This window comes from Apus apus, chromosome 11 (assembly GCF_020740795.1).
Source record: "Apus apus isolate bApuApu2 chromosome 11, bApuApu2.pri.cur, whole genome shotgun sequence".
In the NCBI taxonomy this organism is placed as follows: Eukaryota; Metazoa; Chordata; class Aves; order Apodiformes; family Apodidae; genus Apus; species Apus apus.
The window spans coordinates 17,097,471-17,234,446 of NC_067292.1; the positions used below are offsets into that span (position 1 = coordinate 17,097,471).

General features: G+C 38.6%; 3 protein-coding genes across 4 annotated transcripts; all 3 read left to right on the top strand.

Annotated features, from left to right (window-relative positions):
* Window positions 1-4,189: 4,189 nt before the first annotated feature.
* On the top strand, window positions 4,190-35,526 carry LPCAT2 (lysophosphatidylcholine acyltransferase 2). 2 transcript variants are annotated; one of them, XM_051629583.1, is made up of 15 exons: window positions 4,254-4,308; window positions 8,412-8,608; window positions 9,893-10,032; window positions 10,794-11,011; window positions 12,307-12,419; window positions 15,359-15,419; window positions 16,420-16,478; window positions 17,710-17,744; window positions 19,114-19,168; window positions 22,881-22,963; window positions 23,512-23,637; window positions 24,734-24,887; window positions 31,629-31,727; window positions 33,495-33,636; window positions 33,909-35,526. In XM_051629583.1, the coding sequence occupies exons 3-15, from the start codon at window positions 9,983-9,985 to the stop codon at window positions 34,154-34,156; spliced, it is 1,443 nt and encodes a 480-aa protein (XP_051485543.1). In that variant the 5' UTR covers window positions 4,254-4,308; window positions 8,412-8,608; window positions 9,893-9,982; the 3' UTR covers window positions 34,157-35,526. The 2 variants fall into 2 exon arrangements, with proteins under 2 accessions (XP_051485542.1, XP_051485543.1); XM_051629582.1 differs by lacking the exon at window positions 8,412-8,608 and having other exon boundaries at window positions 4,190-4,308.
* On the top strand, window positions 24,901-27,902 carry CAPNS2 (calpain small subunit 2). Its single transcript, XM_051629584.1, has one exon. The coding sequence runs from the start codon at window positions 26,430-26,432 to the stop codon at window positions 27,174-27,176; it is 747 nt and encodes a 248-aa protein (XP_051485544.1). The 5' UTR covers window positions 24,901-26,429; the 3' UTR covers window positions 27,177-27,902.
* Window positions 35,527-57,432: 21,906 nt separating the features above from the next.
* Window positions 57,433-121,248, top strand: SLC6A2 (solute carrier family 6 member 2). The gene is made up of 14 exons (XM_051629688.1): window positions 57,433-57,789; window positions 78,154-78,285; window positions 81,849-82,086; window positions 92,397-92,535; window positions 93,348-93,482; window positions 97,687-97,790; window positions 100,248-100,372; window positions 101,093-101,205; window positions 103,809-103,937; window positions 106,599-106,698; window positions 112,027-112,127; window positions 115,199-115,366; window positions 117,689-117,760; window positions 119,318-121,248. The coding sequence occupies exons 1-14, from the start codon at window positions 57,483-57,485 to the stop codon at window positions 119,339-119,341; spliced, it is 1,887 nt and encodes a 628-aa protein (XP_051485648.1). The 5' UTR covers window positions 57,433-57,482; the 3' UTR covers window positions 119,342-121,248.
* The last annotated feature ends 15,728 nt before the right edge of the window (window positions 121,249-136,976 follow it).

Sequence of the window (136,976 nt, forward strand, 5' to 3'; positions counted from 1 at the left end):
AGCACTGTGAAATGAACAGTCAGAACAGCTTTCCTTGTTCAAAGTCACACTAAACCAATACATTCTACTGAAGGACATGCAAAGCTAATTTCCCAGCAAACTGAAATCCACTAACAGAGTTCTATATACCATGTGCTATCCAGCCCACTGAACATTCCCATTGATGGAATTTTTCATTAGATGCTAAAAAGATATTAGTTCCAAAGATTGTTAAGTAATGTTTGTTGCAGTTACCTTCTATAATCAAAATCTTTCTATTTTTTTCCCCCAAGGTCTGCCATTTAATTTGTCTTTTATCAGTACAGATCATGAAACAGTACAGGGCAATTCTAATTCCTCTTCCACAGTATTTTCTCAGCTGTTGCAGCTGATAGTGCCTGCACAACAGACCATGTCTATTCCCATCAATTTCTTCAAAAAGACACATATGTGCACACTGCTCAGGGCTTAACCTGTATCTCCTCAGAGCCTCACACAAAGCCTTTCTGATTCTGAGATATAATTATAAAAAATGTTTGTGGCTTTTTTAGTTCAAAATACCTGTGTCGGCCTGACTCAGTGTCATTTACACAGCACAATACTGAGTTTATACATTGCATGGCCACGGCACAAAGACCTTTGAGGTTATATGGCTTACCAGGATAACTCTGGAAGACTGTCCCATGTGGAGAAAGACAAACATGATGTGACTTGCATTGGTCTGCAAGATGGCTGCACTGGCCTCTGGAGAGAACATGCTGACAGCTGTGCCCAGATTGCTTCTTGGAAGGCAGTAGTTGGAATTGTTCCAGGAGGGAAGCCAAGACTGAACTGGCATTAGGGCACCATGGCCTGAAAAGAAAGAAAGAAATTAAATTGACAATGGGAACACACTGGGAATCTACTACTCATACACATTTTGCACAAGTAGTTCACATTTAATATCACAGAAAGAAAGAGGAAAATCAGAGTGGTACTTTTCATTAAGAAGTTTTGTAGCTAGTCCTTGGGAAAGGGTTTGTTGTTTTTCTTACAAGCAGTTAACAGATGCTGCCCTCACTTTCCTGCGCAGCAGTATTACACAACCGTGGCCACCAGACGGCGGATTTTTCTCAAATGCAAGCAGGGAGCAATTCAAACACAAAGCTCGTTTTCAATTTCTAGCTCAAAAAATCACGTTTGTGAGCTTGTTTTATAAAGGTAAGACAACTGCTCTAATCAGAAGACTTATACAGGAAAATGTTAAAAAAGGCAACTTGCTTTAGCTTCTGGTTCAGATTAGGAATTACTGATGGAAGATATTAAAAAATGTTTGCAGGAATTTGATATTCTGCATTATATTATTTTGTCAACCCCACATTTTTATAGAATGTATATATACTCGAATTACTTCAAAATTACTATATCTTTATTAAAATCATTATGATAAGAAGATATGGTGGAACATATTTTTACAAATATGCCAGGAAGAGAGAATAAACTGTCCCAAGGGCAGCTGTGATAAGACAAAGATCTTAGTTCATTTTAATCTGTATATATCATTTATATTAAAAACTATAAAGCTCAAAAAAAAAAAAAAAAAAAGCTGTTATATGTTTACATGAGAGAAGAATCCCCATCTTACACTATGGAAATGTGTACTGGGTTTTCATGTATCACTAATATGATTTACTTGAATCACATATGGAAGATCCAGCTGCTTCAGGGCCACTTTTCTTACAGTTTCTAGGCAGAATCAAGGCAATAGAGGGTAAATGTCTTCTGGGAAAGCATGTATGCTCCTACTGACCTGCAAAACTAAAGCTGTAGCTTCAACCTAGAAAAATAATTAATAGCAGGCTAATGCTGCTGTTCCCTCAGTGTCCATCTCTAGCACCATATGCACCTTCTAGTGAATGAAAGATCCTGAGGTGATCCCAGACATCAGTTTCAGTAAAGCGTGGTGGTGTTTTGTCTTTGGGAACCATTGGTCAATGTTCATTTTGCCATACATTCACAGACTAGAAAGGAATCACCATTCAAAAGAGTTTTTGTAGAAACTGACATCAGTTTACACAAAAGAATTACAAGTGATTGCACCATCTCACATGTTCTGAACATTGAAATTTTTGTTGCTGTGTTTGTGTTTTGGTGCCTGCAATGTTATGCCTTTTTGGTGGTGTTATGGCTAGTCAGCCTTAGAAAAGTAAAATATTTACAATCACTATCATTGTTTTTAACAAACTTGCAAGTCACAAGAAACATTCTTCTACATAATAAAAACATGTCTGTAAAGCCAAATATTTAAGTATTTCTCAGTCCTAGGGGTAAGATCTTTCTCACCATTTGGTAAAGGACAAATACAGTGTTTCTTAGAACTCTGTATTGTAAATGACAAGTAAGTGTTCCAAAATTGATCTAAATGTTATCATGTATCACAGTGTGAGTCACAAGGTGAGGCCAGTGACAAAAAAGCAGACACTATATAGGGATATATAAATACTATGTGTAAGACAAATTAATCCTTCCTGCCCACTCAGTAGCACTGGTCAGTTCTGTGGAGTAGTATTTCTAGTTTGGGTACTTCAAGAAAGGTGTGGACTCACTGGAGAAAAACCAGAGGAAAGCATTATCAGATATCCAGAAACTATTACCTGGGAGACTACACCTGAAAACACCAGGTTGTGTAGCCTTAGTGAAGGCTTGAGAGAATCATAGCACTACACAAGCATGCAAAAAGTAGCTGCAAGGAGGAAAGCAAACAGTTCTCATGTCAAGAATGGATATAAATTGCAATTGGAAAGACTCTGCTCAGATACAGAAAAAATCCTTTCAAGGTATTACCCAAGAAGTGCTGGAACAGACCAGCTAGGGAAATCATGGGTTTTTTAAAGAAAGCTTGTAGAGTCATCTGTCAAGAATTATGGAGGCAGAATTGATCTTTCTCCTCTGGAGTTCTGCCCAGCCTTACTTTCAGTGGCAGTTGGGCTGATCTGGTTCATATGCAGCTCTCGGGCTTTGCAGAGCACAGTGCTGGTTGCCAGGACTGGCAATCACAGGGAGACCTTGGACAGCGGCCAAGGGAAATCCCTGCTCTCCTCGAGCTTCCATTATGCTCCTGTTAGCCCAAGTATATAATTATGATTAATCTGTAAGCACCTGCGGTTGCAAAACATAAATATTAATTTTATAATAATTAAGTTTTATGAATTCTGATTATATATTTGTGGAAGCAGTCACGTCAAACTAGAGTATGAGGCATACTTTTGTTACATCAATACAAACATTCCAGCAACATAATGTTGTAATAGAAAGTACCGATATTTTTGTGAGAAGGACAGATGTAAGAAATGGAAAAGCACCCTAACAAAACACCTGAACCAATGTCATGTCCGAGGCCAGAAGCCAGCAGTCTGGTCACCTCCATCATTGTAGCAGATTGCTGTGAGAACTTAAATCATGCTTCCTAAATACGGTCAGGAAACAGCTGAAATTTCTTTTTATGTTGAAACCAGAAGCAGCAGCATTGGTGTTTGAAGGCGCATGAGTGGCAGAAAACGCTGGAGAAGGGAGTGTTTTAGAGCAGCCCCGAGCCTGGCCCGGGCCTGCCCGCCTGAGGCGGCCCTGGGGCAGCGGCTGCCCGGGCAGAGCAGCTCATGGCGCATCCCTGCAGCTCAGATGTGAACCCAGCACGGAAAGAAAGGCTGCGGCGGATCTCTAGACCTCACCCACTCGAGACCAGAACCTCCTTATCAGCCTTCTGCTATGGTGGAAATGCAAACTTCTCCTAGAAACTACTTCAGTTGTATGCCATGACCGCATTGGCCTCGTCTCTCTCAGGAAACAGGCCGCGTTGATCTTAAGCAGCCAGGGCTCATGAACAACGCAACTGCCGCATTGCACAGCAAAAACCGCCTCGGCGGCCGCCGCTGTAGTATTTATAGGAGGCGTGCGTGACCGCGGTCAAGGCGGAGCAGCCGCGGAGCGGGAGGGGAGGGTGGGCAGGCCGCCTGGGGCTGCCCGGCCATGGCAGCGAGCTGGAGCAGCCCGCTCGCCCCGCGCGCCCCCTCAGCGCCTCAGGAGGCGGCCGAGCGCGAGCCGGGCAGCCGGGCCCGCCCGCACCCTGCCCCGAGGCGGGGCCCTGCCCCGAGGCGGGGCTCCCCGAGCTGGGCCGGGCCGGGCCGGGGCTCCGCCGGCGGCTCATGCGCAACAGCCCGGGGCGGCGGCGGGAGCGGGGCGAGCATGGCGCCGCGGGTGCTGCCGCTGCCCAGGCAGCAGTCCTTCTGCCCGCCCACCGTTCCCAACCCCTTCGTCCATACGGGGCGCCTGAGCGCCTGGGACAAGCTGCGGGTAAGGCTGGCGGCGCGGGTGGGCGAGGGATGCGCCCTTCCTAGCGGGAAGGAGCCGGGGCTGCCCTGCCCGGGGATCGGATGCGCGTCGTGCGGGCGGGAGCCCGGGGCCGGAGAGCAGCGGGGCAGCGGGGCAGGCTGGCAGCCCGGCTGGCCCCCCGGCTGGCCCCGGGACTGTGCTGCGCCGGGGCTGTTTTCTGCCAACTTGTCTAAACCAGCGTTACTTTGGCCTCTCTGAAGCAAGGGATTGTCACCCATGGTGTGTGAAGGTCAATGCTAGATTTAAAAATACCTCCCTCCGATGGCGGAATGTGACTGTGTGAATAGATGCTGTTTAAAAGTGCCGCGTTCTCGTGTGCGAGGGGGGCGCGGGGCTGCCGGGCCTGACCTGCCCATCGCGCTTCAACCCGGCGCGGGCACTGAAGGGACAGGAGCAGCGACCCTGACACTGTCACACATCTGCAGCCCCTGCCTTTACCCAGGCAAAAGCATCTAGTAAGAATACTTCCTTCGCAAATACAGCCTAGTTTGCTTCCTGATTATTCCAGTGGTAAGAGAGAAGAAAACGTATTGGTTATGTGAATGGTCAAAGCAAAGATGCAAAAGGTGTTCAGCATAAAAAAGCTGCTGTTTTTTGAAACTCAGTTCTTCAAGCCATTGCTCCTCAGAGCCCAGGATCTGCATGCTTACTCTGCACACACACAGTGCTTATTGACTTCAGACTTAAACTTCTAACACAAGATTTGCAACAAGCTTTTGAAAATATTTGCACGATCATTACAGATAGCCCATTAGTCCTAGACAAAACATGAGCCCTGTTTGACTCCAGTTTGCATCCTGTTGACATCACAAGAATGATACACTATCCAGCATGTCAGGTGCCTCAGCTCTAGAGTGAAGATGTTGATAACTTCTCTCTAATATGGTAAGCTAAAATAGAAAAACATTCTTAGAGTAATCTTGTTTCAGATGCTTAACTCACTTTACAATGATTTTAAGCCTGTGTTGGGAGTGCAGAGGGGAGCTGATCTCTTGGTTCTGTATTGCAGTGTAGACAGGAAAAAAGGTATCCCCAGTTCCACTGGGCTACTGACTGGTGTCACGGGGTGAATTCAGTTAGGCTTCTGAGCTGAGTGCTCTCCCAGTACAGCTTGTGTACAAGTACACCCAAGACTTACAGGGTATGTTTACAATAAGGAAAGCAAAGCAAACTATTTCCAGGCTTTGATTTTGAAAAACATTCTATTTAAAAATTGAGCTGATAATCCAAATATGAACTGACTTCTCAGTAAGGACAATGAGGTGTAGGTGAGCTTACAGCATTTTCTGCTGACTGTTATGAATATCTGAGGCTGACATGCAACTAAATATTTTATGTTTTGTATAGCTCTTTCTCCAGTTATAAAGAATGTTTGCCCTGAAGATAGCTGGGTGGAGGAAATGTGAGAAACCTGGAAAACAATTTCAAATCCTTTTATCCCCTATGTTTTACTAGCAGCCTGAAACGCATTTCAAGTGCATCTGAATCCGTAGCTGTAGGCATGAACCCCGAGGTAAAGAAACCAGTTTCTTAATGAGGTTCCAGAAATGGGAAGTGTTCTGTGCTGGCTGTTCTTTCTAGAGGAGGCACAGACTACTTTCAAAAGCTTGCAGTTTTAAGCTACAATTACAATTTTTGCTATAATAAATATATCTTACTTTCTTCCTTCAGGAGGAAGGGATGAAAATCATGGTATGTCTTAAAGCAAGATACACATCATACATAAAGCCACAATGCACCTGTAAGCAAAAGCACCCAGCTGGGTCAGAGCCCAGTGCCAATGAGCTTTGAAACAAAATTGCAGTAGTCACAGAATTTTAAAGCAGAGACACACAGAGAGACAACATTTTGTATTTAATGTTGCTGCTTTCTGTTCTTTTTCCTCTATTGTCACAGAGACTAGGATACTTCCTACTATCTGCTTTATCCTGTACATGTCTGATCCTCAGTGCCCAGCAGTGCTTATCGGACCAACTGGGAATCAGAGCCTTACCAGAGAGTGTTACTATAAACTTCAAAAAAGGGAAGTGTCCCTTCTCTTTCCATTTAAATCAAGTGTAGTATATCTCCATTCTTGCATGTTAAAGGATTGTTTTGTTATATTCCCCTTATTCTACAGTATTCCTTTAACATACACTGATAAAAACAAATACCATTTCAAAACCCTCTCTGGGAGCCCAGAGCTGGATTTCCCTATGTTCATGAACTCCTTGAACATAAAGTCTGCTGTCCCCTGATGACTGAAGCATGAAAGTGAGTCAGGGTAGCTGTCTGCATTTCATTCAGCATCAATTGAAAATTAGATTGTAGCCAGGCTGAAAAGTGGAGTGAGAAGATTTTATTTTTTTGCCAGTCCTTGTATTGCTAATAGTTTACCAGCCAAGGAGATTTTTGTCTTTCTTTAGAATGTTCAAAACAAGGATCAGTTGTGTTGTGCTAAACAACTGCATGTGCCAAACAAGATTTTAAAACAGTTGTTCCAATACTTCTGGTTTCTATCCTCTGACTGAAGCTGGCTGCAATTCATTGTTGGGATTTTTTCTTCTTTCAGTTTTAGTTCTGTTCATCCTGATTGCTCACTTGCCCTCCTAACTTCTGAACTGCAACTGCAAAGCACAAATACTAAAGTAATTACTTGATTCTATGTTATTCAGAAGAGATGCTCAGTGGATTTATATAATGCTGAGCTATGTAATGACACAAACAGCATGCTGAAAGTGTTGTTTTTAACCCTGTGCTTGGAAGCAAAGCAGCCAGACTGCCTGGCAGAGCTGTGACCATACTCTGGACATTCCTGGAAGACCCTGTCTTGCTACGTGTGTGCCACTCTGGGAGACAGTCCATCTGATCAGTTTCAGATGTCAGAGGAGTTCAGCTGGAGTTGGGCTTCATTCTGGTCCCCAGTGCTCTTCTGCTGCTTCCTAGATAACTTGTCAGGAGCTGAAGTTGAACAAAAATTTAAACTGAATTATGTGGCCTTCTGATTGACCTACTTTTCCGCTTCCTCAGTTCCTGACATCAGTGACAGTATAACCCCATGTACTGCTCAAGAGTGAGTCAGCTTTGGGAGTGTGACCTGCAGGTGTCTGCAGCAACTGCAGTGACAGGCTGTGCAGTGGATGCAGACACTTTAAATAGAAAATGCACATGTGATTCCAAATGTGGGAAAAGGTTCTTTACATGACTCAGAATATTCCTGTCTTCACGATCACTGTATACAGAAGCTGGAGTAGCTCTGATCCTGCTTGATAGTTACTAAACTGTGAACCTGTATTTTCTTCTGTGTATTTTTCTCCTATACTTCTTTTCTAGCCTATCTTGACCTCTCTCTTTTCTGTCCTTTTATTGCCCTACTCTGCAGCTGATGGAGCAGAAATCAACTCTGCCTCATTACACAGTGACCTAGAAAGCCAATAGCTTGCATCAGCAAATCAGTACCACCTGCACATCTGCCTAAAATAGATTAATGAATTTATTAAATTTTTGAGGAAGGGATTGTTTTACTTTTGCTATTGCATCCTTTATTTTTCATTGTAGGTCAGTGCATGTATATTCTTTTTTTCATCAAGAAAAAAGTTCTTTTAAGTCAAAACACACTGATTTATGCTTATGCCGCCCATTCTGGATAACTGAATGCAGCTGAAGTGTTGCACTGGGACTACAGATGCATATGGAGAAAAAAATACACCTCTTGGTTTAACTGGCTACCTAACTTTTTCAGATTCACCACAACTGGCATCAAAAAGTGGGAGCAATAGATCTCCAGGGCCAAATCTCTCATATCCAGCTACTAAGCCTATTTATGTGATCCAGAGCAGTCCTTTTCCTGTTGTCCATGAAGTTACACTTAGTTACACTTCCATAGCTAGTTATATACAACTGCTGTATAAAATAAGGAAGTAATCATACCTGGATGTTCAGATCTCTTCTGGAAATGTATTAAATGGCAGTGCTTACAGAACCTAAGCATCAACACCATGTACCTGCTTCTCATGCTTGCCCTAATTTACACTGTGTATTCTCTGTGACATTGGTCTGTTGTCTCTGTGCCTTTTGTAACACAGAAGTGAGTCCTGAAGGCCCAAAATTGTGTTAATCCTTGTCAGTGTGACAGAGTTTAGAGCCAAGGCTAGAGTCTGTCCTGAATATTGACAAAAGGAAAGTAAGAGGCTGTGTGAAGAAGGAAGAGATTTGACAGAGAGGGAAAGGACCATATTGATGAAAGGAAAATCAGAACCAACCTGCTATATGAAAGAATTAGGTAAATAATACTCAAAGATGCTCATATTCCAAATGTACTACAAACACTTGTTCCTTTGTTAAAGAGGTAAATTAAAATCCACTGTGTTGTGTAATAATCATAGCTCAAGTATGTAAATTGCAAACTTATTTTGTGACACTTTTTATTCATAAAAGCTTTGCTTTTCCTGTACAGTAAGTAGCCATTGCTAAAGAGCTGACCAGAAAGGCTGATTTTTAGAGAAGAACACTGTTGTTCAGTTTAAGATTTTCTTAAGCGATAGTAAAGCATAAAAAATAGTAAACTCCTAAGCATAAGCTAAACTAGCATAACTCTTCTTTAGTAACTTCTGCCATACTTCTGAACAACTGCAGAAGCAGTGGACAGGCTTGGATCTGTTTTATATTGGTTTTGCTACCAAGCTTTGCTATCTGTGACCATAGCAAAACTCTCTCAAGAGTTTCTCCTGCTTCAAGATAAAGCAAGCCAGTAGCAGTTCTCTGATTGCCGGGAGGAAAGGGAGCTAAGCTTTCTCAATTTATTCTGAAAATTCCAAGGAGGACCTAGCACAGAGGTTGATATCTAAGATGCTTCAAACAGAAGACAACAAGTTAATCTTCACAATTAGAAGGGTTCTGCTGCATGTTTACAGCAGGCAGTGAGCAAACCACTTCTAAAGGCAAAGAGCCAAGAGCTGCTACAGCGGCTTCAACAGCACTGTAAGCCTGAACCTTTGCCTTAAAACATAGGTTCAGTTTTACTGAAAATTCCATTTTGCTGAAGTCCCAACTAGAGGAAAGGAAGTTGTGTTGTGTGTGCACTACTCCACGCAGTAGCAGGCAGGATCACTTGCAGCAGTAGTGTGACTCAACACAGGATGTGTCAGTTTGAAAGGGCAAGAGTACATCTTAGTCATGTTAACAATCCCTCTTGGCTCCTGGACAGGCAGCTAGTTACAGAAGGCAGCGGAGACATCTATCAGCTGGGCAGACTCATCTGAGCTGGTTGTATACTGCAGCCCAACTATACTATAAACTAAGGCCAGCAAAGTCTGTTTACTCTCTCTATTTAACATCATCCAAGCCAAAAACTCAAATACTCCGATGCTCCAGTTATACCTGAAATGGGAACCCAAAAATGAAATGCTGTGAATGACTGACTTCCCCATATGAACACTGAAATTGCCTTTCTAAATCACATAGCAGTAATGTCAGTATTTTTAAATCCATATAATGTAACTACACAGATATCAGTGTCATTCCTGTTGATACCATTTCTCAAGATTTTTCCCCTCTTTTTTTCCAGACTGTTCTTCAGGGTATTATTTTGCTGCCCCTCCGTGCCATATGCATTGTGTTCATTTTACTGCTAGCATGGCTGTGTGCATTGATTGCAATGTTCCAACACCCCAGAAGAGGATCAGTGCCACTGAAGGGTTGGAGAAGGTAAAAAGTGAACAATATTTGTGAAAACTGTGTGGCTTTGGGGTGTTTTTTTTTTAGTAACATAAAGCCAGAGTCTAAAGCTTTTTTTGTCTCACTGCTTTCATTCTTCTGATTAAAGAGGAGTCCTCAGTCAATTCTTAATTTTACCCATTTACTTGAAGCAACTTTATGATTAGTGTATTTTGCACCAAGAGTGGAGCTTTACAAATAGGTTTTTATGACAAATTTAGTTTTGACATGGCTAATTTATGACAAAATTAGCTTTGACAGCTCCTCTCTTAGCTGTGTTGCCCTTGATGGAGTATTTAACAGCTGCCTTTGTGGGTTCTGGGTTTAAATCACTCAGCTTCTGACCTCAGAGTAATGAAGTTCCCTTCTAGCTGCAATGCACTGCAACTGCACGCAGGAGGAGGAGACACAGGAAGTTAATTCTGACAAGGCTTAGAAGTTACAGAGAATCCCATGAAGGGAACATTGTAATTTAATCTTACTTGTTTTAAACTGATAAGAGATCGCAGACACCTACGGTCTTACAAAAAGGACACTGAATGTGCTGATTACCCACTCTTCCCTCTCAGTAGTTTCATGCTTCATGCTTCTTTCTCTCCATCCCTACACACCAGTAGAGATGTGGTATTGCTACCCTGTGCCTGGCCTCAGTGTTGGTGGGAACTACGAAATCTTTCATGGGGTTTTGTTTTAAAGTGCAAAAGACGTACTAACTGTAAGATGGATGATATTTTTGTGTTTCTGTTTATAAGGAGGATGATCCAGACAACCCTCTCTTGCCTAACTCATACCGTGTTCTTCATAATGGGTTTCCAAGTTAAAGTAAAAGGGAAAGTAGCAAGTCTACTGGAAGCCCCAATCTTTGTTGCAGCTCCTCATTCAAGCTTTTTTGATGCCATTATTTGTGCACTAACTGGAATGCCATCAATAGTGACTAGAGCAGAGAACCTGTCAACTCCAGTATTTGGCAGTAAGTATTTATGAAATAAAAAAGTAAAAATTCATGAGGCCAAAAGTCTGAAGTGATCTGGGGGAAGACTCCTTAAAACCTGTAGGTTCCAAAGATATTGGCAGGTTATTTCCAGTGTCCCTGTTCCACTGGGACAATTTATCTTTTGGAATTGGTCAAGATGTCTACAAATATGGTATTTCTTTTCAGATGTGGAATGTAGTAGCACTTTAAATTTGCTTTATACTCACAGCATATTTCATAACATGGAAGTCAGAGGAGTTTTCTCTTAAAGTTCTCCCAGCAGGTAGCTTGAGAAATCTGTTCAACTGCTGCCTTTTAGCAATGTGGTCCACAAATGTACAAGACAGATCGGTGAAGATTATTTCAAAAAAGACCCAAACAACAATAGTCTGGAAAATACCTTATTTCTAAGTTTAAACTTGCAAGCACCGTTACAGATATTTTTAATGGGAGTCAAACTGGGAAAAATAAAAGAGAAGTTACTCAAAAAGAAAATGCAGAAAATTGAAAAGATCAGATGACTCATGCTTCTGTTATTTTCTCCTCCTTTTGGCACAAAAAGAATCCCCTTTTACATTATTACTGGAATCAGCTGTAGACTTTCTGCTGGCTGTATATCTCATCTCTATAGGTCTCCTAAAAGAATAAGCCAACACTAATGCAAAATTAAACTCAGTAGACAACACAGAAAAGTGTCATTGCAGGAAATAAACTAACATATAATATATTGACATTCTCTTAAAAGCACAGGAGTGCTTTTCCCAAGTTTCTCATCACATCTTAGTAGATCCACACATTCTGATGCAGACTTCTGATGAAGTCAGGATTTTTCTCTGTAATTTACACACAGGTTGTGTATGCTTTGTAATTGAAAAGGGCTATCTTACTTCAACATAGCACAGACTACTTGTTAATTGCACTCTGCATGAGTTAGGCCTGAGTGTGGCCCATAAGCAGAGACTTGATCAAGTCATTTCCTTAGAATTGTATGGAAATGCTCAGTGAGAGATAACAGCAATATTAGCAGAATGGGTTTGGGTGAATTTGGCATGTTTGCATCTACTGTAAAGCCTCTCAGCTGGCAGTGGATTTATTTTCTGTGTCTTACTTCCCATTTTGCAGAATGAAGACAAGAATAATATACTCTCTTATCTATTTAGTCTCAAAGCTGTTTGTGGAGAATCTACCTCCTAGTATGAGAATAACAAGTTTTTTGCTACAAGGGGGCCGTGAACCCATGTGTTTTCTAAGCATGAGTGTAAGACAAATAACATTTTTTATCTCTTTCACAGCAATTTTGAGTTCCCTTCAGCCTGTAGCAGTTTCTCGTCAAGACCCTGATTCACGAAAGAACACGGTCGTCGAGATCACTAAGCGGGCATCAGCGAGAGGCCAGTGGCCACAGGTAATAAATATCCTGCTGCTCTGCTGTCATGTGTTCACATTCCATATTCACTGTGTGTCATCATGTCACCAGTGCCCAGCTGAATAGGACTCCGTTGAATTACAAAGATTAAGTTAGCTCCTGGGTATATGTGAATGGCTTAGGAAAGGAAGACAAGGGGCTGATGCCAAGAAAGAGCTCTGTCATGACAAATGGGGCAGTTAAAATGCAGCCAGTACCAACTGCTATTCCAAATGCAGATGCTTTTGACTTTCTCTTTTTCCTGTTCAAGTCTTAACATGCTGTGCAGCAATCGACTGGTGTATGTGAATCATTATTCTCAAGCAAACTCATGTGTGAGAATCTGTGTTGCAAAGCTGTGCTCACAACAATTAGAGGATGAGCAGCTGATGGTAAGTCCAGGCTGCCCATACTCCAGGATGAACAATACTTGAGCTTAAAACATCAATTTCACATGTGGATAACAGCTGAGTTGAAACTCAGTTTGCTCTTTAAGTTAGTAATGCACTAAAACCAAGACGTCTAGATTGATATGAATTGTGGAAAGATTTTTAACATGGAAGCAATGGTTATTGGTTCTGCAATAACTATTTGCAGTGGTCAGTCCTCAGCCTCAAACTGCTGTTGTGCTTCTAGGCCTTGGGTGGCTTTCCATCCTGAAGAGCTAATGGGGCAGGGCTTGCTCCAGAGGCAGAAGAGTGTTGAGGCAGCAGCTCTGCTGCTTTTTTGACAGGCAGAGGGCTAGGATGGAAATCTGCATCCTTTGCATGAAGAAAGACCTGGAACAATTGTGAACCTACTGACATTGCCTCTCTGCTTTCTCCTGGTGCAGTGACTCTGGCCACAGGTTGCCTTCACATACTAGGAATAGTGTCACTGCCATGCTGCTGGGTAAATACAGTCAGTGATATATAACCTTTCTCCAAAGATACACTGTCTGGATTTGTGCATAAACTCACAATTTGTGTTTTGAATTAGTTCTCAGCTTGTTTTCTTAAGGGTAATTTATTTAAAACAAAAACTCAAGTGACTGATTCAGTAGCTAAAATCACAAGATCTCTTTTATCATAGTTGGATGTCTTCTAAATGATTGAGAAAAGTTAACTTTTCCTTCACTTTTGTTCCAGTGAATGGTTGAGGAAAATTAAGAGAGAAGTGAAAATACAGACTTCAGTAGTGGGTATCTCTATGACAGCTAGACCTGAATGCACTCCTCTGAATAGTGTCTAGAGAGAACATTCAAGCATGGAAGACTAACTAACACTTGACACTTTTTTGAAATTACATTATTTAGATGCTTCATGCATCATTTTTACTTAGCAATCACCTAACAAAAAACTTTTTAGTTAGTGTTTAGGCTACTTTAATTTGACTCCAATATTTTTAGAGCCTCCATTATTTTTTTTTAACTTGTCAGTTATATGGAGGATTTTAAATATGCACATGTCAAAGCTAGGAAGACCTTTTTTTTTTAATACTGTGCTGAGTAATACTGATGCTTATGACTTGGTAAACTGTTACAGATTAAGTTATTCCAGCAAAGCTCTGTTAGACCTGATCTCTGCTGAAAACAGCATAGAGAGGAAAGGGGAATTGGCTCTACACCAATACTGCACTTAGGATAAACACGAGATACGTATTATGGCATAAATAATCTATGAATCAAGTAATCTGGGAATCTGCAAGACTGAGTCAGCAGTACACTGGGGGTGTCACTACATGATTACTAACCCTGTGCCCTGGCCACACCTGGCTCCTACTCTTTATTTTTGAGAACCTTGACCGCAAGATGAGGTCTGTCATACTCTCCTCAGAGTGCCTGGGCTGCATTCTCTTAGCACAATAGAAAATAAAGAATATCAGAATTCCCCATTCCCTCCTTCTAAAACCAAAACACACCAGCCTGGGCAGCACTTGTGCTTATTAGTAGCATGAGGTTCTAGTTACTGCTTCTCCCAACCCTGTACCAAAAACAAAAGGGAAGGAGGGAATCATTATTTACTCTTTGGTCAGTCACTAATATGTTTTCTGGGGCTTATGACATATTCTAAGCAGAAACATACCCATTTTTGTGTCCACGGCACCAGTGAACAATTCCTGGTTACAGAATGAATAGTCAAGGACTAACTGTAAAATCAGTATGTGCAGCTGACTCTATCAGACCTTAAAACAGCTTGTGTCTCTTGGGTATGACTTAATGATGCCATAATTCATCTAGACTTGACCTGTTCATTTGAACTGTGGGGCACACCCTGAACACTTTTGATCCAGACCAGTTCTTACGCTGAGGGTTTGGTTTTTTTGGAATGCTGCTTATGATCCTATACTGATATGAGAAACACAAAGCTGCCTTGTTTTCCACAGGGGGTTGGATTTGGTGTGTCACACTGCAGCTCACTCTGCATCTAATCTAGTATCTTTCAGACACTAATTCAGTAGCCTGGGTATTTGGTGTGTCTGAGTCATTCAGGTTCAGTCTGTGTAGTGTGTGTAATGCCTTCAGAGCTCTGCTTCACAGATGCACAGATGCACACACTCTCTCTGCCTTTTGCTGGTACCCCTCAAGCTGTGAGCTTCTCACCACAGCTGGCATCTTGACTCATGTTGGTAGCATCTGTGCCTGTAAATGCTCAAGTACCTCATGCACTTCATGTCAGCTCAGACTCATGATTTGCCCAGCAGCTCCGTTAGGTGCTGCTGGCAGAGGAACAATTCTTGTATCATTGTTTCTAAATCAGGATGGATCACGTTAATATTACTATGAGCATCCTCCACTTACTTGTTCATTTCCTTTTGAAACAGTCATGATATTCCTGTGATGTGGTGTAACATGTTGCAGAGCTTGCATAAAAAGTCTGCCTTTCTGTAACTGATGCTGAAGTATAATCTTCTTATTAAATTTATGTGTATATATGTATTTCTTTCTCTTTAAATCCAAGATACTAATTTTCCCAGAGGGCACCTGCACAAACCGATCTTGCCTGATCACATTTAAACAAGGTGAGAGTTTTTGCTACATCATTGTTGGAAAATAATGTGCAAAATACTGATTTGATAGTTCTAGTAAGGCCTATACTTCTGCAAGTACATCATCCATAACAGCACTATAGTAGTGTCTTACATCATTGAAGTTTCAGTGGCACTAAACCCACTATTTTGTACTAGTTAGTTTACTTCTCTGATTTTTTGTTATTTTGTAGGATGCAAGATAACTATGATGTATACTGTTAGTTAGTTGGGTTTTTTCTGGGTACCATTTTAATTTATTTACTCATAAACTTGACTGTGACTGTTGTGAGATGAACTACCAAAACATGTTGCTTAGGATGTTCTTTTAGCTCAACTTACAGTCATGCCATCTTAGATCCCTGTAAACTTTGCCATGCAGGCCTTAGCAACCAAGTTGTGAAATCAATTTGTGTAGCCCTTAGCAAGGCAAGCCAATCAATTATTTTTAACACAGGAAGGTACTTGATAGCATCACTGATCACTAGATTGTTGTGCTGCACTTCAGTGAAGGCCATGTTCTCTCCTTTCTTACTGTTCTACAGTGATTTGAGTACTAAAGCTACAGAACCACTACTTGATGTTCAGATCCATATCACTTACAAAGATAATCAGAACAGAGAAGGTTCAGTAAATGCTTCACAGCCTTGTGAGCATTTAGTCCTTTGTAATTAATGTTACTCAATGGGGAGATAATTCACAGAAAATCAGTTTGAATAGCACAGGAATCATAGACAGCTTTCTCCTTGAAATGGAGACTGTCCCTTTTCTGTCCTGACATTTTCCTAGTTGTGCTGCTGATTAAACAAAAAAAAACAAACCAAAAAACCCACCATTTCCTTCACCCTGCCAAAAATACCAGAATGCAAGGAACACTTCCTATTCTCTTTAAAAATTTCCCCTTCTGGGTACCGTGTCATACATGAATCATTTAAAACTCCCAACTGATGTATCAAGTTGAGCCTTAATAATTGATCCTCAATTGTGGTTGCAGGTGCCTTCATTCCAGGAGTCCCTGTACAACCCGTGCTGCTCCGATACCCCAACAAGCTGGTAAGCAGAACATTCTTCTATCACTAACAACTAATACAGAAGGCAAAATCCTGACTTAAATGGCATCAACAATAAATATTTTGCATTGTCACTGTTGTCCTTTCCTTTAGCACTGGAAGCAGCTGGGCTTCCCAGGTGTCACCATGGTGTAGCAGCTGTTCTGAGTGTGAAAAAATTACTGCTGGGTTTCTTAGCTAAAGTTCAAGTAAGAGGGAGTGTAGAAAAGTATTGCAGCGGAAGTTAGAAACTTCCTGCAAAGCCACAGAGCCTGTACTTTGAAGTCTAAAATGCGCACAACTTCCCTGCTAGTCATCAGTTTTCATTTAAGATCAAAATACGCTTACTGCAAAGGGGCTTGCAAAGTTTCTGAAAAAGAGCCAAGCTGAGCCATGCAGTACCTCCAGCACCTCTCCTTCAGGCACCTCGGGAGGGCAGCTTTGCAGAGGATTCTTCTCATGCAACTCGTTTTGCTGAGTCAATGTTTACACTTTCTGCCAACTGTAGTGGTAGAATTGTATGGCTCTGCATGTCACTGACAGGGATAATGCTGGGACATGAGTCTAGCAACTTGGCACCTTTTTTTCTTATCTGATCACCCAACAAATGCAGAAATGACCAAACTTTTCATTCCTAAAGTTTTTTAAGGTGAAAAACAAGTGATTGTTATTGTTATTTACAAAATTTCTTTTGTAAAATGTTTTTACCACTAAAGGGGATTGGTATTGCATTTCACTGAGAGGATTTAGGGATCTGCAGTATACATTGTAAAAACTATATATAAAGTAATAAACATAGAATAAGGAAAAAAAAGCAAAGCAATAATAGCAAAGTATGACGTTATCTATGCAGAAGTGTCCTTAAAACTAAATGTAACATATTTATGAGGGTGCCTTTCTAAAGCAACTGGTGAAATCCTCTGAAAAAGTCTTACTAGGTTACTTTTTTCAACTTACGTTGTTTGAATATAAATACATTCTTTAAAATATCTAAGTAACTACATACATTTTATTCCCAATTGTTGATATTACCAAAAGTCTGCCATGCGTATTTCCAAATTTTTAAGGCAAGGAATCCTAGAGGCCTTGACACCTTTATTTGTTTTTCCCTACAGGACTATGAAACTATCACCTGCTTTTACTAAACTTGTACCTGTTTTATACTGTAACTTATCTGATGTCTAAATTTAATCTGGTTTTGTCATACATTTCTGTCTTCTGTTTTTTTTCCTTAGGACACTGTGACCTGGACATGGCAGGGCTATTCACTGTAAGTTTGTTAATCCTACTGAAAATTACATATAGAGTTTTCTCTCCTATCGCTGAACAGTCTGCCAAACAGATTCAACTAAGCCAGGACACGTGTTATCTAGATCTGTTTTTATGAGGGGGAAATGCTTGGGGATAATGTTGTCATACAGTAGATCTCATATCTGAACGGGTAGAGAAAGTATTTGCAAATGAGGAAACATTCCTTCCAGCTCTGCCACCAATTTGTTTGATTTTCTTCTATGTTTTGCACATTACACTACAGCAAAAGAAAGATTTGAAATATTTTTTTTGGGGGGGGAAACAATCATAGTCATCAAAACCCATAGATGTTTATAGTTTCCTACATGGTATACAAACAAGAAAAAAAACACATTATTTTATCCCTTCTGCTTATTCATTCCTTAATCTCATTTGAAGTTATATGAGAATAAATGAAGAAGGCTGGCAAAACAAGTATAAATTTTCCCTGTCTTTCCTCATTTAAACATCTGGGATTCTTCTTTAGGTTTTCATTTTTGCCTGACTCAACAAAAGCAATTGTTTTGAGATCCCAGTGAAGAGGATATATTTATATCTGATGTTATATAATGAAAAATATCTCCAGAAACAAATTAGGCAATGGTTCTGTGTTTATTTCTCAACACAGGTGGCCTTCTCATATGATAAAATATTTTATTAAAGTATTCAAAAACCTTTACAGCTGCACTGAAAATATGTCTGGAAAATACATTTCACCTTATAAACATTCATTAAAATGTGGATTTGCAGAATCCATGTACCACATTTTCATGTGGCATAAGTAGGGTATCTAAGTACGGTAGTACTGAGTTATTAAGAGACTAAAATTTTTAAGGCAACTGATTTTGAAATACATCTGAATTAGTAGAGAAGATAATAAGTGCCTCTTAAGCTATCATTAGTGAATCCTAGCCCGTGCACACCTAGAGAATGGACATCATGATAGCTGACCTATGTCCATCTCAGTTTCCCATTTTGCAGATGAGACAATAAAAGATAATCTAAAGCTACTTCTCGGAATCAAAGCTCCTAAAGCTTTAAAACCCAGTATGTATTCACCTCTTTAAAGTAACATATATACATTTTGCTGGCCAAAGAACTGCATAGTATTGTTAATATGTGTAATAGACAAGTTGCCTGCCCAATGGGCAAGCAGCAGATGTATGCAAAAGCCATGTTGAAAAAATATGGAAAGCAACATGTCAGGAAATGTCACTGTAAGGTACTTAAAAATCTTGCCCAATATTTGCTGTGGTTTTTGTCAATGCTTTAAAAAGTTTAATCTACTGATGTACAAATACTTTGTTCCTACATAAGTAAAATGAACTTTTCTTCCTTTTTCCCTGCAGAAAAGAGCTATGTGTAATGACACTGTGTCAGCTCTTCACAAGAGTAGAAGTTGAGGTAAGAATTAGAAATATTATATACTATTTAATGTAATGCATTATTCACAATCTTAATCATTGTTAATAAACAAATGTCTCAAAAGCAAGAACAGAATCACAGTGAATAATACATTGAAATCTGTTTTCCATGTCTACATATCACCTACTCCTATGTGAGTTCCTAAATGAAAGCTGTCAGAAATGCCTTTATTTTTAAAGCACTGTGAAATCATTGCTAATTATCACCACACACATTCTACAGATGTTAAAACTAAGAATTATATCTGTTAAAGGTAACATCCTCCTTTTTCCCACCTTATTTCCTTGCTCCTCATTTCCCTCCTTTGTCTTCCTCACCGTCTTCCCAGACTGAACTCTAAAAGCTTTCTGCAACTAAGAGCTTAATTAAGGACTCTAGTACTTGTGCTTTGGAGAAAACTGAGCCTTTTATAATGAATCTGTTCCCTTGATCATGAAAATCAGATGCACAGCACAAAGACAGATGAATAACAACTCAAACAACATACACACTTCATAGTATTAGTACACTTAGAGCCAACTTTCAAAACACAGTGGTGAGGAGTCAGATAACTGAGGTATGATCAGTTTGTTTAAGTGTTGTACTTCACATTCCTTACCAGACCACAAAAAATCATCAGTGTGGACTAAGTTGTTTTAGGGATCTGAGCAATGGGAGAAATTCAAGGCAGGTTTTGCTCTTTACAAAACAAAGAATTCAGCAGAGTTGTACAAAGCTCTGTGAGTACAAGCAGTGCTGCTACTACTAACAATTAGTACTCTAGTCTTTGTTGTGAAACAGTGAAATTAATTAAGGGAGCACCCTGTTACCTTGTATAGGACATGCAGTAGGCAGGTGTTTATAGAAGGTGTACTGAAGAGCTAATTCTGCTAATGATTTTGTACACAAGACCTTATCTAGGTACTTTATATATGTGGCAGCAAGAAATACCTAATACAGCTCTTCCAGGAGCAGCTTTACTTTCCCCTGCTTCAGAACAGAATTCCCAACTTGCCAGTTAGAAAATAAATTTCATATTCCTAAAGTCTGAACTTTTACAGCAGCCTGTACCCCCCAAGCAGAACTGGTTTCTTAGCATCAACGCAAAAAAAGTCCTTCCATTTTTAAAAAGGAGAAGGGGCCGATTTGCCTGGGGAAGGAGGGAATGAGACTACCCCTTTTAGGAGTGGGTATTTCTGTTGATGTCCCATGCTGTAAGCAAGTAGCCCCCCAGCTCCTATCAGACTTGCACTGCCTCTACCTGCTGTGCAAGACCAGTGCTGTACTCCTGTCATCCAAGGGAGTATGTGCATGCATGTCTAGTATGTTCTAACAAACTGTGTATTGAAGAACACAGAAACACAGAATTATTGAGGCTGGAAAAGACCTCTGAGATTATCAAGTCCAGCCTATGACCTAACACCACCACATCAGCTAGACCATGGCACTAAGTGGCACATCAAGTATTTTCTTAAACACCTCCACGGATGATGACTCCACCACTTCCCTGGGCAGTCCGTTCCAATATTTAATCACCCTTTCCATGAGGAAGTGCTTCCTAATATCCAACCTAAACCTCCACTGATGCAGCTTCAGGCTGTGCCCTCTCATCCTGTCACTAGTTGCCTGGGAGAAGAGCCTGACCCCTTCCTGACTAGAGCCTCCCTTCAGGTAGTTATAGGGAGGGATAAGGTCCCCCCTGAGTCTCCTCTCCTCCAGACTAAACAACCCCAGCTCCCTGAGCTTCTCCTCTAAAGACTTTTCCTCTAGTCCCTTCCCCAGCCTTGTTGCTCTCCTCTGGACCTGCTGCAGTACCTCTATATCTTTCTTGAAGTGAGCGGCCCAGAACTGCAGAGGACTCAGGGTGAGGCCTCGCCAGTGGAGCAGTGAACCTGGCAGTGAGTTTCAGGGCTGCAAAAGATAGGACATTTGGCAAATTCTATAAAGAGACGTTAGGTCAAAAGTAAGAATTATTTTGTCTGCTGAAAGAGCTGTGATTAATTTTTTTCTTATAGGACTGCAATTTGTCAAGGAAGGTATTTATTAGTCTTCACCAGATAAGCAGCTCTGTGTGTGTGAGATCATGCACGCCACCTCAGGAGGCCAAGAGACCAAACTCTGCACGCCCAGCTGTGGTTTCTGGCAAATTGGTTTCATGAATAATCGGAGGTGGTTTATTTGAAGGGGACAGAGGTGTTGTTTAACCTACCAGAAATTTAGGTTGCTGTCTGAGCAAGACTCCAGCCTCAAATGATATAATGACCACTTTCAAGACACTGACCTGTGTTTGCAGATATAAACTCAGAGTTATGACTTTATCTCACCCAATACATGTGCCTGGGCTTCCTCAATTTAAATGTTACATGACTTCTGAAGGGGAGTTGTAATAAGCAAGGACATATGTCAGACTTTAACAGAAAACAGCAACTGTTTATAGAAGCAATGAAGTATCAAACCTTCACATGAATAGCTGGACCCCTCCTGTCTGTCCTTACAAAGGAGAAAACTTCTAGCTCTAAGCAAAAAATTGTTACGGCTACTTGACAGAAAAGCAATTGCATAAACCTACTGGTTTTAATCACAAAGAGGCATAATACCTTAAGAAAAAGCATAAAAGGCTTTTTCAGGATGGACTGCATTTATATGGGACAGTTACCACTATATTACTTCATCAGCAGCAACTACAACATTCCTGAAGAAACATACTGATGCATAATTAGCAACTGTGGCTTCCAATGAACAATGAGCAACTCATTCTAGAATGGCCCTGTTCTAGAATTTAAGGGTGAGACTGTGGGGTGGGAAGTAGCAGAACTGAAATAAATGATAACCATAACTGAGAAAGGGCATGAAAACACAGCTGCAAGCAAACCCTGTAGACTGAAGAAGAGCAGAGTACTCCTCCACACCCACTACTTGCAAACAAACAGAAGCTGATTTATGCCACGTTAGATAATAATTAATCATTTAGTAGATTTTGAGTGTAATGCTACCTCAACTTCTGACATACTAAGATCAGTTCAATACTCAATAATAAATGTGTTGCAATATAGACATGCAGGGTGTTGTTTAGGTTTGGGAGGAGAGGGAGTTTTTTATTGGAATTGTTTACTCTCTGCTTAGAGTTTCAAAATTTTACAGTATTTGTATGCAGTTAGTGCTCTACTTACAATTCAGAACTCTTCAATTACAATTACATACTTACAATTCCTTAACATTTTTATCATGGAAAAAAAACTTACAAGAAACTTAGCAGTCACATGCCTACAGATACAATTAACAGGTACGAGATGGTAGAGCAGTGTATATTGAAAAACATTCTAGATCTTTCATACACTATTCCAGTATATAACATCACTTGCAAAGGATCCTAGAAAAGCAGCGTACAGTATTTCAGACTGACACTCTTACCAACATAGCATTTAATCTTCTATGTATGCATTTATTTTACTTTCCTTCTTTCAGGGTTTGTTTTTTTATATTAAAGCAGCTTCTACCAATCTTTAGGAGGTAGTTTTGGACTACATCTCATTTGTGTGGCTAGGGCAGAAGAGCCGAAGTGGTTTCTAAGGCGGTTGAGACCTCTAGTGTCCAGTTCCTCCATTGCATGACTAATATTTTTCTCCTGTTTTTCCAAACAATAACAAGAAACTGTTCATCTTGCTAATGAAGTGGTGACTATTGAATTGATGGGATAACTCATCTATTTCAGTTTCTGCCTGTTCATGTTCCTACTGAGGAAGAAAAGAACGATCCCATTCTTTTTGCCAACAGAGTCCGACAAACCATGGCAACGTATGTAATCACTCATGAATAAAATATTTGAGAACTTTTCTTTTATATCCAGCAATTCCATATATATGCTAGCCACAAAGTACAATTTAGTCAAGTCCCAGGTTCCATATATAGAAATTGCTCTAGATTTTCACTAAGTGGTGTCAAATTCCTATACTAAAACACCCCAATTGTTTTTATGTGGAGCATAAAGAAGGTTGTCTTACATTGGAACATAGTATGTTCAATTTATGGAAAGCTGGAATAAATTGCTCCCTTCTTTGCTTGGCAAGAATAAGTGGGTGGTTTGTTCTCCACGGTTACTGGGCTGCATTTACAAGACTGTAAATCTCAAAACATCATGACACTGCCATAATATAGTTTCACAGCTTAGTTTCAGTTTCACAAAATGGTTTGGATTGCTTTGTTCTGCTTGCAGCAGAGCAAGAATAAATTATAATTTGTTTTGTATATTAGCTTTAAAGCCAAACAGAGAGAAGGTAAACAGTCAACTAAAATCAATTTGAATGTAAGAAATAGATTTGTCTTTTTCCTTTATTTTGTTTCAGTGCCCTGAATGTGCCAGTCACTGATCACACTTTTGAAGATTGCAGACTAATGATTTCAGCAGGACAGCTGACTTTACCCATGGAAGCTGGGCTAGTGGAGTTCACCAAAATTAGCAAGAAGCTCAAGTAAGGGATGTTTAGCTGTTGGTAACATAATAACTGCAGTGCTGCAGGTGTTGATGGCCATTTATAAAAGGATAAATTACCTGACAGCTGACTTGGCCATATGTAATATAATGTATTTATATATACAACCTTCACACATAACTTATATAGAAATCAGAGATGAGATGAGAAATTACTTCAGTAAGAAGTAATCCCAAGTAATTTTTGTGGACAGGGCTACAAGAGGACAAATGCATTTAGCTAATCTTTTATCACCAAAAGGTGAGGAAGATAAAGCAGTACCTATTTTAGGCACTTGAATCTTGGTGCCCAATTTAAATTGCTTTTATGCATATGCACAGGCAGTTTGTGGTAGGAAGTGAAAAACCTCTCCAGCCTGAGAGTTCAGCTAGGGGCTTACTGTTCGTAGCTGTAGTGTGCAGCCATGTTCCACTAGTGGTGTTGACATTTTCTGTCTGGATACAGTGGAATCTGAGGGCTGAACCACTTAATCATGCACTAACTCCATCAGTTACCTGTCTTGGTTGTGGTCAGATCTGAAGTATGTGCACAGTGAGTCTTGATTTGATACACGTGGGCTGCAAATCCGTTTATGGAACACTGTCTAGAACCATCTTCAATAATGACATGGCAATCCTAATGATTCTTACTGGGCTGCAGTGGTGTGTTTCTGCAGAGAGATCAGATACTTCTCAGGCTGTGGTGTTACTTACTAGTAAGTTTGGGTAGAGAGTTAGCTGATAGAGCTGAAATCTGTTCCATTCTGTTAAGGAAATATTCACCTTAGAGCCTGATACAGCAAAATAATGCTGCACCTGAATTTATGGTAATGAAAAGCTCTCTGTGAGACTACCTAGGAACTGGACAGATGATTCTAGTTTGTGAAGGAAGTCTGATATATCCAGGTGTAGAACTATGTGCTCTTAATAAGTGAGGGAAAAGTTCTAATAGATGATTTCATGTGAAATGCCAGGTTGGAAGTACCCCCATGCTCTGGCTATTTTTTGTCTTTGAACACTGTAATAACTCCTACTGAAATTCCACCTGTCCAAGATCAGTTGTATAGAAATATCTCCTCTCCCTCATGTTTGCATAGCCTAAAATGGAATCATGTCAGAGAGCAGTTGGATACCTTTGCTGCTATTGCAAGTGCTTCCAAAGGAGGAAGAATTGGAATTGAGGAGTTTGCAGAGTACTTGAAGCTGCCTATTTCAGATGTCCTTAAAGAGCTGTTTCTACTCTTTGACAGGGTGAGTAGTTGGTTAACTGGCTTGTTGACAATGTTTTGCTGAAAATCACATCCCAAAAGGATATTTAATTATGTCCAGCTTAGTAAATGCTTCTTGGTTAGTAATTCCTGTAGGCAAGATAGGTGACTCCTACAGCTTTCTTCTTCTTCAGTTTTGATGGAAGAAGGCCGGTTAGTTTGTAGAGATGACAGCCATCTCTTGGACCAAGTTGCTGTGCCATCAAATGGTAATCTCCATGATAGTAATGGCTGACTGCTCCTTTTGCCTACCCCAGATTTTGAGTTGATGCACACTCTGACAGCTTAATTAACTGATGTAGCTGTAAAGTAGATAATTGAAGGCAGATGGAAATTGACTATAGTGTATGTTCTTGCTGTGTTTGTGAAGGGTGCTATTAAACAGTAGAAGGACTCCTTACCTATCTTCAGCCATAAAGGAAGCTGTGTGTTAATCTGACCAGTTGGGCTTTCCCTCATAGTCTGTGGCCATCCCTCCCATTTTCTGCTTATTTCTGAAGATGAGAAAAATTGCTCTGTGTATGCACTCTTGTAACTATACCAGAAGGATAGCATAGAATATACTAGACTATATACATGTCTATTCTAGAGCGTAGCATAGAATTCATCTTACTTCTAGGCATCCAATATATGCTACATTGCAAGCAGCACCTTGTACTGCAAGTGCTTATGAACTAGAGTTTGTTTTTTATCGTAGAGGCTCTCCCAGTTCAGCATGACTCTTCCTGATCAAGTCAGCTTTAGCATCACACCTGTCCTTGGGAGGTCACTGGATTGTATATGTGGAATAAAACTGTTTGAGGATTTTTCCAGATGAAAAAGGTTTTACCAGCTCTAAAAGAGAGAATAATCTAATGTATTTCCTTAATTGCTGAATGCATTGAAGTTCTTTCTTCATTCTTGCCTCCCCATCTTGCACCACTCCTAAGAACAGGTAGTCTGAGTCCTGAGGCACAGTACATAAAATGAAAATATGGTTTGGCAACCAAAATAGTTCAGAGCAATAAACATTCCTTTCACTTTTATATCTGGCACAGCATCTTCAGTGACTAGAATCAGGAATGCAATGCTCAATTAACTGGAAAGTTGAAGGCATATAAGATTGCAAAACCAGACAAGACTGTAGTAAACTTTAGCTACTTTGATCTTGAAGGATATCAGCTTAACCAAGGAACAGTCACACTGATGTGGCAGGGCTTTTCTCAAATTGCATTAATTACAAGCACAGGTATTTTGAGACTCCTGCTCTGTGGCTTTCAGCCTCATCATTGTTCTGTTTTTCTAAAAAGATTCCTTAAATCACAAAGTTCACTATGCAGAGAAGAAAAAAAAGAAGCCTATCAGCAATTGACAGAAACTACTGAGGCGTGGGATGACTGGCAGCTGGAGACATGCACAGACATGGTGAGGTCTAAGCACGCAGATAAGCCGTGCTTTTTACCACACCCAGCTCAGAGACAAGAAGGCTTTGGAGAGTTACAGAAGTGCTGGATCTCTGAGAAGCTCCCTTCAAGAAATCTTCGTAATGTTCCTCGTTAAAGCTTTGCTGAGTGGAGGAAGTGGCAGCAGTCATGGAGGGAACCTTGCACGTGGCCTTGGAGGTCTCCTAACAGGAGGTGGACATGGAGGGAATATTGGAGGACTTGTTGGAGGTCTCGTTAACCTTATAAGCGAAGCAGCAGCTCAGTATAACCCAGAGCCACCTCCACCTCCTCACAGTCATTTTACCAACGTGGAAGCTTATGAGAGTGATGAGATCAGACAGTTCCGTCGCCTTTTTGCCCAGCTGGCTGGAGATGATATGGAAGTGAATGCCACAGAGCTAAGGGACATCCTGAACAAAGTTGTTTCCAGACATCAAGACTTGAAGACAGAAGGCTTCAGCTTAGACACATGCCGTAGCATGGTAGCTGTCATGGACAGTGACACAAATGGCAAACTGGGCTTTGAAGAGTTTAAGTATCTGTGGAACAACATCAAAAAATGGCAGTGTGTGTACAAGCAGTACGACACTGATCAGTCAGGCACTGTTGGCAGAGCTCAGGTGCCAGGTGCCTTGAAGGCTGCTGGGTTCCATCTGAGTGAGCAGCTCTGCCAGGTGCTGGTGCGCAGGTACGCTGACGGGGACGGCAGCTTGGATTTCAACAACTTCATTAGCTGCTTGGTACGACTGGACAGCATGTTCCGGGCTTTCAAGTCCCTGGACCATGATGGAGATGGACAGATCAAAATGACCATTGAAGACTGGCTGCAGCTGACCATGTATTCGTGAAGGCACAGCAGAGAAGAATAAGCTTCATCTGGAAGATATACATGAAAGACTGCAATCCTGTACTATAGAACTGTAGACTTTTCCTTATTCTAATTCTAAGGCAGATGTGGGTAGCTCAGCTTATAGTGCTGTGATTCCTCTTGTGCATGCATTAGTTTGCTTTTCTGAAGGGTTTGGGTAAGTTGTCAGCTGTGTAAGTCTGTCTAAGAAACTATCTTCAGACTGAGGGAATATGTTGAAGGATCAAAGATTAGTTATTTCTTCATGTAAAGTGGCTTGTATATAACTATTACCTAAAAGGCTCATAAGTTTGGCATTTCTCTGTGATGTTACTGTTTTGATTTGTCAGCATTTGCTAAGCTGGAATAAAGCTCTGCTTGCCTGAAGGCAATCATTAGGAAAGAGAGTTGTGCAGTTATTCCTAACAAGTAGAAAAACATGAGAGTTGCCATAGTTATAATGGTCAATGAATTTACATAATCATATAATTTCCTCCCTAATTCTGCTTTTTCATGCTTGTCTGCTGAAGCAAAACCTGAGTGGTATTGTCAGTTCTACCTGCCAGCCAGGACAAAATTGAAGATGTATCAGGCTACTCTTACAACCTTTTTCTCCTTCCTGCAATTCTATTAACTAGACTTTTCTCTTTTTCCTTGAAGCCTTATTATAGTTATAATGAAAACAACTTAAAATACTACATTTTTATTTAGAGAGGCTTGTTGTAATAATGCAGTCACAGAGCAGCCAGCCAGCCAAAATCAACCTCTGGCTTTTTTTAGTTAAATTTTATCAGGGTGCAGCATCCCATGCAAGCCAGTTATGCAGTTCTGTCTAAGATGTCAATTTGAGGAAGAGGAAAAGGAATAACACGAACTGTCAAAGGTAACATTTCTTTGAATTAAGGATTGCATAGTTGATGAAAATTGCTCTGGTACTACAATGTAACAAGGCAGATTTTTCAGCAGGGCTCTGCTGCTTCAGAAGAAACTTGCCTAGGGTGTGTGCTAGCTGCCTGGAATGTGAAAGGATAAGTTGAGCAGCAAGGCCTCTGCACTACCTGTAGTCTCCAGATGCAAGAGTGCACCTGCCCCTCCCAGGGAGACATCCGTGACTAATTGAGAAATACCACACAATACCTGCAGGGCACTTGGCCTAACAGTATTTTCCCAGCTGATGAAATCTCCCCCCTGGTATACCTGCAGAAGTTTTTTACTTGCAACTTAGGAAAAAGTAACTTACAACCTCTGCCTGCTTTTTTCCCCTGCGCTTTAATACCAGGCTGACAGAAGCAGTAAAAGTATTCAGATTGGCCCAAATGGTGATGAAAGAGGTCAATTCTTCCTAATGGCATTCACCTCTCTCAGTTATTCAATGGAAAAGCACAGTTATCCACAGTGCTGGTTGTGCTGTCAGTCACAGAAAAGTGAGCACAAGGGGAAGTGCGATGCCTCCATGTGAGCACCACCCTACAAGGTTTGTTTCCCTTTCTGACTAGTTAGAACTTGCATGTATCAACAGACTGTGGAAATTTTGGAGTCATCATCTTAGATGATGAGCCTGGATATGAATGTGAGAGGTGCATGTGTGGTTCCCCCACACTTTGGTCCAGATCTAGCTTCTCTGGGTTAGCAGCCCTGTAAGTGACACAGGGTTTTGCTCGCTGAAGACAGTCACAAGTCCACACACACACACACTTGGGCTTTCCAGCTACGTGACATAGTGAGAAAAAAGTTTTGAGGCAGTAGTACTAGGCTGAATCTGCCTTGCAGTCCTTGTGCAACTCTAAATGGAGACTGCTAATGACAATGCAAACTTTGTTGTTTCCCAATGTGTAAGATTTACTGTATTATACCAAAAAAAAGCCCAAACAAAACCCTATTTACCATAGCATGCTATGGTGGAAATAATAGCAGAAAACTAGTTTCCTTAAAGAAAACAAGAGTTTTTGAGGTTATGCTGTGTTTTGGTTATTTTGTGTGACATAAATACAGATATATATATATTGATGTTCTGCTCTGCTATTTAGAAGATTGGAGCTTACCTCAAATATTGCTTCCTTAAAATACTCCGGGGTGTGTGGGCTGCAAGGCCTAGCAGCTAGATATGCATGGACAGACTGTTACAACTGCTTGCTTGCAATTCTGCTACACAAGCACCCAAGGTTTTCCTGCGTTTCCAGTGTAACTCCCCCCTCTTTTTCCAGACAACAGCCCTATCATTTCTCCTTAACACCAGATCTGGCCTTTGGAAGTGAGCCAGGATCCTAGGGTTTAGTAGAGCTAGTCACAACATGATCTTGCAAGTATAGGAAAGTTTATTTCCTACTCAGATGGCTGGGGTTCTGTGTATCAGATTGCCCTCAGTTTTGATTACTGGGTTTTAGCACTTTGATGAAAGCAACACGATCCTTGTCATTTTTCCCTGTGTAGCCAAAGCCATGTTAACTGACTTCAGAAGTTGTTTTTTAATGATGCTGTTTTATTTAAGCTTACTTCCCCTTTTTTTTTCCTTTGACACTTATTCTTAACATTAAAAATAAATTTAAAAAATACTCTAATAGCAAGCAATGCTTTTCTAAGAATGGCGTCTATAAAACTGTCCAAAAATAATATCTCATGTAACTTTGAACAATTATTATCTACTCTTTTGCTTCAGTTGTTTTAAGAGTTTAGGTTTGATACATTTTGAAGTTAGATCTATTATTCTTATGGGAACTATGATATAGCCAAAATATTTAAAGTCAAACTCTGCAACACAATGAGAGCACTGATTTGTAAATAAAATAGCATTTATGAGAGAATATTGTCCTTTTCTTATGATTAAAAACTGACAAAAGTTATATCGTTTAGGCACACATGAAAGTAGCTTAAAGACTATTCATATTTTTGCTAAAAACAATCCTTAAATTTCACAGGTCTTTAAAGTACAAGATACTCAAAGGTTGCATGTCTGCAAAAAAGTTTTCTTAAACTATCAATAAATAACAGTTTTCTGTACCAAATAGTCCAGAACTTGTTTTGAAGGCTAAATAAAATTGTATTTTAATGGTTTTAAATCCTGTCAGATATATGGCTTGATAAAGAAAAGTTAGTATTGAAACCATGATTACACGTGTTTTTTATCAAGGACCATCTTAAGACCTAAATTCAATAACAGAAATCCCTGTTCCGTAGAACCCAACATTTTAAAAGCACTTCTGCAGAGCAGCCTTAGCATTTTTCTCCTAGCAAGCTCCATATTCCATTATTCAGCAGCAGAACAATGGAATAGAACAAGAACAGAAAGGTTAATGTTGGTACACTCAAGTTAGTGGGAGAGCCAGAAAGACTAGATCTGGCTGTTCACTGCAGATTTACCCAGGCCTCTCTGGCTTGGCTGAAAATGTTCTTTGCTGTTCTCAGACTTACGGAGTCCACTTTTAAAAAGATCTTTTTCTTCTTGAAATGTACAACACCTTATCCACAAAAGGAACTCCACACTTTTTGTTTGCTTTTAAAATGTTTTTGATGAATGCCCTTACTGTGCATGTTCCAAACTATGAATTACTTTTTCATTAACTGCTCTGTGTCCCATCACCTAACACTTACATATGACTTCTTCCCCAGACTGGATGTTTTCCAAAACCCTCAAGAAACTTTCAGTGTGGTCACAGGAGCACCACTGACTTAAGCATGGATTTCAGTGGGCATCTGGGATTTTCCCTATCTGCAAATATAATGCACTTACACAGAATTAATCAGGGATCCCATCAAAGCAACCTTCAAATGTTTTGTTGATGTAGCTTTGTAATTAACACACTGAAATGTTCGGTCAGATCAAAACTGGGATTATCAGAGAGGATGTTAAAGTGAACTCATTGCACTTCTGCCTTAAAAGGTAGCACAGTGTATTTGCTTCAAAATAGCATGTAGGGCACTGCATTTGCTTCAAAGAAAGGCTTAAGATAGACCATGTAGATTTACTGCATCATCAGGTTGTGCTTTCACTGGCATGTATTTTATTGCTGAAGGTTCTTCAAACGAATTAAGGCAACAGCCTCAGTGTTGGCTTGTTTATCCTGGGATGTTGCATTTGCTTCTGAACTTTAGCAAAGTTCCAGTGCTACAGGAAGTGTTACAGTTACCTTAAACACATATATTCCAGTTCTTGTTAGTATATGACTCCCAAGGAGCCTCTAAAGAAAACCTTGTAAGTTGATTTAAATCTTTTTTCTTTGGGTGTTTAAGAGATAGAAATTGATACAAAATTTTTAGCTACTGAAAAGACTGTATATTGCTACTTCAGCCCTAGTATTACATATATTTAGCAAGCTGCTGATGGTTTTTCCAGGAAGAAAAGTGCCTCGAGGGTTGTAAACTGTCTTAGTGCATATTGTATAGTTGATTGACACAACAGTTTTAAAGTGTTTTGCTGCATTAACTGTAACTACTGCTATGCGTATTTTGGTTACAGAATGGAGATGGCACCATTGACTTCAGAGAATATGTAATTGGTTTGTCTATTCTCTGTAACCCAGCCAACACAGAAGAGACTATTCGGATGGCATTTAAGGTAAGTCCAATTTAGTGTAAATCTACAAACCTGACAAATCAAGACTGACTGTAAATTGTGTTAGCTTTCAAATCATAAGTTTATAGCTTTAATCTGTTATGCAAATGTGAACGATACTCTTAAACCAATTGACATTTCGAGTGTGAAGGGGAGGGAGAGAATTGCAGGCATCAGCTTCATGGAAAAGGGTTTCAAAAGCCATTTGAAGACACTAACGAATATGTAACTTGACAGGCTAACTTCAAAAATTATTCAGCAGCACTTGCAGTTTTTTTGGATGAAGTTTTTTCTGTTGTGATTTTTCAATGTCACAAGTAGACAATAGATGGAGCAATATCCTCTTGTGGGCCAAGCACTCAGTAGAGTCACTGTTAACACAGAGGAGGGGGAAAAAAAAATTAAGAAGGGCTATTCAGGACTGGCACATCCAAAATGGGGCTGCATCTAAGGTCCATTGGCTTGTACCTGTGTGAGGACCCATGTCCTGATTCTACAAGCAGTCAAGGAGCAGTTGCTCCTTTCAGAGCAGACAATGTGTGCCCAAGGATGTCCCAGTTGTGAGTCCCTGAATAGGAAAATGCTCGGCTGACTTTTTTTTAATAGATCTTTGTTTGACACATTCAGTTATTTTACCCACTAATCTGTTCTTATGAACCATACTGAACAATATACTGAGATATGGATCATGTTCATCTGAAACTGGGTACTTTTTAGTGCTGATGTATACTCAGGAAGTACCAGAATTTTTATGGCCATCCATTATATCCAGTGGCTGCTTCACAGATAAGCCCTACAGCAGTTCAAAGTGATTTCTGCTTTTTTTTGAGGGATGTTTTATCACTAGATTCCTATGAAGAAGCAAGCCTAGAAGCTATTGTTGCTGTTTCATTGTTTTGTTTTCTAGACTATACTCTTCAGTATCTTAACAGTTGTGCTGATTATAAAATTAGTAATTTGTTTGAATTCCCAGTTTCAGCAGGAAATGACTGGTTCAGCTGGTAAAAGCCTGTTTCAGTCTGAAATAGAAATACTGGTTTCCTTTTGCTACTTGTTTTCTTTGCCACTAAATGTACTTTGCTTTGCAATGGGAGAATTTGCCTGTAGCAAGTAATTAAGAATTCCAGCCATCCATCCCTTGTATTTCTGAAGGGGTTGATTCATAGCAGATGCTTACTGTCACTGTGCTGGGAAGGATGGGATGATCAGTGCCTGCATTCCCACCACTAAAATTCCTTATTAATGACAATACCTCCTTTGTGGATGACTGATTACATACACTAAAATTTAGGTATTTTATATTACAGCATAAACTATGGGAAGATTAATCTGATGGCAGATGTTCCATAACTTAATGAAAATTAAGACTAAAGTCTAAGATGTTCCAGGATAGAATAGTTGAATCTACTAAACCCCTAGCATAGCTCATGGTGACAATAAACATAAACCTTTGATTATGTTTTGGTTTTATTAGGTTTGTGTTTTACTGCTCAACTAATGCTGCAAGATTTGCTTGTTTTTTGCAGAATGTTCTAATCCAAACTATAGAGCATGTATATTGCTCTGCTAAGTGTCTGTTTAGTCTTATTCCAGAGAAAAAACACAGTATCTTTTGCAAGAGAGAGTAGCTGAGATGCAAACATTCTCTTCAAAGCCCAGACATTGTGTATCACCTCTTGAATGCAAGAAATCTAGTATGGGTGGCTGATGTGTAAAGAAGGTTCACAGGCAAACTGATGCTGAAGCATTCCTACACTTTGTCTTCTCCAGCTCTTTGACATGGATGAGGATGGCACTATAAAAGAAGATGAGTTTGCTTCTATCATTCAGTCAGCTCTGGGAGTGCCTGAGCTTGATGTTTCCATGCTCTTTAAAGAAATAGATGCAGATGAAACTGGGAAGCTGTCCTATGGTAAGTTACATCCTTTTGTAACATAGAGCACTCTGATAGTCATATTGACAGTGAGAGCTTCCTACCTTTTTTTCTCCCTGATAATATCTGATAGTTCTCATACCCCTTTTCTGGGGAAAACTGTTAAAGCAGAGACCTAGATACCTTGTGTGATGTGCCTGAGACACTTCAGAGGAAAGGAACTGGAGATCGGCTTCAGTAAAAGGAGCAGACACAGAAATTGTCTCGATTCTGTTGCTGCATTTAGTAGCTGTATTTTCTATATTTTTCAGATGAGTTCAAGGACTTTGCACTGAAGCATCCAGAATATGCCAAGTTGTTTACTACATACCTAGAGCTACAGAGATACCAGTCAGATATGTTGGAGGAGGATGACATGGAGCCACCTGAAGTCAAACACAGTCCGGCTAGAAAGGGTGTGACCCCAGTCTCAGAAACAACACCACTTACAAGAAATAAAGTCTGTCCTGAAGGCCATGAAGAGGATAACTCAAGCACCTCTGACAAAAAGGATGACTGAGAAGAGTTAAAGAATTCAGCTTTTGAATTCTACATTATTTTTCCCTAGCTATTCATAAGCACAATTGAAATAGAGATGGAAGTTAAAATTTAAATTTAAAAGTTTCTTTTTTTACTTTCACATCAAGAGAAGTTATTCCTGTTTGAGCATAAGGGAAAAAACACTGTAACTATTCTGTCCTTGATGTAAGTACCACGATAGTGGGAATGCTGTTCACTGTATTGCAAGTTCATGCTTCCACAAAAGTTACAGATATGCTAGGAGGGGTAAGAGGCTCCAGCACTGCAGTAACCTCTCAGAATGGAGGCTGAGGAGTCCACCCATGTAAAAGCAAGTAGAATTTTTGGTGCTGCTCAGTTCCTTTACATCCTCAATATGTCTTAAAGGGAAAAAAAATGATACTAGAGTGTTTTAATTTGCAATATCCCTTAGCCATTGTCCAGTTTTCTGAGAGACACAAATGAGTTACAAGATGCTGAGAGCTGAAGCTGGTGTTTTCTTTTAGCTGTCCTTAGATTTCCCTTAACTACTTGTGAACTATAAAGCTTAAGCTTCTGAACAAGACATGCTGATTCACTGATGTTAACAGAAACAGCTTTAGGCTTAAAGGCTAGTTAAAGATGGAAATGGCTGCACTTCTAACAACAAAGTAATTGGAATTTCAAGATAGCAGCTCACAGTCTAGAAGAAAATGTAGACAATAAGACCAAGAACTAATGGACTATTTCAAAATAAATAAAATGTGTTTACAGTACAGCTCTTCAGGATCTCATTAGGAGGAACAGTTCGAACTTCAGCGTATAATCATTCTAGTAAGTATCAACAGAGGAACGTGACCTTGCTCTGCAAAGCTTTAAAGGCCAATATGCAGTCAAGCCACAGTTCTAGTAACTAGTACCTACTCTAAAGTTGTCTCCTAGAAACTGTGTTGGCATTACTGTGCCATTACTCAGTATGTTCTTAGGGTTTGATTCATAATGAAGCTCTTTCTAGTCAATGATCTGAATCTGTTTTGCCTCAGTCCCCTCTAGTGCACTGGAAATGGGGTGTTTACCTTTTTCCATCCTTCATTTGAATGCACTTTATACAATACTTAAAATATATAGGTATTTATGCAAATAACTTCTAAATGAAAACTTGGAAGGGGTGGAATAGCCAAATATGAGCAAAGATGAGCAAAGTGTAGAATGTCTAGTACCAAAAATAACCAATTATCAGCAGGTTTCTATGTGAAATGGTAACTTCTGCCTCTGAGGTACTGCTTGCATTGTCTGGCTGCAAGTTCATTGCCTTGTTTAATCCTTCTGTGTTTATAAATGTGCCTATCCTGATGTTTCACATGCTTAAAATAAATCTATATTTTTAAGAGACTTAATTTGCACAGCTAAGTCTTTTTAGTACAGCAGGAAGACTACAGTGTCTACCTCAAGGAGGGCTGGGGATATTTCCAGGAAATCATCCTTATCTTACCTTGACAAACACAATGCAACCTGAAGTTGGCATTTTTAGTTCCAAGTGTGATGGCATTTTTCTTTATCATAAGGCTAGAAAAGTAGGACAGGACTGATGTTCTTCCAGAGTTAGTCTTGCTGACTATCTCAGCAAAAGAGGATATCATACAAAGAAGATCTTCAGGTGTCTGGAATGGTACCTCTGGTTTCTGACAGAAAATAAGGCATTACCACTTACAGGTAGAATGAGCGACCTCAGCCACAGCTGAGAAATAACAGAAGTGGCTTTGTGTAATATGAATGTTGTGAGAGGATTTTATTTCACTTTAGAGAAGGAGAAGCAGGAGTTACCCTCAGCTGGCTGTACAGTTAGATAGAACACACGTTAATTCCTTGGCAAGGATGCTTTTAACCTAGCATGGTAACCACAGTACTCAGCTTTTCAACCAGCAGTAACCTTTCCAAAGATGACTTCTATTCCAACCAGTAAGAAAAAAATATGACAAAGACCTTCAGGTCTGGGAATGCCAAGGGTGCCTTACTTGTACTCCTGTTGGTTGCAGGCACATCCAACAGCTGGAGCACTACGCTGCCCAATAGTGCAGCATATTTAGGACTAGTGATTTTATAAAAACCTGCAAGTCATGCAAGTGCTTTGCGATTAAAGCTAAAAATATTGTGTATATATAAAAGTACATGTCCCAGTAGTTTAAGGAGGAAAGGCCTCAAGTGGGTTTAGTATGTAGCAGTGATTCAACTATGCTCTGAAAAGAAATCAGCTAAATGTTAGAGACACTAACTCAATATACACACGTCTGCTTGATGTGCAGGAAGGGAATACATTAATTTCTAGGCATCATTGTGCCTCAGGGAGCTTTTAAAAGGACCAAACTAAAAGCACTCTGCAATAAACAGGCATTACATTAAGTGGCAGAGCAGGAACTAAACAGAAGGAGAAGGTTAGAAATACTAAGAAAATGGTTTTCAATCAGACATTGAGAGATGCCACCTTTCTGTCTGAGACTTCTAAGGTGCAAGTTCTTAAGTCTAAAAGGGCTTACAGATAATTTTGAGTCCCGCACAGTAGAGCTAGAAAGGTATATTTGGTTCCATGTCACCACGGGAAACATGATTTATTTGATCAGTACTTCTGTCATGCTATAACATGGATTTGATGATCAATCCTTCACAGACATCAAAATAAGACACTGTAAAGTATACACAGAAACTCCAGAAATCTTAACTGAACAAGGGTAAAAATCAGATGAGAACAAGTCTATTACTAGAGGGAAGCACAACTACTCAAGAACCCAGGCCTATGGATTTGAGTTTCATGTTTTCTGATAACTATGTACATACAATCACTATGAATCAATCTCATTTACATTTTTTTAAAAGCTAGGCTCCTGTTTCTGACACATGAAAGGCAATTGCAGGTCACTTAGAAAAGCAGATCTTTCTAATTCACCTTGGAACAAGGAAGATACTAGTACTGTAATCCTGATCAATTTCTTTCAGAAAGATGAATCATTAAGGTCTCCACTGGCCAAACCAGAGGTTGATTTCTGAGCAAAACATCTTCTGAGACAAGGAAAAGTTAAAACCATGTTTGTATGTTTCTTTGCCATGTCAGTGGCACTTCCTAAATAAATACAAAAATACAGATGATACATCCAGGTTTCATGTCAGATCACACTGCTCTAAGATCTGCCCAAATCACATAGTTCCTGGCTGGGTTGCTGTCCATCAGAAGAACTATAAGGAACAGTAACACTGCTGGAGAGCATCCGACAATGGATGTCCTGTTTTCACAGTTAACAGCTGTGCAGCATCAGTCAGAGGTACCAAGCCAGTCAGTGGCAGCTGCTGCTTCTGAGCTTTCACACTCATCTACATTAGAGCATGTCAGGTGTCAAACCATATTCCCACAATGCTCCTGTGGATGTTATCTCCTCTTCCTCATCACCTTGCTCCATAACTTGTGGGGGAAAAAAAATTCAGTGATTCCCAAATGGTTTGCAATGGAAGTTTTGCAAGAGGGCTGCGTGCTGTTCAACCACTCTCAAGAAGCCAGCAGGACTAAGAGCTCTGGGAGTCCAAAGAAGGGTCATATTGTGGGACAGGTCTAACAACCACTCATAGGACTGCTTCTCAGGATAAGGGCTGCTTGGTCACATCTGTCATCTGCCTAGCAATTCCCACGTAAAACAAAGTGTTCTCCTGAGTATCAGAAGTCTGAGAAACATCTGATGTGATCTTTTTTCCTATGGTAGTCAGCACACCAGGGCCCTATTCCTGGGTAATTCCTCAGGCATTATGCCAGTGCAAATAAATACACCGTTCTGCCTGAGCAGACATCTAGTGGTGTTGGTGGCCAAGACTAGTCAACGCATGGAAGCGGAAAATCAGGGTCTCAAGCTTAGAAGCTAAGTGTAAAAAACATCACTATGTATACAAACACACCCACATTCCTCTGTGGACAATCTGCCTGTGACCTGGCCACAGCTTTCACCAAGAATTTTCATGCTGAGAAATACATAGCTCTCACTTTGAGAAGGCCACAGGAAAAATTTTAAAATCCATTTTTAAGAAAGGTTTGAGAGGTCTGTACTTACACTCCACACGATTTGTTAGGAAGCCTAAAGTCTGTTCAGAGTGGCCTTTGGCTTACATTTTTCCAATCAGTTTTGCATCCCTTGAAACAGCCTTCCCTTCCTCTCTACTTTCTCCCTTCACATTTCTGCCCAAAATGCAGCCACTACCATTAAAAGCTGAATTCCACAATTATTAAAGTTAAGAAACGGTAAGGTTAAAGCATAAAAATCACTGAATTGAGTGGAATTCAGGGGATACTTATGCAGCATTCAGTTAACTACTTATACTGGCCTGCAGTAGGAGCAAAGGTTGCAAGGGATTTTAATGACATTTAATTAATTAATTTTAAATCTTTAGTCAATGAAATAACATTTATTGGACCGACTAGCAGTAAGGAGACGTTTGTCAGCAGTGCTTAAGTTGGCAGACTCTCTGTTACTATACATAGCCAGAGAGGCAGAAAGTAAACATAGGATTAGCAGCTATGTTCATAGCTGAGATGAAATTTGGACATTTCATTAGTATAAGATTGATTCTGACATTTCATAAAGCCAAAATGCAAACAAAAAAATGTGTCTGATATAAATACAGTATGCAGCACTCACTCAGATAAAGTTCAAAAAGCACAGCAGGTTTAGTGCCATGACAAAGGAAACACAGAAGGGTCATTTAAGGACCCAACTTCTGCTAAGCACTTTAAGCATATTTTTAATCCTGTGGGCATCAGATAATTCATACTTATTAAACACATAATAATACTAATAATTAGAAAAGAAAAAAATTTCCATGGTTAGTTATTGTTAATGATAGTAAGAATTTCACGACCCTCTTGAAGGAAAAGAACATAACAATTGATTAATTTTATTTTTCATCCTATTAGTCTAAGATATTCTGTAACAACCACAGCTTGACTGGTTAGACTTCAGAGACACATCACAATGTTATAACAGGAAATACTTCATTACCTTAGCTAGACACTACCTAGTCTTGTCTTTTTTTAAGCCACTCATGCCACAACAGGTTAAAAGTAAATACATAACCCATTTCTAGTCTCACATCACCATTATTCTATGTTTTCATGCTATTACATGCTGTCATGGGCTAAAAGTAAATAAATTAATGTTTTTTCATCAGATTTTAGTAGACTACCTAGAAAATATTCTGTTCAAAATCTTCTTTTCCGTGTTAAAATTAGGATCTTTAAAGTTAACACCTACGTGCTCATTACTTTTTCCTAACCTGGACATAAGTACGAGTGAGCATGTTTCTGTGAGCATGTTTCTCTAGTCTCTGGAAGTTTCCTTGAGTGTGTTATGTCTTGAGGTTATACCATGGCTACACAAGACTCAATTTGGCAGTGTAAGAGTATTACAACTGCAACAGGACTCATTCAAACCAGCCACAGACTTCATCTAGGAGATTGAGGATCTGTAATTTCTAGGAACTGGTAGCAAAATGGAAGCCTTGTGAGAATGTTACTCAGCTTATGCTTCATTGTGAATTTGGTATTAACAAGACTACCCAATAAACACACACACAAAATTGTTCCCTTCCTATAAATTCAACAAACAGAATTTGCTTGTAGATGTGAGAGTTCATTATACTAAACCTGTAATCAAAGGCCTCTGCAGAGGAAAACTGCCCAGCCTTGCCATCCAATCTAGTACATTCCTTAACAATTGCTACTGTTGGAGAAGTTTTTTCCTTCCAGTCTTAACTTTCTAGACTTCTGTTAGTTTTGATTTAAGTTCTCTGGAGATAGCACTTCAGCTCAAGCCCTACCATTCCTCAGTAGACTAAAAGGCTTTCTTTCCCTAGTTTGCAGCCAATATTCCTGCTTATACACACCCAGCATAAGGCTTGGCTTTGCTAAAACAACACAGTTATTTCCTTCAGGCTATCCAGCTATCACTGGTCTGTAAGCCTTAGATTCTTCTCTGAAGAGCTGCTCCAAAACCAGTTTCACCCATATTCTCTCTTCCTACAACTGCTCATTCCTGCCTACTGCAGTATCTTAGATTTGTTGTTACTGGATTTAAAAGACCTGCTTATTAAGAACATTTTGATCAGCTCAGATTATTGTTAAAAAGACCTTTCTTCTAAAAAAAAATAAAATAAAAATTACTTCCCTTTTGTTAAGGACATTATCTTCCTGAAACTTCACTAAGCATCTGACAGCACACTAGAAGCAAAGCACGACAAATTAGAGGGACATGATGAAAGCTTAGAGGCTATAATTGTTCAAAAAGAATAATTTCCTTTTCAAAGGTAAACATCAGCCTTGCAGACTAAGATAAGGCCAAGTGGACAATTAAGTCCATAAGTCTGTGCTCCTGCTCATATCTCCTGATATCAAAGATTGCAAGAAAATTCAAAATGTTTTCTTAAAACAAAAAAAAAAAAGAAATGAACAGGAAAAAGTGTAGGAGACTAGAAGGAGTCATACCAGAACTGCCAGCAGCTTTTAGGAAAGCTGTTTTCCTCAATGCCGGAAGTCTTTGAAACTGGAGATAACCAGCCATGAACTACAGCAGCCATTCAAAGCAGAAATAATTTAAAATGTTTAGATTTTGTACACTGGTATTTTGAATGAGAGCATGCCAACCCCAATAATGGTATTTCATTGCATGCCTTTGACAGCCTGTCTCTTGTAAGCAGAAAAATATAGTGTCAATATACACTTTGGAAAGAAAAACAGTAGCATTTTCACCTATGTAGTTTGAGTCTAGGTTTGAATTATTATTTACTCAAATCTACAGTTAAATCTAAACCAACCTTTGAAATAAATTTGAACAGTAGTCATTCTTCCTACCTTTGCTATCGTCAGTGTTAAAGGTGAAAGCCTATGCTTTGTAAGTGGAAACTTCTCTTTTAGTAGAAAAGATACTTTGTGGACCTAAGAGAACTAGCCCTTCAGACAATGCCAGATAATAGGAGATGCTTTTGCTCCATTATTACTCATTTTATTACAACGGACTTTGCAGCTTTAACAGAAGAAACAGTCATTGAACTAAGTATTACATAAAGCACATAATTAGAGTTTCTTCCCTGGATCATGAACAGCTTTTTAAATAGACAAGGCAAAAGGAAAGGGACTGCCCTTCTGGAAGTTACACAGGAGGGTACCAGCACAGCAGAGATAGAAAAAGAAGAGTTCTGATTAAGTGTATTACCCTTGTGTGCTCATGGTGTCCCAAACCCCACAATCAGATTTGACATTCTTGGCTTAAATACTCCTACTGAGTTTTTGTTTGGTTTGGGATTTTTTCGGACATAGAAAGGCGAACTCAGGACCAGTCCATGAAAAGCCAGATCATGAAAGAACAGATTAAATAGAGCTGATCATTTATGGCAAGATGTTGCATTTATGCTCTTTTAGCAGCTTCTTCCCTATCAAAATAGTTTTACTTCTTACCTGCAGCTATCTGTGACTTGCTTGCTGTCACTAGGCACTTTCAGTGATACCTGATTTGAAACCAGGACTTGATGCACGCTAAGGTGCAAAAGACAGATCTCAGCTCTCCATGCAGTCACACATGGATGTAGGCAAACTCTGCCCCAGCAGACACCAGCCTGCCAGCTCCGGTCAGTGTCTGACCTTCTGGTGGAGTCACTCAGTCTCAATTTACTCCTCTTCCAGTCTAGTGTGAACAATTTCACAGTAGACATAAAAACCCTCCCCTCCACCTAATGCCTTATTATTTTCCCAAGCAGAGTCCATCTAGCTTACATCAAAGAATTGGTCTCATTAAGCCATTGTTTTATAAGTCTGCTAATATTTTTCCTGTCCATGATACAGAAGACACTGCTGATGGAAATATGTCAACAGGAAAACAAACAGGCAGCATTTGACATGCTATTAGTCCAAGTCTGGGTGGATAAATAAATCATAGATCATAAGAGGGAAAACACTGTTTACTTCCAGTGGATTCATTACGCACACATCTTCCATACAGCACGGTGACAAACACATCCCACAAAAAGGATGTCACAATGTACCCAAGAAAGGACTGTTGATGCAACAAGGACAATGTATTCCCTCCTTGGAAAACGCTTCTGTCTCTTGGGAATATATCACACCAGTCATACAAAATGAAGTGTCGTTTAGCTATATCACTGTGTAAGGCAGGGTAATTAATCAAGCCTGAATCATTCCTAATCACTGGATAATTCTCTGAAAGTAATTTGTGCTGTGAGAACAATAATATTAAGTATTTCACCCCTTTATTTGAAATGTTGAAATTCCCACTCTATTCTTAGATGAAATACACTCTAATCCTAATCTGATCCTACATCAGGCCTACTCATCAGGGTATCCCACCATCTTGAGAAAATGGAAAATAACTTGATGACATTAAATTGTTAGACATCTACAAATATCGTAGTTCACAAGCTTCTACTACAACTAGTCAATGTTCATCATCATACCCATTACAACAGCACTAATTTTACCATCATCGTTAGACCACACTTAATGAATAGTTTTAATTGAATAAATTCAGCCCTGGGTTACACCACAGACCTTCTTCCACAGCTTTAGCCTTACTTACCACTCCTGCTGTATGGTTGCAATCGCAGGATGTGTCCCCTGTTCCTTAATTGGATAAAAAAATATTTTTTAATTCCAAATAATCCCCAAAAAAGAGGGAATACAAACTACTAACATGAATCTCAGCTTTCCGGGAAATCTTTTTGCTCTTCCAAGCAATATTAATGCTAAAATGCTAAAGGTAACTTTAGTTGCATAGTTGTTTCAATGAATATCTGGCAACTAGCAATCTGAATTCCATTTATTCCTACAGAATGTAACAAACAAAACTTAATTCTTCCAATTGCTGAAACACTTCCCAAATGGGTGCTTAGTCCTCCTGGATTTAGTCAGTGCTCAGTCTTAAGCCACAACGTTATTTAAATTGTATCACTTTATCTCCACTGACTCCATTTCTGTCTCTTCACTGGGCAGAAAACTAAACACTGGAAGTAACACAGGTACATTTGCATTTCAAATAGCTAAGCTTACTGACTGGAGGCAAAGACACCGCATGGTCTCAATAAAAGGAACTGTAATCAAATCGTATCTGCACATCACAGAAATGTGGGAAAAACAAAAAAATCAAAGAATTGAGAAATGCAGCAAAAGCTATGCCTAATGGTAAACAAATCAAAGTGGCCTATTACCCCCCTTCCTTGGGCCTTACTAAATAAGTTTCTGGAAGAAGCAGAGCAGCTGAGGCTCGCTCTCCAGGAACAGGTTTCCATTATTTGTTTGTTTTAAAAATCATTAAACAATCCTGAAACTCAACTGCATCCCTCTATGGACACTTTGAGGGTGATTTTATGACATATCACAGGCAAATGCTCACCATTAAAAACAAATGTTTGGGTATTTCCTAGGAAACTAAAAAAAAAATTAAAATGCATACATCAAGTATGTTAGCAAGGTCATTCCTTGCAATTCAGTAAAGGATGCATTCCCAACAGGAGATAACATAGTAGATTTTAACACATTCAGCAAACTTCAAGGAAGACTCAAAGAATGGCTTCTCATTCCTGCAATTAAAGACCCAGTGCTAAAATGAATTTTGGATATATTGCTCTTGAATGAAACAATGTTTGAAGAAGGAAATGAATTTGTTTGAGACACATTGTTGGCTTTACTGAGTTTTACCACCAAGGTTTCCTCCGAGAGGAAATACATTATTAAACAAGAGGGAAGAAAGCCTCTATCAATCCCAGAAAGGCATCCTAGTGTTAATGTCAGCAGTGACATGGTAAGGCTCCTACCAGAGTTTTATTTGGCATTTTTAATGATAAACCCTCCAGGGCTGCAAAGTTCCAATTTACACCCAAATTCCTTCCAAAAGGTTGGGATTTTGACTGGAGCTTGCAACATATTCTTACCCATTATGTTTTCTTGCCTTTTTTAAAAAAAACAAAACACCACAAAAGAAAACAACTGGGATTCTTATGGGCTTGGACTGGCTTTTTGTTAGACATTTTACAGAGCCCATCATAACAGGACCACAGACCCCACCAAAATTAAAATAATAATTTATAGAGCACAGCAATCTTACCCTGCAATGTACACTTCTGGAAGCTGTGCTATCAGGTATATCTGCCAAGAAACAGGCCCCACTAAATAAGTCCTACAAACTGTATACCAGAAGCAGGTAATTACATTGTATGATAATGAACTAGCACAGTAAAGGAAGCATCAGCACTGCCTTAGTGGTTCCTAAAAGTAAAAAAACTGAATTAGTGTGCCATCAAAGCTGTGTTATTATACCACAGAAACACAGCACGAAGCTTCCAGCACTTCTCAATTCCTGGCCTCATACTCATTCCAGTAAGACAACTGTGCCCTGCTGCTGTCTCTGTAGCTCTGACCCATTTTCTCCTCCCCTTAAGGGCTGCAGAGACTCACCCAACAGTGGGGACTGGAACCAAGTTTTCAGAGGACTGAAAAAAGAATGAGGGTAAGAGAAAACAGGGAAAAGGTAAATAATAGGGGAGTAAGAGGTCAGCATTAATGATTCATTTGTTGAGAAAGAGAATAGTGAGGTGCTGTTGCTGCAACAAACCCTGCTTATGCCTCCTTACAGACACATATCAACAGCTGTAGGGCTGAAGCCCTTAGAAAAGGGGATTGTTGAAGATAACTGCAGCAATTCTAGAACAATAAGGAGGCAAACTACCAACTGACCTAGATGTAGTAAAATACAGGTAGTTTTGCCTTCAGTAGCCCTCTCCCTGATGAAGTTATTAACCACAACAACTTAATTTGGTTCTATCTTCATATTTTCTCTCTTCTAGTCTTGTTAAGTCAGCATACACTGACATAATGAAATACACAGTATTACTTCAAAAAAGAGTTTGCCTTCCAAATTTTACATAAAGTCTCCTGGAGCACAGCCCTGATTAAATAAAAAAAAACAATCCAGGAAGCTCCAGAGAAGTCCCACACTCAACTCACCCTCAAACTCCCCCATAATTACCTCTGTTAATTTATTGAAAGGGCTCCTGAGCTAACCAGACATCAGAGTCCAGCAAATACACTAGCCTGCTCCTTTGCAAGCTAATAAACAAACCAGCCCTTCACTGCCAGCACATCCAAGTCCTAAACAAGCACTACCTATATATATATGTGTGTAAATATATATAAAAATATATTTCATTTTCCTTTTTTTATCTCTCATATTGGGGGGGGGAGGGGGGGGGGCAGGGGGAAACACTGTGTTTCCCAACATCCTCTGAAAGTTTTCAGTCTAACTCAACTCATCTGCCTTAGCCCTTGCTGGAAGGACTCTGAGATCCTGGCTGGAGCTGCGCTGCAGGCAAACCACACTGCTGTGCGCCCCAGCAGCAGTCTGACCCCTCATAAAGACATATCAAATATATTCTTCACCTCCTCTCCTAGAAAAACTGTTAATTAGATGCAGAGGCCAGGGATGAGACTTGCCCTTAGATTTCCTTCCACAATAGGTATGGAAGCTCAAGCAGATCCTTGTCCAAACTGTTGAAATTAAAAACAAACAAAGCAACAGAAAACACTAGGACCACATGAATGTATTAATAAATAGCACTACCTACATTAATAGTATGCAGACTAACACTTAACAACAGTCTGAACTAACAGCAAAAGCTTCTTTGAGGAATTAGGAATGAACACGAGGAACAACTCATTGTTCTGTGCTGCTCAGTAGCTCACACTGTCTATGCCAATATATCTTGATTTTCTGTAATGATGTGTTAGCTTTCTTTTGGTTTGACATCTTTTCACATCCACTCAGTTCACTCCCTGCCCCTTTTTACTTATTTTTATAATTTCCACGTGCTTCTTTGCACAGGACATTTCTACCCTGTACAGCTGCAACACAGCACAACTGAGTGACATATTATATGTTCAGGGCCTGATCTCATCTGCTTCCCCATCTCTACATGCTTATTGTGATAGACCTGCAGAATGTGAAGTATCTTAGAAAAGTTCTGAGATGTCTCCCTGATGCACAGAAAGAGGCTCAAGTGGTTTCCCTCTCCTGAAAACATTTAAAACCACACTGAAAAACTCTCCTAAACTCCTCTTTCTTTTCTTTCCAAAAATAGTAAGACATTTGTTTTTATTATCATTTCATTTGTGACCCCTTATGGCTCACATTTTCCAGCTCATTATCTAGAAATGTTACTTTTTACTCTTGAATGGAAGCTAGTTTTCTAAAAGAATCACATGAATTCAGAAGGTGGGACTTCATGAAAATAGCCTAAATATTGTGAGGTTTGGACAAGCTGGCAGCCTGGGCCCAGCCACAAAGACAGGGTCCCTGGGGAGCTGCAGTACAGCAGCCCATCTGCCCCAGGCCACACCACCCACCAGCCCTCCCCAGCTCTGTTCCAACTCAGCCTGGCTGCCAGGCACCCCCTGGGGCTGGCACTCTCTCAGATCCTCTTTTAAAAGAGATTCTCTTCTGCAGGAGATCCTTTCAGAGCATGCACTGCTGTTCCACCCTGTGCTCATTTTTCTGGGCTTCTCTCTATTGCCAGGATAGTAACTATGTTTGTGTCATCCCAGTTCCTCTCTTTACACGGTGAAGGCCCAGATCCCATCCCATTCCCACTTTGCTGTCCTTAGTGTACAAATGGTGTCACTTAAAACAGAGGTGGATTGATGTAATTTGGGTTCCCATCTGATTCCTGAAAGAACTGTGGTCACAGTTCACCAGATATGAAGGGCAGGTGGGTGCACAATGCTCTGCCATGCTTGGAAATCAGCTGTGCAGTAACTTACTTTGCCTTTCCAGTGTAAAGTCATATTCTCTATGCTTGCATTTGAAAAATCCAAATTGCAGATGTAGGGAAAGTAGGCAGAACACTGTTCTGCTGAGATTACATGGATTAATCAATTAACAATGATCTGTTAAGAGATATAAGAGACCACCAGCGGGGTAGGGAGATGGCAAATGCAGGTGTTCACTAAGAAAGAAAAGGAGCATAGCTGCCAGCTCCTCTTAACTGGGTAGGTTCTCCTTATACCTCATCAGTGGACTAGCAGACAACCACAACCTAATCTAAGCCACTGTTTATGTATCTCTTCTCTCCCTCTGTTTTCACTGTAATCTTCCTGTCCTTGTCTTTAACTGTGCATGAGCACAAGATGTAGTTCATTGGAAACTTGTTATTACAACAAGGTTCTCAACTCTGCTATAAAACAAATGGCAGTATTCTCTCAGAAACAGCACAGAAATTGTTAATGGCAGTATAGAGATTACTATATTCAACTTTTCCATCATATTTTCCCAATGAATGTTTTTTTACCTTGACCATGAGAAATTATACACTCATCATAACTTGGACACCAAGAGACTGCAATATGCAAATCTTCAGAAAGCAAAAGGATTTTTTAATGTTGAGGACATGAGGCATCTGAATGCTCCATCTTTCCTTCAGAGTAATGTCTCACAAGGACTTTTTCATGCTTATTAATCTTCTGTCATCACTACTTTTTCAGCACATATATTAAAAGTAAATCTTTGGCTACACAAAGTATTATCATAGTTTTTAATTACATCATTTTATGTTTTACCATTTCTGTGCTTGTTTTTTACTGAGATGAAAGGATTTTGATGAAGAACAGTTTGAAAACTAAATAATCACAGCAAGGAGGGATGACTACATGTTTACCTGCTGGTTACATCTCAGCTCATTTATTTGAAATTAACAAAGAAAAAAACAGTTCTCCAAATCTTCATCTAACTTCAATATCAGCATTTAACTTCCTTTTATCTCGAAGATTCTTGCCTGCTCAGGACAAGGAGCAATCAGGCAAAATTTGGTATTAGCTTTAGGAAACCTACATGGCATGAGTAAGTCACAAAAGTTTCTATCCCTGGAAGTAGCAGAGAGACTGAAGATGTCTGGTGTGCAAGAGGACTGGCTGTCCGAGTAATGTCAGAGGCACAGTTCTAAGATCTAGCATCAGCTCTTCCATTTGCTTGTGTCACAGCAAAATCTCAGCTAAAACATTACCTTGACAACATTTCCTAAACTTTTATTGTTTGACTTCACATCTGGGACCAGGTTTTAACGCTGACATTCATAGGTCTCAAATAGATATACTTTAAACAGCATGTTTGCTGCATCACTAAGGAAGTTTGTGTCTTCCTTATTTTCAAAACAGATATTTAATTTCTGTAAAAACCCAGGAAGCTCCAGGCTTTTTTGAAGTCTACAGTATTGAATATGAGTAACAGAACCGGCACACAAGCCAAGACCCAGCTTCCCTTAAACTACTTTTATGAAGTTTCAGGTTCAGTAGAACTAGAAATATCAGCTGCTGTGCATCCTTTTGCCCACACATCAGAGCCTTCCCGTTAATCCCTGCAGCTGGAGGGAAGCACAACCAGCAGGTGGAGCTTTAAGGCAATCCAAAAAGACACTTTTTGCCTTTCCTGCCACTGCGTTTACTTGAAAGTTGCTCTTAACTCCGTCCCCACAGCCAGACGCGCAAGGCTTCCTGCCAGGAAAGCAGAGCGGCGCAGAAACCAGAAGCCAAAGCACTGTAATTACTATCTTTCTAGACACTTACTCAATAACCCCAATCTGGGCACACACAACCCCATCCTGGCACCTGCATTATCTGCTCTGCGGGACAAATGGCAACAGAACTTGCTACAATATCCTCATCAAGGCAATTCTGTCTGTGCCAATTTGTCTGCCTCCCTCCTTTGCTCAGTTTCAGCAGTCATGCAAGTATATGTTTGCTTTAATATGCATACACCCAAAGTAAGAAGTCATGCAAGTATAAATTCACTTTGAATATATGTGCACTCAAAGTAATAACATTAAGGGATTTTTCCTGTCTCTTTTCACTCTTTCCAAGATAAGGTTAATGCCTATGAAACCATTTGTACTTAGTCTGGAAACAGAAAAGGAATCAGAAGTAACAACAGGGAAAATCTACCTTCTACCAACCTCCCTTCAGTATTTCCATTAAATACATGCATGTGGTGGTCTAGTGGTTTTTTGTTCTGTTTTGTTTTTTTGAAGTTGTGCTTATTGTGTGAAGTTTGTCGCTGACTTTTCAAGCAGCAGATATACCTAGGACAATATTCTCTTCTTCACTCCATTCTATAGCCTACCACTCTAGTACCACTCCCTTTACTTGTAGTGTTCAGATATTGAGAGTCTCCAGGTGGAATATACAGTATCCCACGTTACTGGCCAACATTTTGGTTTTACCTACATTTTTAACACCGAGACACAAATTCCACCCCTAAAACATCAACTTTTCTGTGGAATGTGGCTGTCACAGTGCAGCCTTCCTTTTCAATCTTTGAGGTGAAATGCAGTGATACCTACAGGTACATACGTGAGTGAGGCCTGTGGGTTGCCTATGGTTTATAGTGACAAATTATTTTAGATGTCTAAATTAACATAGAGATGGCTAATCATAGAATTTTTTCCTCTTAGAAAATGTGTCCCTTCTACAAGGATGTGCAATTTGGTATCCTCTCCTCTGCTCTCCCTCAGTACTCCCCAGTGATCCTCCTGATATGGAAGCTGGTAGCCACTGAACTTACAGAGCTCAAGTATCCACAGTCCCTACTTCATTTAGGACCTAAAAGTTAACTTGTTTTACCTAGACTTGCTTTTTCCCAGGTCCGCCTTCCTTCAAATTCAGCTTCTTGCTTCTAACCTTTCAGCTTATCAGCATTGATTTATTTAATATAAAGAAGTGAGGTTACCTTAGATCAATTATAGCTTTTTTTCTGTGCAATTTCCAATGCTTAATACATCTGTTACTGCTCAGCCGCAGGGACAACTTGTCCAGCTGGATCCTAAATTATTTCAATCCTTAATTCAATTGTGTTTTTGCCACAGCCCAGCCAATGAGCATAATTCTTTTATGGCTAAGAAGCCTCTTTAGAAATAATCCAATAGCACATATTAAAATATAGGTCACTGTGAAAACTGCCAAGTGCCTGACTTGTCATAACTTTGAAGGCAGGCTCTGAGTCTCCTTTGGCATTGCTGATTCTTTCAGTGCTTAGAGGCTTAATTTTAAAACAATCAGCTCAACAAAAACAATTTACTTATAACTGTCCGAACTAGTCAATGTTAGCTGGGAAGCTAATTTGCTACTTGGTGCTGCATTTGGATAAATGCTACAAGTGAGGGCAACTGGAGGTTTCCAAGTACTAAATCAGTTCACAGTTTTATGTATTTACATGGAACCTGTTGCTATAGAATTGCAAAAGCTTTGGACCTTTGCAACTCTATACATTGTAAAAATGTTAAACCTATTCAAACCTATTCATGAGATGACCACATGAAAATGCCTTTAAGACAACAGTGTAAACTTACATAGGACAAAACATACACAAAATTCTTAAAGTTTGAGACAAAATTTTTTTTGGCTCTTCAACTAATACTTGTGATGAGTCTTGGATCCTTTTGAATGTCTATATTTTTACAGATTCACTTTGCTTTTAAAGGAAATAAAGAACTAGTCTTCTGGAGGAGACTAGTCTGTTTTGGAGGAGATATTTTCAAACAGCTACTATTTTTTCTTCTTCTATCTCAAAGAGATGGAATCATAATATCAAAAGCTTAAGGAAATCAGCTGCCTCTGGACCACTGGCAGACACAGTGGTCCTTTCTCTCCAGCTATCAGCAATGGAAAGATAATTGGTGAATCTGACTTTTTTTTCTGTGCTTATGCATGTTCAGCATCTAACACAACAGAACTCTGGATATTACAGCAGTGTAACCCTTGGGAAACAGGAGTGTGAGCTGCTGCTTGCACACCTTCCCCTATTGAAAAGGCAACTTCATTGAGCACAAGTCACTTGCTTCTGAGTACTCTTACAAAAGCCCATAACAACAGAATTTAAGTGAGGCTTTCATTTCCACGTTTTCTCTCCAGAGCTGTTCATACCATCCTCACTGGCTGCAACAGGAGTTCTGTTTCTATACAAAAGGAAATAATTTTGTCCCAAATGTTAATATTAGGCCCAGGACAAAGCATCAATAGTGAATAACTGAAATGTTCTTGCTGTTTGGGCTTTAGTGTAACCAGTGAAATCAGCCAGTTTGCATTTAGAAAAAGAATCAGTCTTCTTGTGTCTTCAGATATAGGTGCATGATGCCTCTTAAAATGGATGAGGCTACATAAAGATTAGCCTTCAATATGTTAAATAACTATTGTAGTGCACAATAAACTTAAGATCAGAAACCCATGATAAGGTATCTATTTCAAATTAAGCAAGAGATCAGTGCCCATCCTCAGTTTGTTTTTGCAGCCTTCTTAAGTGGACATAATTTATTTGCTGTACAAGCAGAGATACCAGCAACACTAACACCAAGAGAAAGGATGGGTTGTCCCAGCAAACAAAGATTGATTGCTTTTGGGGTTTTGTTTTATCATTTCAACAGGAGGAAAAGAATACTGAGCATCTTTCCACCAGCAGTGCAGTAAGATATGTAATCTTAGGATCACCTGAAATTCTTATCATAGAATCATAGAATCATAGAATCTTAGGGGTTGGAAGGGACCTCGAAAGATCATCTAGTCCAACCCCCCCTGCTAGAGCAGGGTCACCTAGAGCACATCACACAAGAATGCATCCAGGTGGGTTATCATTATATATTTCGGGTCATCTCTCAGTCTAGCTTTGGACATTTAGTGAGGTGTCCTGTTCAGGCCCATCAGATGACAGAAATTATGAAGCATCTTGCAAAAGCCTTGAGTTAGGGAGATGCATATAATCCTATGACAACATCGAGTTGCCAAGTTAAAACATTTTTTCCCAAATTCTACCAATAAGCACAGAAGACTGCTACATGCAAAAAGAGCTTCCCAAAGGAAGCCAGAATAATCTGGTACCTTATTCTGATTACTGCCTTTTGTAAAAGCAAGAAAAATCTGGTAGATATTAATCTATCACAACTTCACAAAAGCAGCTGCTACAATGACACTTGTAATTATTAGTCTCAGCAGAAGAGATGGAGATAAATAGAATTGTTAAGACAGGAGAGGAACCAACTAAAGAGGATATAATACTATGTTGTGCCATAAGGATAATTACAGGGTTGGAGTGAAATTACTTACCCACCTTGAAAGATCTTTTATTGGGAATGAGCTCATTAAATATTTGCAGTAATAATATTCACCCAAAAGTTTGTTTGCTAATTACATTTTGAGATGATTAAGTTAGCAGGCAATTCGAAATCAGTGAAGAATGGGACTCACCCAGGAAGAAAAAGGAATCCTAGAGCAAAAGAAATGGGAAGGAAGCAAACAGAATAAAATACTAAACCTGGCCTTTAAGGATTAGAGAAACAATCATTTGTTCTGTAAACTACAGGATCACCATCTGGAAATGACAGAGCAGAACACTTGACTGTTTTATAACCTGTCTGTGGACAAACATTTAATACATGTGTAAAAAAAACAAATGAGACCCCATTCTCATTGAAGTCTCGGCTGATAATTTTGGGAATCATTACTGTTTCACTAAACCTTGGTAAGACTTAATCTGAAATCTAGGCAATTTTTGCTCAGGAAAGATTTATTCCAACTATGAAGATTAAGATTATGTAGATGTACAACATGGTGAACCCAGGGGACAAACTACGATGGATCCATGTGTTCTGGTTCTCTTGCTGGTCTCAGTAGGGACTACATCAGTGTGTGCCCTTGCTCCTTTCTGGACACTGCATCCAGATTCTCTCCTGCACAAGCCAAGATGAAGGGAGGAGGATGCAGTGCACCTCATACACAATCAGATTGAAATGGAGAGCACTTCCAGTTCCACCAAATTGCTCTCATACAACTGTCTCAGAGACAGAATAAGCCTGATGCTAAAGCAGCAGCTACCAATTCAAAACAAGTAGAGAGGAATAATATTGTTGACCTGGAACTTAACTACTTCTCTTGTGAAGTTTTCCAAGGTAGATTTATAATCTACCTTGGTTAGGCAGTGCTAGTAAGTGGGAAAGAGGCCAAAGTGGGGTGAAGAGGGTGTGCCTATAGACAAAGCAGTGGTGAAATTGTGAGGCATAAACTTCCCAGACTTGATCATCATCCTCTCTACACAAATATATATTCAATATGTGGTAAAACTATAAAGATGCCATGGGATAGCTTGCTTGGGTGACACTGATAGATCCCTTCAAGACAGTCACCTGATACCAAAGGCAGCAGATCCCAGGTATAATGAGTGTGAGAGGCATATATTTGTGACAATATCAAGCAACTCAATAAGAAAGATACAAATACTACTGTCCTAAAAAACCCAGAGAGGCCTTGTCTTTGCCTAGAACTTGACATTCTTGCACAAGTGGAATACAAAAACACTGGGGAGTGCTTTTGTAATATTTCTTTTCAAGCTGAAGACAGTTTGTAGCATGACAGACACTGACTGTCAAAATGCAGGGTTGGACCAACCCGAATGGGCCCTCTCAGTGAAAACGATGCATTTCTTTGGCTCTGGGGAAGAGATGGTATGAAAACAGCCTGGTGTAACAGCAGTACAACACAAAGCTTTTAAACACTAAGGAGACACTACATTTGGAATGGCTATATGATTTGAGAGGTACTACGAAGCAAATGTGCCCAACCCACTCATAACAGTCCAAGAAGCTGGAGCTGATAGATCTGCTGTCATCAAAAGGTGTCTGACCGTCTACAGCGTGGTATCCTTTACCTGCTAACCTAGAAAGATGGGCACCCCTGCCACTGCCATGTTCCTATCATTGTGAAATTGCTTTAACATTGATTCAGACAGAAGGCTGTCGTCTAACTTTGTTCCCAGTTCCTACAGCAACTGGCTATTCCCAGAGTTCCTTTTATCACAGAACAACCAAACCTAACTTCATTCAGCTTATGCACTTCATTTGAAAAATGTTTAGTCCTTCAGTACTGGTGAGCCCCAAGGACAGAATGAGCTCAGAGTTTCTGCGGATGTACCAGAACAGGAAATGAAATAGTTGGTGTATATATTCCCTACCCCTTTTTACTCTTTCCATTATATACTGGCTTCTAATAAGAAAGTGATGTCCTGGGTCTTCAAGTCCAAATCACATCTCTCACAAGCACCTTCATCAGACAATCCTGTTCTTAACCTAGGTCTTGAGTTCCCACTGTATTAACCGCTTTGATAGTTAGAACTCTTCTACTCATTTTCCACTTAAATTTCTTCTTCTTCTTCTTCTGTCCCTGGTTTAAGTGTTTTTCTCGGTGACAGTTACCTCAATTTATTTATAAAGTAATCATATCCCCTTTCAGTCACTGTTTTCTATGGCTCAACTGCCAAGACCTTTCATCAAGTGTATCAGGCATAACATAAAGTAAGATTCTTTCAGGTGCACCAGCTCTGAACTGAGAGCTCCAACATCTTTGAACACTGATACAGCCCTTCCCCAAAGCTGGTTCACAGGGAGGAAGCAGACAGATCCTGTAGCTCCGTAACACCAGTGGCAGCTGGCTGTGCTGCCCAAGGTGGACAATTCAGACTCTGCTGCAAACAACACAACTTATCTTCACACCACACCAAATGGGGATTTGGAAGCATGCACTTAATTGTTGTTCATTGGGGTGTTTTTTCTTCATAGACACTAACCAATGAGTGAAAATCTCAGCTTCCTGTTACAGCATGTTCTCCTTTACAATGCAAACAGAATGATAGACAAGAATTTGAATAGTTGACCATTAACCTAGCAACACCTGACTATTTTCTAAAGTAAACTATAGCCTATTTCCCAGTCAACAGTGGAATATCAGTAACAGCCTGCCATCTTGCCTAGCTCCATTGAGGTTTCTAAATAGAATATTCCCTTCTCTGACTTCAACTCTACCCGCTGTCAGGCTCCATTAGGCATAACAAGATCCAGACAGAGTCAAGATTAAACAACTTTTTTTATAAAATCCAATTGAGGACTTTCTTACCTTGAGGGTGCAGTTGATATTACATTAACCAGATTGTGAACACTTTCCATGCAAGAACTAAAGGCATATATATATGCACAGTGACTTAATTCTCTTAGGAAACAAGCAGGAGCTTTCTAGATTCCTCCCACCATAGACATCATGATCAAGTTCAGCTAATTGAGACCTTATAGGGAAAAGGTTGTTCCTTAGCAAGGCCTTATTTTTCCAGAAGCAATATGTGAGTGCTGCTGTCCAGCATAGGAAGTCTGTGCAGATTATTAAGGCAGTAATAATCACGTGGAGAGAGGGGAACCAGGTTTTAAAAGCCCCTTAGTGGCTAGGCTACAGCCTCAGGTCCCAAAGAGACTGCAGTCCCAGAGTGGTGGAACCAAGGAAGAAGAAATCCCCTTCAGTCACCTTTTGTGTTCCCATAATGGGGCAGAGACATCCCCAGTGCTACCTGGTGAGTCTGTCAGTAGGATGGCTTCTGGGCTCTGCAGCTGGGAGCAGAGGGTCTCTATATATCCAGAACAGAGCTTGTCCTTTATTCACTATGGGGGAAGGTGTGTGTAATGGGTGTGTAGGCTCACTGAAACGCAGGGGAGTGTGGGCACGTTTGGGGGCACTGCGTATGACACAGATATGTGTTTGATGCATGTGGTGGCTGTGACTGATGGGTGGTTTGAGGAGTAGGCAGCAATGCCACTGCGCATGAGTGTAAACGTGGGTTGTGCTGCATGGGCAACCAGCAAGTGTATGTAGTGACTGTGCATGGGGGAAGTACTTGCAGCACGTATGGCACAAAGTGTCAAAAAGAAAAGGAAAAAAAAAAGGTCTTATGTGGTATCTTCAGAGAAGATGGGAGCAGGAAATCTCAAAGTAACCAAAAGGGAACATAGGAGCTGCATATTCTAGGCATACAATTGCTCTGAGACAGTATAGCCACTGCTCAAGTACCTCACCCAGATGAGGGCTTTAGGATCCAAGTCACAGCTTGAATCCTGAACCAAGAGCTTTTTGTGAAGACAGAAAACGTCAATACCTGTCTTACTAGCATCTTTGCAGTCTGTGGCATATGAAGAGGAAGGGAAGCTGATGATACATGAGGCTTGGGATTCTGAGTTGGGATTCTTTTTCGCATTCCAAATTTGTAGAGAAATCTGGTATTCCTTACAAATTCTGACTAGCACCTCTTTATATGTTATGATTGTAATACTGTATTATCAGTCCTAGCAGAGTGAATAAGCACTGTAGGCTGTAGCACTGCTGAGAATCCTGTGATGTGACCTGTTCTCATTGATGCCAGGGAAGGGAAGCTGTTTAACACTGGGGAGGAGAATTTGGTTTCTGCCTTTTGTGCCCAAATTTTATTCCCTTGCTGAACGTAGCTGTACTGCTTACAGCTGTACACAGAAAGAGCCCCTGAAAACCCCTTCCTGCAGCTTATTTAGCCAATTTTTGGAACTAATCACTGTTGTTCTGCCAGCTAATTCTTTGCTCATTTTACACATAGAAGATCCAGGTCCCATTTGGAAGAGCAAAAAATAGTTCATGTCCTGCAAATACTTTAACCTGACAACTGAGTCCTACCACAGTCCCATGCTTTCCAGGAACGAAAAAGCTGGGCATCCAGCAGTCCTGGCAGAGAAATATTAGCAGCGTCCAGCTCTGCCATTCAAGCTGCACCCCACCAGGTTCTGATGTCAAAAAACAAATTCTACTATTTAACTAAAGCCACGCTAGCAGGCAGGGGAAAGACGCCTCCGTACTGCAGGTCAGCAGCAGGGAAAGAAAGGAAGTGGGCAGTCCACAGTAGCTCTACCTGTTGCCTGCTAACGGGCTTTCAGGTTGCTTGACCGGGGATGCGTTATTTTGCCTCACGGCAAGAACCAGCTCCGAGCGCGCCGCGGTTGGCAGCAGGGCAAGCCCTGACTGTCTAAGGTGCAACTGCCGCGGGTGGCAGGACAAGGTGCAGCGCTGGGGCAGCGCGGGGCTCCGGCCGGCTGACGGCGCGGGTCGCAAGGCTCCAGCTCGGTCTCCGCCGGGACAGGAGCTGGGCAGGAGCTGGGGCAGGGGTGAGGGCAGCGTGCCCCAGGTGCGGCAGCGGCTGGGCTGTTGCCGGCCGCTTCCCCGCGGAGGAAGGGCGCGGGAAGCCCCGCTGGCTCCCCGGGGGCACCCCGGTCCCCCCTCTCCCGCCTCATTTGCATGGCTCTTATTACGGCCGTGCCTCGCTCCTGCCGCGCTGACACCGGCGGGCTGGAGCGCGGAGTCGCCTCCAGCGGGAAGCGCACTTCCGTTAGCTGCGCTCCCGCACCCCGCCGCGCCCGCTCCCCCGCCTCAGCTCCGCTCTCTCTGGATGTTTAAGGCGAGGATGAACAAACAGATCCAGCCCGACCGCAAAGTGTCGGTGGTGGCCCCCTTGCCGGAGCGCGCGGGGCCGCCGCCCCCGAAGAAGGACGTGGAGCTGATCCTGGTGAAGGAGCACAACGGGGTGCAGTACACCAGCAGCAGCCTCCTGCCCGCCGCCCCCGCGCCGCGCTACGACGCCCAGGACAGGGAGACCTGGGGCAAGAAGATCGACTTCCTCCTCTCCGTCATCGGCTTCGCCGTGGACCTGGCCAACGTCTGGCGATTTCCCTACCTCTGCTACAAAAATGGAGGGGGTAAGAGCACCGCTTGCGAGGTCTTTCTCCCCCGGTCCCAAAGCCGCACCGCCGCAAGGGCGGCATCCCCCTTCTCCTTCCCGCAGTTTCGGGAAGCCAGAGCCCAGGCTCGCCCCGCTGTGCCCGGGAGCGGTGCCTGATGGCCAAGGGAAGAGCGGCTGCCGTGCCGCTCTGCCCCAGCGCTCCCCCGCTCAGCTCCTTCACGGTAGGGAGGGCTCGCACTCCCCTCGGAGTTTAACTTAGTTTTGAGCACAGGCGTATTTGGCATCTGCTGCCACTTCAGCCTGCTTAGCACTTTTTTTCGTACTTAAAAGAGAGCATCAAAGGGGGGAAATAAAAACAACAAAACACCAAAAACACTTGCGCAGAAAAAAGGCATCTAGAAAAGTCAGCGCCGGACCCCTGAAAAGCTTTTTTTTTTTTTTTTTTTTTGGGGGGGGGCAGTTTTCACGTGGGATTGGGATTTCTGCCCTCCACTCTTCCCCCCCGAAGTAGGTAGGAGACTTGTCACAAACAAAACCTTACCTCTGGCACAGTTTAGCAATGACAGTAACAAAACAAAATGACACACAACAATTACAGTTAGCTCAGACTGTCCTGGCACATCTTCAGTAAGACCTTAACTCCATCATCCCCTCTCATCTCCCTGAAATACGCTGTGTTGTCAGTGCTGTCTTCACACTCTGATGGAGCAACACCATCTGCAAGCCGGGCAGGTGCCTGGGGTGCTTTCAGATCACACACAGGCAGAAAAGACCCTGCCGAGCAGATGGAGGACTGTTTGTGGGAATGGTGAATGATACAGAGAACTGCTTGATAGAAAGCAATGTTCTGTAAGGTAGTTATGTATGTCTTTATAATGTGGTTGCCTGGTGATAAAGGCTAATGCCTCACACTCATAGCATAAAATTCTTGCTTCTTGTGAAAAGATTAATGTAGGATGGGAAAATCCCTGCCAATTTACATGGACTTACACCCATTCTTGAAACTTAATAGGATACGAGAAAGGAGGGCTGGTACTGAAACACTTCCTCTAGTTTGGAACCTCTGAAACTTCTTAAAGGAGTCAGAAAGTCTCTCTCTGCTCACCACCCAGACAGGCTGAAGAAAGTTGGTACTGAAAAATACCCTCCATCCTTATTTCATTATGTCCAAAAAGTAATTCTAGCAAATCACACTGCAGCAGCACAATGCATCTAAACTCAGCAGACTTCCACAGTGTCAGGTGCAGGTGTAGCAGCAGCATCATTCATGACAGTACATCTGCACCATTGCCAGATCTCCAAGTCATCTGGCAATTTTTAGGGAGAGATGTATTTCCCTATCTCACATTGCACAAGGTGATACCTAGAATGCTTTTCTGTCATCTTTTCAGTCACTTAGTTTCCTAACCTGCTTTCTTTATGATTTGCTGCTAGCTCAGGCACAGGAGGTAACAGTCTGCAAGTCTCTTGCATTTGGTTTAGTCTCCATGTATTATCCTGTGGCAGTTCAGCCAGAATAACCTGGGCACTCATTAGCACAGAGAGACAGCTAACTACTTCACAACTCTTGTGAAAAGCTTCCACCAATTCTTCCATACCAGCAAAGTGAAATCAGACCTTTACAAGCAAAGGTAACCTATGGAATGACTGAGAACTGCTTGCTGATACAGGGTTTATAAACAGTTTTTTTACTCTGCTCTTAAATAGAGAACAAACTGCAGTACAAACCATCTCAATGAGCACCTAGGAAGTCATTCCTGAACACATATATAGTATAACGATTTCCTTTACAGGCCCTTAAAATACTTAAAAAGATAGGATAATTCCAATGGTCAAAACCCATCAAACAATGGGCTTTTCCTAAGGAGGTGTTCTCATGAAGGACATCAGCTAGCTGAGCTGGACAAAAACACACCAGCTACAGCTGATAGGGGGATAAACTCATTTTTACAGCTTGATTGTGTTTGGCTTAGTGAAGTTCACTCATATCCAGATATTGAGAGTATTTCTTCTTTTTCTATGCTTTTTGATAGAGTGTGGCCACCAGCATATCAGTCATGACAGAATTTCCAGGATGGACCCTGCACTGAGAAGTGGGGAATCGAAATATAGCCAGGGACTGGTTAACAGCTCTCTCCCTCCTCTTCACAACAATTGTTTCTATGCTATCTTTAAAACTTGCCATCCATTGCTTCTCCTGTTGGACACACACACACATATATAAATTTCATTTAGTAGAAACTCCTCTAAGGGATTCAAACTCTAGAAGTGCTGACTTTCAAGCCAACAGAGTTCCTTTTCTTGGTCTAACTGGGCTTGGGAGTTTGTGTGTTCTATGGGTAAGTTTTCCTACAAGAGCAAAGAATGCAAAGCAATAGGCAGAGCTACTGAATATTGTTGGATCTTGCTGCTGTCTTTCCAGTTCTAAATCACAGATAGTCTTAAATTTTGTTGTTTGTTTTTTGTTTCCTCACTTCTTTCTCCTGCTACTGCAGGAAGGAACCTTCTCAGCATTAGAACAACTTTTGTTATCTCAAAACAATAATCCAATGGGTTTCACATAACTGCTGGTTTATATATCTCCATACAGAAGATGTAATCAAGTACTAATAGACATAGACAACATTAAATCCATCATCTTAACAATTTTGCTGGACTGTCTAGCAAGTTAAAAAACAAAATCAGGTAGCATTTCTACATTTGTATAGCATACTCAGACTTGCTTTTTAAAAAAAGTTTCACAAGATTCCTAGAGTAGGGTTATAGCTTGCCTTTTGATATTTATAAGGATCTACTGGATGACAGAAGAAAACAAACAAAAAAACCCAAAAAAACCCAGAACAACAAACTTGAATTGGATGGCACGTATGGAGTAAATCAGTGCAGTGAAAAAAGGTTCACTTTCTTATTCCTCCCTGAGTTTGTCTTTATTCTGAAAGCCTCAGTTACTCAGCCTCACCAATTTAACTAGAGCTAACATGAGACCGTCAAATGTAGTTTAGGAACTTACATTCCTGCAACAGGTTGATACAAAATAGACAGTGAAAAGGAAGCATGTTGCAATGCCAGAAGTCTTAGGCTCCTGGGTCACTAAGATATTCTAACACTTGCTTTCAGCATAGTTTGTGCTATCTAGCAAAAATAAGTCGTTATCCTTCCAAAATCTACACCCACAAAGGTTCTACAGATGCTCTTAGATGTCAAACAGCAGTGTCAAGAACATGGAAGTGGTAGAAAATGGCATCCCCCTTTGCATCTGAAAAAGTGACGTGGGTGACATGAGGACTGTTCTTAAGATCAGTTTTGAGTAATTTAAGATATCAGCAGACACACTAAGGGCCTTTCCATGCTTGTAAAAATAGGTGGTTCTCAATAAAGCGTGAGAACTTGCAGGAATTCAGAAGGAGAGTATAAATATACACCAGATTCCCTCCTTCAAAGTTCAATTTTACAAGGACATGGAAGCATATATAAACCCACCTTCTTACTAGCCAAATCCTTGAGCCTCTCTCTTTGATAAACTCCAAGGAAATTGCCTGATTAAAAATTAGACACACAGGCTTTGGGGTTAGATCTTCAAGTTCCACACATGCAGAACTCCCAATAGTTGGCTTCAGTGAGTTTTACTTACATGGGCATACACCACCCAGTGGTGGTTACATAGACTTTTTTATTTTAGTTCACTTTGGAGACAGCATCAGTGGTGTTAACAAAACGTATTTGTATTTTAACAAGCTGCTAGGAAAAGCTAGAGAGGCAGAAGCAAGCAACAGCACTAAAATGCTGAATGAATAGCCAGAAACATCTGTGTTTTGGGAGCAGCCTGCTGAGAGACCCCAGTGGGACTTCTGCACAAAGATAGATGGCAGAATGTAACCCTTCTGTGAACAACTGTGATATTTGGAAACATTCTTCTGTTATGAAAAGAAAAAAATCCCCAATCTTCAGTGAGATCTAAAAAGCTAGACCACTTTTTTTTTTTTTTTTGTATCAGTTACCTACTTCCATAGGATTTGCCTGCCTTGCCAGGACAGTGACAGATCCAGTGGCTGTGTTGTAATATGAAACAGGACATGTTAAACTTTCAGAACAGTTTAGTATGAACAGAGGGGATGAGATCTTGTCCTCACTGACTTCTTGGACGCAGGATATGCCCACTGTGTTGCCTAAACTACTTTATAAGATGATAGAGGGACTCTGTATAGATGGCAAAATTCTGCAAGCTCTCATTAGGCACATAAGGGGGCACTCCAGAAGGGGGAATTATCAAACATCACCTTGTCAGTTTAGTTAATCAATAAACACCACAACTCATGTGTGTTTCACTGCTCCTTACAACACAGAGCATTGTTTGCAGCAAAAGACATACTTTTTATGCAATTCATTTGTGAGAGTTTCAAGGATCTGGTTATGCCACTGGAGAAATCATCAGCTAGGCTAATCCTGGGTATTCTTACAAGTGCCATGTCCTCATAATAACTCATTTCTGGCAAGAGCCTATTTTTCTTCTTTTAAAAAGAGACTCCCTAGCTGTATGACTGTAAATGACCAACATCAATGTTCTCAAAACAAGTGTATAACACATCCAACCTTTTAAGTGCTCCCTAGTTCTGCAAGAGCCTATGCTGAATTACAGAACCAGAACAGTATTAAAATCAGACTCTCATCAATTCAGGGAAAGATTTACCCTGATATTTGGATTACATCTAAAGTTTTACTGATGCCAAATTAAGCTGAGTAATGCCTAGTATGATTAACTGATGTGCTCACACTGGGGGAGGATGATGCTCAGACTTAGTTAACAAAGCTATTGTATTTTTTGTACAAGATACTTTTAGTATAAATGTTCTTTTTTGTTTAATTTTCCTACATAGTCATAGGCAAAATTAAAACCTCCCATTGAAAACTGTGAAAAAGAATTTACCAACATAAAGTACTTTTTTTTGTGAGCCAAAGTATTTGCAAGGTCAGTCATGCTCAGACTACTCATTAGGAAGCGTGTAGTTATCGGATTAGTCACTGGAGACTTAGTGTATCAGAAGAATCAAATTAAGCTTTTTATGAGTTTACAAATAGCTGCAGATAAATATTTTAACAGTTTTCTAGCTATCATAATACACATTTAGTCTCCTCTGAAACATTTTTAAAGTGTTTTTAGACCAAAATAATTCTAGAAAAAATAGCCTGCTTCACAGACCAGTTCACGAGCAATCAATAAAATTTAGAATAGAAATACATTACAGTTCATCCTAATGCTCCCTTTCCTATTCATACTTCCATAAGCTGTAATGCAGGACTGAGCAATCCACAGCACAGGTACTGAAGAGAGCATTCAACCAAACCCAAATATCCCCAAAGAGGGCAAGCACAAAGGCTGGAGCTGAGAACTGTCACACATGGAGAATGACACCTATGAAAGTATCATCTCCCCCAGAGCTGAGAGCCTGGCTAGAACATCACTTCTCCAAAAGCAAGCTATGCACCCAGCCTTTCTACTAGACTCTGCCCCTTGCATTTTGCCAAGTGTCTGCTGGCAAATTTAATCACTATTTTGAGAAATAATATAACCCGGCACTTTAAATTTCAAAGGTGCATGACCTTTGCCTTGTAATATCAGGGTTTACATACCAAACCAGCATTGATGATGATGATAATAAATCAACTTTGAAGTAATCTCACTGCAAAGCCTACACCAGGAGTTTGACTCATCAGTCAATCAAAGCTTGATCTAGTGATTTTTGTTTCCTAATAAGGGGTTTTCAATTCCTATTAGAACATCAAACCAGTGACCTCAAACAGGTTAAATGGTTATTCTGATCTCCACAGCATGGCCACAAGCTTTGGCATCCCAAACATCATGTGACACTACGTGGACTCCCTGCTAAACACCTGGCTGAGCTGAGAAGTTATTTGTCCCTGAAAAATTCTAGCGACCTTTAGACTAACAATTTTACAAAGATTCTAGACATAAACAAGCATAGAAAGATTCTAGACAAGACTTACAGTATTTATTCTGAATAAGAGGACCATCCTGTGTTAATGCAGGGCAAACATTCAGAACTGATCCAAGTGATGCTCCAATCAATCACCAAAACTGGTTTTCTACGTTTACTCCTCCACATCACCAAGACAATAAAAAACCTATCGTGAACCAAATAAGTGTACTGACAAAAGCAAAGATACCTCTCTCTAAGCACACTGAATGAACATATTTTGATTACCACTCAAAAGCATTTTATTCTGAAGTAAGAGGCAGAAAAGACATCAAGTAGTAAACATAGCTCTATTTGAAAATTTAAAATCTCTGCTTAAGGGATCTACCCCCACCTTCATTCTTGTATGCCCACCTCAATTCTGCCAAGACTGAAGTATTGAAATATCCCTAGAAAGCCATTCCAATGGGATATCAATCCCTCCTGGACAAGTACATTCTGAAAGTCACATTAGGAAGCCTTCTATGTTCATATTAATACCTACTGAAAACAGACACAGGAGTCTCCTATAGTTTGCCTAGAGGTGTCAGGGTCTGGGTAGTCATTCAAGCTGAATTAGCAGACACTGAATCTTCATCTGTTTCTACTGTTTTCTCACTAACATCTTTTCAAGGTCTTTATTAAACTCGCTGAGAGCAATGGAAGATAGAAAAGGCCACATCAGGAGCATAGCAGCCAACAGCCCTTATTTACTGAAGAAACCAAAATATCTCTGAGAGAACTGAGACACGGTCTACATGGTTTGGGGGCAGAATTTGCCTTTTGTCTACTGGCGGAACATCACAAACTTGTCTCTTCAGTCAATGTGTGAATACAGATTCAGCAGTCTAAAGTTGTTATTTCAAGACAAATACTTTCCTCCCTATATTCACACTAATATTAAGCAGAATGCTAATACAACTACTTACACAAAATCAAAGGGACCATACAGCTTTAGCAACTGTTCAGTTATGCTGTGAGAGAAATTATGATTAAAATAATTCTGCAAATTACTGAACCTCTTGCTGTAAATAAAAATGGGAAAAAAAATAATTGTTTAAAGTATTTTGAGCAGTTCTGAGGAGCAAACAGCTCACACCTTCGTTTTTGCTATGCCTACTGGGAAGCACATCAGAAACTCTCAGCTCTAGAGCCTTTGTCCCAGGTTAACCAATTGATTAAACAGCTAAGAACTGTAGTATGACTGTCTACTATGAGTTTGCACTGTTGACTTCACAGCTTTTACAAGCATTGTAATTATTAGATTGTGTTGTACATAACTGCTCTCATCACTATTATAAAATAAACCATAACCAAATAAATTCTACACTTAGAGGGATGTTTATCTTAAAATACTGTCATTCAGGAGGTGGGAGAAATTTAAATGGAGTCTCTGAGTAACAAAGTTCTAGATCTTTTAGTACCACCTTGCTCTTAGTGCTGTCCGTTCTCTCTGTATGTACCCTTCACATAGAATATACAAAGCCATGATAATGAATTTTGGATAAACTAAACTTGCACTGAAAAAAAAGTGGCATCACTTGAAATGTGACAAGAAATTATTATTCATATTGAAATAAATTATAATCAGGACAATTCCACTACTCCAATCCAGTTTCAATGAAGAGTATGTAAAAATGCCAAGAATATCAGATGGATCATCTGGAGAGGAAGTATCCATGTTAGCCTACCACCCATCTCTTGACAACCTATAATTTCCCCCTCCAACTACAACTCCTTAATCTTCCCTTTTCCTTCTCCCTGTCTTCAAGTCAAGTCTTGGGCCTTTCATGTTTGACCCTAATTGTGTAGATCTTATGCACTGGTGCCAAGCAAGAATGCTTTCAAATGAAAGGCTATGCTGACAGTGAACATCTGACTTCCTAAAAATGGACATCTGAGTCCTTCAGGGAATCTGCAGCGAAAGTGACTAGACCCTCAGTGATGCTATATAATTCCTGTTCTCATGGAAATTCTGGAGAGATAACTGTAGTATAATTCAGTATCTTATCTTCTGTATAGATTCAACATACTTAATTTTAGCCATACAGATTCTTTAATCCATAAAGATGTGGGAAAATTGGGGAAATGGAAGGGAAACAGTTAAGTTCTTTGTGTTGGGACATCATCTTCTTCATGAAGACTATAGGAAAAAACCTTCTAAAGTACTTATCAAAGTTATCCTTTGTTTTATACTGTCTTCCTTCTCTTTTCCTCTATTTTCTATTTAAACAAGTTTTGCAGTCTCTCTCCTGAAGCATGACAAAGGTGACAGCACAATACTTAGTTTTGAGAAATAGGGTTTACCATTCAAAAACAGAAACTATCATCAGGGAGGGCAGGCTACACAAGCCATGTACCTCTTTACATTGATACTATCCAAAGAACACTACCAACTTGCCCGTGCCCAGAATTCCATGATAACATATTGCTAAACAAAACTCAGAGAGGATAGGGCAGGCAGTTGTCTTTTGCCAGTCCATAACTGTTTTTTTATGACTAGTGTTCTGACTGCTGGTATGCAGTAAGACAAACTGCCCTTACTATAAAATAAGCCTTTTATAGAGGATGGCAATTTTTCTAGTGCTCCTACCCTTTCAAGCTTTGGGAACAAAACCACTCACTCCCAAAAGTACAAATAAATGCAGAAGCTGTGCTCTTAATATAGGTATTAACTGGTTGCTATTGTTTAAGGATATACAATAATTTACGTGTTCAAAATAGGATCCAACACTACCAAACCAATGGTATTAGATGGTGCTGTATAAAGCCTTTCTTGAACTGCTTTGTTATAAACTGCTTCCCTAGAACAAAACCAGCATCGAAAGAGCAGTACTGGTTTGACCATGCTCCACTGAAGTACACAAGTTGTGATTTCAACAGCAGAAGAATATTACTCCTTGACAGTCTTAACTTCAGAGCTGGAGAAAAATATTGCATGATTTCCAAGCACTAGAATGAGTCAGAGTGAGTAAATAACTATGTTTTGCTACAGCAGCACTCCTGTTAGCTTAAAAAAAAAACTTTTGTGGCATTGATGAACAAAGAGGACTGTGGCCAGGTAACTGCATACTACTCCTCTTTATTGAGAGCTGCTGAACTGTGGGAAGCCACTGATTTTCTGGCCCATGGGCAGCATGGAAGAACACATCCTATTTGATTGCCTCCGTGGCCATACAAACAAGTTGTTATCATGGGCCTAGCATACGTACTGAAAAAAGCAGCCATATATTATGCATCTTATTTCCTGCTAGCTACTTATAACTTATTCTGAACAGCACTCTTCAATGATTTAACTTTTATTTCTCTCTCTTTTTTCCTCTTCTGTAATCAAACACCTCTTGCAATGTCTATCCTGAAGTATGCCAAAGATGACAACACATTATTTGCCCTTCAGGTCTGTACCTCGAGGAAAAGTATGATGCCAAATTCATTTTAATTTAAAAAAAAAAAAAAAAAAAAAAAAAAAAGAGAGAGAGAGGCTGGACTATCTGGTACACCTCTCTAGAGTACAATAATGGAAAACTTTTTTCAGACCACAAGGTGGAGCAGTAGATCCTTATAGATCTCAGTAGATCCTGATAACTCATGTGACAGCAAACTAACTGCATTTATAGAGAAAAAGAATTACTGGAGGACCTAACAGTGTGGCTCATGAATTTCAAATACAGTGCTGCCCAGTAATAATTGTTCCCAAACAGATCCTTCTTGGATTTCCTGATTTATTTCATTTACTGGGACATTATAGGAGTGGCAGCTTTTAGGGGTGCCTAATTCACATCATGGAGCTTACTTGTCAGCATGGCCACAATGACAGCAAGGAGACAATCCACTGATAACAAGAAGACACTCCCTGTACACACAATGAGTGAGCAACATTAAAATAGTTACAGTCTCTTCACCCCAAGGAACGATACAGGCAGAAATAACTCGGCAAATAAGGAGGTTGTTCTCTGCAGTCCCCTCAAAAATTTGCCTGTGGAAACAAACAAGCTCCCCACAGACTTTCACCACGATACTGTATTAGCCATGTTGTTTTGTGTCGGGTTTTTTTTTTTTCTTTTCTTCTTCAGTGTTAGTGTAACCCACATTCCAGCTTTTTTGGGAGAGGTACTATTTCAGAACACCAGTAACAGAAAGTCAAGAGTTTCAGTGAGCAAGAACAATTAAGTATATTGGACTAACTATGATATGAGAAAGTTCAAGGCCAAGTGCTCTCAAAACATCAAGTTGACAGATTAGAAGCTACTAAAAAATATCTTTGTTACATGACTCTTTGTTACCATGAAGGACTTCGTCTCCTGATGTCCAATGAGACTGATGGTAGAAGAAAGCTCAGATGAGGGGTGAAAATAGCTGTACACAGGCTTCTTATAAATAAGATTTATCCCAAAACTAAGGAATAGCTTGTGCTGTGTAGTGCTTTTGTCTCCTCTCTAAAGAGAAACGCAGATTTGTCAATGAGATCAGGAGACAGGTGTTAGTGACAAAGGAGACACTCCAGGATTTTGTTTTGGGGAAGACTTTGATCATTTGCTCCTTTTCTGCAGTTTGTTTCTCATGTATGGATCTACAGCCTTAGTTAAAATCAATAGATTTGTAAACCACAAGGGAGAAATCTTGACCCAGCTGAAGTCAGTGGGTGTTTTTTTCCATTGACGTCACCAGAGCCAGGATTTCAACCCAAATAACAGACATCTTTCTCTTAAGGACTCCTAAGTAGACAGGATTTCCAGACTAAAAATTATGTGAGAAAAAAAACAACAAAGTATTAAAACTATTCAGACTAAACTGATACAGAAGACTTCCACTAATAACTGATCTTTACCCAGTGTAATAGCTCAGTACTTTACCTAATAAGCAAAATGTCAAGACTTACATAGATTATGGTCATTATTACACAACATGAATTTACTCTGTGAGAGTTAGACTGTGACCTCAGCATTCTCCTATGCAGGGCTCAAGCAATTAAAAAAAGTACTATTTTAAGAAGTGCTTATTACTCCTACATTTTCATAGAGACAAATCAGTAGGCAAGAATCTCTTTCTAGCTCTCAAGGCTAAAGAAAAAATCTGGGAAAATACAAAGCAAGTACAAGACTAAAAGCCAGCAGACAAATAAAAGGATTAGACTGCATCTTACATTTTAAGATATTTTAAATTACTCTGGGGCCTAGCCCATGGGTTTTGAACTTTTGAAACTGACAGAGTAATACAGCTGCATTAGTTGCTCTCCCTTGATTCTTCCCTAAAATAAAGTGACAGAAAACAGTTACAAGGCTATTCCTAAATTGCATATTAATCCTTCATTGACTCATACAGAGGCTGATGACAAGCTCACTGCCTCTAACCCTGAATGAAGAGATTTTGAGATCTTCAAGATCTATATTTTTCCTTCTAAATACTGTTTTACAGTCATAAGATGTTACGTGTTTTAAAGCTATTTGGAAATAAGGCAAAAAATAACGGTGTGATACATTGAAAACATCAAGCTCAGCCACACTTGTTTATCACAATGTCTGAGTAATCAGTGAACAAAATTGCTCCATAACCTGCTCTAGCAAAAGTTTGCACCGTGATGAAACAAGGATTTTGCTTCAGACTGTTAATAGGCCTTTGCTTCATCCTGGCAGTGAGCTATGATGGGTCCTGAAGTAATTTTCACATTCTTCTGAGGCATTTCAAGCTAGGAGGCCCTGTCCAGAATGGCAGTGATGATGTACTGGACAACTTGGACTAAGGGGAAAATTTACTTTGATGCTTGGAATCTATTAGAAAAATAATCCACTAAATAAGAACAAACATTAAGGTCAGGTTTCAAACTTAAATAAAATCTTTTGTCTGATTCCCGGAGAGAAGAGGGATACAAAAATCAAGGAAAGGTGCTGCTAGCCTGTACATTTGGATTGATGCAGCACTGTTGTCCCATGCTGGTCTAGGGGAGGCTCAGTTTACCCTTTGGAGTGAGGGAAGGGCAAGAGAAATTGTTCTTACAGACCTGCTATTGCAGGGTGCTACTGAAAAGTTTTGCCTTCTGCCCACACAGCCCAAATTCTTAGAGACCACATCTGATAGATTTCCATTGCATAGAGAATATTACCTGCACTACCCCAGGCCAAAAAGGCAGATTTTTTTTTTAATTTTTTTTTTTCCAAATTGAAAGGTTTTCTCTGAAGAATTCTATGACAGTTTTTGTTAAATTCTTGCATTCAGTGCTAATAGAAAAGTACAAAGTAAAAGCAGCCACTGCCATTTGGAAGCCACTCTTGCCCAGACCTTCCAAAATTTTAGCACAATCCAACACCAAGTATAATCTTTCATAAAAATAAGGGGTTTTTAATGTTCTAGGCAATTATTCAGTAGTAGCCCTCACTGCAATGGTTAGTTTGCCAAAACCATTGCTAGCAGCAGCACATATAGCTATAAAAGTTTACAAATAAATTGATGCAAGATTTGTCTTATGTAAGAAGAGACTATTTATGGCTAGATAGCATAGTATCTGTTTCAAAATATGTGCGAAATCCGTACTTGATTCTGCTCTAGCAGAATTTCAAGGCATTTACCTCCTATTGGTTTGTACATTAATCCTCTTGAAAGCTGCCTGGCACTTGTCTAGACCTGATTTAAAACATCTTAAGCACTTTGTCTTACCCTGGCAGAGTTATGAATCTCATGCTGCCTAAAATGGGTACTGTGTCCTCTACAGAGGCTACTTAACTTTGGGGCTGTTTTTTTATTTGGCAACCTGTAAAATAAAACTAGTCTTTTTAGGAGAAACACCCTCCATCTGAGGTTGTGGCGTGAACCCAAAATTGCACTGTTGCATGTACAGAGCAAAGCACATTCCACATGCCTTTTCCCACTGTGTGCATTAGCTGCTACTGTGGCTCTAATTAGCTCTGCCAGGGTAGTCATATTCCCTCATATTAGGCACCCGACACAGGGGTGTAGCTCTGAGGTGAGTCTCCCCATGTATACTCTCTACAATGTACACCAGACAGTGAGCAGCTCCCACAAGGGCAATCCTGAGACTGTCAGAAAGAGTAGAAAGATCAAAGCAAAGGCTAACGCTGCAAAAATTAAGGGCTGAAATCCAGAGGATTCCAGGCTCTTTTGTAGTAGGGTGGAGGAACATCTCAGGGACAGAAACTCAGCATTCCTGAAGCATCAAATGCACAGCTCAGAAAGTGGGCACCATAACTTAATGTTGGGTAATATAACTATTCAGCCTGCCAATATATGAACCTGCTACACCACGAAACACCTCTAAGTTCAGGATTTTAGACTGAAAAGCAGGAATCACTCTTACATTGTTAATTTGTTAGTTTAGTTCACTCAGTCTAGTTAGATAATAAAAAGAAGGCTGAAACACTTGATTGCAGCACTTCAGCATCTTCACATGATGGAAACAGAAAGTATTGAGGGTATTTTAAATTATCAGGGAAAACACTGCCATGATCAAATGTCAGATATATTTGTATCTGAAACAATAATATTTTATTATTATCTTTTATAACACCAAAGCTATTAACCTATGAAATAAACTACCAAAAAAAGCAAAGGATCTGCTTGGTATCTTGAAATCATTATTCCATGTTTTTCTGTCTGAAACTCTGATTTATGTTAGATGGGAATCTAGATCAAACTATCTAACAATCCCTTCTGGCATGAAAATAAGATGGATCCATGAATTTTGAAAACATTAATTTTAATGTACAGCTGACTGAGACAAACAAACACAAGTGAACATAGGAGTTCTCCGAAAAGGGAGACAAAACTATGACTAACAGTCTGTATCTGAACAGAAGTAAAACTGCCGTTGCCAAAATCTCCCTGGCACCAAGGGAGGACTTCCTTACACTTAAGGGACAGCTACAGCTGATTAATTAGTATTTCCTTTCATGTACATGACTATATTCTGTACATCCCAGAAAAAAATTTCAGTACACAAATTTAAAGGAAAACTTCTAAATTTATGCTATTATGGATTTTTTATTGCTGGTGCAAAATTGCAGAAAACCTGCTTATCTTGATCCACAAGCTCACAGCAAATAGCTTCCAATGTTTTTAATTAAAAAATACTTTTAGCCATGGATGTTCTGCCACCAGTAAATTGGGGTACATTTTGACAGACACTTCATTTTTTTTTTTCCTCTTATTTTACCATCTCTTAAGCTTCCAGTCATGTCTATTGTGAAGCAGCAGTGTCCTCCAGCTAGACAACTGCTCACTGACCTGCCAGTCCAGTACTACACACTTCCTCTGACCAGCACCTTCCAAAGAGCCTGTGAACTGGAAAGTTTGCCATTTTATTCCCAACAGTGTCAGCTGTTCCAGCAAAAGATACTACCCCTCCTACAAGCTCCATTCTATTGAACATTAGTAAGAGGGATTTCATAAAGCATATACCAAAACTCTACAAGCTGACTCCACGTTCCAGCTCACTTACTCTCTCATTTCTTGTTTAAACCATCCCGATAGTTAAAAGAGAAAAAGGCACAAAATCAATAAGATGGATTTGGCCAGGAATGTTAGTGGCTAGACCTTTCCACTGTTAAAAACTCCAGGTTATTTACTTACCAAACTACTGTCAAAACTCACCTTGATGCCAATTCACTTATTTAAAAATGAAGGGGCCAGCTCCAATAGCAGCTCTGCTATAAGGAGGCACAATGCAAAAACAAAAGCTAGCAATGCAGCCTTGTAAAGCAGAGCTTTGCACTTTCTATGGTCACACTCATGGCAGAAGATGGAAATGGCTTCATTTCCTAAGACAGCAGCAGTGAGAGTGTTATGAAGGTGAGCAGCAGGAACCCTCCCAGCCAAGTTCCAGAGACCATGCTGCCACCTGGCCATCCTGGACCAACCTGATTTATATTTTCATGAAACCACCCTGTCTCTTTATTTTTTAATTTCCTATTAAGGAACACAGACCAGAGCTCTGTGCCTGTATGTTATCTTTAAACAATACACTATTGTAAATGTGATTGTTTCATTAATTTATGTAAATAGGACTCCAGCCAATGACTTGGGTGTTATTTATGAATGAATCATGCTGCTCTGAGTGGCTGGATATATTTAACTCTCATTAATTTGTTCAAAATAACTACTAATGGGTTTCTTTAGCTCATGACTCTTGTAACAAAAAGCCAAAGAGAAGACTGGGTTTGCATGGAAGGGCTTGGGTAACCCTTTCTGTTATAACACAGTGGTCAGCTTATAAATACACTGCATTTTAAGTCACTTCAAGTGATATCAAGGCAGTAGCAGGTTAACAGCTCAAGACAAAATATGCAGGCTTCAGTTGTCATCAGTCCACGAACAGCATTGAACCATTTCTGGAAACTATTTGTTTTCATTTTCTATTGAGTGAAAGGAACGCTATTAAAATCAGAATTCTGGAAAAACTGAAAGCTCTGAGCCCAAATTGAGAGCAGAAATATAAACAAGTTCAAATATAAGCAATGGTTTGTTAGAGGGAGTAGCTAAATTTAAGGGTTTCAAAACAAAACATGTCACTCACGATGGTATAGCTCTGCTGGTTTTATGATTCAGAAATATTTTCCATGAAAAAGGCTGCATACTTGAAGATTTTATTGCATACTCGGAGGATTTTATAGGTGCAAAGTGCTGGTGAAGTTTTTACAATATGTCATGTGACCTGTTTTGCAGAAAAAAATGTTATTTTTGACTACTATAATCTATTGCTGGGTGAGTTCCACATCATCAAACACCTTCTGTTAAATTAATCATCTTGGCTTTGACAATCAGGCTATATCATGCTCCTTTGCATCTTTCCTTTGCTGTACCATGCAAGCACATTAGTTTTAATCTCTGGTCAGGAAAGACTTAGGTCTACCCTTCCACCCCTTCTTCCCAGGAGTCAGCAGCCACCTCAAGATCACCCCATTCAGAGATGCCCTCAACAGCTGTGCAAGCCAGCTGGCAACTAGTCTGCTGAAGTGCCAGAACTAATATTCTTGTTCTAAGAAAATACTACCTTTCCACTTCCCTAGTTTTTCTACCAGTGGTGATCTTGTGTGATGTAGATTTCAGTATCTCTGCATTGAAGACTTACTTTTTTATTCACAAGGGTCTGCACAGACTTGATTTTCCACCCTTTTTCCTCATCATCCAAGCAAACTTATTTCATTCTACCAACCATTTGCTGATATTGTTTGAAGTCCTACTTATTCTCTAGGGCAAAAAAACAAGCAGTGTTCATCAGACACTGAGATTAGCTGGTATTTCAATTCACCAATTGGGAGATCTTTGGTTTTAGATTCTTTTCTTGCACAAATACTGGAAACACTCCTATCTGAAAATATAGTGCAATATTTGCTCCAAGTTTGTTGTTTTAACAAACATCCCTGCCAGTTAACATTTTGACTACAATAACCATGGTAACAAATGCAAAAGGGTAACCAGCACAAACAGTTCAAAGTTGTTTCAACTATCCCTGCCCTGGCCTGCTTCTCATAAGTCCATCAACAAATCCTTTAGAGATAATAGTAGCCATTTAAATTATCTTTTTATAAGTCATTAGTAAATCAGTGCTTTCTGGTATTTAAAAGTGAGATGAGAACTCCTTGTAGGACTGAGGTAGCTATTTTCCCATTTGCTTCCCACCCACTTGGATGTTGTGAATGCTGAAGAATAGAGGGAGGAAATGCTCTCTGCATGGATTCTGTTATACCAAAATTAAAAAGTTGTTTTGGCACTGAGCACGGGAATACAAAGCCTGTCTTGTATTTTGTCCTGCATTAATTAAATGTAAGAGCTTTTTTTAAAAAAAAAATTATGTGCACATTTTCACTTGATGTTTCACAAAGATGGTTCTTGTAGAAGCTGAGGGTTTGACCTAATCTAGTTTCACATAAGACACATGGGTGTCTTAACTCCCTGTATACACTGGTACCTGAAGGGGTGCCTGTGGATCTCTGTTAAACTCTGTTAACAGAGAAATGTAGCAGCTGGCAACAGCTTGGGCCAACCTGTGGCTTTTGAGATGTATATGACTCAGTAGTAAGTCAAATATAGCTCCTACACCAGGGATGTACTACAGATGTTAATTGCTCCAGATTTTTAGCTCTAAAAGGAAATTAGAAACCATTAGGGATTGCTGAGAGAGGTTTTACCTTGTGGGTTGCAGCTGTGTGCTCAGCCCCATTCCATCACACAGTGGGGGAGTGGAATCCCCTTGAGTGCTATCGTTACATTATGGCCAGTGCAGCAATCCCACAGATTGCATTCCCTCTGCTCTCTGAGGTAGGTAGGTCTTGGCAAGCTAGTCTGAGGCCTTAGCCAAACTGCGTGCTCCCCAGAGTTCAGCTGTCTGGGCTATGCAAACCTGACTGGCCCATCAGATTTATGCAATTAAAGCACAGCAGGTTCTGCGGCTGGTGGCAGAGGCACCCCCTATGCAGTCACAGAGTGAGACTGATCATGTACCAGACATATGCTGTTCATAAGCACTTGCACACCATTCTAGTTTACAGCAATTTGAATGAAACTTTGGCTATCATTTATTTTCATCTGAAGTGCCCAAGATCCCAGAAAGGCTTCAGTGAACACCATGAAATATGATTCTGGATATTGACTGGGAAGAGAAAAGCAAATATCAAGATATTTACAAAATACCTGACTTTGGTATTTTTACCTAATCAGAAGCTGCTAAACAAGAAGTTTCCAGAAGTCTCCCAAACATTAGGTCAACTTAACATGACTAAGCACCTTTACTTTGATATTTATCTTCATTTCAAAATACTTCAATCATTTAGTTACCTGAAAAGTAACCCAACTATGAAACCCTGCCATACTGTGTAACTGCTTTTTGCTGAAAATTACACCACAAAATTAATCGCTTGCGGGGGCAGGGCGGGGGAAAGAAAAAAAAGAAAAAAAACCTGCTTTAACTAAAGCCTGGAATGACTCCCAGCCAGAGAGATGACGCTTAAGCCAGCATGCCTAAGTACAGTACACTTCGCAGTTCATTATAGTATTAGTCATACTTAGAAAACATGTTTTTTAAACTAGCATTTAATACGTATGTCCACTACACAACTTCAACATGAATTTTCTCAAACATGAATTTCCCTATTCAGTTTGTGGCATCAAGTTTTCCACACTCTCTGACATTAAAGTTACTCAAAAAGCACTCTGCCAACTCTGCACCTCCCAAATACAAGCTAGGTTTGTGAGTCAGACACACTGTAATACTAGCAAGCAAGACAAGTATGGCACTTCAAAGGCTGTCACAAGAAAACTGACAGTTAAAACCACCTAAAATAATTTTTCTAGATACTAGATATAAGTGGAAGCAATATGTACTGTCCTAGATTGATTTAGCTGAGTATATTTCAACACTGAACAGAGTTCAGGACTGCAGAGTATCATGATTTTTTTAATACCTTTTTTCTCTGCAATATTCAAACATGACAATTCAACATGACAATCATAAAACACAGCTTATAAATAACATGGAAATATTATTAAAATGTGTCACTGGTGCTGTAATAGCTTACGTGAATGCAGATGGCATTCATGCTACACTCCATCTAAACATCATGAATAAGAATGTTCTTGCCCCCAAAGTGATACATCCAATGCATTTCAGCTTTTAGGATACATTATCAAAGCCTTATGCTATTCTTGATTTCTGTTGATATACCTTGGCACTGTTTCAGTGCAAGATTTCAACTCTCAAATGCCTTAAATTGCAAACTTTTTTGCTAATACTTTGCCCTTACCAGTAATGTCACTTTCAGAAGTAGATTTGTGGTATGACTAAGAGAACAGCATTGTGGGGGTTTTTTTTCATTCTTATTCTGCAGTATATACTAAAAAATCCTGCTCTGAACAGCCGTGCTTAGCAGCTTACACTAGAAATATCAGTGAAAAGCAAACATAAAAGAGAAAGGAGCAACGACTCTTCAGACTTTTAAGAGCACATGCTATTCATTTTGCTTCCTGACATGTTTTAGATAGTTATAGTCATGCTTCTATACTTTCATAGACTACACAAACCTTTTGTAAGTTCATATATTTAGAAGAAATGCAAACTTGCTTCCTTTTGCAAAGGAAGTCTTCAAATTACTAAACTAGCACAGAAGATTTTAAAGGTTTGTAAAAGTTGCTATTGTTTGTTATTGGCAGAAATAGAAAAGCTGCTGTTTTTCCTTTGCTGTACAATTGAACCACAATTTTCACAATCTAGTTTTTCATACTTAACTGCTAAGAGCACAGTTGGTTATTAAAGATATGTAATTACTCTGCCAGCTCCTTATTTATTTAAAAAAAATCTAATAATTTTTTATACAAACTAGTTTTACATTAATTGAACTGTTCTGAACCAAGTAAGCCATGTAATAAAATAGAAACTGCTCTTCACAGGTACCATAAAGCAGAGGACTGACAGAGCACTCAGTTATTAAACATTACACCATCTATAAATGTTTTATAGTATCACATGTGCTGGGGGAGTCTCTCTGTGATCTGGACCCTATAAACCAGACATTTTAAAGTAGTTTCTACATTAGATGATCCTTTCATATTTCAGTGGGCAAAACTTTTTATTATAATAGCACTGTCTCATCAAGATTTTTCCACAGGTGGCAGTTTCTCTGGTATGAACTTACAGGAGAATCCTCAAGCAAGACAAGTTATGCAGCTTGGGAAGGTACAAGCAGCCCCAGCACTATGCTGCTGCCATCTAACGATGCTGCACTTGAGCCCAGCAGAGAATCCAGATCAGTCCTAGCACAGACTTCACATGAATGGCAATGAGTATTATTTGGGTTGGAGAAGGGATGCGCTAACACATTTCATAAGAATAAGGGGACTTATTGTAGCAAAAACCAAAACATGCCACAAAAGCCCAAATTTCACATAATGGACCAGTAGGGATTAATTTTCAACCCAGAGGTTCCTGCAGACACCTAACATGGTGTGACTTAAACAGCTCTTACAGGAATTGCATGACTTTTTTTTTTCCATTGTGGCTGGCCTACATGCTCTCTTTTTAACATCTTACACACAAAAAAAAAAAAAACCCTACATTTTTTCAGAGTCCTTTTCTCTTTTAGCTCTGCAAGTGTGTTCAGCATAATTTTTTCTTCAGGTAGGGATTCATCTTCAAGGACATATTTCTTTTCCCTTTGAAGCCAAAAAGCAGAGGGGAAGCATTAGGGGGAAATAGGAGCCATGCCCCACAATACTTCTCAGAGGTTGTGTCTCTGAAACCTTAAAATTACAGGAAAGGGACAAAAGAACACAGGTTCTTCCTTCCTGATATTTCCTTTCTACTTCCCAAAAGCAGCGGCTTTGTCTTCAGCCAGTAAAAGTAAGCAATAGAGAAAGAAAAATGTAACCAAAACATAGACTAAACTGTTCAATTATTTTCTTTCCAGGTGCTTTTCTTATTCCCTATATCCTCTTCCTAATAATTGCTGGAATGCCCCTGTTCTATATGGAATTAGCACTAGGGCAGTATAACCGAGAAGGGGCTGCCACTGTGTGGAAAATCTGTCCAGTTTTCAAAGGTAAGTGTCCCTCTGCTCATTTGAATAGCATCATGAGGGTGCCATACTTGTGATCACAAAGTAAAGGTCTCCCATGTTTCCATGGACAGCATGATATTTGCTGACCTTTCCATAACCCTTGAAGTCATAAGCCTTTCTGTTATCACAGGTGGAGCACAAAATGATCTTCAGGGTTATTGCTGAGAGGTGCATCACAGAGCAATGAGGATGGGCAGTTCAGGTCTGTCCTCCCTCTCCTCTGTGTGCTGGGGAGTGGGAGGAACTGGGTATCTCTAGGAGAGAGGATTGCAATGCAAACATTTAGAAATACCAAATCCCATCAAGGTCAGTTCAGCCCTTTCTCCCCCAGTGACTAATATACCCAAGGACTCACTTCAGTTTATTGTGAGGAGCTTTTCCTGCAGAAGTCTGGGATAGGCTTCCCAGTAGTTAGAACACTAATGGAGTTGTAAAGACTGTTGTTCAGCCACTAGACTTGTAACATCACACAAGGTACCTGTGTCTCTGTACCTCAGCTTTCCTGCCTATGAAATGGGAGCAATGATTCTGATAGACTTTGTAAAGTGGTTTTCAAATCTAGCAATTAAAAGCAAGTACTCAAACCTGAACATTACTATTACTATTCAGTGTTTTCCACTAGGGTTAACTCTCAAGCATCACTGAATAGAAGGCTGTGGAGGCTGTCTTATGCACTGAGTTGCAGCCATTCTGCAAGGAAGAAATAGATGAGGTTGGATGTTTGGATACTGATCGGAGTGTTTCTTAAAGAGCCTCAAAAAAAAAGTTGTAAGCATTGCTTACCAGCAAAAATTGTGAGCTCCCCTACTTCTATAGCAGATTATATCTTAAATCTTCTGTAAAAGCCTTCTCAATACAGAGCTATCTGAAAGGAAGCTGCTCAAGGTTGGCTGATCTTAGAAGTTTAAACTTCAGATTATGTTCATCCCATGACAGACAAAAGCTGAAGAGCTTCACAATAGCAATCCACACTTGGCAAATCCAATGCTTGGATATAGGTTACACTGAGTAAATGTTAGTTGTCTTTCTCAGAATACAGCTTTCCTCTTCAAGGAGGTTAGTGCTGCAGAATAGGAAAACTGCAGGTTGTTTTCTTATCAAACCCAAAACTGACAGGAAAATCAGAGATATAATAAAAGAAAAATAAGCATGCTAATAAAATGTGTGCCTCAAAATCTGGAGGTCAATTCACATAGATTTACCTAGCCCGTCTAATAAACCTAGCACCCAGGAATCTGAAGACCCTTGCTCAATCAAAATTTCTGCTGGCATCAGTGAATACCTTTGGGGGAGAAACACAGATTTTGAAAACGTAAATGCAAAATTCAGACCATGAGGATCTCTAAGTTTTTGACACACTCTGCTCAGAGGTACTCCATTGACCTCAGGACTGAAAAATAATGCGAAAGGAAATACAGCTTATTTCATTTATAGTCTTACTGACACTCCATCTGTTCCTAAGTTGTTACTAGAATACAGTAATTTCTTTGGTTCTCAAAAAGTAATGAGTATGGAGCTGCATTTGCATCTCAGTACTAGTGTAAACTCAGTACTTTGAAAGTTTTGACCAAATCTTGTTATAACATAAACAGATTTAATTGCTCAACTCATAATGCTTCTGAATTGTTTCTGGGATAACTCAAATCTGTTGCTCAAATGAAAAGTACACAGTTTACGCATATTTATAACAGCTTCTCTAAATGAGCAGCACTATAGTGCTAATTTTAGCTATGAATATTATTGCTATGAACTCTGAGGACTGTGCTGCTAACGAGATGCTCTCATACTGCTCGCTATTAAAAATATACCCTGTAACCTTTACAACACAGTCTGTTTTCATCTCTGCATTTTCCAAGGTCTATTTTAGAATGTGGGTGGTGCAGCATTACTTTTATGAGAAATTAGACCTAGAAACATGAAGGCAAATTAATTTCTGAACATTCTTATGATTTCAAGAGTGACATTTAAGTTACATTTGATCCAGTTTTTTTACATCTTTTAAATATCCAGCATTGTCCTCCTGAATTGAAGGAATTTCAGGAACACTTTTTTAAACAGAATAATCCCATTTTGTTGCAAAAGATATTATTCATACTTAGTATTTTTACATTCACATTAATATTTAAGAATTATCTTCTTGGGTGATTCCCAACCCCCATGTTCTATTGATCACAAGTTATCACTAAGCATTTGAGTGTTGGTGTACTGGACTCAATTAAGCACCAAGCATCATCTTTAGTTTCACAATCTTTTCCCTAATGTTAGGGATGAACAAACTGGCCTGTGTATTAAAAGCCTCTTGAAGAACAAAGAGAAACTTTAGTATATGCAGCAGTCTTTGAACTGCCAGCTCCTCCAGGGTCAGCATCTGTTCCTTATGCAAATTATAAACCAAGGAGTAATAATCACTGTGTGCTACTTCCTTGCTTCGTCGAGAAATATGAAAGCCTAATAATCTCCAACTGCTAGACCTCCAATACAGTATCTCCAAAAAAGCTAAACTGAAAAAAATTAAAAGGACAGCACTTAGGTGCTGTGACAGTAAGTGATGGTAGCCCTAAACCAGCTGTAGTCCCTACCTGTAACATGTCATACACACACCTTTGGAGCAGGACAATCCTGCATGCAGAGTAAAGGAACAATGAAGTAAGCCAAGGTAAAGCCAGCTTCTTGAACAATCCTGGCATAAAACTTTTGTTCTTCTCTGACATTAATACCAAAGCTTCCTGCCAAACCATTGGAAAATGTCCAATTTCATGAGGAGAACATGCACTCTCTGGGGTTCTCTAGTTAAAGGCATCCTCAAAGCACACTTCACAGTAGGCAAAAATACGAAACAAATGTTCAAAGTCAAAAGAGAATGCTTACAGCAGGGATTCTGTAAATCCTGGGGAGATCATGAAATGAAGGTCCATACACAGCTTAGCCCCAAGCTTGATATTCACCAGGATTTACTGAGAACCACTTGGAGTTCCTCAGTGGAACAGCACAAGCTGTTTGATGCGTGTTCTGGACTTAGTTATAAGCTGATGGAAACCAGTCTGGAGAGTAACAATGGGAAAGAAACAGGAGAGGGATCAGTGTCTGTTCCTAACTAGCTCAGGGTGGGAATGTGAGGCACAGGGAAATTTCACTTAAGTCTCAAGCTTTACTTTTCCAAGAAAAGTTGCCAAGGACTCTGACATTATGAAGATGAAGTGAGTTTCACTCCTAACATGGGCTTGCAGTCTTCTGCACTGGAAACAAATCAGCAATCAAGTTGTATAAGAGCAATTTTTGACATTACACTGCTTAATTTATTTTTCTGGCAAACAACTGGATTTGCTAAAAGCCAGTAATTTTTCAAAATCATTAATGTAATTTTTTTGTTTTAAAGTTAGTGACACTATGTCCACATGCGTGTATGTAAACATCAAAAATTCCTTTTGTTGGTCTGAAGATCTAAAATTAATTTGTAACCATGTATGGCCGAGTTTAACTACAGTGTTTGCATATACTGTTGCATGCAAAAGGCAATGTATAATCTAGTTTTCCTCTGTCTTTAGGTGTAGGCTATGCAGTGATACTCATTGCTCTTTACGTGGGTTTCTACTACAACGTTATCATTGCTTGGTCTCTGTATTACCTATTTTCGTCATTCACCTTTGAGCTCCCTTGGACAAACTGCGACAACAGCTGGAATAGCCTAAACTGTACAGATCCCAAACTCTTCAATGCATCAGTGCTTGGCAATGGTACCAAATACTCGAAGTACAAGCTCACTCCTGCAGCTGAATTTTATGAGTAAGTGTTGACTTGACTTCCCTGTTTATTCAAAATTCTATGTCTATGCATGTTTCCTCTGGAAAGTAAACTACCTTAGTATCCAGCCTCTAAAATAAGCACTAGAAGACTAAGGTTAAAATGCAGTTGTAATGCTGATCTGTACTCCTGTGTGACTAAGACTCTTGCCTCTGAAAGCTTTGGTTTCTCCTGTACAAATGCATTAGGATATTAGGGCACACACCTGCTGAGCAGTAAGTCTGATCCTGTAGAAACAAAGAGACATCACTCTTAAGATAAATAACGGTGTGTGTTACACCCTGCCTAGTTACAGTAGGGATCTTGAGGGCTGTGTTTATAGCTCTGAAACATTTGTGATTGCTATTTCTCCTCTGAAGACAGCACAGTGCAAGATCAGTAGCGATACACAAACTGTTGGCAGGGGTTTGGGTAAACTAAACGCAGTGCTTTGAAAACAATAAGGAGGGTGGAGTTCAAAGGAACTCCCTACAATGACAAATAATGACAGCTAGGAAATCTACTGCCTTTACAAAGTGATGTATTCGTAACTCAAATGCAAAGAAACATCATTTATAGCAAAGACTCTATACCCATGTAGTCAGTTAAAGAACCTGACATCAAAGTGAAATATAGGAAATCATGCATTTCAGCATCTTCAGACAAAGAACTGCATTATTACAGAACTTGAATGTGAACAGCATTAAAAAAAATATTTTCTTTATAATCTTTTTGTGCTTAAACCTTTATATAGTAAAATGCAATCCTTATATTCTTGCCTTGCTCCTTTGTGATTTAAAGTGGTTCTATGCATTTTTGGTTCTCACGTAATACTTGGAGTATGAATTTTAATTTGTATTGAGTGATGTAGTGGTAGAATTTATTAAAAATGTTTTTATTTATTTCCAGTGATCTAAGGAACAGCTAGATTTGTGATTCTGTCTGTACATTGAAACTTTAAATATTAGGGTTTCCTTACCATTAAATAGATTCAAGGTGCAGTTTTTAGAAGGTAAGAATAAAAAAGGGAATTTTACATTTCATTAAGTTTTAACTCCTTGTTTAGAGTAGTAACTAAGTCTCTAGGCCCTATACTTATTAGCAACTAGATTATATTGCAAAAATGAGAAGAATACCCACTTGAGTAAAACAATCTATAACATCTGCTTCCTCAGCTGTAAAAACAAGGAATCACAAGGGGCATTATGTTCACTTATCCACTGTTCAGATTAGCTCACCAAGTCCAGCTGTACTGCCCAGGTGTGGACCCAAACTGTGCAAAGTTTTAGTGTATCCAGATCCAACCTAATAACAACAGCCCAGTGAAGAACACAGTGATTCTTCTCTTATATGAAATAACCAAACTCATTCCCATGGTCTTTTTACAACAGGGAGAGCTGAATCTTCTGATTGGGAAGTTTCATATTATACACAACAGGGTCAGGAAATAGAAGTGATGATTTAATATTAAATTTGCATCAGCATGAGTTTATAAATGATGCACCATTTTTGGATGCAGCTTATTGTTAAATAATAGTTCAAGTAATGATCTTGGCTGGCTAAATTCCCTATGAAAAACCCCTCAAGTAAAGACTAAACGTTCCTTTTAAGAATATGGGATGTCCTTATATCACATTGCACTATTGCTTCAACCACTGCTGACCTTGACTCAAGTGTCTGTGTAGGACTCACACCTGATGCTTCCTGGTCAAGAGCTGTTAGTCCCTTGTAACCAACAGATCCTTGCCAGAGGAGAACTACAGTTCCTGACAAGAGTTTGTGTTATGTCAGTCTATTCCTTACAGGTGGAAACCCTAAATTAGCAACTGGATAGATAATTGACCTTCCTCAATAATACTGTTGATGAGTAAGAGTTTTTAAGTAACAGCATCATGAAGACTCTAGCTTCCAAATTCTATGATTGTGATTACTTTCTTAAGGTTTGTACTGCTATCCAGTGTTGCCACATATTAGCAACAACAGACACTATTACCTTTTGTGCAGTAGATTTAATACGGCAGATTTCAGTTATATAGGGAATCAAGGAAATAGACCAGCTACTTTTATACCAGAGGGAGATCAAACTATGAGCTCAAACTTCAGTGGGATACCTATGAAAGCCCAGCCTCTGCACTAATACAAGATATTATAATTATCATTATTAAAATGGGGATTGAAAAAAACAATAGCACTGGTGACCTCTGTAAAAATATCACTGAAACAGAGTACTTCTGTCAGTAGAAGTGAAAATAAGTTCCATTATTCTCCTCATCACTATCAAGGCATATGGGAGACTGTCCAGTCAGGAGTACTGGGGGCCATGTTTTCAAACACAGTAACCAGTGTAACAGAAACTTGGTGCTCTGTGTTACTGGGATGCACTGCAATATTTTTTTGGAAGAACACAAGTACATTACTGCAAAACAAGTCCTCCTATCACTCCTATTTAAGTATTTATCTGAATGCAGGCATACTTTGTATTTGCTGTCTCCATTCTTGTGTCTGGGAAAAGTTTCTTATCATCTTGCTTTCTTTTACACTGACAATTAAAAAATACCAGTTCAGAGGAACAGAAGCACTATTCTCTCAAGGTACTGTTCCTCAAAAAAAAAAAATCTGTTGTAGGAACAAATCCTGGCAATTTTTAAAATAAAACAGTGTAATTGTCAACAAATTTATTGTGATACAACTACTTTCCTCTCATAGTACTTTTTCTATATGGGCTATAATCCATCCTTTTGGCATAAGGAATAAAACACATTTTTGCAGGGAAATTTTTGTGCCAGACTCAGAAAAGGAAATTCACAGAATTCACAAGTCTGCCCAGATGTGAGTAATTGCAGAAAGCTACCTAAGAACAAAGAGAGATCTTAGTCACAGCAGTCTACATCTATCATATTTATGAACATAAATTTATGAGGAGTGTGTGAACCAAGAATAGCCTGAAAAAATCCTCACCCAATAAACCAAAGGTTACTTTTAAAGACCAACAAGCTTGTGCTTTGGAGTACAAGTGTACACAGGAAATGCCACCACAGATGAAAGAGTCCACACAGGTTAGTAACACGTCAAATGGAGCGATCAACACTATGTGCTCCAAAGGAAGATGCAAGACCCTATCCCCATAAAACAATTGTGAAGCATCCTGTCCCAAAAGAGAAAAAAAAAAATATTCAAAAGCATAAGCAATTCTGTTTCTAAAACTGAATCAGACAAGAATTAATGAAAATGGATAGCTCTATATTCTGCTAATTACATCTGGTGAGAAAAGACTCTAAACTCATGTTAAACATCATCAGTTCTCAATGTTATAGCACTTTCCTGGACAACAGACCTCCACTAAATACATCTGAAGTTCTTTAAGAGGTTTCTTTTAAGAACATCTATACCCTATCAGCTAGAGTGTTTGTAAGCAATGAGAAATGAAGAACCTCTCTAGGCTTCTAGACTTATTCATCTTTTGCATTTAATTGAACGGAAAGTTGTCAGATGTTTCTGACAGATTTGCAGTTGAAAAGCAGTCATCTATTTACTTTCATAAAGATCACACAGTTGAAGACTAATAATTATTCTGCCACGTTCTGCACCTTCACCCCTGGAAAATCCCCCCTGAATGTAATGAGAGCTGCTCTGATTTCAGTGAGCTTAGAATCAGGTACATTATTAAATACTCCATATGGGAAATTTATAGCCACATTGCTGAAATAGCAACAAGGAAGCTGCTTTAGAAATCAATTCTCTATCAACTGCATAGGAAATGTTTGGGTGCATTGTTTGCACATTCATAGTCTGAGACTAACATACTTGTATCATAACACATTGTATGTTTACTTTTTGACTGAGTTAACTTTTTTGGTCTTGACTACATAACTCGATCTTTCCCTTTTTGACTCAGTGCACAGAAATATCTGGTACAAGTATTTATGTGCATGAAATAAAAACAGCTTTTCACATATGTTCACATCTCCACATTTGTTGACCATTTACTTACACAAAGATAAAAGAAATTCCATGTGACTGCAGTGGAAGTCAGTTAATATAAGTGTATACATATGTTCTTAGGCTTTGGACAACTTTATGGAAATGATTCCTAAACAACAACACACCCTTGTGTAGGAAGTCCAGAAGACTGGAAGAATTACCCCTTTACCAACTTCAATTTGCAGGGGGGGGTTTATGAGATATTGCTAATGTCAAGAACTGCACGTTATGCTGCACACAAATGGCTTGCTTTGTGCTAACTTGCAGGAGAAATTTTAACTGCTTTTGTTTAAATACATTATCCTACATAGTTTGGTAGTGGTACCAGGGTCTGAGCAATAATTACAGCATCTGAAGTGAGTGCTGCAGCACCTTCCCTGTATTAACTTGCATTTGGCATCCTGGCAAGCAGAAGCAGAACCATTGTCTGTGGAACATCTCCACCTGCACATATTGCTCAAGGCAAAGCCAATAAAAATATCACATACAACTAAACACCCATTAATTCGTATTCACCTTTTTCTCATCAAACACTCTCTATGACACACACTGCTGACACAGTATCACCACTAGTGTTTTATGTGTTGCTTCCTACAGGGAAGGTGTTTGCTTATCCAAAACTATCACATCTAAGCATTAAAGATTACAAATTTAACCTCACTGTATAAAGGACCCAGCATTACAACAAATGTCAAACAATGACAAACATTTCGTTTAAATGTATCAGTAGTCCTGTGTTTGTGATGCATGGGTCTGGTTGACATTGTTCTGGCAACTTTGTGTCTTTCCATGCAGCTCTTCTGAAATTGGTAAAGCTCTGTGAAAGCTCAACAGCTGCTTTGGAGAGGCTGGGGCTCTTTCATGACCCTCCTTATGGCCACGTATGGCCCACTGAGAGTGATGACTGAAACACCATTGAACTTGCTGACTGAGGGTTGGCACAGTTAGAAGCCTGTGCTCTAACTGCTTTGTCATCTATCCTCAAGCAAACTTTGTTTCAGTTCAGTATCAATTAGATCTACAGAGGGATGAAATAAAGAGTTTCCATTCTATGTGCAAATCTCAATACAATGGGTTTAAAAAAGGAGATTTTTATAACCATCGTTTTCTTTTTTCATAGTGCTTTGCAGACTTGAATGTACTGAAGTGTGGCACAAATAGCGTGGGAGGTCAGAATTCCTAAATTAATGGGAGGATTAAGTGGGGTAAGGACTTAAGTGAGTTGAGATAAATGTGAGATTAAGAGTTTAGTTCAAAAGGCCACATATAAATCCAGGATTATGATGAATCAGAAATACCATTTCATTCAGTACAAATAATAAATATGACAACCAGGGTGCCAGTGGTACATCATCTTTCTGTAAGTGATTGCCAAAATGCAGCTTGAAGTCCATTACATAGCTCCATTCTCCAACACAAGAGGGAGCTGAAATATCTTGAGAAACAGACAAAAACAGACAACAGACGTGGTGGCAAAAGGCAGTACAGCATGCAACAGAGCTGGAGTAACTATATCCAGTATGGAGTAACTGAACCCAACTGCTGCAGAGCCCCTGGCATGCCTCTGAAGCATGCCTAGCTCTCCAGGGGAAGGGAGAGGTATGTAGTGCACATTTAGCACTGCACATCAGATGGCTCAGCACCAGGCTGTCCTGCTCTTGGCTGGAGGCAAGCACTCTCCTGGAGCCAAGGTTATCCTTCTGCACTGTAGTGATGCACAGAGGCACCCAAGGAGCACAGGCAGCAGCTCTATGTATGGCACAGCTGGGTCTTAACCAGAACAACCCTGTTGCACTTTGCTGACCTGGTGTAGAGCCACTCTGCTGTCTCTGCACTGCACCCCTAGCCCCAGAACTGCAGTGAGTCAACTGGTGTTCGACCTGCATGGAGCCAGCTCAAGGCTGCCCCTCACAGCTCTGGATGTACACCTTGGAGACAAACTGCTGTGGAAACAGTACAGCTGAATTGAAGCAGTGCTGTACCTGAAGTAAAATAACCTGGAGCCTGGCAAACTGTGTACAAAGAGCTCCATCCACAGCTGCCTGAAGCAGATAACCTAGCCTTCCACGGATAAAAGAACCAACTGCATTTTACACTCTGAAGGAAACTGGCAGCAGTGACAAATGATTTATGGTTGCCCAAATATATATCACAAGAGATGCAAGTAGGAGAAACTTGTAATTGAGTACAACTATCATGCTTCAAATTGCCTTCTAAATTGAGTATGCAATGTAATTTCTATAGATTGCACACTGTATATACTGACAGTCCATTTAGCATCTTCAATCTACAATTTGCATTAAGTCTTAAATCATAAAAACCTAGTAACTACCAGAATAGGGAACCGAGCTCAGGAGACCAGGACTATAACTATTTATATCTTAGCCAATTTCCAGATACTTATTCTATGCAAGCCATTTAGGTTTGATCTCCTAAAAATAACGACTAACTTTTAGAAGTATTTGGAAGTTCTTAGAATTACTTAATATGTTAACAAACACATTTTTTAGTATCATACTAATTTGCTGACAAGTTGATGACATTTTTGCCATCTGAGCAAATTGTATACAACACATCTCATAATTGTTCAGATGAATGACACTTCTATAATCATGTCACATTTAGGCAAATCACTTTTGCCTTTAATGAAAAGACAAAGAATCAGCCTCTAGAGTTGCGTAATCATATTTGAGTTAAAATCTAAAATTATAATTGATTTGAGATTGGAAAAAAAGGAGGACTACTCCAAGATCTTTAACTTGATCTGCTTGCACAAATCCTTTTAAATTTCCAAATTACAATTGTGTAAATATCCCTAGGGATGAATAATACAAAAGGCTTCTCACAAAGTCCTTAGAAAGCACTAGTATGATAAAAAAGTCTAGGAGAATTCTACACCTGAAATTCTTACCTGCTGTTTTCTGACTGTGGATTAAAGGAGTTGGAGTGAACAGGATACAGAGTAGTTTTCAGATCACGACCCTTGACATTTCTTTTTGCTTTCGTTTGGTTCATACTGTTTATACTCAAATACCACTTCCATAAAGAGTATGTTCTGAATTGGTCAGAGTGGAGACAAAGTAAAGGTTTATAATAATCCTTATTTTATAGATGGGAACACTAAGACACAGAGAAGGATTTATTAGTTCCAACACTACCTATTATTAGAACAATGACTGGATTCTTCACTTACTGAGTCCCACAAAGCAGCTGCCCTCCTGCCTCCTCAATAATGTGCCTTTAGTAAGGTTTATTTGTGAATACCAGATAGCTGGGCTTCCTATTAACTCTTCGTGATCTGACACCAAATTAAAAAGGACCCACATGCTGCACAAAGACAAAACAAAAGACAGTGGTACCAGCAAACTCATTGCTGTTTGCTGATTTTAACAGAGGTGAACTATTTCCCTTCAGCTGAATGCAGTGTGGAAGTAAGGAAAGAACTGGTGCCAGAGTTATTGGGTGACCAGGGAAATCTTCCCAGAAGAGAGCACAGGGAAGGAGAGGACCAGAAGAAAACTTCCTAAGAGAGAAACCAGGATCTCTGAATATAGCTTCAATCTGAAATCCCTTCATGTTCTTGCTCCTTTTGCAGATAGGCAGAAAGACCCTTGGGACTCATATTTACAGTGATGTACAGTCTCAAAGTCATTGCAAATGTAATTTACACTCTTTTACACAGAAAGTAGTCTTAGCATAAATCAGACTCCTTTGCACAAATCCCTGTGTTGTAGTAGTAGTAATAATAATAATAATAATGATGGTAATTTCTTCTCTCTAGTGCATGTTCATTTATTCTTGGTGCTGTACCAACTAAATATTGCTAGAGCTCTGACTAGAATATCAGAAAGCTTACACAATTTATTAGCTCCTTTTGTGTTTTGCTCAGCATAATATAATAGGTCCTTTTTCAACTTTCTGTTGGCTCCAACTGTTATTATTTTCTGTCTTTTCCCCATAACATTTTCTTGTCCTTTTTGCATATATTTGTCATCTACTTTCCTTCTTTTCTCAATAACAAACAGGTGAAATAGTAATTCTGGTTGTTTTACTGCCTCTGATTTTCCTTTCTGTTTGACTCAGCATTATGAATTTTGAGAGTTTATTTTGTTAGCAGAATTGGACAAATTGGCTTTTACTTTAAACATTCTCAGTAACTTTGGACATAATTTTAAAAATAGATAACATGTTGATGCCAGTTGGTGCTGTATCTCCTCCAATTCCCTGGCTTAGGGATTTTAGAGATATCAGTTTATCCCATCTTATCTATGAGTTGTACATGTCCCATTGGGAAATGAAATAATCCTGCAGCTAGTAAAGGCAAACTCAACTCAGGAATAGATGTTGACCATGTTCCATTGTTCTGCTGTAATATACAATGGCTGAAAATTCAGGTGTTTTGACCTCAGAACTTCCTGAATGTGAAATCTTGCAGTCTTTTGCAGTATTTCTTCCTTTACATTTTCCTCTTTGTATAAGACAATGATTGGGTACAATCTAAATTATAAATCATGGATTTATCACCCAACCTGCCTTAACAGAGACACGCTAAAAAGAGCCTCAGTTGCTCCTGAGATAAGTACTCCTTGATGTGAAACATAATTGTGTCATAGTTGAGCTAACTGGATTTTCTATAGCATCACTGGTGTATGGTAACTGATATGAATAAGATGAATACAAAGTTATTTTCAAATCTGCCCTTCTCCAAAAATTACTTGTTCAAACAACATTATAGTATGGTATCTTTCAAACCAAGATAGTTTAGCCTTCTCTCATACATCTCTTCAGATGTCAGCACATTTTAACCTAAATCACGGTCTAGCATTAGATTTTTTTATACTTTATATTGATGCTGGAACAGAAATGTACCTTCTAATAGGTAAACATTCCCAAACTACAATCCAACAACCCTTAAAAAAAAAAAAAAAAATGACAATATGTCTTAGAGAGAAGAACAAAAAAGAAAAAAGGAAAAGGAAGCAAAACTTGCCAGAATTACAGCTCAGAAACAGCAGCTGCCTGTAAAGATTTCCTTGCTTAGCTGCCCAGTTACACATCTGTTTTGACTGGTTACAAAAGTATTTTTCTCTTCCTATATAAGATCCCTTACACTGATGAAGGGAGCCGAACTCTTGGAATAGAGATTCTCCTAAAAATCCTGGGAATCCTACATTTTAAATGGCAGTTCTGGCAGGTGTTCCAAACAGTAAGACACGTGGCTAGCTGCCTCTTGGAAAGCAAACACAAAAGGAAACAGACTGCTTTACATATCCAGATAACTATTTTGGCCAGAAAACCAAAAAGTTAAATGGGCACAAAGAATGTAAGTTCAGAATCAGTTTTTCTGAGCAGACATCTACATATCATAATCCAACAACACCCAGCTCGGATACAGATAGCAGTGTAACTGTGATAGCACAGATTGCCAAAACCCTCCTGAGATCCTGGATCAAACATTCTGATCAGAAGCCCGTGAAGCTTTTCCTGGCTACACTTACCCCTGCCCAAGCCAGTAAGTTTAGAATGCAATCAAACATCCCTGCCCACTGTTGATATCATCTGTCAAACTCTCTTTTCTATACTTCAGTCTATTTCACTATATAGATCTCAAAGGAATTAACCTGTTCTGGTAAGCACCAGAATTTCCTCTGCTATCAGTCTACTGTCTCAGTGAACAACACAGAGCACCATATCCAATTTAAATTTACCAACTGTTGCTTTTCTTATCAAAACACTTTTCCCATTTGGAGCCTCACAATAGCCTATTAAAAAAGTATTTGAAAGTAACTTTGGAACAGCTCGAGTTGTTGGAAGCCAACTGTTTGCTTATTTAAAAATCACCAAAAAAATCAGGTTGGAAGAGATCTCTGAAGGTCATCTAATACAACTCGTTAACCAAAAATCAAAGATAAATTCAAAAGTAAATCAGTCTGCTCAAGACTCTTGTTGGCCAAGTCTTAAAATCTCCAAGGATGGAGATTCTGCAGCCTCTCTGGGCATCCGTTCACTGTTTCAGCAAGAATCAACAAATTACACCTCCAAAATCCCCAAGCACTTCCAGTGAAGGAGAGTGCTATCGTGCTAAACTGACACTGATGAGTGTCAACAAGTGAGACCATAAAGTCATTGTGGGAAGAAGCACAATACTTCAAGTATTGCTTCAAGAAGCACAAGTATTTCAAGCACAGAACAAACGTCAGTAACTGCTAGCCATGTCAGTAAAGCAGCTGCTACTGCAGTGCAGCATCCACTTCTGCTGCCCACAGGATGAGATATGTAAAAACCTCTTTCCCCCAGTGACTTCATTTTGTTTTTGTGTATCTGGTATGTAGGCGAGGAGTTCTGCACCTGCATGAAAGCCGTGGAATACATGACCTTGGCTTGCCTCGTTGGCAACTTTCCCTCTGCCTGTTGGTGGTGGTAATCATTCTTTTCTTTAGTCTGTGGAAAGGTGTGAAGACTTCAGGAAAGGTAGAGCTCATATTGTCCTTTTATCTCCACTACATTCTTTGTCTCCTTTAAGAAGTCCCCTAACTTTAGAAGGCAAGAGAATAAAATTACTGCTTTTGAGGGATCGTCAGGGACCAACCCATGTGAAAGGTCTTCATATATGTACAGTGGAAATACACAACCCAGATTCAGCCTTTATTTTATTAAGAAGTTTTGCTTGTGAGATGTTCTAATTGGAAATTTATTTGCATATTATTTTCAATTCAGCATTACTGGTTTCATCCAGAAAATATATTTAAAGACCTTTAATTGACTTAAATATGTCTCCTGTTATTAGCCAAATGTACTGGCACTTTGATGGTTTAAGATGCTTTGGTTTTATTATAAAAAAAATGCCACAACAAGATAAATAACTGATGAAATTAATTTGAAATTCCTCTTTGACATCCCTCAGAAAATACCCCAAGAGACATTCTAGGGTTGGATACATCTGAGAGCTTTTTGTACACTTTCACTAAAGCATCACCTAACATCAGGAAATGACTGCATTTGGATAGTAAACAAATATACAGAGCTGAACAGCTAATCAGCAGTCTAACACACATTGCTAACTACAAGCACTCCACATCTTCTGTTTGTCAAAACTGTCTCCTACTGGTATCTGTAAACATACATACAAGAAAGGCTCATGATACATTTTCCCCCAAAATATCCTTTATAATCTCTCCATCAAACTAAATGGACAAAACCAAGAAAGTGCCAGCTGTATTTTTCACACATTCTTAAAGCTTCTGTACCAGCTGATTAACCTTCGGGATCTCTGTTGTCTGCAGGTTGTTTGGATAACAGCCACTTTGCCTTATGTTGTATTATTTGTCTTGTTAATACATGGAATAACCCTGCCTGGTGCATACAATGGAATAAATGCATACCTGCACATAGATTTCAGAAGATTAAAAGAAGCCACAGTAAGTGTACTTTTCTGCTCACATTCCCTTGTTATTACTAAACCTGTTGCCCCTGTAATGAAAACTGAAAATATTAAATCTAATTTCTGAAATTATGTAGCCACACCTCCACTTTTGCATAAGTCCACTGTCCCTAACAGTCCAACTTTCCAACACTGTCCACAACAGAACTATCTCAGCCTGAACCCAAACTATTCTGATCACAAAAAAAACCCTGTATGAGGACAGTTTCAGGTATGGCAGTCCCTTAAAGCCTGTGCATCCTGCAAACTGCAATATTCTTTATATGTGATATGAGTCATGCAAAAATTTAGTATTCAAAAGGCTAAGAATTCCCTAAAAAAAATTAATAAAATAAAATATTGCTTTTTGGATCATTAGGTTAAATATTAACTTGGTAAACAAAAATCTTGGCCTATGAAAACCTTGATAAACATTCTAAGCCAGGACTAACTCACCTAATCATGGTCCTTCATATAAATGAGATTCTCAACCTTACTAGTTAAAGCAACGTACATATCCCTGAATCATTTAACAACACTGCAAAACATTTTCATTAAATAAATCCAAAGCAACTCAATTCGTGGAGCACCTTGGAATTAAGAATTATTTCATCCATTATAAAGCAAGATCTACGAGTATAGTCACTAGCTCATGAAATCACCAGCATTTCAGACCTATGAAGAACAGTTATCTGATTACTACAGATAGATTTTACTACTATGCTATTCTAAAAATGTAATAAATCACTTATAAGACAGTGGCTTTCTCGGTGGGTCCTGAGGCCATTCAATTGGTTACAAAACTGAAAAGGAAGGACATAGCTCTCTCTCTTAAAAATTTGCAGCTTCCAGAGATGTCTGTATATAGCTGCACCACACATTTCCTATGCATCTTAGCTTGACTTTTCCTGAATAATTAAAAAGGCAGATAAAGGCCCTGAGTGTTAGAATCCAGAATTTTTTTATTTACTCTTAGCAAAACAATCCTTCTTTGGTTTTGTAGTACAAAATTTCAAAAATGGTGTTTCTTCAACAACAAATATTATCACCATAACCCAGACCCCACCTCACTCCATCTGGAAACAGCCAAACTGAACTTCAAATATGGGAATTTCATCCACAGCTGTCACCAGGGCAGTAGCCACCCTCAGTAGTTCATGATTATACATACACATAAATACAAAGATGCAAGGATGAACAAAGGAGTTGCTAAATTTTTCTTAGATATTTTAAGTGCTGTTTGGAAAAAAACATGACAAGTTCAATCAGATGTCTATGGAGCTGTGCCAGCCTGAATCAGGTCAGAATCTAGGCCTCTATCATAACTGTCTTCTGCTTTTAGAAGGATATTCTGTGCACTGCTCTTTCTTGTCTTAATATTTCTGCAGCTGTTCTTTGTATGACCCCAAAATCATTTGATTCTAAGACTAAATTCTTCAGACAACAACAAAAAAAAGTTACTCTATAACAATAAAAGACTAAAGATCAGTTATAATCAGTTTACAAACTGATTTGTCACATCAGCCTTTCTCCTGCTCTGAGACTGGGATTCCTGCTGCTGTGTTTAATCTTTGTCCTCAGGCTCCAAAGAATGAACTCCTCCTTCAGTTCTATGTCAGTGTGTCCCTGACTCTTTCTGATTATTTTTTTTCTCCCAAATGAAGAATCTAACAAAGAAAGACTGTAAGTCACAAATAGTAATGACCTACACAGGGCTCTGCCAGTGCTCTTCTCAAAGACCTTACAATATCCTGATCAATGTCAAGATCCACCTCATTTTATAGGGCCACATACTGCAAAGCACTGAGCAATCCCTGACACATCCCATTTTCAAGGATATTGAATCCACAAAGGGTGTCTCTATAAAAAGAAGAGGAAAATATTCCACTAAGGACCTCTTAACTAGACCAATGCTGAGCTCTGTTCCTTGCTGAAAGTCCAGAAGCCACAAACCATAATACTCTCAACTGCACAAATGACATATTAAACTTCTGTGTAAAACAGCAGCTACACTTCTGTCCTGCTGAAAGAATCAGCAATAAATACAGAGTTGTATCAGATATGAGGAAGACTCTCCCTCTTTCACACACCTGAGCAAGTTTTCAGAATATTATATAACCTCTGGGGGGGACACATGTTTCCTCTCCACACAGCACAGTAATTCTTTAAATCCACATACACAGGGAAAGAGTATGCGCAGAACTGATGATAATGGCACAAACAACTATGAAAAAAGCTGTAAAGACTGATGACTGACTCCTGTAAAAAGCTTCTATGTTTTCATTTTTAATGCATACAAACCCAATATACTACCATAAAATCGATTAGACTACACATCAATCAGAAACTATTCAGCTGAAGTGAACAGAGTACATGAGCTTAAACTGCAGAAGAACCAGCCCCACTGTCTGTTTCAAATCATGCTTTGTTCTAACAAAGGAAATGTTCTGTACTTAATCAATTCTAAAATAATTTCTGGTTTCTGCCCTTTTTCTCCTTCACCTTGATCTTCTCAATGTGTTTCATAATCAGCTACTATAAGCCAAGACTCTTACTCAACAGATATCAAGCATATACATAACTCCTTCGGTAGGCAGCAGGTGCTGGCCTCTTATTTGAATCAATAGGACTCAAGCAGATGCTTAACAGCACTAAATAGTGAGAACGGAAAACTCAATGAGTACAATTCCATTGGAAGGACACAAAAGAGCTAAAGCGTCACTGAAAACAAGATCCTTATGGTGGCAGCATGCAGATCTAGTTATAGTTTATGCAAAAATAATTTTAAAATTCAGGCACTTGGTTAACAAGTTATGGAAAGTTTTAAAAAACAAGAAAAATCACCGGAGGCTTTGCATCCCTCCTTGTGCACTGCCATTTGAAAAAAATCTAAAATGCCCACCTATCCACTGGTTTGCAATAAACACATTATAGATTGTTCTTCATATTCTCTTTCAAGCAATTAACTCTTATCAGTTGATAAAATTAAGTTTCTCTACAAACCCAGAGTTCAAACAGACTGTAGTCTGTAGTTACCTATTCTGAGAAAAAAACAACAAACACCACCAAAAAAACAGATCAGAAGGATAACTGCTTTCATATACCACATTAGAATGGGGTAAGGCACTATTTCCATTAGGTCAAATGTGAAGGCTTAGCATTCAAATTCCAATGCAGATGGAGATCATGAGCTGCTTAGATCTGTTAGAAAGCTGCTCCTGAATAGACATTTTGGATCTGATTTTGTAGAGATGGACGAAGATGAAATCCAGTGTTTTTCATAGTCTTGAGCACTTGCCAAATTTAATCAAACACCAAAGATCTCATTTTGAGAAATGCTGAGTATTATTCACCCTGCTGGCTTAATCACCTTTGACAGAGATGGTTGTTTAAATATTTCCATGTAAATAACTCAATAAGTGAAACCCTCATTAACCAGGGTAGGCTTCTCATTCAGGAGACCAGCACTGTGGCATTGTTCCTGACCACTGTTTACACATGTTGAGTGGATGCTGAGCTGAAGGGTCACTTTAGAGAACATTACAGCATTAAAAACATGTTTTCCCTAGTGCGCAGTTCTTTAAAGTGACCAAACTGCATCTACCGAAATTTAATGACTATCACAAGAACAACTCCATCTCCAGCTAAGTGGGAGAGGTGACAGATGGCCTGCATGGTTCTGTTCACAGCATGTCAGTCATTCTTCAGCTTCTGAACAAGACCTTGTCATGTAAAGTGTACTAACAGTTCCATGAACAAAGCTCTCTTATGGGAAAGAAAATGTCCTGCCTTGACCCATTAACTATTTTTAGGTTTCTGGTTGTACATTCCAAACTAACTTGGAACAAGGACCATCAGAAGTGAATTTCTGCCACCAGGGAGAAAACTAATGTAAACATTTCAGTACACAGTAAAAGCTCAGAAGTACAGATCCAAGTAATACACCCCACAGCGCTAGCAGTGTGCATGCACTGAGAACTTGCCCACTGCCTCAGCCTTTATCATTTTGGGTTAAGCCATTCCAGACCATGACTGTGCTCCATGTAACATCTCGTGGGGGCTGAGAACTACTTACTCTCCCATAAGCATAAGTGCTGATCATTTTTCAAAAGCCAGTTGTCTTGTACACTCTTGCATTTCCCATTTCCCTGACATATCTTTTGGATTGAGCTGACACTGACAATGTTGGTATCATTATGCAGGTATGGATCGATGCAGCTACTCAGATATTTTACTCCTTAGGAGCTGGGTTTGGTGTTTTAATTGCATTTGCCAGTTACAATAAGTTTGACAACAACTGCTACAGGTAAAACAGTCTATTCTTTCATTACTGCTTCAGAATGGTACTATTTTATTCTTAACTGCAGCTAGAATAAGTACTAAGCTATCTTTAGTAATTTATTAATGATGGTCAGTCTTGTGGGGACATAGCAACTAGCCCAAATCTTGAAACACTGTCTTCCTTACTGAAATTTTGGCAGCAGAAACCTGCCAAGATATCTGCTGTACAGCAAAATCAAATGGGATTAGGTTTGGACTTTATAGACAGCTGTGTAAACTGTGCTTATGTTTGCCTTTCAAAAGTACTATTAACGACAACAGTGAACATAGCATGAAAACTTACAGGTCCAGGAGCTAAAAGAATAAGGGTACCAGTTTCCAGAAGTGTTTCTATTCTTTGGGATTGTATTTCTGGTATTTTATGTTGATCTTCAATTTAGGAATGCACTTTAAATCAAGTCAGTTATAAGTATCTTGCTGAATTGCCACCATGAAAACTCAACCAGGACTGCTCCACAGCATCTAAGAACTTCCAACATTTAGAAGTTTTGTTAACATTCCATTTTGGAATGAAAACAAGCAGCACTTTAAATTTTCCCACGAAATATAAATTCAGAAAACACATGTATTAATAATACATTGTGAACTGAAGGATGGCAAAAAGTTAAAGTGGAATGTACATGAAAATGTATCTATTTAAACTGCCTCAAACATATGGAAAACAGAAATTGTGGAATACTTCTGGTAACTTCAGAGAGTTTGGTACTTAACTCAGAGTGACTTTAGGTTGCCAGCTGATTATTTGCAGTAGGAAATATTAACAGGTTTGAGAATCCTTCAGCTAGAACACTAGCCATAGCAGTCTTCCAAAATAACATTGTCTTCTGCAAATAATTTTGCATTAATCTCATAGCAGCTCACTATAAAACTGTCTTTCTTACATATTCTACTGCTCTGAAACAGAAAAAAAACTCACTTGAAACTAAAAAACCACCACAGACTGGATATGAAATCGCATCAATGTTGTTGCATAAGCTTTGCCTTCTCTCTAACAGTAATCTGTAGTTTCATTATTTACAGAGTTTTAGATAAAAGAAAGCTTCAATTCAGTAGCATTTACAACACTTACAAATATCCTTTGTTTGGTCAAATAACTCCATAATGTGCTGATATATGTTCTTCAAATGGATTTCTTGAAACAGAAAAAATTGAAAATAACAGTCTCCAAAGGAAGGCACTACACTGCAGTCAGCACTATACTGTCCCCCATTAAACACAACTTCCTCAAGAGGAACAGTGCTGGTAAGAGTAGGATAATACTACTGAAAATCAGGGCCAGAATATATTAAAATCTGTACTTAAATTATGATCTAGCTTTCCATGCAAAATACCGAGAGTTAGCTCAGCTCAGTTTATAAGGAAATAAGCATCACTTAATTCAGTTACTAAGTGGAAAGAATTATTCACTTGCATAAGAATGGTTTTTAATTGAGGGAAACAAGAAATACTGTTGCCATCTTAGCAGTGACAAATACCTAGAAATTTTCTTTAATAACTGAAAAGAATTTGAGTTCATGGGTCCAATCTGGTACCCCTTGATCATCCAGCCTTCCTTCAAGAAAAAACTTTAGGAGTTGCAGGACTTGAGTTTTTCAATGTTATCAAATAAAGTAATAAAATTTGGTGTATGGCATCTATGTTTTTGAGTAGTATAACTGATAAAAGGAAATCATATTTACTTCCTGCTTATTAAACGTCACTGATGATCACAGAGCCATGTCCTCTGTTCTAAAGGTCATATACAGCAAAAGACAACATAGCAGACACTGTGCAGATAAAGTAGACTTCTAAAGAAGTCTACTGATCTTCAAGATAGGTTTCATAATAGGGATTATTAATACCCAGGAAAATTCATACATCTACCATAATACCATGGCAGATTGATAAAAACCCACAACTTTGTACAATCATTACTATAGGATGCACATTGTATAATATTTAACCTTTAAATTAAATTCACTGTCATAACTATCTGGCAAACAAGAGTTCTATTTTTTTTCAGAAAAGCCCAGCTGACTTAATAGCTGACCTAATTCCAGATTAAGAATGGTTACCAATGCCATCTGAATGACAGCAGTTTGCTAAAAACACACTTCTGGAGTTGTCTGGAAATAGTCCTGAATAACTGCTCACATAAAATGGTGAACAGTAAGGCTCTTTCACTCCAGGCTACCAGCTAGGATGATGACATTATCCTTTAACTTCATAAAATTTAACATAGCTTTATTTTTTTGAACATAACTCAGTTTTAAATAAAAATATTAAACAGAACTATATCATTTTCTTCTATCACAGTAAGCTGATAAGAGCTTTTGATCATCAGGATAATTGCACAATAATTTCACATGAATCTTCGTATCGCTGTGAAATAATCATTTAAAGTGTGTTTTTTCCACTGGGCTGTTCTTCTCTCCATCATTAGGGATGCTTTGCTGACTAGTACCATTAACTGTGTCACAAGCTTCATCTCAGGATTTGCAATTTTCTCCATATTGGGCTACATGGCTCATGAGCACAAAGTTAAAATCGAGGATGTAGCCACTGAAGGTAGGAAGTTAATTTCATACTAGTTTTAACCCTTTTTGTCCACCATTTCTTTGCAAATGGGTCTCTATTTGTTTCAAACAAGTGTGTGAAAATCTCATGGAGGTGACCTGAATTAAATTACTTGGAACTAGAACTCCTTGCTGAAATATGAAGTGTAACTGGCATTGGTTCATCTCACACCTACTGAACTGAGGTTCCCCACCACTCTATCCCTCTCCATTTCAGCCTGTGCAACAAGCATTTACGACTGCACAGTGCTTTGTCAAAGTGTTGCTTCCCAGTGCCAGAGGTTACTGTTTTGGAAGGTTCTGGTAAGCTGAGCTGTAGAGCCCTTTCACTGGTAACAGGTCACTCATGATTTCAGTTCCCATGTCTCTCATGACATACTAGAGTTCACCTGCCAGACAGTGGAGTCCACATACACAGAGTTCCTTCTCTAATACATAGTTGAAAAATAGCTAGTAAGGCTGTGAATCCCATAAAAGATTATTAGAAGTGGAAAAGAATGGGATAGATTTATCTTTTAAATACAAAACTGTCATGAGTAATTAAAGAATTTTAGATATATTTTTAGTAGCATGCAAATTTTCATACAACAGCTACTCAGAGTGGGATGTGGACTGACGTAAAAGTCATCTTAGTCATAATCTTATTAAAGTGAACAGTATTGTGAAGCTAAGAAATATAATTAATTTAATTTTTTAATTATTATTATTTCAGGTGCTGGTTTGGTTTTCATCCTGTATCCAGAAGCAATTTCTACTCTATCAGGGTCTACCTTTTGGGCTGTGGTATTTTTCATCATGCTCCTCACTCTTGGCATCGACAGTTCTGTGAGTACTTTCTCCTTCTAGCCTCGACGTTTTTTCCCTTACTGTTATATTCTATAACTGGAGAGGTATCAGCCTTAGACAGGGGCTTTATTACATTTCAAATAAACATTCTGTACATTCCCTGAATGTTTTCACAGTCACAGCCAACTTACCAAGAGTATTACTCCTGGCAGTATCACTTAAAGACTCACAATATTTAAGAGGTTTAGGAAAAGATCAACTCTTTTACAAGCCAGCAAATATAATTAGCCACCACTGGTGTTTTATGATCTTAGAGAAGCTGTTCATCAACAATTATTACTTTTTAAAGGTATGACCCAACATCACTGCTATGAACTATTACTACTACAAATCTGCAGTAAGGTTTTGGAGCTCTACTTGCAAAATACAAGCCACAAGCAAGACATTGAATAGAGTAGTTTCTAGGAGAGATTTTTACATGTGCTGAAATTCATTCATCTGCTCAAGACAATGTCTAAAAGAAGTCTGATTTATTCTGCAAGCAATTATACAGAATTTCCTGTAAATTTACGCAAAATATAAAAGTCACACCAGAATATTTCCATAGTGGTTTCATTTTACTAGTATCCTACCATAAAATGTCTAGTCTAACAAGTGTATTTGCTCTTTGCATAATGCAATGATTTTTACTGTATCATGATAATCAGGATCACAGAAACTTCAGTGCAGAAAATATCCCAAGTCCCCCAGCAACATTTGTACTGCTTTGTTCTTGCCAAAGAGACATCAAGACATCCTGTTATATATAGCTTAAAAGCTGATGAATTCTGGGAAAAATAAACAGGGTCTTTAAGGAACACTAAACCGTGAACAAATATTCATTATTAGTAGGCTAGGGGGTTTCTTACTATTTTAAAGCACATAAGTGTCCTTTGTAGTTTTGAATGTAGAGAGCTAATCTAGGAACTTCTTGCCGGAAATGGCAAAAGACAGTGTTTCCACTGCTCACAACTTCAGAAAACTTTGTTCATTTTCAAGGAAAAGAAAGGGAAAGAATGAACTGCCATTGAAGAGAGCAAAGCAAAGAGGAATTAGGTGGCAGTCAGGAGATTTGATAATCATTGACAAATAGCTGAATGAGATCTTGTGGAGCAAGGTCTGAGCCATAAAGGTCAGGCTGAGGCCTAAATGTTTCCAGAGTGTTTGAATTTTTTGATTCCTGATCAGGTTCAATGAAGTTTGTCTTTGTACTCTAAGATCTGGATCCTTATTCAAAAGTCTGAGGCAAGATTATATATGGGTTTGTAGCTTGGCCATTTTTTCAATTGTAAGTGAACACGAAGGATGGAAAGTTTTAGCACAGTGAAAGGGCATGAATGATCAGTAGGAACAGAGAAGAATTAAGAAAATACCTGCTCAAAAGCGTTTAGATCCAAAACACTTTACTTTGCAACACAGCAGTAAATTTAAGGCAGTGTAAAGAAACATTTGAGTGACAAAGACTCTGGATTGCAGAATACACTTTTCCTTCAAGTAGAGAAAGCTCTTTCCTATGGAGCTAATTAAAATACTATGAAGTGATAAACTGCACCCAAGCTTAGCTCTTTCTTTCTTAAAGAAGAGGGATTTGCTTGTTTATGTTTTGTTCTGGATTTTTCATTATTTACTTATGAAAACTTAGGTCATGCAGTACTTTTTATGGTGGTCTTCTCAACTCTCCTGCCACATTTAACTGATCAAGTCCTTGCAGGGAGTATTAAAAACTTTAAAACTAAAAATCAAATACTCCTAAAGCTAAAGGGAAGAATTACATATTAATACTTTTATTCATGCATATAAGCCTGCAGTGGCACAGAAATACAGACATCCGTACAAAAATGGAACTGTCAAAATGTAGAAGCAAAGAAATCTGATCATTCAAGTTTAAGCAATCAACAAGGAAAAGGACAGAAACTAATGTTTACAAACTTTTTTTGGAGTAAATATCTATCTTGGCAGAGGAAATTAACATTGAGAATAAATTATGATATACTAAGAAGTGGTCCTTAGCTAAAATAATCCTCACTGCCTCTTTCCATGTTCTACAAGATCATTTAAATGACAACACTGTAACAACTTCTGATAAGTTTATTGCAAAACAATGGCTAACATTCAGCATTCACTTCTAGAAAACAAAGTTAAATTCTTTCATGTTATCAGTCAAGCTTCCTATGTAGTGATTATGCTGGATCTGCAAAGATTCTGGTCAAATGGATTTGGTGAATCAATTAATCTTTTTGTTCAGTACATTTGCTCTAGGTGCTCATTGTGTTTGTCTTGATATTGAAGGGACTCAAGCAACCAGCTTCTCCCAAAAATATATTTCAATATTTATCATTTTTCCTGAAGTACTGGCCACTTACTATCCTGGTGAGCACAGCACAGGGTTCACAGAGGATATGGCTATTGAGCCAACAATTGCATTTGATGTACAGCTCCCTACCACTAGAAAATAAATTACACCTTAGAACACCAGTGATTTACAGCAGAAAAGGAAGAAATCATACAGGGGTTGGGAATTAAACAAGCTGCTTTATATTCTTTCATCTGTATTTACAGACATCAGTAGCATTTAACAAGAGCTCTTGCCTTCATTTCCTCAGATGGGTGGAATGGAGGCTGTCATCACTGGCTTGGCAGATGATTTCCAAATTCTGAAGCAGCACAGAAAACTCTTCACCTTTGGTGTTAGTTTTGGCACTTTCCTACTTGCTCTTTTTTGCATCACCAATGTAAGTATAATAAAATTTCCATCAATAAGGTACCTTAAAAATGCAGTTAATCTCATTAGAGAGAAATATGAATAAGCTCAGGAGACTACTTTTGTTATAAATTGTAATTCTTCCAGAACTTTAAGGTCAGACTACAAATTTTACTCTTATCTACATGAAGCTTCTCTGCTTTTTTTTTTTTTACACAAGATCATTAACTATCAACAGAACCCACAAGTCTTTGTTCCAAAGAACAATCTGTGCTAGTGTTGTTTTTGTTTGGTTTTATGGGGTTTTTTTTAAGTCATATTATATGGAACTATGTTGGGTGCTTATACCTGTGTGAGAAACTAAGAATTTCAAGGACCAGACCCTTAGTCATCTTGCTCTTCTTTTCTTGAAACAAATAAGAAGCATTCACTTTTTGTGAAAGGAGTTTAGAATAATGATCTCCCCTCCCCTGTGTTTCTTCATGTTCTTTCATGTACCTAGATCTTATCTCTTATTCTTAAGACCATAAAAATCACACAAACAACTTATCCTGAACATCTAGTAACCTGAATTTATCCCTTCCATAATTCTGAATGATTTGCCTCACTTGGCTTTTGACAACTAATTAAAGCGTTCTAGGTTGGAGAGAACTTCCTTTTTTTTTTTTTTTTGACTAAAAAAGCAAAGCACTGTAAGCAAAGATGCCAAAAATGTCAGGAAACAACTGAAACTTGACATAGCTAACATGTAAGTAGATGTACTAAACCTCTCTCTTGTTTCCTAGAAATGGTTTTCCGATCTATTACTAAGATTACTGAAATGGCCTAAGTTTATAAATAACACAGCTCTTTTTCCCACTAAAATAACACCCAAATATTTTTACTCTAATTTTCTGAAACTGGAAAACACTTGAGACTCTAAAAATAGATACATTAGATATATTTTGCATAATTTAAAATACACATCCTTAATATCATGCTATCTCCATTGTAACCAAAGGAATTAGACATGCTCCTTCCTTATTCAAAGTTTCATCTGGAACACTATTTCCTGAAGTACAAGATTGGTGGTTAAGAACCTGAACAGGTGTCAACGGCTGCAATTCCACTGCCTTCCAGTGAGCTGAAACAGTTCAAGTTAACAAGTTAGCTCTAGCTTTTAAATAATGGCATCTGTTTAGACACAAATTGGTTTAGACTCAGCAGCTGGAATGTACAAAACTGCCCAGACTTGTCCAAATGTATTTGCTCTCATAACTGAAGAACATAATTTCTAGAGTGTACAAAATACTAGCAAAATCCCATCACAGTTAATTAATTGGTCTGGTATTGTTGTCTGAAATTTTAAGGCTGTGTTTTCAAAACATGTTTCTTACAAAAACATTTATCATTCACTTTACTAAGTCTGATAGCTAAGGCATTTATTTAGAGCAGGTGTAGAGGTTAAACTCAAATGTCATTCATGAAGCAACATTTTCTTTCTAACACAACAAACAAAGTTCATTCAGTTTCTGGACAAGTCCCTACAGAACTGAAATTCTAGACAAGGCCTAAGCACTGTTCTCTAAATAGTACAAGTACAAATAGTAAATAGTACAAGTGCTATGCCATCAGTAAATAAATGGAAAACAGTATTTTGTTCCTCCTCTTCTGAACAGACATAGCCAGATTACATTTCCTTGTTAAAAAAAAAAAAAAAAAAAAAAGGAAATCTACTGCAACTGCAAAGACTTCACTTGTTTACACATGACAAAATTTTCTGAAACACTTTATTCAGCTTCATTTTGAAACAAGTAAACATACCATGGTCTTCCATTCCTCATTAAATAATTTTATTCAGTTTGGGCTAATGTAATTTACACTAATTCATACCATATTCCAAAGTGAAGCAAAAATTAGTTACACTGTAGCTAAAAAAAAATACCAGTAAAACAAGACATTAGTAAATTCATTTAGAATTCTCAGTCATGAACCACTGAAGGAAAAAATGTGCTATTGTAAAGGAAGACGGTTTGGTTTGCTCTCTCCTCTGAGCAAAGGCTCAGTAACACCACAGCAAAGAAACTAAACAACGAAAAGCTGCTTCTGCACTGGGCCAGTAACAGAGACTTAACATGCAATTGCTCCCTCTGCAAAAACACTGGAAAAGAGATGCAGGCGCTCTGGGAAAAGAAGACATCAGTCTAAGACTGCAGATTCACTGGACTACCTAAGAATTTGACTTAGGTACAAACTGAGTCATAATGGCTTGAAGAAACTTTTGTAGAGCTCCATTCCTGCCAATAATTTAGGAAGATCTTCATTAAATGCTGAACACAGACCCTGTCCCATGAGCTGAACAGTCCCCCCTAGTCAGTACCTTCAACTTTCACTGGAAACTTCAAGTGCCAGCAGTACTCATTAATCATGCCAAGCTGAGGCTTGTGTTTCCCTGCTCAGTTTTGCTTCACCCTGGCTCAAACTAGGACAAGTGAGGACACAGGTGAAAGAAAGCCTCTTTAAAACAGTTGGAAGTCTGATTCCACTCTTGTATGCAAATATGAACTTACTGGCAGCACCAGCTCCATATTAAAACACCTGGGTTAAGATAATGTTTCAGGTAAAGCAGATTTTTGTTAACTAAAAACTAAACTACTGAGATTATTCTATTTATAACTTTGTTTTGTTGCACCTTTTAACTCCTCAACACCAGGGTGGAATTTATGTACTCACACTACTGGACACATTTGCAGCTGGGACTTCAATATTGTTTGCTGTTCTAATGGAAGCAATTGGAGTTTCCTGGTTTTATGGTAAGCATTTAATTCTGCACCTGCAAAATCTTTTCTAAAATCCTGAGTGCTCATGACAGGCTTACATATTGTTTTAAGGAAAAACAGCAGACCCTTGAGCATACGAAACCATGACAAGCCAGGTTTCATAGTGATTTGCATCTGATCTATGAATAGTGACAGGAAGGCAGACGTTCAGTTGGCCAAACTTTGAAACCCTGCACAGAGCCAAATAAAACTGCTTGGTGAAGGAGACTGCAGTGGGATGGAAATGTTACTACTTTTGCCAGTATTTTGCAGCTATTAACATAGTCGATGACTTGCAGTAGCAGGTATATACCTGGTAGTTTCACAGCAAGTGGCTTTGCATAAATACAGACTCACCTGTTCCTCTTTCCCTGGTTCACCAGGGCCAGTCTAAAGATACCTCCATGCAATACAAATAAAGGCAATTTGTCTTTAGAGAGTTACAATAATTCCTACATTAATTCTTCCTGTTTGAGACTTAATTGTAAAACTAGTGGTTTAATAATGATACTATTTCATAGCATGGTATGGAATATTCAACATCCTAGATACCATAAATGATAGTATTTCTAGTATTTCATACTAAGTTATGCCTCTCTCTCGCAGTTGATAAATAACAGGTGAACGAAGGACATTCATGCATAAAGCAATTCAGTCTACTGAAGAAATAGTGGTTTGGCTTTAATGTATTAATTCTGTCACCCAACAACAGCATGGAGCTAGCAGCTCATATTCTGTTCTCTCTCAGAATAGTGGTGGTACTAGATTTTCCAGATAACTGTCTTTAATCCATGTAAGAGAGCTGAGTGCAAAAGAGTCATCATAGCTTAGCTTAGAAGCAGAGGTATGAAAACATTCTTCACTGAGTGAGGGCAAGTTATTATCTGCTGCTATTAAAATAGGATCTACTGCACTTCACAATAGCTAGTTCACAGACTAAGCCAGGGATAGTAAACTTCTGTTTATTTGTATCATCTTCTGTCCATCATCTTTTCATCCTTTCTCCTTTCTCTCTCCTGCCTCCCCATAAGCAGGAATGTATCTATTCATTTGTCTTAAGCAGCTGACAGATATTTTTACGGACACAGCATGTCCTGTTGCTTTCTAAAGAACTTATTACAGCCCCAGGTGCTATTTAAGCTGATTAAAGCTGGCATGGTCTTGTCTACCTCTTTTTTTTTCTGATAGACCCCAGCTGCCTTAATGACCCAGCTGAATATTAAGCCAGCCTGAAGGCAAGCATTGACATTTTGGCACAGACCAAAAAGGTGGAAATTTAGTTCATATTATACCTCAGACCAGTTACTGTGAAGTTTCTTCTTGCAAAGGCCAATTGTATTTGTAAGAGAAGGGAGAACAAGTTTATTTTACTACACAGATATATTTTAGATACAACTGCTAGCTTGTTACCATTTTCATCTTGTGCAACTCTGGTATCATCCCTCTAATGAATTCTCTAAGAAAAGCCATACACCTCTCCCACTGATACAAAACTGCTCTTCAGTTTCATTCACAGAAAATCTCTACTTAAATTTTAGTGTGAGCATCTCCCTGAATTACTAGAATAAGCTCAGTATGAGCTAGCAATGATCTGCATCTTCACCTGAAAACTTACTGCTTTCATTTACTTAAATCATTCCCTAAATAAGCTCCCTCAGACTGAAATGTCAGACCAAAGGGTGCATTTATTTGAGAAAAATCCAAGATTCACTGTTTGATTTTGCAAAAGAGAAAAAAAATAACCAAGTACTGACTGCATGGTACTCATCTATGCTCACAGATGCTTTTGTATGGATGTGTGCCTGGCACGAGAAACAAAATATGAATGCTCACATTTCCATAGAATGAAAATACAAATGTGGCAAACCAGCTTGGAGAGCTTACTGCACTGCCATGGTGGGGAAATGTTTCATACTGTTCTGCTTGCTTTTACCCTAGCACAGCTGCCCTTTGGGAATGGTACTGGTATGGCTTTCTCCCTTACTGCCACCAGGTGAGGGTCACCCACTAACAAGTAACATTGCTTCAGTTAGAAAGGAGACTCAGGAATTAAAGAGACTGTTGTTCAGTCTCATGACAGGAGACTACATGAGAGACCACGATCAATTTGAAAGGAGGAAAAGAAAAATTTCTATATTAGGACAACTAAACATTGGAACAGCTTGTCCAAAGAATGCTTGATGACTTGTTTCTTGGAGGTTTTCAAGAACAAACTGGACAACAAAAAAGTTGTTTGGATATTGTGATGACCTTGATTTGAGCAAGAGGCTGAACTAGAGAACTCCCAAGCACTCCTCCAACAGGAAAAATATGATGGTTATATCACTTATTGTGATTTCTCAAGGGCCAAAATATAAGATGGATCAATTAAACAGTTTCATTACAGCTCTTAATTCACATATGAACTGTGAGAGTTCATACAGTTACAGATGTGCACCCAAGTAAAACTTGATATGGGAGAAAAAACAGTGAAGTAACATGCACAGAGAAAGGGAACAAAGTGCAAAATAACATCAAGATTGATTCAATATACCTTTTTTCTTACTATTATGTTATTTGAGTGCAGTTAATTTGATTTCTTGCATGCATTTAAATGGATGGCATTAAAGGCATTATTACTGATTTTACTTTCCAAATTAAAAAAAAACTTCAAGCATATAAAAGAATCACAGAGTTTAAGACAAGAGGGGGAAAACAACACACACAAAGATTGCTTAAAGATCCAAATGATTGCTGAAGCTATGACACTATTTTTTGGAAACATGCCCAGAAATTATTTCAGCTATGGCCACTGAGCAGTTTCACCTCAGGGCCAGGACCTGCTCAAGGGCTTCTGTGCAAGTGAGTGGTTCTGAAACCATTGGCTGAGCCCATAGAGCAAAATTACTTATAAAGGACTCGCAGCCAACAGGTACAGGAGATACTGTTAACATGTAGATTTTCATTCTGTCTAACCTCTGCATCACTGAGATGAAAAAAGGTTGTCCCAATGTGACGAGGGTAATTTGCATTTATAGCCAAACCCACTTTCCATTTTCTTCCTAACCTGTTCTTTTTTGCATATTGATTTAATGTCCTTGCCAACACAACACAATGTATGTGGCCCAAATTTTCACTGCCCTGTAATATACCACTACAGTGGAGACATTCTCAGGCAGCTACAGTGTTAATTCATTCACAAATTACACCAAAATTGTCTTTGGGTTCAGTGTATTTAATCAGGACCTGCTCCTAAACTGCAAGTTTATCTTGTTTTTCATTGGAAAAGCAAGGAGGTTATTACAATATTCAACACCAGGTCTCCAGCAAGCAATATGCAGTTTTGTTTGTGGTTTACCAGTTCCTTCCTGTAACTGACATGTCATCCACAGTTTCAGTTTATACTACAGAATCACAAATAAAACCTGGGTAAATTCTTTTAAGAACTGAAAAAAAAAAAAAACCACAAAAAAACCAAAACAAACAAACAAAAAAACAACAAAACAAACAAAAACAAAAAACAAGCCCTACAGGTACCATCATTTCTAGCTATAGCTATGTTCTACTTCACAGGTTAATTCTTAGAACAGTTATTCAAATACATATAATATTGAAAAAACATGCTGTTGAAAAAGCATTCTGAGACCATGGCCCACTCATCCTCCACTTTCAGCAGAAATTGAACACAAAGCAGGATTTGTGCTCTGGGTACGTCTGTCTGGAAACCTATGAATAACATTTTTTGAGATATCTAGTCCTTGTCTTTGACCTTCTGTACAATGATAAATTTCACTCAGTATTCATAGCAGTTGAAATTCAGTCACTTTAAAGTTCACAGAAGGCACTGCAAATAGAATTAGATTAAATTTAAAGAGCATTTGCAGATCCTTCTGGCTGCTTTGCTTCACCTGTACATAATATTGGGGAGGTGGAAGGATGGAAATCAAAGGGAAGTTTACACTCCAATGTCCAGACCTTGTAAATATGTTACATTCTGGTTGCATGTAGAGGACTAGCTCAAGCCATTAAATAAAATAAATTGGCTCAAGCCAATTAAATAAAACCTACTGAACTTATATGCATTGAAAGAAACAATTATTATGGTAAAGTGTGCATCCTTTCTTAACAAACAAATATCAATGGCAAAAAAAAAAAATTGGATTTCTGCTGTTTAGCTAATAGAACTTGGGATTAAAAGAAAACTTCCTGAATACATCAAGTATAATAATTTACAAAGTAGTAATCTTTCCCTCATCTGGCCACTATGTCACTCATTAAACACTTTGTTCTGGTGTCTCCATTTCTCTGCACTGCACTGAATCCCACTACAAGCAGTTAATGTTTGAGTTATTTTGAATGGAACACTGTTAGATAGTTTTCCTGACAGTAGCAATCTTGTATATTACTTCTTGCATGCTAATATACAAAGTCTTATACTGAACTGTTGTATGTTACTATCAAGGCTTTGATAATAATCAAGCCATCCATGTTTCTAAACCCCTATTCTGTATTCCCAGTAGAATAAGCATGATTCATCTGATCTGTGCCTTCATTTAATGATTTTCATGTTATCCTCTGCTTTCTTAATTACTGCAGCAGGTAAAATTTGACTACTCTTGATTTTTAGTCACATAAACTGATCATGTTTCTTCTAAGGTATCTACAACAGCTATGTTACTAGATATGTAGATGCATAGAGAGGTAGCAATTTTAGAAGATTCTAGTTGGTATTATAATTTTAAAAAACACAGGATATTTTTTAAAAGGCCACCTGTTTTTAGCTAATGTAGCTTTGTACATACTTACACTGAACAGAAGCAGCATCTACCCAGTTCCTTGGAAAGGTGATAGAAGGTGAAATGACATTTGTCATAGATATAACGAACATTTGTGGTATTTAGTGAAACACTGAATGATACATAACATATGCCATTATGTGAAGCAAATAAGCCTCCTTTGATACGTTAGGAATAGTATGATTCTATCTGATTATCAGTAAGCATTTTGAGAAAGCTCTGGGTTCTTCTTCAGTGCAGTCATTATTGAGAAAGTGGATTACAATAGTCCGCATCTATTAAAAAAAACGCACATCCCATTCACAACTTAAATTCTAGGTGAAATGCCACTTGTCAATAGTAATGCTATTTGAAATAGACCTTAAGTGCTCAAAGGCACAGTGTTGTCAAAAGACATCTAGCCACTGAAAGGACACCAATGTTATTATATGTCTTATGATTTGGAAGTCATTATTGTCTACTTTCTGAAAAATGAGATGTTTTGGGCTTTCAAGCTTCTCATCAGTTTAAACCTACACCAATCTAATGTTCATATCATCCCCTCTAGGTGTGGACAGATTCAGTGAGGATATTCAACAAATGATGGGCTTCAAGCCAGGCCTCTACTGGAGATTGTGCTGGAAATTTGTTAGCCCTGCTTTTTTATTGGTAAGTGTTGACAATTATTTCATCATGCAAAGAACAATAGTAAGCTGCTTCCTAGAATATACAATAGGTATCAAGAGCAAGATACTAATTACTATGCCTGATGTTGTCAGGATAAATAGAAGACACTCTGATTTAATTATTTTTCTCGTCAATGTCATTAATTATATTTTGTGTAATACACTGCAGTTGTGAAAGAGAAGATGATTGTGGCTGTGGTCGTCTTCTGTTCCATCACTTTCACAAGATTTAAAGAAAGCAGTTTCTCTTAGGGAACACTGAAAGCATAAGCAGTGTTCTTCCCATCCCAGCAGAATTAATGCATATTAAACATAAATCATTCTGTTGGGAAAATAAGCCAACCAGGGATAAGAGAATTTGTTAGCAAGAATTTACTATTAATTGGAGGATATCAAGATCCCCAAATTGTGGAATGACACCTTAGAATAACCAATATTCAACTACATCCAGTTATTAGCTATGTAAAACATGGAAGAGATGTATTGCAAGTATTACACTTAGAGTATTGTAAGCTGTTTGATGTGAAAAACAATTGCTTCACTGCATTTGGGGGAGGAAAAATCCCAGAGTGTGAATTTGGTTACTTTGTGTAAAGGTTAAATTCAGAACTACAGTCTTATACTGTGATATTTTCCTATACATATTTGTAAATCAAAATGTCAGGATCAATAATATGGAAAATCAACCTTGCTATGATTTTAGGAGACTAGTAAATGTATTAAAACTCTGCATACTTAAAGCAGTTCTGGTATTCCAAAAATACACTGGGTAGGCAGGCTTTTAAGACAGCCTTCAAGTCCACATTTTTTTTTGTATTTAAGAGCTTCTGCCACCAATTTATCACGAAGCACCTACCAAGCATGTATTAGTTATCCTTTTAAACACTGTTCTGTAGGAGAAGCTAGTATGGAACTATATCCTGCAGCATTCCAAACATGCTGACCCAAGCAGGAAAGAAAAATGCTGCACAAAGCATCCTTAGGTTTTTATACATTAGGATGCTATTGAAAATTTTAATTCTACAAAGAGCAGAGTTCTAGTAAGCTAGCTAGAGAAAGCTGAAGTCATTGTCAGTCTCACTTTTAGACAGCTTAAGATGTCTTGGTGAAATGGCCCTGATATCTTCCTAGTGAAGTCCATAAACTTAAGGGTCAGAAGCCATCTGTGGGTAATGCACCTTTCAGCCCTCCCAATGCACAATTATTTTTCCAGCTGTAAGTGCTAAACTTGAAACATATCAACTTAACTACTAGTCAACAATATATTTTCAAACCTATGGGCCCGATACCACACTGCATAGGGGGCAATGGGCAGCCTTGTTACAACTGTACATTCTGTGTTCTGAAAGGCAACATGGACATTACAATCTCAATTTCTATGCAAAAAGTAAATATCATTTACTTTCTTACAGCCTATCTTTTGGTTAATTATTCAATACATTAAGAAAATAAAGCAAATATAGAAATTTAAAAGTGAAAACACCAGCATGAGAAAGGTAGCCCACTATTTGGCTTTATAATTTAAAACTACAAAGTCCAGAAATTTCATCACTTGATCTAAGAAACAGCATTTTTATGGCACCTGTATGAAGCACACAAACTGCTTCACCAGAAAAGACTGAGACATAAGCGTAGAAAATACAAACAAATTACAAAATCAGTTTAGTTTCTTTTATACATAATCGTAGAATGGTGAAGGTTGAAAGGGACCTTAAAGATCGTCAGGTTCCAACCTCCTTGCTATGAGCAGGGACACCTCCCACAAGCCCAGGCTGCACAAAACCTCATCCAACCTGGCCTTCAACACCTCCAGTGAGGGGGCATCCACAACTCCCTGGGCAACCTATACCACTACCTTATGACCCTCATTGTGACAATTTTCTGCCTGATGTCTAACCTAAATCTCCCCTCTTTCAGTTTAAAACCATCACTTTTTGTCCTGTCACTGCCCTCTCTAGTGACAAGTCCCTCCCCAGCTTTCCTGGTACCCTTTAAGGCACTGGAAGGTGCTCTAAGGTCTCCCTGGAGCCTTCTCTTCTCCAGACTGAACAGACCCAACTCCCTCAGCCTGTTTTCACAGCAGAGCTGCTCCAGCCCTTGGATCATCTTTGTGGCCCTTCTCTGGACCCCCTCCAACAGCTCCACGTCTTTCTTTTGCTGAAGGCTCCAGTGCTCTACACAGTATTCCAGCTGGGGTCTCACAAGAGCAGAGTACAGTTCAGGGTAATTTGGATTCAGGGTAATTTGGAAAAAGGCTACAAAATTATTAGATTTTGGTATAATACGTGCTCTAACAATCCCATTAATGATCAGTGCAAAGTGGCCCCTGTTTGGCATTGGTCATTTATTGGAGCAGTTTCAAAGCACAAATACAATTCTCCTTAAGATAAAGAAAGGCAGATTTGGGTTAGTCAGGTACCTGGTATTAGGAACTGTCTCCTTGAAGTTTTTTTTCAAAACCATAATGTCTGCAGCTATGTACCTCATCCCAAGAAAATCTCAAAATGGAATTATTATTTTTTTAACTGTATTTCACACTCAGAGCTTCTTTTAACCCACACCATTACTCTCCTTGTGTTATCTTTGAAACCCAAAATACTGTAATTTGAAATTGCCTTATGAAAGAGAATGTATAGGCCCAGAGAACCAAATTAAGAAACTCTACATATTACACAACCCATATAGATTTAGCCTATATGGGATTTTATTTCCCATATGGAAAATAAGGTGTTACCCTACTCTTTCATGCTTACACCACACACTTTGTTTTCCAGATCTTAAGGCTGCTTGACCTTTCCTTAGTAAACATATCCTACTGGCCTTTGCATCATGCCTCCCACTGAAAAATGGGTACAAAACTTCTAAATGAAGCCCATCTAAATGAAGCAACATCATACAGTTTAAGCAGTAAGAGGCACAAAGTAAATAGGATGAATGTATATGATACAACTGGGTTGCAATATACCTTAGGGTGCCTTCCTAATAAAACATACGAAATTGCTTTTCCACTAAGTTTCATCTCAAAATTGTCTCATTTTATTTTTTCTTCCCTAGTTTGTTGTGATTGTCAGCATAATAAATTTCAAACCATTGACCTATGATGACTACACCTTTCCTCTTTGGGCAAATCGCATTGGCTGGGGAATAGCATTATCTTCAATGATACTTGTGCCTGCTTATATTATCTATAAATTTATGAATGTGCGTGGGACCTTTAAAGAAGTAAGTGAAATGCTAATAAAATGTCATGAAATGTTGCTATGAAATGAAATGGCTGGATTTAAGTTGGCAGTTTGTTTCTCTTACTCATGAAATTTACTACTTATGAGTGACCTTTTGGATCCAACCATCAGAACTGGAGTTTTAAGGTAGGATTACTGCATGCTTTTTTAGCTTCTAGATAGAAATTAGCTTTCCAGAAAGCACCATATTAATTCTGAAAAAAAAATAAATAAAATTTAATCCATGTAATTCATCCAGTTAATTATTTTTTTTTTCCTTATTAACAAAAAACTCTACGAAATATGGTATCTTCATTCTCAGTTCTGATATGGTCTTCATACAGTTCTACCTAAACAGAGTTCAGTCCAAGGTATCTTTATTCACTCACTGGAGTGCTGTAAACTGTTATACGTACAAAGTTAACTCAGACGTATCTTAGCATTATAAGAGCCCCTAAACATATATCCACATGCTGGGAGGATGGGCTGTGCCTCAAAGCAGCCCTGTGTTCAAGATGGTCTTTGTTCATTTAATGAGCAACCAGTAAGGACACAGAAATGCTTTACTGGGTCACAGCAACAGATCCATTTAGCCCAGCATTCTGTCTTAACAGCAGTTACTTTGTATATTATTTTCTTTGACAAATAGTTATCCTTACCCTTTTTTTACTGGAATTACTTCAACATTCTGCCAAGGCTAGAATTACTACTGAACTTTCTATTGTATTCATCACTTATATCTATCTTCTTGAAGAACCTTAATATTCAGGATAGACCAAGATGCTGAAACAGATCTGGAAATCAAGAAAATTCTGACATAGGCACCACTTATGGTCTCATCTAGTCTGACGCTTTTTAACTACTTCAGTAAAAGAACCAGAGAACTAGACCACAGCATCTTGCACTACATTGATCCACTTCATGCATAACATGCCTGGTCTGTGCATTGAATAAAGCAGAAACAGAGAAGAAAAAAAAAATTGTAACCATCTTACTCTAACAATACGCTTAACAGCAGGGAATTTAACAATGCAGCCTTAATAATGATCTTTTAATGTAATGTATCTGTTTGTGTAAGATAATTATATTTAAAAGATCCTGTTTCTATGGGGAAAAAAAATGCATCCCTATTTCCATACAGTTCACTCACTTGTACTTTTATTTATCAGTCAAAATGGCACAGGATTATGGTTCATTGATCATATAGATATGATCATATTAATTTTATCTCCATTATCATACTAAATCACACAGTCTTAAAACCTCTAACGGAACTACCACCCCACAGAGAATTAAAAAAACAGGGTCTCACCGTTTACCCAGACAGGGCACATCCCCCTCACATCAACCTGGCAGGTGCAAGGGATAAATGCCTTGTTTCTGAAATATTAGTCACGTCAGTTATTGTTCACCTCAGAAAGACACCCCAAAGTGGGAACTCTTCACCTGCCCTGTTTTCATCAGCTCCAACATCCCAAAGGTGTGCACAATTTTTAGCGCTCATTTCCAGCACTTCTATAAGCCCTTTGGTTTGTTACATTCCTGGCATTTACAAAACCAACTTCTAGCAGCTACAAAGTGTCAAAGAATAATTTGTTCTTACCCAAAAAGCTTTTTCCAGCTTGCACAAGTTTAGCTATGTTAAGATGCAGAAGCCTTTGGTCAAAACCACATTTGTTCATGCATTGCATAGTGTTAGTAATTTTTACAGCTCCTGTAGACAGCAACTCTGCAGTCTTCCCACAACAAAAACAGCACAGTCTAGTATATGTCATCCAAATAACTATCATAAGATATGATGTCCTAAATTGTAGCTCTAAAAGTATGGGGGAAAGCACGCTCTAACCGGAACTCCTTAAGTTGGTTGAAAGTTCACGATAAACCAAAAATCTTCATGTGGTCCCAAGTGGCAAAGCATAGGGTAGACAAGGGAGATGAGCTGAGAAATAGTATCTCCTTCCTCTCCCACTGGGACTAGTCAGTCTCATTACACCACAAAGAGAAAAGTATGAATTTAGGGGATGTAAGGCCTGTGATACCACCTTGTTCCTGATGTTCTTTTCCATATGTACTTGCTAAATATTTGGACTTACTATTTGCATAAACTTTCTACTGTTGCTTCTTATATTAAAGTCTAATACCAAGGGGCTTATAGTAAGCTTGATCTCTCAGTGACTAAGTTAAAGGCACGTGACACAGTGATATTAAAGCTTTATGTTACCATTATAAATAAAGTTCATGCTACTTCCCCATTATAGACTGGGGATTATAGACATAATCCCTCATCATATGGCTGACTTTTTCTTCTTCTCATCTGGTTTAGAGACTAGCTTACTGCATCACACCAGAAAATGAGCACCAACTCGTGGCCCAAGGAAATGTCAGGCAGTTTAAGGTTTGTACTCCTTTTACCATGGTTCCTCTCCTGCTACCAACCCTTTCCTGTCTTTAGCAGCAACTACAGTTTTGCACTAATCTCATCATAGTAGATACCTGTGCAGGTCTGTGGGTCTTTTTTCTGCCAGCATGACAAGATGCAGGAGGCTCAGAACCATTCCCATCAATTCTGTTGGAAGGCTTTTGGCAACTTCCTTCCTCGACTAAGCAGAACGCACAATTTTGCAAATCACTTGAATCCAGTACTTCAGGTTTTATCTGAATACAATGAGATCTCATCAAGATTTGAAGGTATTTCCAGACCATCACGTGCATTGGAACAGGTCATAGCCTCTCATTCAGTTATTGCACAGCAATCTGAAGTCACATTTCCTAAACTCCAGTTATGTACCAGAACACATGGTAAACAGCAAACAAATATCCAGTGTCAAAACTTAGACATGATAGTCATGATGAAATTATGTGCTGGGTTGTGTGGAACAGGCTTTCCCCACAGGCCTACAAGTTGATTGAAAACACTGCTGGAGACTTTTTAAGCAGCCATGAAAAATATGCTACAGGATTCCAAACACTGCTTTCCTTTTAGCAAATAAAATGAGCTTATTGAAATAAAGTCCTTTTTGTAGAAGATAAAAAGGATGCAAATATGAAGCTTGTTACACTTATCAGCATTCATGCCAGACCACTTTCTGTCTTCAAAGTTGAAAGCAGCTAGAATTATGCACATCACCTCAAAATATGATCCAGATTTTCTAGTGGTGGTTTGTATATTGATACTGAAAATAGAAAAGTACTGTTTGAAGTATAATTTTGAATTTTAAAGGAAATAATCCAAATATAGATTTCAGAGATGCAGACCAAAAGCAGGAAGAAAAGGCTTCCTGTTTCATGACCACGTTTTATTTGATGTAAGCACAGCACCTCTTCCTGCCTTCTTTTCCCCCCCATTCCTATCCTCATTCTTCTGAAGCTATCATGTTTCAGCTATAAGTAATAACTTGATTTTTCCAGAGGCATGTGTTGCTGTGCAAGTCAGCTATAAACAGCCATTTCTACACAGTACCAGGCCTTCTGAACCCAAATCTATAAAGCCAAAACGGAAGCAAATTAATTTCACCCAAATTAGAAAAGCTTGTACTCTGAAGTAAATTCTTAATGATATTACAAGCCATGGCAAACACTATGGCGTACTGATTTGTTGCTGCCTTCACCAAACAGCAAGGAATAGCTTTGTTAATTACTTTTGATAGTCATTTGTTCATGATGTTTCAGTTTGTAAACATAACACTGACTATCATAACCAAACAAGTACAAAAATATTCTTCTCATATACATTTGGCAGTTCTGAATTTTAAAACTGAATTGAGAGCTGATTAAATAGCCTTTATATTCAGTCTTTTTCTCACTGCAGACTTGAATCCACATAAATTTAGTTCTGTTATTTTGAAACCTCTTTGCAATTCTAGATTTTTCAACTAATGTCTTCAAAATCTCTCTTGCTATCATAATTTTGATTATATCATGTTGTTATACAACTGCTTCTGTTCCCTTACAGCTTCAACACTGGCTAACAATATGACAACGAACAGGTGGAGGAAAAAGCCACTATGTTAAGATAAACTGGGAATACAGAAAAGTCAAGTTCAAAGCTCCCTCAATTATGCTTGGACCAGGCTGGCTCAGAGCTTATCTACTGACTCTTTGAGGGAAGACATCTGCTCTCTGTTCTCAATGCCTCCCTTCTATTCCTTGGCTTCAAATGATCTTTAAAGACTGTTTATTTTTTCTTATATCCTTTGGTGCCATGAGATCCCTACATGACCAAAACTTGTGAGTTTTGCTATTGGTAGAAGTGGAGGAGGGGGAAGCAGAGAAAAAAAAAAAAGCAATCAACCTAAGTTAAATGCTCTTTAATTGTGAAGAAGTGAATTAAACTTTTCTGATAGTAATAATTAATTCAGATATTCATGCCACGACCTATTTTAAACCAACAACACCTGAACATTCTTAGATATAAGAAAAGAGGACATCTCAATTATGAGGATAGAGCAACTTTGACCATGTACTAATGTCATTAGTTTTCTTGCCATACTATCCTTTGGGATATGAGTTTGCATTCTTCTGAACTGAAGACTCAGAGCTTCATTTTCAGTGGTTTGTTTTAAGTTTCTTCTCATAGTGAAGAAGGTTGTTTGCTATCTGTATATGTCCATGCCATTTTCTGTCCAGTTTAATTGTACAAGCTGAAGAGCAGCAGGAACAGAATTCCTGTTATAGCTAGGTACAATATACAGTTTCATGCTGTACTGTACATAATAAAAACATACTCTCTTATAGCAACATTTAAAATGGCTTTATCATATGACCCATACTCCACAGACTTCAGCTAAGTATGACATTTATATACAAAGAGACATTTTCATTTTTTGGTTATATTCTTTTCCCAAATAAAAAAAAAAGTAAAATACATAGGAAAAGATTTTTTTAGAATACTGTAATCTACCCAGAGGCACCAAAATACCAAACTTTGATTGTATTCTCCTGCTTTGAACATACTATTAATGTAATCTAACCTGGATTGACCTATCAAACAATAGTAAAATTGTATTGAATAATTCAGAAGGATATTTTAGGCATACTTATCTCTTTAAGCCTATTCCAGCTCTTCTCTCTGGTAGCATTATGCAAGGTAGAAGACACAGAACAAACTCTGCATTTGGGTGCTGTTCTTATTCTGTGGTCACCTATCACTGTAGTATCTTCCCAGTGATCATTAGATTTGGTAGCTTTGAGTTCTCTCTTGTATTTATTTATCACTAGATCTACAGTAATTTTCAGAGGCTGTAGCTCCTCAGCTGAATACAGCCAGAGTTTACCTCTGGACCTTACCTCTGAATTTTTTTGCCTTTTATATTAAATTCAGCTTGTCTTTTAAATGTATGTAGTGCTTCCTCTTTTTAAAAATACCTTTTTAAAAGGATGGGGCTTTTTAATTTCTTTTTTATTTATAATACACTTCTGTTGAGGTTTGGGTTTTTTCCTTTTTTAAAATAGCTCAGTTTGTAAGTCCCAGTGATTTTGGTCTTTTCCATTAAACACTGATTTCTGTTCAAAAAAATGGAAGGGAAATTCCTCTCATTATTTATACTTTTCCTCCAATATAATCAATACTTCACAACAAATAAAGTATTGTCCTTTCCTTAAAGAACCTGTGACAAGTGGTAATTTTATCTAAACAGGGTTTTAAACCCAAACAAAAGAAGTCCTGTTTTCTAGCCCAGCTGATGGCCAATAGCTGTTTAAACATTGTTATGAAATATATTTCAATAATAAAGTAATCTCAAATGTTGCAGTTCTAGTTGTGTAATTATTAATTAAGAGGCCAAATAAAAAGAGGCCAAACAGTGAATATATGTTGAGGGTATGAAAAAAAACCATCCCACCAAGACTCAGTTAAGCATATTTTTATTTTATGCTATACATAAGAAGCTTTTAATTGTTATAAAACTTAGTTTTCAATATTACAGCTGCTTTAGTCATTGGCTTGGCATGGCTCAAAAGCTTCTTGGCATAGATATAATTGCCTGGTTTTGAAACTCCTGGGGACTCTTTAATGTGGAGGTTTAATAGCTTGTCCCGTTATACTTTATTTGGTTTGCTCATGATTAGAAGTGCCAACGATCTGCATCAGCGTTCACTTGTGACACCCCATCACCACCATCTGTATAGCAAAACCCATGCAGAAAAAGTTAATTTCATCACCACTCAGCACTGAAATAGGAGTAAAACTATCTTAACATAGCAGTGAAATCAGCATTACCCAGCATATTAGGGTTTGATTGTATTTTTAATGCCAAACCCAAGGCAATTACCTTCTACATTCTTTTTATTTCTGTTACTGTATAATTTCTTAGGTTTAGTTTAGTATTTATAGCTCAGGAATCCATTGCACTATTGTCATCTGGTACTGAGGTTTCATAGACACAGAACTTGCAATCTGTACAGAGGACAACAGGCAAACCAGAGAAAGCTGTAATGTTACTGGCAGGAATAGCCTGACTGGAAAAGAGAGATAATAAACATTGTGTGACTGCACAGCTAGGCTTTAAGTGCAAGATGTCATCCAAAGGAAGTCTCCCCAAATATTCTAGGGCTTCTGTCCCAGATATGAAGAACAATGTCTTCAGTTCTCCACAGAATAAGATGCTCAACTACCTCATGCCTCTTGGATGATAAATGATGCCCTTAGATACAAACTAGCAACCATTCAAATGACAAACACCTTTGTGAAGGCCAGGTTATGTTCCTTTCCTTGACTCACTGATATGGTACAGATATTCCAATACAAAGCCAGAGCTATGGCACCCAGGTCCTCTTAGGCATCTACTTTGAGCTGCCTAATAAATTTTCAATACAGAAACTATCAAACACCACTAAGGTACTCAACTGCCTTCAGTTCAACTATTTGTTTAAAAAAAAAAAAAAATAAAAAAATCACCCAGCCAGATTCTTATCTTCCATGTAATTTAATGACAAGTCTTCCTCTAACTCAGTCTTGAATTTTCAGCCAACCAGGTCACTCTTTCCCTCAGCTATATCTATTATGAGAGCAGTCTGATTCTGGGACATGCTGTTCACCCATATCTCTGTAAGATGGCAAATAAATGCTGATGGAGTAGGCAGCCCACTTAAAAAAGAGGAAAAATTTTGATACCAGTTTATTCAAGATACAGTATCATTTGCTTGCTAATTATGTTAGCTGTTTTGGTAACAAGCCAGTAGGAAGAATTGAGTGAAACAATTAAATAGCTCACTTGACAGTTCTAGAAAATATTTTCTTGAAAACCATTTCTAATGTGATAATGGAAGCAGCTGTCACACATTAGAATCCCTCTTCTGACTTTCACTCCTGTCAGAGAAAAAGACCTGCCTGTGATCAAGCCAGAGAAAGTTAGTTAGCATCAAGGAAAGAGATCCTCCATTTTCTTTATATTCCTTCTGCTGTCATTCAGTGGAATAATTCTTCATCTATTTGGTACTGTTCTGAAGACTAGAACTCCAGAGAATTAGATTTCTGGTAGGAACAGTGGGCCTTTCAAGGACAACAGTCCAAAAAGTACTAGTACTATTTAGTGTTCAGCCCCTGTTAAAACCATATGGTTTTTTGTCAGTCCTTGTGTTCTGTCAGGTCCTGAGGTATACAACCTGGCAACACTTGAAACATATCTTAGCATAGGGAGGGATTTTGCAGGAAATCCAGGATCAAACATGATATTTTAAATATAGAATGTAGAAGAAATACTTGGGCTGTTACTATTGTAAAATGTTCTCTAACTGCACGTGCAATATATGTTGTATGTAATTTTCCCAGAGGAAATTCCAGATAATTGGTCATTTCTTCTCAGCATAATACCATTTAAACACTATTATTTAAAAAGGTCAAACCCAAACATTTTGTATATACATCCACTTCTTATACTATTGTTTTGAAACTAATCAAGTTTATTTTGTACTGCTAAGTTGTAGGGTGCCACACATAAATTCTTTTGCTTTTAATGTCTCTCCTGCAATTCTCTCAATTCACACAGCATTAATTAGCAGATACTTGCTTTTATGGGAGTAGGTAGCTTTCACTCACTCATATCCTGGACTGATTCACTACGTTTCATGAGGCACTAGCAAACATTTAGGAATTTTTTTCCTAAGGACTAAATTTCAACCATAAATCACCAATTTCAACCGAGATGAGACTGAAAAAATGTTTCCTTTGAGTGCCCCATTAAAAGATTTTAAAATGGGCCTGAAGGACTCTGACATAAGACAGTTACCACAGCTCCAGAAATGACAATATATAATCTACCTGCAGACATGTGCAGCCTGAGCCTCTTGAAGCATTAAAATAGGGTATGTTTGTTCTAATATACTTTATTTTTTCAGGGCTAAGAATATTTATGGTCCACAGATCAGCTCATGTGCAAGAATTCAATCTCCTTCATTTACATGTCAACATGATGTTTCAGATTAGACTCTTGAACAATTTTTGAGTCTTGGCTCTAGTACAGGGAGACAGATGTTTTGGAAACATTTCCAGAAACTTTTCTCCAAAGGAAAAAAAACTTTTCAGTCTACCTTCCTCTGATTCATACCCATGCTCCTGATGGTAACTGTGGGCTGATCTAGCTAATGAGTGGAAAGCTACCCTGCTAGAATATTAAGCTAAGCTGTTAATAATACATTACAGAAGTCAGAAAGAGGACCTTGAAGTGACCTTACTAGCTTAATACCTATATACAAGCTGAAAGGAGCATATGGACTATTTTAAGCAAAGCTGGCCAGAAATCAACATATAGGACTGAATTTGGGAACCACTTGGACACCCAAACTATTTACAGATCTTCATTTACTAAACTATTAGCTGGTGCATGAGAAAGCCAGCCACATTTTGGCTTCCTTTATGAAAACAGCAGATTAGAACAGGCTACTGCAAAACAGACAAGAATTATTTTTTTTTTAACTTAATCTGTGACCCTGCATAACATTCAGAAAGGATCATATACAGGGAACAGCTGAATCTCAGACATCCATGTTTGAGTGTTTCTGGGCTGTGGAAAATAGTTTTTTATTCAGCCATTTCAGTCTGTTGTAACTCAGACTTCAGCTGGAACACTTCATCAAGCACTTCCCCCCACTTCTACTACATATTCTCAAAGGACAGTTTGTGCTGACAATCAGCCAAGACCACTCAGACTGACCAAAGAGGCATGTATGTGTTCCTTAGCTTTGATTAGATGTACAACTCCTTGGATTTTGCCTTCTTCAGCTTAACTGAGGAATGACTAGAGTTGTAAGCTGTGCCACGCACAGAGAAACTTTTCCTAGGCAAAAAAGTCAGAATTTTGCACATTGTTCCTAATAAAAATTAAATTAACATAGGACCATGATCCTCAGCAGGAAAATGAATTTGGATGATACTGTTCACTGCCTGAGACTGAATTTAGATGCATCTACAGATGCATCTAAAGAAATTACTATACATTGCTAGATAGCAGATAAAAGGCATTTCAACCAGCAGAAAAAAACTAAATGTAATACAAATGCTTTTAAGTACAGATTTTGATCTGTTTTCCTTTGCCATTTAAACACTGAATATGTTTACATAAATTGCTATCTCTGTATGACCACCCTAGCAAAAGCATGCAGAGAAGCAAAAGACAGTCAGAAGACTGACACAGATAACATTATTGTATTCAGTGAAACTGTCCTCCTCAGAAGAACACAAAGGTGTCTAGATGCAAGTGGCTGGAACAGACCCAAGAGGGAGAGAAACTGAGAGGCTTAAGTCTCAAGTCCAGCAGTGCAGTCAGCATGTAAGTTACTGCTATTGGTTTTCATGTTGAGAACAGTGGGCTGTTTTTGCCTGACAGAAAGATTGGACCACCTGTGTGCTTTGCTTTCCTCCTCTCTAAAGGTATTGCTTTAGCTGCCATTCTAAACAAAATTTGCTTAATTTCTTTAATAAGGGAACTGAAAAATTCAGCAAACTAAGTAAATTACTAAGCCTCAAGCTGGCTCCCTTTTAAAGGTGTCATGTCGTTTCTTGGTTACTGCCAAGAAGCCTCAAACTTGCAAGTGACCTTCATTTGTGATTTGTTACACTCTGTGAGCCTATCTGCAAGACTTAGCTTTTGTTTGCTATGGATAGTATCAGTTACAAAAGGAGAATCTCCAAATAGTACATTTTGAAAATAACTTCCAATAAGTCTGATGAAGATTTGCCTTACAAATAAAAGCTTTATAGTGAGCATTTACTTGGTTTACACCAGTGTTTTTTAATTTTAATTTTTAATGCCTTTTTATAGCAGTTACTAGACTTTACCTTAGATAAGGTACTTCTGCATAGGAAATGTTTAAGTATTTTTTACCAGTTTTTTTTTAATTTTCATACAATATAAGTGTATAATGTAAGGGAAGAAATCCAACTTTGATGTAACAAGGGTATCGCACAAGGCCTATTAAACCATTATAAGATTTTGTAGTCAGCCAGTGTAGTTCAATAATGTATTGGCCTTTGATTATAAATGTAAAAATGTGATAAGAGAATAAAACATTATCTAATGCTAAATGCACATTGTAGCACAATATCTTACATTGCTGCCTTAATCTCATAAAGGAATTAATGTGTTTTTAATTTATATTCTAAAAAAATATATATATATCAAAAAAAATCCAGAGCATCCTTTGGCTGCAATTTTGTGTTTCTAGATGACTTAACATTAAACCAAATGTGTTAGTGCCCAGTAGATCTACTTCTACAGCAGGAGATCACATTGCAGTTTTCAGGAATATGTTTTCATAGGAGTTCAAAACTTGCCACTAGTAAAAATACTGTCCAAAGTGCCCCAGAGACCAAAAGTGTCCAAACACAACCACCACATTTCCACATCTGAGTCAAATAATTGTGCCATCTGTAGGTCCATTTGCCTTTTTTGTAAGTCTTTGGTTATCTGGGGGAAATGGCATTTCAATTTTTTTAGTATTATTTTTTTAATTTATTTTTTTTTCAAGGGAGATACCTACATGTCCCTGTGTGTAATTGGAAACAATCACATTTCTTATAAATATGGATATGAATGTGTGTGATGTGTGCTGGTTAACTATACTTCAAAGCTGATAAAGATGGTGAATGTAAAGTATTTGTCCTCATTCCTCTGTCTTTCTGTGGTCAGCGTAAATAAAAACTGTTTTAAGCTGTGCATTAATGTAACAGATTATTCCAATACTGTGTATAGAATTATTTAAATAAAATCTGACAAATATGCACATAGGAAGAGTATAAAGAAAAGTCTCATGTACTAAGAATTTACTTATGACAGTCAATTAAAAGCTGAAATTAAAGTTCTGCTTGTTCATAGAAATGTAGAGTAGCTTGGGTTGGAAAGGACCATAAAGATCATCTAGATCCAGTCCCCTGCATGGGCAGGGACACCTCCCACCAGCCCAGGTTGCTCCAAGCCCCATCCAACCTGCCCTTGAACACTGCCAGGGATGGGGCTTCCACAGCTTATTGAGCTTATGGTTGCAGATGGGACTATGAACCAGAGGCCTCCTCCTCACCAAACCAAGCCCTTCCCTCTTCCCCCACAGCCCAGCAGCAATTGCTGCCAATACTATCCCCAGCTAAAGCTTCACAGTGATAGTCCTTGGCTCTGCAGCCGCCTTACCCCCAGTGGCAATGCTTGCTTCCTAGAGGCAAGCATTTCTGGAGCAGGACTCCCTGACAGCAGTGCAGAAAGGGCTTCTAGAAGCCAGTCTTGATCTAAGAGACAGCTGAAAACAAAAGCCCAAAAGCAGGAACCCTGTGCAGCTCTCAACAATCATGCCAAGTTCCCACATGGGTCCCGCCCTCAAACTTGGCCAAAGTTGCAAGAGATAATTTACCTCATAAGGCAAATTACATACTTGGAAAAGATTGGCCAGTCACAGTCTTTCTGCTAATGTACCACTGCAGCTGCTATATTCAGTTTCTCATGATGCTTCTAGTTGTAAATTGAGACATGCAAAATTGTATCAGGTATCCACCTTTGCATGGGAAGTGCAGTGAATATAAATTTATTTCAGAGACAGAGTCACATTTAGAGTGACTACTGCAGTTTTCTTCTTCCATCAATACGATCTTACCCCATGCTATCAAAATGTATTGTTTAACTGTTTCCCTTGAAATCAACTTTATACTCTTGCTACCAGATCAGTAATTCTTTGGCCTGGCAGAATTGGTCATTGCCCTCTACGCTCCTTTAGAATAGAGGGATAGCAGTATACCCTAAGTTTATACATCCAGACAGCACGTACACCCAAATACTGAGTATTTTCCACTCCATTATTCTAAATATCAGAAGATGTTTACCATTCTGAAGAACAATTCTCTGAAATTTCATAGTAACAGGACAAGGAACCAATATTCTGGTCTTACAGGAATCTTAGTAGTTTTAAATATGCTCCTCAACCAACAATGAAAACCCAGAGCCAGCATGGACCCAGTTAAAGAAGCGATATCATTTACATAAACATACATAATGAAGCTGCTGAAGGGAACAACCATTCTGTCTTCCACTTGCACATTCAAAATAAATCAACACATTCTAGAGCTGCATAAAGTTGATACCTACCCTCAAAAAAAAAAAATATTAGGCCAAATCCAAGCATAATCTGCATGGCTGCTTTTACTTCAGATTGGAAAACATCACTTGTGGGCAGATGTTCAAACAGAATGTGACAAGATGTGACGGAAATATACACAGCTGGTACCACAACTAAATAAATTATTGTGCTAGATTATTTTCAGAATTACTTTTGCAGGATAATCTTGAAAGATAATTCATTTTCTTCTGACTTAAAAAATAAATTTTAAATGTCTTAAAAATACAGAGAGTCTCATATCGAGGCACCACCATTCTAAAAACTCAAAATGCATAAGAAAAACAGAGGTTTAAAATATGGAAGTGTTCCATCCTGGAGGGACAGAACAGTACATTTATACTACTGAAGACAAAACAGAAAACAAAGAAAACACATTTTAAAACCTAACATTTCTATAGGAAGAGAAATATTTTTCAAAGCAGTAAAATAAATATACAATAAAATAAACAAGCGGAATTAGCACCTTGATTGCCCTGATCACAAGCAAAGGTGAAAGAACAAAGCAGAAAATAATAAAACCTAAATATTCAGCATTTAAGAACAAAAAGCGTTTTTTAATTTTATTTAGTCAGACTAAAAATATATGAAAGACAAACCAGTTTTGAAGTCTACGCATTAAACAACTTTATATCTCTCTGTAGGTGCTAACCACTTTGCAAACCACTGTTTCAGCTGTTAAAAGGCTGAAGATACATGCTGCTCTACCCTCCTCTTTCTGGGAGTGAAACACCTGAAAAGCATGACTTCCGAGGCAATCAAAGGAACAGGTAATGAGTGACATTCTAGAGAATATAAAGACATTCTAGAGAAGTTCTTGCAGAACTCAAATAACTACAATTTTCAACTAGCAGGACTGATTCTATGGCTAACAGCTCCTAATCTATCCTGAAACCCTGAAGAGTTTTTGGAAATTAAAACATGAATAGTTAAGTCAGGACAGCTCTTATCAAGTATTTCAGCAATTCAGAAACTTAATACATTTTGCAAATTAAACAAACATTAATAGCAACTATGTTTTCAAACACTGAATAATAACACAAGAAGTCACAAGTAAGAAAAATAATCCTTTATAAGCATACACTATCAATTAAAGTTTCAAAAGAATAGCTAATCAGGGGGAGTTCAGCTCTTGTAAAGTACCTTAGAATCAGTGGATGAAAAGTTCTCTGTAAAAGTTAAGTATTGTCCTTATAGTACATGTTTAGATTTTCATACTAGTGGCTGATCTTTTCCAGATCATTCCATCTTACACTAAGCAAACTCACATGGGGTTGCATAGAAATTTAGCCGGATAGAACCAAATCCCACTTGACATTCAAAACTCAGCTAGCCAATAACAGGAACAAACCACTGGCAAGAGGAAGAGAGGTAAATTATATACACACTTATTCTTCAAGAATTCTTGCAATTTTTTCCTCACAGAAATCAATGTTTTAAATTCTCTGCAGATAAACTGTTCTTTTTCTTTGAGTTTTTTACTGTTATGGAAGAAAAACATTCAAATAGCTGTTGTTGGAATGCTTAATAAAACAGTACTATTCTCAGCGTATTTGAAGTTAGATAATCTTTAAGGGTACAGGACTGCATTTCTGAATAGAGCATAGAAAAAAAGTTCAGTGCTTCAAAATTCAATCATCTAACTGACAGGTTTTCTAGAGGAATGAGTTAATTCTACCATTCACAACTCTTTCTCCTAGTAAAGAGAATTAATAAAATCCAAACATACATAATAAAACAGTGAGAAAACTTATGTTCATGTGAACTGACTCTATGAACTTAACTTCCTACCTGTTCTAACCACAGCACAGAAGAATTTTAGTTCACATAGGCATCACTACCCTGCCTTGGGTCCATTCTAGAAAAGCAAAACCCTGAGGCACCAGAGAAGCATGCCATGCCACACAAACACAGGATCTTTACGTCTGATAATGCTGTCAGCAACAAGTGTTAGCTTGCTTCATTCAAAAATATTTTTCTGCTGTATCCCAAGTCCATTTCCTATTCTGATTAAATAATCTTAAAAACAAACATTAAGAGAATAATTTATTTCTTACTCCTATGCAGTTACCCTAAAGAAAATTAACATGTTCCTCTGATACTCAGATCAGTCTGATGATGTTTGGGATTTTTTGTGATGAACTGGGTTACTCACACTAACAAGCACTGCTATTTGTTGCTCATCACACTTTTGCTGTCAACACTAAGAAACATGGAAGGAAATTCTATGAAAAATTTATGCTGAAGAGTTTAGTCCTTTAACTCTCACCTGCACTTGTCATCTTTTCCTCCAAGCTTTCATAGTAAGTTCACCACCAAATAATACCACCAAAGGACAACTACAGCAACTTACTCCAAGATCACATATGCTGACACAGTAGCTGCGGAACTATTCCCCCCAAAAGCATAAAAACCTTAAATAAGAAACCATTTCCTCAAAACTACATTTAAGAATACAACTTGAGACACTGACAAGATATAGGTGTTGGAGGGTTTGATTTGATGTAAACAGAGAAGACTGCTTCTATAAATCACTTTGGAACAAGTAGCACTTCTCCATGGTAAGGAAGACCCAATGTTAATTCTTCCCTTCTCGAGGTTTGTAATAAAGAATCAAAACAAGGCAATAATTTTCTTCTGAGATGTCTACGTAGTGTCTGTGGAAACATTTCCACATTTTAATGAAAAGTTATTCCACATTACACAAACCACTAGAATTGAACCAAACTGCAAAGCTAAATAGCAGCATCTACTGGTCTTAATTTTTCCTTATACACACGAGCAGTCTAAAAATTCAGCCACCCATTAATTCATTTCTGTCCAGTGTCTTGTTAAAATCAAATTGTAACATTTACTGTCATTCTAGGCAAAAAAGTATGGTCAAGTCATTGATTTCCATTTCAGTAAAGATTTAGTTCTCAAACTACACAGACAGAAATCAATTTTAAGCAAAATATATGACACTGCATACATTATCAGGAGGTACTGTTGGAGTTTTACTGCTTCTAATCACTGAGACTCAAAAAAAACCAAAGCATAATATAAGATGCCTACATAGCAGTGAAACTTTTTATAAGAAAAAATTATTCTTTTGTAATTATCTTAAGTCCTGCCAAAGCCAGAAAACCATCAAGCAGGGAATATTGTTGGTCAATATGTTTTTTCTAAATTCCTGATCACAAGCTTCCTGCAGACTGGCTTGCAAAACAACTCTTGAAATTCAAGTTGTCTTAACTAATTGACAAACAATACCAGTCCTGATAAATTCATTAGATTAATGCTCAGAATCAGGTTTTCAGTTTAATTTAAAACAAAACTCACTTGCTTTCCACAAATACTAACATAAAAACTATTGATTCAGATTTCTCTGCAAACAACTGCTTGCAACAATTAACAAATGTAAACATAATAGTTTACAAATGGAAAACACAACTGACATTGTGGTGTAAGTGGTTATTCATACAGTTTGGGGAACTATTTGTTCAGCTGTGCCTTTATGATTCAGATATCTCGGAGGACAACACTAGACTACTCAGTTTCACAGCTTGGTTTTTGGTCCTCATGATTATTTGCACAGCTGATGTTGCATTTTCAGGACACTTGCAGTCCCCTAGGAACTTCTACATTGCATTAACCTGCCCCTAAAAAACACTTCTGAAATCAGTTTTTGGACATAGTGCTCTTCTGCCAAACCACTTCTGTAAAGCTACTTTTCCAATTCATGGAGTCCAGGTACCTGAGCAACACCCCAGGATCATGGATTAATTCAGAGTACCTTCATATGGAGGCTTAATTGTGTGCATTCAAGTGAGGACTGGGGTTTTGCTAGTGACCAGCATTATTGACATGTGAAATGTCTTATTTTCCAGGGCTGCTACCCTGTGGATGGTAAGGGATCAGCTACAGCAGCTGAGAATTCATTTGACAATTTACTACTTTCCTTACCATTATGCACAAGATAATCCTGGGAGACTGATGTGAAAAATTTTCTACAAAAACATAATCTGCTGATGGCACAAGAGTCACCAAAAGAGAAAGGATTATCCTGTAGGAAGACCTGACTCAAACTGAGTGCAGGTAGCCCAGTTATACAGAAAGCTTGTTCTTTCTCCAGGTGCAATGTAAGGGACCAAAAAACAGATAGCTGTTCAATATGGCCTTAGTTAAGTGTAATTCCTCACTCCCCAGGAAGGGAAAATTATCTTGAATCAAGTAAATATGGGTGATTTACTTGCAACCAAATACACAGGTGTCGCGAGGCGGTACCGGGGGGGCTACCGGCTGTCAGGATACTTTTGTTTAGACTTATGTGGCGAAGAAAAGAACAGTTTCCCACAACAGCTATCTAAATCATTTCCTGGCTTCTTTCTAGAATACACATTGAAAGAACAACAGACAATTTTTTAGTGTGAGGTGAAACAGACACTGACTGCAAGGTTGTTACTCTTGTACTGTTTTAGTTGCTAGAACTGATTGATTTTTCTGTCACCTACTGTCTTCATTAGAACTTTGGTCCTGTGAGCTGAACAACATTAAATCTTCCGTGTTCTGCTAAGAGGTGACTGACAGCTTCCCTTAAGCTTCTGCTTTCAAACCTTAAAGTTAATTAAACTTGATTGTAAGGAGTATATTGATTTAACTTTACAGCCAATTTTGAATTCTGCTGTCACTAAGCTTTCACCATCAGTAACAAAAATTCTGAAGAAGATAAAGGCAATGTAGGGCTATTTGGTGAGAAACAGAGATCATCAAGAGTTTCACACAGTGAAAGGAAAGCCCCCTAAATAAATATACAGCATTAATGATGCAAAGCCATGGCACAGCGACTGGCATCAGCCCTGCTACCTGACACAAAAACTGTCCCCAAGCTGTACTGCCTTGCCTTTCCTGTCACCTCAGGTTTGCCAGCTATGTAACCTGTGTATGGGTTTCCAGATCCTCTATACTCCCAAGTATTCAAGTCAGCTATGCTATTTAAGCCATTTATAGCTCACTTGGTCTAAGACAAGTAATACAGCAGTTGCAGGAAAGAAGGGTAACCTGCCGTCCCTTTGAAACAGAATGAAGCATTAAGTTTTCTGCAAAACATTCCATAAGCTATGAAAACACAGTTTTCATATGCAGACCTTTATCAATGAAGTTTGAATGTTAGAAAGAGCTGATATGATTATGTAATACTGAATTGGACTTCCTGTTTCAGTGGTCTTCAATGTTTCCATTCCTACAGGGATAGTAAATAAGAATTAACTGCAAAAGAACTTTGATCTATTTTTTTAAAAACAAAACAAAAAACCAAACCAAAACAAAACCACCACCACTCAACACTTGCTTTACAGTTTCTAATTGTCTCATCCAAAAAAATGGCAAGAAAATCTTGTTGTTGAGTGAATGCCAGCACACCTACCTAGAAAGGCCAGATGCCCACATCTGCCTTGCTCTAATTTGAAACACTTAAGAAGCCTAAGAATTTCAAGCTTTATCTTTAAATCGTGATTTAGCTCCTTTGCTTTCTGTTAAGCATGTTACAGAGCAAATAATTGAATGCACCTACTGAACTGACCCTGAAACCCTTGAACTGTTTTGTTCTTTGTTTTTAAATCTATTTTATTTAAAAAATAAACCTGAAATATTAGTGTTCCTCCTAGGCATGCAGAATATGCTTTATTATCCAAGAACAGAATGAGCCGTTTTCTACTCTCATGATTTGATATTTTTGTCCTTTTAATATGCCAGTTCAGTAGTTCACATTTTCCACTGACTTTTCAATGCTTTCTGCAGCTCAAATAACATTACCCTTTAAGTATATGGAACTGTTGTCATCAAGAAAGAGGTAGCACAGAAAAGTCACTGTATACAAACCTAAGATACAATTAAGCAACTAAAAAGAAAAAAAGAATAATGATCAACCATTTCTGCTCCCATTCACCCCTTCCATGCTGAGCCCTGTTAGGGATAGATTGGTTCTGACATTCCTGACAATACAGATGAGGACAGCAGGCAAGTTCAGGTCAGGAAGAGTTCAGTTCAGGCTCTATTCTGTGGATTAAGGTTTGGTTCTGGGTTTTTCCCCCCCGACATAGGAGTCCCATGTATGACAGAACTTCTAAGATAACCTTACCACCTCTTCTAAATGCTTTGCTTTAAGTAATAGCACTTGAAACACCTTTTTAGACACGATATAGGGCCTGTTCCAATGATTTCAGAGATTTCAGTTTCATACTTTAAAGACATGTTTAATTTTTTCCCATTTTTTTAAATTCTAGTCCACTGCAAATGAGTTTTTGCTGCTAGTTTTCATTATCATTAGATCCTATCAGCAATATCAGCTTGACATCCAGGAACATCTTGAACCTAGCTACACATCCTGTAGCTACACAAGAATAAATGTTTTGCATTATTTACTTGTTAGCAATCTCAGTCTCCATAAAATTAAAATCTGAATTGATCAAATGAGGTCCTCAGTCTATCAAAAACATCTTATGAGCTAAATATTTTGTAAAATATAGACTATTTTAAGGCAAAAAGTTAAAATTTCTGTCAAGAAAACTAAGCTCTCTCTCCCAAAATTGTCTCAAAATATTTTCATACAAAGGAGGGAAGAAATTATTTACTGCTTTGCTCTACGTGGCATTTTGCTACAATTTCAGCAAAAACAGTCCTTTTATGTATAGTAAATAGTTAACTTATTCCATGTATTTAATAAGACCAGAATATGTTCTACAGAATAAATACAGATTATTAAGTTAAATGACTTTCACTGGATCCAGAGTTTCTTTAACTCATATTACATTCCCCTTTATGGGGCAAAAAGGAAATTATGACCTACAAGGATGTTTGAGATTGCATATACAAAAAAAAATATTCTATACAGATTTTGATCCTGTACACAGAAAATTGGTAGAAAGTTATTGCTATTAACTTCACTGATTTTTCCTCTCCTTGTCTTGGGTTTGAAACAATTATCTGCTCACAATTCTGGTTTGCACAATCTTACTTAAATCACTACTTGCCTTGACTACTTGGAGTCAAAATGATAAATAAGAATTTGACAGATTGTCAGACATTTCCTTTATTTCTGGATGATGTTATTTAACAATTTTTGTATGCAAGCAGAATCAGTAGTTATTACCGAGCTAGAATAAATGCATCAGGAGGGTATCAAAGTATTTGGAATAGAAATTACCACCCAATATTTCTTAATTTTCAAGGCTGCATTTCCAACACAGCAATAAAAACTGATGTGAACTAAACACTCAAAATCAGAAAAAACTCCTTCAGAATTATTTGAGAGGTTTCAAAGTTCTTCTGCAACTTTAATATAGTCCATCTTCAACCATGATCATATGCTTGAGAAAATCCAGCATTTCAACAGTTCTTTATCTAGTTGGTTTTCTCCCAAACTCCTGCTGCTATCCAATGTTACAAAAGGTCAAACTTACAAAATTCCTTCAAATTTATCTAAATAATAAAAGTCAGTAAACTGCCTACAAACCAGAGTATAATTGCTGTAACTACAGCAGTTTAATCCAATTCAAGAGAAAAAAACTTTGATTAGCTGTCTGGTATCAAACTCATTCAGCCACCTTCAACTCTAATCTAATTCATAAGACATTTATCTGTCTGGTTCCTGATCTAAAAGCTACCATTCTCAAGAACTTGCTTCTGATCCTATTTGAATGTTTTCAATGTATTAAAACCTGTCAAACAGCTTCCAGAAGGAAAGAGTATGTGCAAGCACATAATTTTGATTCCTGTACAAACTTCCAGAAAAACTTTCCACAGTTTATAAATATTAAACATTAAATACCATCCTAAATGTAAGGTAGTTCAGAAATATCCAAGAAATCAAAGCAATTTTTGAAGCTAATGTTCCTGCAGTATGTTTCTTCCATATATGAATATCATTAATATAATTTATACCTATTCGTAGAACATACAAAATACAACAGAAAAGCCTGATGTCAAGCAATGCAATGTATCAATTTCTAAAAGGCTTCTTTACCTGACAACTTCCACAAAACTAGAATTAAAAAAGCCTCTCAGCTTCATTCCAATCCTGTCCATATCACAATTAAAGCATGCAGAGTTAGTTTCCTCCTTATGTGTTGCTTATGTACTTTGTGTCCCCAGCCAGTGCTAACTAGATTGATAGAGTTTAGTCCAAGATAAAATTATTATATTATACCTGGCTATAATGAACTAGAAACTCAAAGCCACTGACAACAGTTAGCAAAATCCCTGGGGAGGGGACTTTCATTAATTCCTAAAATTTGTATAGCAGCAACACTTTGAAATACAATCCCAGAAACATACCCAGATTGAGCTGTGTGAACATACATCTAACCATCTAGTGAAAGGCATTCAGAAGATCTGCAGAAAATTCTGAAGCTTGGTAATTCATCAACCAGTCCATCTCCTTTGAAATGTTCATAAAGACAAATAAAATGTAGGGCAGGGGAAATGCAAGGGAACATCTTGCACTGGAACATCTTGCACATCATCCACTGGAAATCAACATAAAATCATGAATTGACAAGTCTCTGCAAACAGTTAAGTTTTTTTATTCGAAGACTGAAAGATGCTCCTGAGGAGCTACTTTCCATTCTATCAACTCCATATGTTAAACTCTACAGAATAAAGTAGGACTACAAAGCTTTTCCCAACATCAACTCTTGAAAAAGCTGGATTCATAGACAAGCACTGTTTGCAAACATGTCTGATATGGACAGTCTGAGAACACAAGCACTCGTGAGTGATACAAATGAACAAGCATACTCTTGAATTAACCATTTCAAAGAAAAAAAACAACTGAAAAACAAAATGAGAGAGAACTTCTAACAACAAATGCATTCAAAGATTTTATCTGTTAAACAGGAGTTTCAAACCAGAAAGGAGAGGTGAAGGGTTTGTTTTGTGAATCACTAACAGCCCAACAGTTGTGTTTTGCAGCCTAACATACACAGCAGATGAGCAGAGCTTCCAACAGTTATGATGATTATATTTTTCTATTAACTGTGAAG

Excerpts from the sequence above, each read along its gene's own strand:
- LPCAT2 (XM_051629582.1), top strand. The coding sequence starts at position 4,201 with ATGGCGCCGCGGGTGCTGCCGCTGCCCAGGCAGCAGTCCTTCTGCCCG. Across the intron at positions 10,033-10,793 it reads CCACTGAAGGGTTGGAGAAG|GAGGATGATCCAGACAACCC; the intron begins GTAAAAAGTGAA and ends TCTGTTTATAAG. Across the intron at positions 33,637-33,908 it reads AACTGGGAAGCTGTCCTATG|ATGAGTTCAAGGACTTTGCA; the intron begins GTAAGTTACATC and ends TATATTTTTCAG.
- CAPNS2 (XM_051629584.1), top strand. The coding sequence starts at position 26,430 with ATGTTCCTCGTTAAAGCTTTGCTGAGTGGAGGAAGTGGCAGCAGTCAT.
- SLC6A2 (XM_051629688.1), top strand. The coding sequence starts at position 57,483 with ATGTTTAAGGCGAGGATGAACAAACAGATCCAGCCCGACCGCAAAGTG. Across the intron at positions 78,286-81,848 it reads AATCTGTCCAGTTTTCAAAG|GTGTAGGCTATGCAGTGATA; the intron begins GTAAGTGTCCCT and ends CTCTGTCTTTAG. Across the intron at positions 115,367-117,688 it reads TGCGTGGGACCTTTAAAGAA|AGACTAGCTTACTGCATCAC; the intron begins GTAAGTGAAATG and ends CATCTGGTTTAG.